The following is a 144,179-nucleotide window of genomic DNA, read 5'->3' as shown; positions in this document are numbered from 1 at the left end:
AATGGTTCTGTAAGTGGGAGAAAGGAAGGCAGAAAAGCTCTGAGATTCCCGGATGTGAAATGGGTGCTGTAGACTTAATTAGGTAGCGCTGGTCATTGAAAAACAAATCATCACATATATAAAAATGGCCATAAGTTGATCATATTTTTGAAATTCGCCTATTCTTGAATGTATCCCATCAATGCCATTATCTTAAAGGTTAAGCCACATAGTGTTTACCTTCCAAATGTTAGAGACTCAGAGGCAGTTTATATCAATAGCTGTTACTGTATGACTTTCACAAGCAGCCTCAGTGTTAGCAGCCCTGCAGATAAGGGTGTTTATAGTAGGTAAATCACTCCTTTCTAAAATATATTGTAAAATATTTGATAGACTCTTTTTTCACCTTGAGATTCTATAATATTCTGAAACCCTCAAATTTAATGAACCCGTTTTCTTAACAATTCTATGGAAATACATATTTGAAATTTGGTATATAAAATTGGAAAATGTGCTTCACTTATTAATACAGTAATGTATACTAAAATAGGTTCAATTAAAATCTTTGAAAAGTAATTTAAATGTATAAACCAGGGGTCCCCAAACTACGGCCCCGTGGGCCGCATGTGACCCCCTGAGGCCATTTATCCGGCCCCCGCCCCACTTCCGGAAGAGGCACCTCTTTCATTGGTGGTCAGTGAGAGGAGCATAGTTCCCATTGAAATACTGGCCAGTTTGTTGATTTAAATTTACTTGTTCTTTATTTTAAATATTGTATTTGTTCCTGTTTTGTTTTTTTACTTTAAAATAAGATATGTGCAGTGTGCATAGGGATTTGTTCATAATTTTTTTTTATAGTCCGGCCCTCCAACGGTCTGAGGGACAGTGAACTGGCCTCCTGTGTAAAAAGTTTGGGGACCCCTGGTATAAACCATTGGTAAAGTGGGATTGAGGATATGAGATATATTATTATTATCATTATTATTTTATTTTTTTAGAGAGAAAGAGAAGAAGAAAGAACGAGAGAAGAATCATCTCATAGTTGCTTCAGTTTAGTTGTATACTGATTGCTTCTTGGGTATGCCCTGATGGGGAAAAGGGCGGGATGAGAGGGGGACTCAAGTCCAGCCAGTGTCCCCTTGCACAAGGCAATGAACTTGGGCTTCGGGCTCAAGCTGGTGACCTTGAGATCATGTTGATGATCCTACATTCAAGCCAGCAACTCCGCCCTCAAGCTGGCTAGCCTACAGCAAGCCTGCGACTTTGGGGTTTATAACTGGGGATCTCAGCGTCCTAACTTGACGCTCTACCCACTGCAGTACCATCGGACAGGCATGGCATATTATTATTTTTTTTTTATTTTGAGTTTTTTAATTTTTCCCATAATCTACCTAAGCTTTAATTACAGAGGAAAATTTGTTTCAACGCCTTTAGTTTTTATTCAATGTGTCTAAAATATTATGAAATCTCAGAGAAAAAACTATTGTTTAAAGAAGGCACGAGAACAGGCTGTTTTAATTATTTCTCATATTTTCCTCTAGACACATAGACTGGCACAAGAAGATTGTAGATTTCTTTTAAAAAGATAAGTGCAGTGAAATATCTTCCCATGGAGGAAAAAATAATAAGATAAAGTAACTGCTATTGGTACATGGAAAACTAGAAATTGTTAGCAAACTTATGATATTTTTAAAGTAAAAGAGCAAAATTTTAGGACTAATACTTCTTTAGACATCTGTATTGTTTTAATTTTCTCTCTCCAGGTCCACAGGTTTGGAGAAAATAGGAAGGGATTCCGAAAGCATACTTATGGTGCTGAAATGTATCTGCTGAGTTGACATCGGAAATTTCTTTTTTTTTTTTTTCATTTTTATGAAGCTGGAAACGGGGAGGCAGTCAGACTCCCGCATTAGCCCGACCCGGATCCACCCGGCATGCCCACCAGGGGGCGATGCTCTGCCCCTCCGGGGCGTTGCTCTATTGCATCCAGAGCCATTCTAGCACCTGAGGCAGAGGCCACAGAGCAATCCTCAGTGCCCGGGCCATCTTTGCTCCAATGGAGTCTCACTGCGGGAGGGGAAGAGAGAGACAGAGAGGAAGGAGAGGGGGAGGGGTGGAGAAGCAAATGGGCGCTTCTCCTGTGTGCCCTGGCTGGGAATCGAACCCGGGACTCCTGCACGCCAGGCCGACGCTCTACCGCTGAGCCAACCGGCCAGGGCCGACATCGGAAATTTCAATCCACCCCCATTGCCTATTTTATAAACTGTGTTAGAGTAAACTGAATATTTTTTCACTTTTCATTTTTTATTTTCATTGATTGCTTTTAGACAGACAGAGAAAAGAAGGGGGGGGGAGAGAGAGAGAAGCATTTATTTTCTTTCCACTTGACTGTGCATTCATTGGTTGCTTCCCATATGTATGTACCCTGACCAGGGATCAAACTCGCAACCTTGGCATTTAGAGATGACACTCTAGCCAACTTGAGCTGACTGGCCAGGGCCTTACTTTTTAAATATTAGTTCTCTGAAGCTTAGGAGCAGACATTCATTGCCTTTGAAATGAGTTGGGTTTTTTTTTTGTTTGTTTGTTTGTTTTTTTTTCTTAAACTAGGAACCAGTCACTTTAGCAACACTCTGCTCCTAGTGGAAAAATTGGTAGTAAAATCATGCTTTTCTAAAAAAAAAAAAAATTACTTGGTTATTGCAATTTTTAAAGCCCTTAGTAGAAAAATAGGAGAGGAACTGTTTTAATGTTTTAAAGAAAGGCTAAGCTTTTACAGTTTGAGCTTTTGGTGGTTGGACACTAAGAATAAAATTCTAGGCTAACAGGTGATTTTACATCCCAGCATTGCAGAAGTGTGATAACAATTATGTGTGTACCTTGTCACTAGCCTAACCCTCTCTCTACATAAATCCTTTCCCCAGTTGTCCTTGTCAAGTGTTTTTCAGTATAAATAACACTCAGGGATTAGTGATTGGGGTCTCACTGAATCCTCAATTGCAAACTCCTGGAAGCTTTCCTTTATTTTTACTTCCCAGTGTGACTTCTGCTAATTACATGCAGGTCTTTCTACAGCATTTTGATTGCACAGCGTAATTCTCTTTCCATTCTTTTTTTTCAACTTTTTCTCATATGGTATAATTGGCTACTCCCTTCTGAATACATTTTGTTTGGTTTCTATTATTTGACACAATGATATGTATTTCCTGACACAATAAAGTGTTTTCCAGAACTTAGTATAATACTATACATTTGATTTGGTAAGTAACATATTGACCAGAATAATTATGTCAACTCTAGATATTTACTTCTATTAATAACACTAAAATTGAATTCATTTTTTAGAGGTTCTATATAGACTTTTACATATTTTATTCAATAAAAAAACTAACAAATTTTCTCATTAATGGTTATAAACCAGACCACTTCTCTTCCTCCGCTTAATTCCTTTCAGATTCTTATGAAGTTTTTGCAGGGACCTAAAAGTAGGACCTTATTGCACTATTGTATTTTCCCTGGTTACAGTATGTCTTTTTTTCTGAATTTCTGTAACACTTTAAGTTCAAGATCCATTTATATCATATCGCTAGTGGTAGTCATTTTTAAACTCAAGGTCACTTGAAAATCTAGCTGGGATAAAATGGGAAGAAATGGCAAGTGATTTAGAGGCAATGTTAAAGAAATCAGTAATAATGCATCCTGGAGCTTCGCTAAGTTGTAAAGATTATCCACTGTGCTAATAATAGTGGTAAATAGAGTGTGTGGGTGGTTAATATTAGAACACTCAAATACTCTTTAGAAAGATTCAAATATATGAAAAGCCTTTAAAAAATGGATGGAAGGGAAAACACTATGTAATTTTGTTAGACTAATGGGAGATCTTGGTTAAATCCTTACCCCAGGAAATTAAATTCCTATCATAGAAGCAATTATGTTTTCTGCCTTCATCTTCCATGCACATGTTCCTTGTTGAAATAGTTCCACCCATCACACAGCTGGGATTGGTATGGTCACCCATTTTTTACAGAGCCTCTCTCCTGTTTTGGCATACTGGGCAAATAATCGAAAGGTGTTTGTCTTACAGGAGAACTGAAAAGTCATGCTCTCCAATTGCACAATAAGTTAATGAGCCTGTGAGTAAGTAAATAAAGGGTCGGTGGTCATGCCCAGGCAGGTCCACATTGGATCCGGGCAGACGATAGAGGAACCGCAGAACTGGAAAGCATTGAGCCATTCTCATTTATTAGATTCTCCAATGGCGGGTGTGCAAACAGGCAGGGGAAAACCGCCTCTCACAGTGGCAGGCAAGCCACCCCCCAAAACCCACTATGAGGGAAAGCACCTGTAGTCTTATGTAGGCTACACACACACGGCTCTGCCATGGGCTCACATGTTAATCATGCAAAGTGCAAGTGAGCAAGCCTAACACAACTGTTTTCCTAATGGTAAACTTGCTTAAATATTTTAAAAAGTGTGCTTTGAATTGTCTTTTTGGAAACACATAAAATCAAATAAATGCAAAATTTTAGAGCTGAGCTGAAAAAAGCATTATTTTCCTTTGCCTCATATGGTTGTGTATGGGTATACCACCCAGGGAATTCATGTGCGGTGGAATCAACCGGAGAATTACCAAGTACCAATGCCCAGCCTCTTCCCCAGACCACTAAATCCTACGGTGCAGGGCAGGAGATATCATCCTTGAAGCGGGGGGAAACTGTAAAAAATCTCAATGCCAAAGCCACATTTCAAACCAATTAAATCGAGTCTCTGAAGGATGCAGTCTACTCTAGATACCATAGTTTTTAAATTCTGCCAGAAGATTTGAATGTCCAGACAAGTTTGAGAATAAGGTGGAGAGGCAGGTTCCCGATGCTCATCTGTTGAAAAAGCTGTCCAGAGGACAGTCACTGCTGGTCTCTTTGTAGGTCACTGACAAAGGACCGCTACGCAGGACAAGCCTATTATTGTTCAGCCTCGGGCAACTAGATAGCCTTGAGAAGAAGTAGTGAGTCTAATTGCTGAGTCCAGTGCTCCTCTCCCTCTACTGTCTTGTCTTAGTGTTTCTAACTTCTGAAAATAGCTGGGGCCAACATTTTTAGAGTAGAAGACAAGACTGTTTAAAAACTTTTGACAAAATTAAGAAAAACAAAACTCCACGGAAGGCATGTGATAGTCATTCAAATGCTTGCCAAATAAGTGGAATCGTGAGTGTGCCCGCAGGACAAGGATGTCTCCGGACACTTGCTGTCAACATCACACTGTGGAAAGTCATCTGCTGGTGCAGTTGTCTGTCTCCTGTTACAATCGCATTGATGGGGGTAATCCTAACTCACACAATTTATGAAGAGGCAGATTTACAAAAACAAAAATAAGAATGATAATAAAGGGAGGAAGTCATTTACTTTCAAATGTATCCTTTTGTAATGTGGTGGTCCATTGGTTTTCTAGAGCTGCCGTTACAAAGTACCGCAGACCAGATGATAAACAACGGAAATTTATTTTCTCACAGTTCTGGAGGGTGGAAGTCTGAGGTGAAGGTGCTGGCAGGGTGGGTTTCTCCCTGTGGGCTTACAGATGGTGCCTCTCCCTGAGTTTTCACCTGGTCTTCCTCTGTATATGTGCACGTGTGGTCCGTATTTCTTACAAGGACTAGTCAGTTTGGGATAAGACCAACCCCAATGAGAACATTTTAACTTATTTCTTTCTTTACAAACAGTTGCATTCTAAGGTACTGGACGTTAGGACTTCAAAATGTGAATCTGGGGTGGAAGACACGATTCAGCCCATAACAGGTAGAAAGAACACGATGCATGCTTCTCAAATGACTGTTGTTTAAAAATAGAGAGTAACACTGGTATTAGCTACATCTGGAATGTGTGTTTTGGTCATCCAATGATCACAAAAAAAGGAGAACCCATTCAAGTTTATGGGACTTACTAATGTAGAGTAATTGCACTCACCGTCTTCATGAAAAACAGTCCTCATACAAATGTGTATTAACATATATGTTTACAAGTCTAATGAGGTGTTTTTTAATTATCTTAACTTCCCTGCCCAACCTCGATAATTATCTGTCTATTGTACTCTGGCACTTGAAGGTTTTAATTTGGATTATTATTATTATTATTATTATTATTATTTTTACTGCAACTGCTTCTTTTATCCTATGCAAAAAGATCAGTAGATCTAACTTACTAGCTGAAACTTAAAGTACAGAACAACACACTTTTGCTGAAACTATTTTATGATGGTTTTTTATTAACATGATTCACATGTTTATTGCAGACACATGGTCAAGCTTTCTTAGCATTCTGACATTAGACACTATAGAAAAAGATGGATAATTCAAGGAGATTGAAGACGCAGCACTGAGATAAGTAAAAAAACCCCAGGGTGATTTTTTTTTTTTGTATTTCTCTGAAGCTAGAAACGGGGAGAGACAGACAGACTCCCACATGCGCTGGACCGGGATCCACCCAGCACGCCCACCAGGGGGTGACGCTCTGCCCACCAGGGGGCAATGCTCTGCCCCTCCGGGGCGTCGCTCTGTCACGACCAGAGCCACTCTAGCACCTGGGGCATAGGCCAAAGAGCCATCCTCAGCGCCCGGGCCATCTTTGCTCCAATGGAGCCTCGGCTGCGGGAGGGGAAGAGAGAGACAGAGGAAGGAGAGGGGGAGGGGTGGAGAAGCAGATGGGTGCTTCTCCTGTGTGCCCCAGCCGGGAATCAAACCCGGGACTTCTGCACGCCAGGCTGACATTCTACCACTGAGCCAACCGGCCAGGGCCCCCAGGGTGATTTTTAAAACTAAAATCACACTATTTCAAATAGCCTCATACTATTTGAAAACCATAAACATGGTAAATCCATAAGGGCTTCACATTTTTCACAGCTTTTAAAGTAGCACACATCAGTATTATGTATTAAAAAGAAAATTTTAAACTATTTTTTAAAAATTGAGGTTCAATTTACCTGCAACAAAGAGTACTTATGGGTTCAGTTTTGACAAATGTGCAAAGTAACCATAGCTCTAACCAGGATATAGAATATTTATTCATTCTAGAAAGCTTAATGCATCCCTTCCCACTGAATTCTTTCATATCCCAGCTGAGGCAAACACTTTCTACAGTCCATCTTATTTCAGCCCTGAGATTTGCTAATTATTTCACTAGTACATCCATCGAATCAACTTACCTCATTTCCAACAAAATGTTCTCCTCACTTTTCAGCTTTTACAAACCTGGAACACTCTGGCTTGTTTGTTTCCCCCAGTGTCAAAATCGGTGACACACATCTCTGTTTCCTTCCTCATCAGCATCCACTGCAGTAACGATTTTGACATCAGTCACCAGAGAGAGTTTTGCCTGTTTTTATTTTTAACTTTCTATAAATGGAATGACATAGTATGGATGCTATAGTGACTGACTTCTTTTCTGAACATACCTGTGACATTCATCTACTTTTTAAAATATGTATCAGTGTTTTGCTCTTTAATACCAATGTAGTATTTCATTGTATAGCCTCAACACTGGGGAACAGTTTTTTTTTTTTTCATTTTCTGTTGCGTAAGGTTTTACAACTGTTTCTATATATTCTTGCATCGTTGATTCCAAATCTGAAATCCTGTTTTTGGTGCATGCTCTAGTTTTTATGCAATTTTAATTTCTTTTTGTTACAGTTAATGGCATGCATTGGTTTTTAAATTGGAGTTAAAGGGCAATGACTCTTGGATTGAACATAACCACAAGGCAATTTATGTTTTACAAACATCAATTTTACATAATTGTAGTTGTTTTAAATGTAAAAAATTATTATCTGATAAAAACACTCTCTTATTTTGTTTTAAGATTGAATCATGGCTTCTTCAAGTAGGCGTAAATGTAAGAATAGTCCTGACACCTTCTGTTATATATGTGGCTGTTACTTCAACGTCAAAGGCGCAATGTTTCCTCATTTGTGACACTGTACATATTGCCTATTCTCAGCGGTTCCAATAGGTTATTTAACTCATCTATGAGAAGATTATAATGACATAAAAACTGTCCTTGACTTTCTGAAGTATGAGGAGCATAACTGGATCATTTGTGTGGATCTTAAAATGGTAAAGTTCCTGCTAGGACAACAGAGAGGTTTCACAAAGTATCCTTGCTTTCTGTGTTTGTGGGACAGCTGAGCTTGGGAAAAACACTGGACATAGAAGGAGTGGCCGAAACGTGAAGCTCTGGAAGTAGGGATGCAAAATATTGTGAATGAACCTATAGTTAATTGAGACAGGATCATTTTTCCCCCACTTCACATCAAACTTGGCTTAATGAAGCAGTTTGTTCAGGCTTTGAATAGAGAAAGTGAATGCTTTCAACATATTATTTCTGCTTTTCCTGCCTTGTCTTTCGAGAAGATAAAAGCAGGTGTATTCAATGAACCTCAAATTTGAACCTTTATATGTGATAAAGAATTTGCCAGGAAGATGAATAAGGAGAAAGCAGCATGGCGGTCCTTTGTGGCAGTTACAAAGAACGTCCTGGCAACAACAAAGCAGAAAACTATGAACTTCTGGTTCAAAGGGTGCTGTTGGCTTTCCACGACATTGGATGTAACATGAGCATTAAGATTCACTTCCTGAACAGTCTACCTTGATAAGTTTTCTGAAAATCTTGGAGCTGTTAGTGATGAGCAGACTACTGCTGGAGCATCAAGCAAGATTATCCTCAACAAGTACATAAACGCAAGAGCTACAAACTATAGAAATGATCCCTGAAAGTATAGTCTTACGCAAGAGCTACAAACACAAATTTTTGTCTGAAAAGAATTTAAATAAGTTTTGCACAAATTTTATGATCAAAATAAGGGTTTTAATCTGTTCTGTTTCAAAATTGTAAAGAAATTCTGATGCAATCATATCTTTTAGTGCATTAGTGTATTTACTGCATTATATAAATTATTATATTTTCACAAAGATGATGCCCTAGAAGACATTCTACTTCATTATGTTAAATGAAATGTTGAAAATTTTACAATTAGATGAGAACCTAAAATCCTGAATTTCAAAAAAACTGTAGCTTCCAGAGAAAACTAATATCAGATTTGAGATCAGCACACCGAATTAGTGTTTTTTGAATGCAACAAAAATTTTGTTCCCCAGTGTTATTTATTTTTATGATGAACATTTTGTGTGTTTCTAATTTGGGGCTATTATTATTATAGTTTCTATGAAGACTTTGATTTGTCTTTTGATAAAATTGTGCTCTCATTGTTCTTAGTTATATACTAGCGACTTGAATTCTTGGGTCATAGGTAGGAAATGCGTTTAATTTGGGTAGCTACTCATAGATAGTTTTCCAAAGTAGCTGAACCTATTTCTATTTCTGCCAGGAACGTAAAAGAGTTAAAGTTGATTCATATCTGATTACCCACATAGCTGCACAAGAAACCCAGCCACTGGGTTTTGAGCTGCTAAATACAGAATTCTTGAACAAACTCAGTATTTAAAAAATGAAGCATGAATCAAGTCCTTTTATACAAAAATGACAATAAATACAATTAAAGTATTCTGTATATTTAAATTGTACTGTTTTTTCTTTTTGTGTTTGTAATTATAATAATTTCTGAATTTAAAAACATATAGGAGTTTTTCAGTAATATGATGATATAATAGTTTATAACTCTTATTCCTGAACATGTGCCAGACTAGAGTATTTTATTAAAAGTCTTAAGAGCCACATAAGTTAATTCCCTCTCTTATAGACAATATAAATATAAACTAATAATGTATAGTAATAAAGAGTAAGTATATAAATGTATATGTTATATTTCAACACACTTTATATATAAATCTTATTTAAACTTAACAATACCCATGAAGATGACATTATTTCCTTTTGGCAAAAAAGAAAAAGAAGAAACCAGATTTTATAGAGATCAAGGTGCCAAAGTTTGTAGCGCTCTAATAACATATGTGGAACTTAAATCTAGCTTTTCTGACTATAGATCCAAAGCCTTCTCTGTTATCTTTCTCTAAATAATAAGCATAGATTTAAAGCATAAATTTAATTATTTATAAAGCAAAGCATGGTATTTCAGGTTTTAAATAAATCATATTTATGACAATCTACTAAATATTTAAATATATTTAGAAAACAGCTTTACTTTTAAAAAATAAGAGCCTTGTATAAATTAATACTATATTCTAAAACTATTGCTTGAAATGCAATGAATTTGTCTAGAGTAGCCCTTGTATCTTATTATACGACTAATTTTAAAGAACTTTTTTGATATTTCTAAATTGAAAACATATTTCATACATATTTTATTCCACTTTGGTTGTCAATAAAATACATTACAGACAAAAAGATAATTACTCAGTGTCTGTGGCTGTCTGGTGTTCTACAGTTCTAGTACTTTTGAAAGGATAGCGAAGCATTTAGAGGAAATTTGTTCCTATCATCATAGTAAATTACTTTGTCCTGCTAGGATGCTCACTGTGCCTGTAGAAACAACTTTAAACTAGGAAATTTACTGTATTTTTTTTTCTTGGATACACCAAAGTCATAGTATATATTATTTGGATTTTTAAAAACAATCATTTATAAAAATTTATAAACGTCACACCATAAAGCAAGACAATTGTTTTTATTTAATACATTTGCTGCGTTTGGTTTTTGAAAGGCATCCTGTCAAGGTGGGTTGGCAGTCAGAGGCTCTCGGTTCCAGGCTTATAGCTAAAGCAGAATAATCATCAGCAAATCTTATGTGTTTCAACTGTAAAATGAAAAGTTTGAACTAAATGAAGCTCAGAGATCTCTAAAGCTCTAAAAACATACATATTCATTTTCTGTGTTGTTTTCTTTGGCTTTTTAACTCTTCATGACGCTGCCTGCCATTGAAGCCCTTATTTGGAAACAGGAAAACAGCTGTCTCCACCCTGTCCGTTTTTTAATGAGTGTAAAATGCCTCTTGCCAGATGATATCATGCTCATTTGATTAAAAACTGATGTTGAGTTTATATGTTATGATATTAATATCAGAGGTTTTGTTTCAGGTCCTTCTGGATAGAGATGTTATATTGCTTTTCAAGAAAATGGCATTCTTACAGAAAACTTGCTATAACCTTCTGCCTTGAGGAATAGGCTTTTTATAGCTCTCTAGTCTTTTTATTTCCTCTGAATACAGCCAATGAGACTTTTTACTCATATTTCAATTGACTTGTGTATTTGAATAATGCACCTTATTAAAATAATTTCATAAAAATATGCTTTATCGAGAGATTCTTATATATCTTTTAGAAGGTATTAAGATTCTTCATCATAGTTATACCTCATAAGCAATTTTCTGTATATAGTAGGAGTTCAAATTTTTTTTTCAGTTACATTGACCTCAGTTGAATTACCATGAGATAAAATGTTTCCAGTGAAACCTAATCACTTTTTTAAAAAACTTTCATTTTTATAGAAGTAATATAATTTCCTCTGATATATCATATTACCCTCTTGCTGAATTCTTAAAGATTGTATTGAATAAAGCTGACTGCTCCACACTCCATCCCTCCACACTCTCCATCCATCCTCCCACCACCCAGAACAAAGCATCACCGATTTATCATAAAGTATTGCTTCCTAAATGATATTGCAATTCTTCCTAAAGGACATATTCTATCAATTGCCTCTAGATTACTCTACATTTTAAAATTCCTTAGCTCTTCGATTGTGTCCTTTTTTTTTTTTTACATTTGATCCTTTGATTCTTAGATGGCTAAGAAAACTGCTAAGTAGCTAAACTAACAGGATAATATGTTAAGAAAGTGTTTTTGTGATTATGCAAACCTGTACTTTTTGTTTCATAAGCTCTCTAGAAGCTATTTGCTTCAGACATCTTTGTATATCGGTTTTTGACTGTGTTCTATGTAGTTTATGTCATATATTTTCTATTATTAGTGGCATATTGCTACATTGTTTTAAAAATAGTTATTTGAGGTAAGTACCATGAGTCCAGGTGATGCATGTTTGTGTTTATGTTAAAGTATTAGCATTGTTTTGAGTCCCATAGAATTCTAAGTTGTGAAATATTCAAATATTCAGAGAAACAAAAAGGATAACATAATCAAACACGTTTGTCTACTATTCAGCTTTATTAAGTCTTAATTGTCATACTGACTTCGTTTTTTTTTTAAAAAGAGAAATAACATGTTACAGGTATGATGGAATGGTTTCTATTGGGGTTGATTCTCATCCTTTCCTGGCTTTATCTTGTTTACAATAGAAGATTTATTTATTCACCCACCCATTTAAGCAAGAAAGATTTAAGTAAGTATCTAGTAAGTAGTGCACAGCAGCACTGTGAAAGATGAATAATAATGATTTCTGTTCTTAAGTATTAAACATGAGAGTTAGGGATGGGTTTGGGTCAGATAAGAAAAAGATCAGAAATCATTATAATACTACCATCATTATGACAAGTGGCATAAAAATAGCCAAATGAGCAATGGATTTTGAGATGAGAGGTATTATTTAACCGGAAAGACCAGCTAATGCTTTGAGAAAGAGGTGCCCTTCAAATTGAAATTTAAAATTGTGATTTTGTCTTTTAGGGATAAACTTCAGGTTTTTCACCTATCACTTGGTAAAAGATGAAGCCAATCAAATAGCAGCACCTATGTATTTCAGCTGGTGTTTGTCTCATGAGAAATATATATTATAAGTGGGGTCATGGTGATTTATGAATGGTAGCCTTCAAGTAACCTTGCAGTGAGCTAATTAGGGATGTCACTGCCATGGTTGGAGTTGACACATCTGAAAAGAAAGACGCCACATAGTGGTGATAACAGGGGTGTTTGAGTTTCAGTTTACTATAGTTCTCATCTTGTCTATGCAACTAACCAGCTGTAACACCTCAAGAAATTGCTGTTTTTTTTATTTACCTCATTCATTTTCTCTGATAAAGTTGGACACAATTTATCTTCCATATATTAAATTCTATAGTATGTTCTGACCAATTACTGCCTTCTACTATTTTTCTTTAGTACTCATATTTCTTAATGTTCATTTTACAGATATAGTTATATAATATAATCTTTGTACTGCAGCAGAGTAAAATAACTTGTATTTGAAAACAGTGAATTAGATTTGAATTCAAGTATTTCAGGAGGAACATTTAGGTGGGTGGCTGGCTACAGCGTAAAAATGAAATAGCCACGGCCATTTTTAAAATAACAGGATGTTATATTTTAGATTTAAAATTTATAAATATGAAAAGTTTAATGGTTGGAATGATACCTCTCTTAATTTCTTTCTCTGATGCTTTTTTGGGTGCAGGGGCAATTTACCTTTTATCATAAAAGTGAGTGTTTCATACATGAAAATTGTCTTAGGCAATGTAGTTACATTTAAATCAGTTTCAGTGTTTAACTAACTTAACCTGTATGTATCAACGTTTACTGAAGCTAAGACACACCTTACAGATCACAAAATTTACCACTTTTTTTTTTCAAATGAATTAAGTGACACATAGAACTTAAATGTCTTATTCAAGTTAACTCGGTAAATAAGATCAGACTAGGAATCAGGTTTCCTGAATCACAATTCATTGGGTTATGGTGGTGTTTCTTTTCTTTTTAATTACATTTTGGCAAATAACAATATTTGACAGTTTTGAAAAGAATAACAAGTTATAGATAAATTATAGTAGTTTGACTTTTGGAAGGATTTCCCCCCCACTAACAATTAAACAGGTTTGAGGTTGAAATTTGAATTGTTAGAGTAGTATTTGGTCAAAAAATTTGGTCATATAAAAATATAAATAATAGTTTATGACAATAATTTACTTTATAAATGCTTTTTTTTTCTCTGTAAAAAATGTTCATCTATGAAAAAAGTGACCATTGGAGCACATGAATATTTGAAATGTATTCAAGTAAGGTAATAAATGAAGAAATTTTACACCTTTTGAAAATATATTTCAACATAAGGCATAATGACATGAGAAAAAAAAACTAGAGTCCTCAAACAGTCATTAGGTTACTCTTTCCTAAAAAAACAATAAAATGTTATGGTCTGTAAAATTTTTAAATATAAATTAAATTCTAGGTGAAATTTAGTTCATGTTATATATAAATACTTTTGTTTATAGTTATGGATCTTTAATGTAAAGGCTAAAGTTATCATCCTCCAATAAATGGGGAAGAAACAAAAATGTTTAATAATTTATACCTCACTATATTTTTTTGCTAATTAGTATGTCTTAAGTAACTTTTTTAATTGAAGTATAACATATGAGAAATAGCACAAATATCGTGTGTGCAGATTGATACATTTTTTATAAATTGAATACAATAGACACCAACCAGATCAAAATAAATAACATTAACATCTCAGAAGACTCCTAATTAACATTCTACTTCCAAAATTAACTGCTTTTATGACTTCTATCCCCATACATTTTTTTTGCCTTTTGAACTTTAAAAAATAGAATCACACATAAGTACATTTTTGTGTCTGACATTTTATTCAATATTACATCTCCAAAATGTATCTATGTTGTTAAATGTATCAAGAAGTGTTTATATCACTGTGGAATATTACGTGTACGAATATAACATTTCTATATCTAAAACACCGCTGATGGACTTTTAGTTTGTTTCAAGTTTTGGAATATTAAAATATGCTAGTATGTGAGTGAAATAAGTAAATCAGAAAAAGCTAAGAACTGTGTGATTCCATACATAGGTGGGACACAAAATTGAGACTCATGGACATAGATAAGAGTGCAGTGGTTACCAGGGGGGAGGGAAGGGAGAAAGGCGGAAGGAACATAAAGAAAATTAAATAAAAGGGGACAGGGAAATTTGACTTTGGGTGATGGGTATACAACATAATCAAATGTTAAAATGATCTGGAGATGTTTTCTCTGCATCTATATACTCTAACTCAGTGGTCCCCAACCCGCAGAGAAAGAATAAATAACTTACATTATTTCCATTTATTTATATTTAAGTCTGAACAATGTTTTATTTTTTTAAAATGACCAGATTCCCTTTGTTACATCCGTCTAAGACTCACTCTTGACGCTTGTCTCGGTCACGTGATACATATATTCATCCCACCCTAAAGGCCGGTCCATGAAAATATTTTCTGACATTAAACCGGTCTGTGGCCCAAAAAAGGTTGGGCACCACTACTCTAACTGGTCAATGTCACCACATTAAAAATAATTGTCTAAATAAAATTAAAAGAAAAAAAGAACAGAAATAAAAAAATATGCTAGTATGAAAATTCTTGTTGATGTCAATGATGTAGAAACCTATATAATTTATCAAATTATTTTAGGACTGAAACTGATGGCTTATATGGCATATATGTCTTCTAATTTCATAGTTACTGGCAAATGTTTTCCAAGGTGATCTTACCAGGGTGTATTCTTGCCAGTACTCTAGGTTAGTATCGGCATCTTATTTAATTTGCATTTTCCTAAAAACTGCAATATTGAACAATTTCTCATGTGACTATTTGTCATTTGTGTATCTTCTGTTGTCAAGTTGGTTTTTTAGTCTGGATATAGACATATGTTTTGTAAATACCTCTTGACATTTTATGGTTTGTCTTTTTATTTTTTGTAAATGTTTTTGAAGAGCAGATATTTTAAATTTTCATGAAGTTATTTTATGAATTTTATCTTTCATGCTTTTTGAGCTCTAAGGCATTTTTTTTTTTTTTTTTTTGTATTTTTCTGAAGCTGGAAACGGGGAGAGACAGTCAGACAGACTCCCGCATGCGCCCGACCGGGATCCACCTGGCACGCCCACCAGGGGCAACGCTCTGCCCACCAGGGGGTGATGCTCTGCCCCTCCGGGGCGTCGCTCTGCCGCGACCAGAGCCACTCCAGCGCCTGGGGCAGAGGCTAAGGAGCCATCCCCAGCGCCCTGGCCATCTTTGCTCCAATGGAGCCTCGGCTGCGGGAAGGGAAGAGAGAGACAGAGAGGAAGGAGGGGGTGGGGTGGAGAAGCAAATGGGCGCTTCTCCTATGTGCCCTGGCCGGGAATTGAACCCGGGACTCCTGCACGCCAGGCCGACGCTCTACTGCTGAGCCAACCGGCCACGGCCAGGCATTTTTGCTTAATGCAAGATTACAAAGTATTTTCCTATATTAATATTTTATTATAAGCTTTTTGGTGTAGATTTTAAGTCTCATCTATTTGGGGTTAATTTTCTTTTAATATATGTATAATACAAGGTAAAAAATGTTAATGCCTAACGACTTTGTAAATCATCATAACTGAGGTTCTTTTATTAAATATTAACATTCATTTACTTTTATTCATATTATCATTAAAATGACTACCCTTCCCATATTCAATTATCAAGGTACTCGTGTGCAAATTCCATTGCCCAAATATATGTCGATATCTTCTTTAAAGTGCCTCAGAGTACTTTTGTGCTGTTTATCTCCTGTTGCGTTGTATAAATTTTTTATATATTATGAATATGGATTTTTTACTGGACATATAAAGTGAAAATATTTTATCCAACTCTGTGGTTTTTCTCAATGTCGTAATGGTATATTTTGATAAACAAGCTCTTAATTTTAAGTAAGTCTAATTTATCACTTGTCCTCTGTTACATTTAGAGCGTTTCATGATCTGTTTAAGAAATCTCTACTCCACCTAATGTTAAAATATCCTTTAATGTTATTTTTCCAAAGATTTACTGTTTTTCTTTTATTATCTCTATTTATAATATACCTAGATTTTTTTCTGTGAGTCATTTAGGCATAGTGATTCCTTTCCTCCTATAGGTATCAAATGTATAAATAGAACTTATTACTCAGACAATCCTTTTCTCACCTGAGTGTGCTGACACACATGTCATGAGTCAGGTAAACATATTTCTATGGTCATTTGGGACTCAGTTCTATTTCAGTTCTTTTTCTAATATTGTTTTGATTACTATAGCTTTATATAAGGTCTTGACATCTGGAAGGATAATTTTCCCAATCTTTAAAAAAATGTTTATTTTATTGATTTTAGAGAGAGAAGGGGAGGGAAGAAGAGGGAGACAGGAACACTGATCTGCTCCTGTATGTGCCCTGACCCAGGATCAAGCCGGCAATGTCTGCACTTCAGGATGAGGCTCTGACCTACTGAGCTATCCGGCTAGGGTAAATTTTTCCAATTTCATTCTTCAGACTGTCTTGGCCATTTCTGGCCCTTCAAATTTACATGTAAATTTTGAAATAAAATGATCTGTTTTTAACTATTACATATTTTAATATTTGTTTTAGTAATAATTCATCTGACTTGTTCAATGTCGAGATTAGGTAGGTTGAAAAGTCTACTTATTTGAATCTAAATTGAAAATTTTAAATATCATAACAAAAGGCTTTCATGTTCTTTAGTCATTTTGAAAATGGTACTAAATATGTATAGCCCAAATTAAAGTGTGTTTTATACATGGGAGCATCATATACATGGGGAAATACGGTATCTCCCAACCATTAATATTACTATAACCCTTTCACATCTCCTCTCTAGCATAGTGTCACACATATTTTGTCTTTACTAACTTTAAAAGTAAAAACAAAGTCTTACTTGGTCTTAATTTGCATATGGTCTAATCTGGATGAGATTGAGTTTCTTTTTCTACATTTATGAGTCATTTATGTTTCCTTTCCCTAAATTGTATGCAAATATTATATATATATATTATAGCCTAGTAACCACATAACCACAAATCATTCCGTTTAAACTTTATTCGTCCTACAAGTAGGAAAGGCTCCAGACTGAAAAGCTTGTCATTTTATTTTTGACTTTTTTTCTCACTCTCTTGATTGCATCTGGCCGTTCTAGAATTTGAATAGAGAGAAGCAAGACACACTAAAACCAGGAAAGTCTTACTTCAATTGTGCCACTTGAATCTATCCTTGGGGTGTCTAGGTGTGACAATGTCGGTTACTAACTAACTCCCACTGTAAGATATTTTTGTAGGTTCCGCTAGAAACCTTCCTGCTAGGAAGTTCTGGGCACAGTCGCTCTGATGAAGGTCATGCTTTCTTTGCTTGGTCGCTTTTAACTTCAACCTCAGCTTCTGAGATTCCTTCAGTCAACCTCTAGTGGGGGCTCTTTGCCTCACGTGGTAACCCAGAATAGACCACTGACTCACAGCTGGCACCCTTGATGAGTTCATGCCTAGTATCATGGAAACAAACATTTTTGATGTTGATTAACGTGCAGGCAATTTCCAAAGCAGCACTCTATGACCAGAAAAAAAACCTCAGTCAGGTTTTTTTGTTTTGTTTTGATTGTTTTGTCATGTCTTGTTTTGTTTCCTTTCCTTTACACTTATCTGGCAACAGTTTTACTTCAATCCAACTAGTTTCTCTCACTTAACTGGAGTGAAGAGAAGCCAAAATTTTACTCCAACAACTTTATCCAAATGAAATTCTCTTCATTAACCTCCCTCCAGACTTTTAGAGAATTTGTGTCCCTCACTTATGTAACTCAGAGATGATTAATGGACTTGCAGAACTGGTTTCACAGTCTCTAGTATGTCTTAGGTTTTAGGGTATTTAGGACTTTGTTACTTTAAGCATTGCTTTAGTCTTTGAGGAATCAGCAGAAGCTTCAGAAATCAGTTAAGAGTCATATTCAATATTGTGCTACATGTGTAGGGTACAACAAAACAAAACTAAAGAACTCTCGAAACAAAGTAGTTTCTTTTTCCTGATCTCTTCAAAATATAATAGTTGGTTCACCTTAAGAAAAGAAATAAATATGAAAGTTTATGTAACATATATTACATGACAGGCACCAATCAAAACATTTTTGCATATATAAACTCATTTAATTCTCACTGATACTATATCAAATAGGTACTGTTCTTATTCTCATTTTTGTGAATGGAAAAACTGAGGCTGAAAGATATTAAATAATTTGTCCAAAATGACACATCTAGTTATTACTGGACCCAGGTTTAAACTAAGTCTGGCTCTAGAGTCCAAAATCTGAGCTCTTAAGCATTACATTATATTAAATCCCATTACATTATATTGCCTATTTTCAGGGAGACAAAGTAAAATCTAAAGTTAAATTACACTCAATTCTGATAGCATTCACATCTTTTGGGGAGGGGGGAAATAAACAGTTCTTGGTGAATAGACTCAGATTAGTAAATATGCTAGTCCTCAAATCTTATTAAAAATTCTATGAAATCTCAAAGGAAATTTTATTCTTGACTTAGAAATTTCATTTAAAGAGCATTTAGAATAAAATAGAAGAACAATTTGAAAAATAAAGTAGGATGCCGGAACAGGAGGTGGTACAGTGTATAGAGCATCAGCCTGGGATGCAGAAGACCCAGACTTGAAACTCCAAGGTCTCTGGCTTGAGCATGGACTCACTAGCTTGAGTGTGGGGTCACTGGCTTGAGTGTGGGGTCATAGACATGACCCATTGTCTCTGGGTTGAGCCCAAAGGTTGCTGGCTTGAAGCCCAAAGTTACTGGCTTGGAGCCCAAATTTGCTGGCTTGAAGCCAAGATTGCTGACTTGAGCAAGGGGTCACTGGCTCAGCTGGAGCCTTGTGGTGAAGGCACACATGAGAAAAGAATCAATGAACAGCTAAAGTACTGCAGCAAAGGATTGATGCTTCTCATCTCTCTCCCTTCCTATCTGTCTTTCCCTCTTTCTGTCTCTCTCCCTCTGTCTCTCTCGCTAAAGATTAAATAAATAACTAATAAAGTATGGCTTTTAATCCTGAATTAAAAGTGTATTATGGGCCAGCATAAAGAATGTGTTATATGTACTAACATGTAAATACTTGAAATCAATGAAAATGATTGTGTTTTTTGTACAACTATGTTTATTTAGACAATTTTAGTGGAGTGATATTGGTCAACTAGAGCATATAGATTTAGAGAAAACATCTCCACATCATTTTGACATTCAATTATGTTGCACACCCATCACCTAAAGTCAAATTGTCCTCCGTTATCCTTCATTTGGTTTTCTTTATGCCCCTTTCCTCCTACAACCCTTATTCTCTCCTCCCTTCCCTTCCCCCTGTAACCACTGCACTCCTATCTATGTCCATGAGTCTCAACTTTGTGCCCCATGAAAATGACTATTAAGAAGAGAAAAAGATGGAGGAGAGAAATTTTATTATTTGAGTATTCATAATCTGAGGTCCCAAAGTTATTCAGCGCTTAAAGGACTGAAATTTATCATTATTAATTACTTGTAAGCATTTTTCTAATTTAATAATAATGCTTACTCCTGATCTTAATATAAACTTTTAGATCATTGACTATTTAAAATTATAAGTTTGTGCAAGTATTATTACATAGTGCTAATACAATGCAAAATGATTACTAAGTGAAATTGAAGCCTTCTAAAGGATAATGAATTTCACAAAGTCAAGTACAATGATGATTTAAAGCTCTTTAAATTACACTTCATGTCATGGATAAATGAATGGAATAAATGAGTGTTCTGTCAAAGAAGTTAGGGTTCACATTGTGTTTGAATAAGATTTGTTGGAAGGAACATCTATCTCTACAGCTAAAGTGAAGAGCCTGCTAAAATTCTTTCTAAAACATTAAACATTATTGGTCAGTTAAGAACATTAAATAAGCTGGAAAATTTTGGTTCCTTATAACTTAAAATAAAATTTCCTATAACAAATATTTATAACCCTTATGGTTAAGCTATCACAAGTTTGTGATTAAAAAAATATGTAACATATAATGGCATCAACAACAGACCACACAGGGGTCCCCAAACTACGGCCCCTGGGCCGCATGCGGCCCCCTGAGGCCGTTTATCCGGCCCCCACCGCACTTCTGGAAGGGGCACCTCTTTCATTGGTGGCCAGTGAGAGGAGCATAGTCCCCATTGAAATACTGGTCAGTTTGTTGATTTAAATTTACTTGTTCTTTATTTTAAATATTGTTCCCGTTTTGTTTTTTTACTTTAAAAAAAGATATGTGCAGTGTGCATAGGGATTTGTTCATAGTTTTTTTTATAGTCCGGCCCTCCAATGGTCTGAGTGACAGTGAACTGGCCCCCTGTGTAAAAAGTTTGGGGACCCCTGACATATAGGATGGTGGTCCCATAAAATTATAAGGGAGATAAAAAAATTTTATTACCTAGTGATGTTGCAGCTATGGTAACATCACAGTGAAATACATTACTCACATGTTTTTGGTTCTGCAGGAGTAGATAAACCTACTATGTTGCCAGTTTTATAAAAATATAGTACATATAATCATATAGAGTACAAAATACTCGATAATGGTAATAAATGACTCTTTCTAGTTTATTTATTATGCTATATTTTTATAGTTATTTTAGAGTATACTTTTTCTACTTACAAAAAAATATGTGTGGTATAAAACTGTATCCCATTACACTGGCAACAGACTAATACATCTCGTGTTTACCATGTTTCTTACCTGCATAATTTTCTCCAGCCTTGATTTCATCTTATGCTGTTTTGTTTATCATAGCCTCTAAGGCATGGGTCCCCAAACTTTTTACACAGGGGACCAGTTCACTGTCCCTCAGACCATTGGAAGGCCGGACTATAAAAAAAACAAACTATGAACAAATCTCTATGCACACTGCACATATCTTATTTTAAAGTAAAAAAAAAACCAAAACAGGAATAAATGCAATATTTAAAATAAAGAACAAGTAAATTTAAATCAACAAACTGACCAGTATTTCAATGGGAACTATGGGCAGCCTGCTTTTGGCTAATGAGATGGTCAATGTGCTCCTTTCATTGGCCACCAATGAAAGAGGTACCCCTTCTGGAAGTGCAGCGAGGGCCAGATAAATGGCCTCAGGGGGTTGCATACAGCCCATGGGCCATAGTTTGGGGACCCTTGCTTTCAGGGCACAAACTCCACTGCTAATGTTGCCAGTAAGAGACCAGGTGAAGGGTCTGACCTGGAAACAAAATTAAATGTGCTGAAGAACTATGAAGATGAAAAATCAGGGATGGTTATTTCTTATCAATCAAGCATCCCATTTCACCGTAGTTGTGATCTTGAAGAGAAAGAACAAAGAGAAGGAAGCTGTTAATGAATTTGTTGATATGATGATCAAGCTTCTCTTCCAAAGTCATTGCCAAGTCTTGAAGTCTTTGAGGACAATAAGTTTAACAAAGATTCTATAAAGATCTACCTATATCAGACATGGAGAAACTTCAAGTGGCCTGGGTTGAAGACCAGATATAGAAACGTACAATTCTCAGCACTAGAAGGATCATGGCCAAAGAAAAAGTTTTAACAATGTTGAAAAAGAAGTTGGACCGACCATGTTGTTAAAATTACTGCTAGCTCTGGGTGGTTTAAACAGTTCAAGAATAGTTACATTTTGCATCGTGTGAAAGTAAATTTGTGAGTCTGTGAGTGCTCATGTGAAGGTCACTGAAGAATTTTTAGAAACTCTAGATAAGCTGCTCATGGAAGAAAATTACTTGCCATAGCAAATATTGAGTGTAAATGAAATCTCCTTATTTTGCAAATGGATGCCTGAATCTTTCAAAACTCAATCTGGAAGAATTAGCACATCTAAGCAGACTGATTACAACAAATGAAATTAAAACATTTATCAAAAAACTCCCAGCAAACAAAAGTTCTGGACCAGATGGTTTCACAGACGAATTGTACCAAATATTCAAATAAGAACTAACACCCATTCTTTTCAAACTATTTTAAATAATTTAAAAAGATGGAAGACTTCCACACTCCTTTTATGAGGCAAGCATAAGCCTCATTCCAAAACCAGGTAAAGACACTGCAAAAACAAACAAACAAACAAACAAACAACAAAAAAACTATAGGCCAATATCCCTGATGAACTTAGATGCTAAAATTTTCAACAAAATATTAGCTAGCTAGGTCCAACAATAAATGAAAAAAATCATACATCATGATCAAGTGGGATTTATTCTGGGGAGGCAAGGCTGGTACAATATTTTCAAGTTAATCAATGTGATTCATCACATAAACAAAGGGAAGGATAAAATCACATGATAATATCAATAAATGCAGAAAAAGCATTTGATAAAATCCAGCACCCATTTATGATCAAAACTCTCAGCAAAGTGAAAATACAAGGAACATACCTCAACATGATAAAGGCCATCTATGACAAAACCACAGCCAACATCATACTCAATGGGCAAAAATTAAAAGCAATCCCCTTAAGATCAGGAACAAGGCAGGGGTGCCCCCTTTCACCACTCTTATTCAACGTAGTTCTGGAAGTCCTAGCCACAGCAATCAGAGAAGAAGAAGAAATAAAAGGCTTCCAAATTGGAAAAGAAGTAACACTATCATTTGCTGATGACATATTACAAAACCCTAAAGTCTCAGTCAAAAAACTACTAGACCTGAGAAATGAATTTGGCAGGATATAAAATTAATATTCAGAAATCAGTGGCATTTTTATACACAAGAATAAACTGTCTAAAAGAGAAAATAAGGAAACAATCCCCTTCACTCTTGCAACAACAAAAAAATAAAATACCTAGGAGTAAATTTAAGCAAGGAGGTAAAGAACTTGTACTTGGAAAATTATAAAACATTAATCAAAAAATCAAGGAAGATACAAACAAGTGGAGGCATATACCGTGCTCATGGATAGGAAGAATAAACATAGTTAAAATGTATATATTACCCAAAGCAATCTATAAATTCAATGCAATTCCTATTAAAATACCAATGCCATACTTCAAAGATATAGAAAAACTTTTCCAAAAACTTATATGGGACCAAAAAAGAACATGAATAGCCTCAGCAATCTTGAAAATGAAGAATAAAATGGGAGGTATCACACTTCCTGATATCAAATTATACTATAAGGCCATTGTACTCAAAACAACTTGGTACTTGCATAAAAACAGGCATATAGATCAATGGAACAGAACAGAGAACCCAGAAATAAACCCACGCCTTTTAAGTCAATTGATATTTGACAAGAGAGGTAAGAGCATACAATGGAGTAAAGATAGTCTCTTTAATAAATGGTGTTGGAAAAATTGGACGGGTACATGTAAAAAAATGTAACTAGACCACCAACTTACCCATTCACAAAAATAAACTCAAAATGGATAAAAGACTTAAATGTAAGTCCTGAAACCATAAACATCTTGGAAGAAAACATAGGCAGTAAACTCTCTAATATCTCTCGTAGCAATACTTTTGCTGATTTATCTCCATAGGCAAGTGAAATAAAGGACAAGATGAACAAATAGAACTATATCAAACTAAAAAGCTTTTGCACAGCAAAAGACACCATGAACAAAATAAAAAGTCAACCCACACAATGGGAGAAGATATTTGTCAATAATCTGATAAGGGGTTAATAACCAAAATTTATAAAGAATTTCTAAAACCCAACACCAGGAAGTTAAACAATCAAATTAAAGAACGGGCAAAGGAACTGAATAGACATTTCTCCAAAGAGGACATACAGATGGGCAATAGGCATATGAAAAAATGTTCAATGCCACTAATCATCAGAGAAATGCAAATTAAAACCACAAGATACCACCTCACACCTGTCAGAATGGTGCTCATTAACAAAACAACACACAATAAGTGCTAGCGAGGATGTGGAGAAAAGGGAACACTTCTGCGTTCCTGGTGAGAATGTAGACTTGTGCAGCCACTGTGAGGGTTTCCTAAAAAAATTAAAAATCAAACTGCCTTTTGACCCAGCTATCCCACTTTTAGGAATATATCCTAAGAATACCATATCACTGATTCAAATGATGATATGCACCCCCATGTTTATTGCAGCATTGTTTACAATAGCCAAGATCTGGAAACAGCCAAGTGTCTGTCAGTGGACGAGTAGATTAAAAAGCCATGGTACATATACATAATGGAATACTACACAGCTGAGAAAAAGAAGGAAATTTTACCTTTTGTGACAGCATGGATAGACCTGGAGATTTTTATGCTGACTAAAATAAGCCAGGCAGAGAAAGACAAATATCAAATGATTTCACTTATATGTGAAATCTAATGAACAAAGTGAACTGAGGAACAGAATAGAGGCAGGTGTCTGGTCACAGGGCCCAGAGGGGCAGCTGTCAGAGGGAAAGGGGATGAGGAGATGGGATCAGAGAAGGTAAAGGGATTAGTGAAACTATATATACATAACACAGAGATATAGATGACAGGACAGCCAATCCTAGAGGGAAGGGGGGAGGGAGTTGGGGGAGGGTGATAAAAGGGGAAAAAGTAATACAGGTACAGGGGTGGGGGTGAGGGAGTTATATTTAGTGGGACACTTGAATCCATGTAAAGACAATAAATTAAAAATTAATAAAAATTAAAAAAAAATGGATGCCTGAAAGGGCTTTGCTCTAAAGAGACCGAGCCAATGCCTTGTTTCAAGGCTTTTAAGGACAAGATAACAGAATTGTTTGTAGGCAGTGTCGCAGGTTACAAATTGAAAGCTTCTGCGATCTGGCACAGTGAAATCCCCAGGGCGTTCCAGCGTATTAATAAGTTCACACTGCCAGTGTACTACAGGGGCAATTAGAAGGCATGGATGATCCAGCTTCCCTTCCAAGATGCCCTTCTGAATTGCCAATAAAATGGAGAGGCACTGTTTGGAAAATAGTCCTTTGCTATTGTTAATAATGCTGCCAGAAATCCTCATTTTATTATTGGTCTTCATCCCAATGTTAAAGTAACATTTTTCCCTCTAAACACCACCTCTTTGATACAACCAATCAATCATGTAGTTACAGCAGGTTTTAAGGTCTACTGCGTGAGGAGAAGCTTTGTCCAGGTTATTGCTGCAACTGAAGAAGATATTGAAAAAACACCGATGCAATTCTGGAAGGATTGCATCTACGACTGCATCAAAAACCTGACTTGGGCCTGGAGTGATGTTACAAAGTAGTGTATGAGTAACACTTGGAAGAAGACACTCAAAGAAGTTTATTCCTAACTTTAAAGGATGTTCTAAGGATGAGGAGGTTATAAAACTCAACAAGACTGATTAAGATGAGAACCAACTTTAGGCTGGGTATAAATGAGGATGATACCGAAGAGCTCAAAGAGGTGGTTTTCAAGAAGTTGATTGAAAAAGAATTGTGGGAACTGAAACAGGAGTGCATAGCTGAAGAAGAGGCACGAGAAAGGAACCTGCAGAAGAGAAATTAAGACGCACCAAGAAAACACAGTGAAGGGATAATCAAAAGCTTTTGTAGATCTCAATGAACTCCTTAAAAATTTTGAAAACATGAACCCTACCATCAAAACGTTTTCATTAATAGAAAGGAATGTTCATTGTGCTTATCTCCTTGCGAGCCATCTGTGATGAAAAAAAGAAACCAAGCAAAGCACCATGGATAAGTTTCTGAAAATAGTAAGACCTACCCAAGAAGCCTCAAGCAAGTGCTTCAAAATATATTCCTGAGGAAGGCATTCTTACTATGCATGAGTGTAATTGTTCTAATGAAGACCTCCTAGTGGGACAAAATGTGGAGATGTAAGACTGTGATATTGATGACGCTGCCCTGTGTATGTCTGTGTGTTAGTTTAAAAAAAAAAAAAGAGGTAAAAAATTGAAAGTAGAAAAAATTTATAAAATAAGGATTAAAAAGTAAGAGAATATTTTTACAGCTGTACAATGTGTTTGTGTTTTATGCTAAAATGTTATTATGAGTTGAAAAGTTTAAAAAATCAAAAGTTTATAAAGTAGAAAACTTACAGCAACCTTTTAATTTTTTTTTCTGGACAGAGAGAAAGTCAGAGAGAGGGATAGATAGGGACAGACAGACAGGAACAGAGAGAGATGAGAAGCATCAATCATCAGTTTTCCGTTGCGACACCTTAGTTGTTCACTGATTGCTTTCTCATATGTTCCTTGACCGCGGGCCTTCAGCAGACCGAGTAACCCCTTGCTTGAGCCAGTGACCTTGGGTCCAAGCTGGTGAGCTTTCCTCAAACCAGATGAGCCCATGCTCAAGCTGGCGACCTCGGAGTCTCGAACCTGGGTGCTCCACATCCCAGTCCGACACTCTATCCACTACACCACCGCCTGGTCAGGCTAATTTATTATTGACAATTTTTTTTTACACGTTAGTGTAGCCTAAGGTAAAGTGTTTCTAAAGTCTACAGTATATGTACAGTAATAGCCTAGGCCCTCACATTCACTCACTGCTCATTCACTGATTTCATTCAGAGCGACTTCCAGTCCTGTAAGCTCCATTCATGGTAAGTGCCCGGTACAAGTGTACCATTTAAAAATCTTTTATACTGTGTTTTACTGTACCTTTTCTAGGTTTAGATATGTTTAGATATACAAGTACCATTGTGTTACAATCGTTTACAGTCTCCAGTACTGAAACATGCTGTATAGGTTAGTAAGGTAGAAAAAATAGGCTATACCATGTCTGTTTGTGCACTAAGTACACTCTGTGATGTTTGTACAATGACAAAATTGCCTAACAATGAATTTCTTAAAACATACCTCAGTCATTTAATGATGAATGACTATAATAAGAAAGTTGATTTCAGATAGCACTTGAATTATCCACGTACTTATGTTCACCAGCATTTTTAATAAATACAATAGGAATTTACATTTATAACACAATTGAATCATGTTAAAGTATATGGTAAATGATTCTACTAACTGAAGAAGACAAAATTGGCAGAAATTATAATATAAATTATGATTTATTTGAATATCAAATGATTTAAAAAGGAGGAAATAGATAAAACAATTGAAATTTTTTGCAAAAAGTTTCCCCCTTAAATTTATGCTATAAAATCAAATGTAAAGTGAAAGCTGTTAAATCAAAGTATTACACAATTTTGCAGAATTATGCTAAAAAGGCCACACTTGATTTATCTTTTGTTCTTTCAGAGAATTAGCATTTTTGAAGTTCTAACCTACTTTAGCTAAATGCTCTAAACTTAGTTGAATAAAATAGAAAAGCACACAAAATCACCAGGTCTAACATTCTCAGGTCAATCTGACCAACTTAATATATGTAACAGAATTTTTCTTGTAATAGGAAAATGTAATAGATTTTTTTTTCAGTTTTTAGGCTGTTGTTGATTTGCCATGTGCAATTTAAGATGTTGTTAAAAGACAGGTAATAGCAAATGTTGGAGAGGCTGTGGAGAAAAAGGAACCCTCATACACTGTTGGTGGGAATGTAAAGTAGTACAACCATTATGGAAGAAAGTATGGTGGTTCTTCAAAAAACTGAAAATAGAACTACCTTATGACCCAGCAATCCCTTTACTGGGTATATACCCCCAAAACTCAGAAACATTGATATGTAAAGACACATGCAGCCCCATGTTCGTTGCAGCATTGTTCACAGTGGCTAGGACATGGAAACAACCAAAAAGCCCATCAGTAGATGACTGGATAAAGAAGATGTGGCACATATACACTATGGAATACTACTCAGCCATAAGAAATGATGACATCGGATCATTTACAGCAAAATGGTGGGATCTTGATAACATGATACGAAGTGAAATAAGTAAATCAGAAAAAAACAGGAACTGCATTATTCCATACGTAGGTGGGACATAAAAGTGAAACTAAGAGACATTGATAAGAGTGTGGTGGTTACGGGGGGAGGGGGGAAAGGGAGAGGGAAAGGGGGAGGAGGAGGGGCACAAAGAAAACTAGATAGAAGGTGACAGAGGACAATCTGACTTTGGGTGATGGGTATACAACATAATTGAACGACAAGATAACCTGGAGTTGTTATCTTTGAATATATGTATCCTGATTTATTGATGTCACCCCATTAAAAAAATAAAATTATTTAAAAAAAGATGTTGTTAACTTCATATTTTATTATTTTTATCAAATATAAGTTGTAAAAATCTCCATGAATAAGCTCCATTAACAGTAAATGTAATTTGCTTTTCCATAAATCAAATTAATTTCTAACTCCAATACCTATTACTAAGGCAATGGAAAACTTCCCCTCAGTTTTTCCACTCTGACCATCAAATGGCATCTCCTCAGTGTAACACTATGCCAATGCACTGATTTGTCATTGAGAGGGTAGGGGAAAAGGGAAAAGGAATTTTATTCCTTGGATTATCCCCAGTTATTGCCAAGTCTTGATATCATAGGGCTAAGCCTCAGATGCCACAGCTATTTTATATTATACACAAAGGACTCTATGTAGCTGTTCCCCCTAAACTTTCACTCCAAAAGCACATACAGAGATTATTCCAGAAGAAGATCCTGGGGTCAAGCACCATATCTGTGAGCAAGTTCTCTTTTTAGATCACCAAGACCTTGTAGTAAGCCCAGGTGCCTGGTGGATTTGCCCTCTCATGGAGTTGGGTGGAGCAAGTGGACGGGAGATGTTTAATCACTTAGGGCTGATCAGAACATCAGAAGTGTTCTTGTTTTATGGGATTTCAAAACAAAATTAATAAAACCTGGAATTTTGCTACTTCTCCTTCCTAGAAGATGTCCTCACACATATATGAATTGGCCTTTTCTTTCCCAGCAACAAATAAAACACAAAATAAGAGGCACAATGGGGAGAAGCATGTATTAGCCCGAAATTGTCCTATTCTATGCAACTTTGCCCATTACAAGAGTACATGCTTGCCAAAAGCCAACCATTTTAACCTTGTCTAAAATTTAGCTAACAAACCTGTCTTTTGAATGCCCTCATCATCTTTCCAAAGGATGTACACATTTTGAACCATTGACAGCAATTAATGTAACATTATTGCTAAAAAAAAAATAAACACAAATCTCACAGTAGCTAAAACATCTCAAAAAAAATTTATCACACATTTTTTTTTTTGTATTTTTCTGAAGCTGGAAATGGGGAGAGACAGTCAGACAGACTCCCGCATGCCCGACCGGGATCCACCCGGCACGCCCACCAGGGGCGATGCTCTGCCCACCAGGGGGCGATGCTCTGCCCCTCGGGGGCTTCACTCTGCCGCGACCAGAGCCACTCTAGCGCCTGGGGCAGAGGCCAAGGAGCCATCCCCAGCACCAGGGCCATCTTTGCTCCAATGGAGCCTTGGCTGCGGGAGGGGAAGAGAGAGACAGAGAGGAAGGAGGGGGGGGGGTGGAGAAGCAAATGGGCGCTTCTTCTATGTGCCCTGGCCAAGAATCGAACCCGGGTCCCCCGCACGCCAGGCCGACGCTCTACCGCTGAGCCAACCGGCCAGGGCCTTATTACACATTTTTAAAGCAGCCCAACTGAAGAATCATGTTCTATTGACAGTGTTAGGAAATGTGATACTTGATCATAACATGACATTATAGCATTTTGAAATAATTATCTATTTTCTTTCATTTTTTCCTTTTTTCATTGTCTAAAGTAAGCAGTTTATTTCTTATGTTAGTGCCTTGGAAAAACTGTAGGAGCATAGACTAAGAGGCTTCACTGATCATTTCTGTTGTGAAAAGAGATTTTTAAAAAATGTGCTGGTACTGAAGGAGCATGCCACAACAGTGAACAATAGAGGCTGTGGAATTACAATAACCTGTGACAACAGCAAGATACAATATGTAGGTGATTGGCCTACTGAAATCACCCAGACTTTTCCATTTTTTTTTCTATGAGGTGGTTGTTACTGACAATGATTCCTGGTTTGGACATTTGAAGCCTTGAACAGTTCTTAGATTTTTCTCAATAGTAGGACATTCTGCCATAGAAATAAGAAAATTGTTCTAATAGGTAAAGGGGACTTACAGTATTTAATTGAAATATTAAAAATAAATATTAGTCAACACAATACTGAAGAAGAAAAAACCCATAAGGTTGATACCACTACTTGACTTCATGATTTACAGTAATCCTGACAGTGTGGTATTGTTAAATGAATAGATTATTAGGTTAGTAGAGTGGAACACATCTCCCAGAAATAGACCCATATAAATGCACTCAACAGATTTTTGACAAAGGAACAAAGGCAATGTATTGGAGAAAGGATAGCCTTTTCAGCAAGTGGTGTTAGAACAGGCAGACGTCCATATACAAAAAAAATTGAATCTAAACACAGACCTTTCACTTTTCAAAAAACACAAAATAGATTATCAACTTACATGCAAAACACAAAACTACACTGTGTCCGTAAAGTCATGGTGCACTTTTTTCTGGTCACAGGAAAGCAACAAAAGACGATAGAAATGTGAAATCTGCACCAAATTAAAGAAAACCCTTCCCAGTTTTTGTAGGATGATGTGGCAGCATGTGCGCATGTGCAAATGATGACTTAACACCGTGTATACAGCGAAGCAGCCCACGGCCATGCCAGTCGAGATGTGGACGGTACAGAGGAAAGTTCAGTGTGTTCTGTGGCTCGCTAAATTCAAATCCGTGACCAAAGTGCAACGTGAATATCTGCACGTTTATAATGAAGTGCCACCACATAGGAATAACATTACTTGGTGGGATCAGCAGTTGAAGGAAACCGGCAGTTTGGTGGAGAAACCCGTTTTGGTAAGCCATCAGTCAGTGATGAGTCTGTAGAGGCTATACGGGATAGCTACCTAAGGAGCCCTAAAAAATCTGTGTGTGAGCCCACATCGAACTGCACTGAATAGATGTGAAACTGGGAGAGTTTTCCTTTTATTTGGTGCAGATTTCACATTTCTATCGTCTTTTGTTGCTTTCCCATGACCGGTCAAAAGTGCACCATGACTTTACGAACACACTGTATAAAACTTATAAGAAATGACAGAAAAGAAATCTAAGTGACCTTGAGTTTGGCTAGGAAATTTTAGATACACTAAAATACAATCTGGGAAAGAATAAAGTGAAAAGATGTATTTAATTAAAATGAAAACATTCTACTCTGTAGAAGATATTGTTCAGAGAATAACAAGGGAAGCCATATATAGTGGGAGAAAATAGTTTCAGAAGGCCTAACTGATAAACAACCAAAACAGACCCTGGCTGGTTGGCTCCGTGGACAGAGCACCGGTCCAGTGTGCATATGTCCCAGTTTTGATCCGCAGTCAGGGCACACATTAGAAGCGACCGTCTGCTTCTCTTCCCCTCCAGCTTCCCTTACTTTCTCTCTTACCCTCTAACAGCGAGTGGCTCAGTTGGTTTGAGCATGTGCCCTGGGCGTTGAAGGTAGTTTGGTTGATTGGAGCAATGGCCCCAAATGGGGGCTGCCGTGAGGATCCTGGTAGGGGTGTAAGCAGGAGTCTGTCTCTCTCTCTCCCCTCCTTTTATTTAAAAAAAGTAATGAAAATATATAGGAACTCTTAAAAACAACAATAAAAACATAAACAAACTGGGAGGTTGACAAGGATATAGGGAGGATAAGTGGTGGTGGAACTGGAGGTGGACACATAATACAGTGTACAGATGATGTGCTGTAGAATTGTGCACCTGAACCTGTATAATTTTGTTAACCAGTGTCACCAGAATAGATTCAATAAAAAGGAAAAACAAACAAAAGAATTAAATTAATATAAATCTAAAGATAATCCCAGAAAATAAACAACCCAATTTAAAAATGGGCAAAAGGTCTGAAGACTCACTAAGGAAGATTTACAGTTGACAGATAAGCAAATACAGATGCTCAACATCATACATCGTTTAGGGGATTGTAAACTGAAGAGCCGTGCGATTCCACTAAATACCTATTAAAATGACTAAAATCTCAGGCACCTCAAACACAAATTGCTGGTAAACATTTGAGCAAATAGAAACTCTCATTTATTGCTGGTGGTAAAATATGATTTAACTTTCTACTTCTCTGTACTTTGACTAATGTTTTTGTGAACCTAAAACTGTTTTAGAATATGAGAGCTGTTTTTTTTTTTGTTTTTTTTTTTAAAACCTACTATGTAAAACAAGCTGATGAAATTGGATATGTAACTTATGTGCAAATAAGAAATTGGAGGCATAGAAAGATTAAGTTATTAGCTAGTGTTTGCCTCTTTAAGACTAGGCTGGCCCTGGAGACTTCGTTCTGGTTCAGATAACCAGTTATTATTCTTCTATCACTTGCCCCCACACACATAAACTCTGCTTTGAACTGCATCAACCTGTTTTGTCATACTACCACTTTTTCATTTAAAAAGTTCAAGCATATAAAACCTATTATAAGCATAGTAGGTTTTATTAAGGACTTAGAGAACATAGATGCAACAGCAAAAAAATTATAATAATCTATCGATAAAATAACATATCCAATTTTCACACTTTTAAAAGTCTCATAAGCTTGTCCACTGTGATTTTTCATTGGCCCTAAGAAAAATCTTACTTCCTATCACTTTTCTGGTTATTATGTTTTTAAAATCACTCCTGTCCTCTCTTTTTCTTCAAGAATTCCTTTGAAGAGAAAAAAAAAATAAGAAATTGAAAAAAAAATTATCCAACTTTATTTCTTTCATGTTATCGTGCAAAAGATCCCAACTATTCTTATTTTTTATGTTTACTACACCCTCACAAATAATCTCAGAATATTACCTAGTAGCCCAAGTAATTCATTAATTTACTACCACCTGCCCACAGATAACAATTACTTTGCAAAGAATACTGGTGACACTTGGCCACACTGCATAAGTAATTCCACTTCATATTTACACAGTAATCTCTAAATTAATACCAATATTCCCAACATAACTTCTGTTAAGATATGCTAAATGCAAAAACTTTCTTATCAGCTATGCACCTTTGAGCACATTCTGTAAGTTTTAATAATTCCGTCTATTTATCTGTTAAAAGGTTATGTTAATGATCTTAAGTTGATAAGGTGATTGTGAAAATTAAATAATTTAATATGTGAAGTTATTTTTATTTTATTTTATTTGTGACAGAGATAGATAGAGACAGAGAGAGGGACAGATAGAGACAGACAGCCAGAAGGGTAAGAGATAAGAAGCATCAATTCTTTGTTGAGGCACCTTAGTTATTCATTGATTGCTTTCTCATAGGTGCCTTGACTGGGGGGCTACAGCAGACCGAGTGATGCCTTGCTCAAGCCAGCGACCTTGGGCTCAAGCTAGTGAGCATTGCTCAAACCAGATGAGCCCATACACAAGCCAGAGACCTCGGGGTTTTGAACCTGGGTCCCCCACATCCCAGTCTGATGCTCCATCCACTGCACCACCACCTGGTCAGGCAATATGTTAAGTTATTAAGTAATTAAAGTATTGGTAATTAACTCAGAACAATGTACCAATTTATTTCAATAAATTATAGCTATTATTAATTTTATTAACCGAGACCTAAATATGTCTACATTTAAATTATGCTTAATTTTACAATTATTTCACAAAAACTTTCTCATTTAAACTTTTTCTCTCAAATATTCCAGTTATTTGTATTTTAACAAATTAGTTTGCTACGTGTTTTGTTATTACAGCTGTCCACCACAGAGGCTATTACAAATGATCTTGGTGATGGAAACTAATGAATTCTGTCTTGGAGCACAAAAATCTAGGATAGAGTACACACAATCTAGGATGAGTTTCACTCCATCCAAACCAGGTAAGATAATAACCCTATTTTGAGAAAAATTATACTAGAAGCTGAGAGATAAAGTGGAATAATGAAATGTATTTTCTCTTTTAAGAACTCCCAGGCTACTAAAAGTCCCGTAGAGGATACAAAAGGAGAGAAGGGCAGGGAACTTGCAGCAATGCCCTGAAATAGTTAGCTAGATAAACCTGTGATACATCCAAATCACTCGAGGAAGCTTGTTAAAATACAGATGACAGGACTCCATCTGCTGGGATTCTATTTCAGTAAGTCTGGGTTGGGCCAGATATTTGCATTTAACAAGCTTTTCTGAAGATCCTAAAGCACACTGAAATTGAACTTTGCTGAATAAGACTAGTAGAAGGAAGATAACAAAAAGCTAGATGTCCTGCAGACAGTCAGAACTTCAACTCAAATCCCTAGGCGTGAATAGGAGAGAAGAGACTGTTCTTCCTTCTCTCCTTAATTTACTTGATTTTATTATAATATTCGTTTCTATAATCTTATATAGATTACATTTTGGTCAACTGAAGACTATTAAACTTGGTTCTTTTAAAGTGACTATGGATCTATTATCTATCTATTCATCCATCATCTATCTATTTATTCATTATGTGTGTATGTATCTATATCAATCTTCTATATCATTTATTACTTACCCATATGTATGCAATGAAAAGATATTCTAAACATAATTGTCTTGACTACCTAAAAATAATTAGGGAGATGAAAAAGAAAATAACAATTACCCAAACTAAATATTTACCCTATTTCCAATGACACTGTAATCTTACATCATTTTGTTAATTCTTATAGTACTGTGTAACATTAAAAACAAATAGCAAATAAAATAAAAGTAAAATAAAGAATATTTCTATAGAAACATATTTCCTTGTTATTTCCTATAATTAAAGGCTTGTTTGCTGATTCAGTTTTATGTTTTCTAATATACATAAGCTTTTAATTTTTAATTTAAAATTTTATATATACCTAGCCATTGCTAATTTGGCAATAAATTGCTTGTACCACTTAATTCAGGGGAGCCCTTGCTGAAGTCTTTGTATAGGCTCAGTGGTTTTTGATGTATCATGTTGCTATCAACCTTAAATATGTTTTCTGTTCATGTCTTTCAGACAGAAATTTAATATCTTTTCTATCCTAACTAAACATTTATCACATTCTGTAGCTGTAATTTTTGCAGTTTGAAGTGCGACAGCAAAATTAGCATGTATTTCTTTTTCCTTCTTTACAATAGCAAATATAACAATATAAATTGAGATGTCTGTCTAGTGCATTGCTTAAAAATTATTTTGAAAACATTTGAGATTCATCATGTTTTTATGTGCATCGGTAATTCATCCTTTCTTTTACTGAATATTATAATGTATAGACATCTGGGTCCAGATATTTGTGTGGTGAAAAAAAATCAGACTCAAAGGACTACATATTCTATGATTGCGTTGGTAAAATTTTGGAAAGAGACTAAACCATAGTGTTAGAAAATGGGTTGGTGATTAGCAAAGGTTGGAGAATGGTTTTTGAAAGACTCTATGCTAGTTTCCTAAGGCTGCTATAGCAAATTATCACCAGTTAAGTTATTTAAAACTAATATAAAAAGTGCTTCTGGTGAGGTGTCAGACAGAAATGAGGAACATGTTATTAGACACTGGAGAAAGGGTGATCCTTGTTACAAATTGACAGAGAAGTTGGCTGAACTGTGATCTAATGTTGGAAGCTAGAACTCATGAGTTATTTAAATATTAAGGGTAAAAGGCCCTGTCCGGTTGGCTCAGTGGTAGAGTGTCAGCCTGGCATGCGGGAGTCCCGGGTTTGATTCCCGGCCAGGGCACACAGGAGAAGCGCCCATTTGCTTCTCCACCCCTCCCCCTCTCCTTCCTCTCTGTCTCTCTCTTCCCCTCCCACAGCCGAGGCTCCATTGGAGCAAAGTTGGCTTGGGCGCTGAGGATGGCTCCATGGCCTCTGCTTCAGGTACTAGAATGGCTCTGGTTGCAGCAGAGCATCACCCCCTGGTGGGCATGCCTGGTGGATCCTGGTTGGGCACATATGGAAGTATGTCTGACTGCCTCCCTGTTTCCAACTTCAGAAAAATACAAAAAAATAATAATAACAAATAAATATATATTAAGGGTAAGAATATGTCAAAGGGAGTAAACATTTGTATTTCTTACATTTTATTTTCAGAGGGTGAAAAACCATGCTTGTTATTTAGTCATAAAAATCTTTTAAATAAGAATCAAAACTGTTTATGGCATTTAGGCTAAAATGAAGATAAACTCCTATGACATTTGGAAAAAAACCCTCAGTTTAAAAACATCTAAAAGTGATACTTGGCAGGTTTATTCCCGATTCTAACAACCATGTTAGTTTTGCCCTCTTACATCAGAACTAGGGTGATATCACTGTGTATTTTTAAAATTAAAGTTTAAAAGCCAGTGAAAGCAAAATGCATCATACCCACAGTCAAAAATTAATGTTGTCAATCTTAAGATATACTTTATTTTTGAGAGGTGGAACTAAATGTAGAAGTATCACTTTTTTTTTTTTTGCTTAAAAAATGCAAATTGCAATGGGTTGATAGATTTGTAGTTCAACTCTTAATATATGGAAAATTAAAACTTCACAGCTTCAAAATATTGCATATTCATAAAGCTGCCTATGAATAAATAAAAATTATGAAAAAACAGATAATTTCTTTCTGGGACTAAAAAGGGTACCAGGGTTTAAGTAGAAAGGTGCAGGGATGAGAATAATGATAGTTCTTTGCTCCTCTTCTCCAAGACTGTAAAGATAGAGATTTGTCAGAAAAATTTGGTTAGCCTAAACTTGGCAAAAATGTTAAAATTTGATATCTTATGCCAAAGGTCGGTGCAAGAAGCTTTGCTGGACCATGTGGGATGAATGTGGGCAGCAGAACAAAGTATAGATAGTTTCTTTGTATGTGATCTTCACCAGTGGTCCCTTTCCAGGTGTTCAGAAATTATACATTAATGATAGTTAAGACTATGATTACAAAATCTTTCAAGGGTGCAGTGTGGAATATTCAATAAAAAAAGCTAAGTTCAGGCCCTGGCCAGTTGGCTCAGCGGTAGAGCGTCGGCCTGGCGTGCGGGGGACCCGCGTTCGATTCCCGGCCAGGGCACATAGGAGAAGCGCCCATTTGCTTCTCCACCCCCACCCCCTCCTTCCTCTCTGTCTCTCTCTTCCCCTCCCGCAGCCAAGGCTCCATTGGAGCAAAGATGGCCCGGGCGCTGGGGATGGCTCCTTGGCCTCTGCCCCAGGCGCTAGAGTGGCTCTGGTCGCGGCAGAGCGACGCCCCGGAGGGCCAGAGCTTCGCCCCCTGGTGGGCAGAGCATCGCCCCTGGTGGGTGTGCCGGGTGGATCCCGGTCGGGCGCATGCGGGAGTCTGTCTGACTGTCTCTCCCCATTTCCAGCTTCAGGGAAAAAAAAAAAGCTAAGTTCAGCTAGTGAAACATTAGGAAAAAAGTAAAGATAGAATGCTATTTCATTTGCTCATTCTCCCATCAACCAAAAATACAAGTCCTTCCCACAGCATTGCTTTTTTTAGTCAATAAGCTGTCTACTCTAAGCCATATAACAGCATTGATGGCCACCAACACACTGAGCTGATGTATTTTTTTCTCAAGCTTTTCTGAGTTTTTCTCATATCAAATGATGGATGGACAGCCCTGACCAGTTGGCTCAGTGGATAGAGTGTTGGCCTGGCGTGCAGATGTCCTAGGTTTGATCCCCGGCCAGGGCACACATGAGAAGGACCATCTGCTTCTCGTCCCCTCCCTCTCCTTTCCCATTTAACAGCGAGTGGCTTGATTGGTTCAAGTGTTGGTCCTGGGCGCTGAGGATAGCTGAATTGATTTGAACACCAGTCCCAGATGGGGGTTGCTGGGTAAATCCTGGTCAGGTTGCATGTGAGAGTCTGTCTATCTCCCTTCCTCTCACTTGAAAGAAAATATGAGTGGACATTTTTAGATTTAATGAGGTATGATGAATTTATGAAATCAATCAAGCCTATAACCCTCTCTCCACTCTTCATCTCTGTAAGTGGAACTCACATGACTCAGTAACACAAAGCTTTGAAAAGTAGAAATTAGGTTGATAATCACAATTTTATAAACGTTAATGAACTCACACAATTCAAAGTTTATTTTAGCTAATCAACTATCAATTTATAAATTCTTTATTAAAATAATATATTTCAGATTAAAATAGGTAATTTTTTTTTTTTTGTCTTTAAATAAACTCATATTCTAAAAAGAATCTGCAGAGGACAAGAGTTCACAAAATTTAAAAAAGTACTTTTTTGTTAAAAATATACTAAGGTAATGCCTAATTGTTTTGAAGCAAACTTAACTACAGGGTCTCAAAAGGAATCGCACACTAAGTGGACTCAAACAACCCGAACTCCAACACTGTATCATAGTGCTTCCCAGTTACATAATATTAATTAGTAGAAAAAATATATGACCTAAAAATAGAATAGGGAAAAGAGAATTTGCTTTCCTCCTAAATTAGAGAAAAAGTGTGAAGAAAGATTTAATGAGTGTTATGAAACTTATGATGGCAAAGATATTTTGAATTCGCCATATCTAGTTATTGGCATTTTAGAAAACAGTGGCACATTCCACATGTGTAATTAGCAATTATTTGGGGGCTATGGAACAAAAAACCTCATGCAACCAAAATAAAAAAAAAAGTTATATGGAAAATAAAAATTTATTCATAATGATAATATCAAGACATTTTACTGTATTAAATGTAACAAAAACCGACAATGTATCCAGCTAGTTACATAAATCCTTGTTTTTTAAGGTTTGGAGAAATCTTTGTATTGGATTGGTAAATTTAAGAGACATCTACTTAAATTCTTTAGGAATTTAAATAAACATAAAATGGTGGAAGTGAAAAATCATTTTATTAAGAGTCAGAATTCCTAGCTTTTCATCAGAGCTAATAACCAGGAAACTGCTCTGAACCATCAGAACAGACGTGTTTGTTTAATTACAACAAATACTTCTTAAGCAATGGTTTCCCTTAAGAATTCGGCTTTCCCTTAGTGTGTTCTGATTTTCCTCTGTATACTTTTCTCTCAACTATAAGAATATTTATTGGAAAGCAGACAAGTTTATAACATGATTCATTGGTGGCAATAAAAAGAGAAAAATGGATATAGGACTTTAAAAATAACCCCAAAGCTAAAGAATCTGTAGTAGAAGATTCTGCAATGAAACAATCTTAAAAAAAAAATAAAGGCTGTTGAAAAAAATTTAAACACAGGCTTTCCAACTGCACTCCTACAGCTATTAGGAGGGATGCAAGTGAGACATGTAAGAAAGACGGGCAGAGCCAGATACAAGTTCTCAAATGTTTGGCATATGTTGTCATGAGGTCATAATGAGGGGAGCATTAAATAGAAATAGTTTTAAAAACACATATGCAGCCATGCCCAGATGGTGGTGCAATGAATTGAGCATTGGCCTAGGATTCAGAGGAGTCAGGTTCGAAACCCCGAGGTCCCCGGCTTGAGTGCAGGCTCATCCAGCTTGAGCACGGGGTCGTTGGCTTGAGTGTGAGATCATAGACATGAACCCATGGTCGTTGGCTTGAGCCCAAGGTTGCTGGCTTGAGCCCAAGGTCACTGGCCTGGCAGGAGTTCTCCTGGTCAAGGCACAAATGAGAAAGCAATCAATGAACAACTAAAGTGCTGCAATGAAAAATTGATGCTTCTCTCCTGACCAGGAGGTGGTGCAGTGGATAGAGCGTCACACTGGAATGCGGAGGACCCAGGTCCAAAACTCTGAGTTCGCTGGCTTGAGTCCAAGGTCACTGTCTTGAGCAAGGGGTCACTTGGTCTGCTGTAGTCCTCTGATTAAGGCACATACGAGAAAGCGATGAATGAACAACTAAGGTGCTGCAACAAAGAATTGATGCTTTTCATCTCTCTCCCTTCCAGTCTGTCTGTCCCTATCTGTCCCTCTCTCTGTCTCTGTCTGTCATGCGCGCGCACACACACACACACACAAAGAATTGATGCTTCTCATCTCTCTCCCTTCATGTCTGTCCCTCTCTCTGTCTCTGTCTCATATCTATCTGACTGGCTTCAGTAAGGACTGCTCAGAGGTTCCGCCCTTTGAAGCACTTAAATTATTGTATGCCTCTTGAGGTGTTGGTTGGAAACTGGGGCTAGGCAAAAATCCCATATCATACCAGGAAATCAATGAGAATGTTGTTGATTTCTCCTTCTTTCTTTCTCCCTCTCTCTCTCTCTCTCTCTTCCTTCCTTTATCTATCTCTCTATCTGTTTCTCTCAACTTCACTCTCTGACTTTCTGTAGCATACATAGTCAATTACATACACCTTTATATTTCTATTATCAGCAATATACATAGTTAAAAGGCTTATAAAAATCTCATGGAAAATGAAAATTTTAAATGTTCCAAAAAAAGAATACCATTATTATAAAGTAAAGCTGTTATCAATTTGCTTATTTATTTATAACCTATTTTTCAAGAAATGGAAGTATCTAATTTAACATGTGTTGATTATCTTTTTATTCAGCGTGCTGTATTTATTGTTCTATTTTCACTGAAATTTTTCAAGGCATAATTTTCTGATAGCTTCAAATTACTGGTCAGATTTCTAGTATTATTATTATTTTTTAACTTTTTGCTAATTTTGGAATTATATCCAAAGTCAGTAATAAAATATTATATCTGGCAATGTCTTTTCTAAAGTATCTGACACTTTAAGACTTTGAAGTAGCATCACTTATTAAAGCTGAAAAATGAAAATTTCAACATAAAAGCTGCATTTATTAAGAAGAATGAGAAATCTGACTGTGTTCTGACATATGACAAACCTCTCATCCCTAATGTGAAGAGTAGCTGTTCTTCTTTGCTTCAGTAAGCACCATACAGTTATTCCAAAGCTTTCTTGAAACCATAGGAGTTGGTCAACTTCCTTGTTGACAGAATTTCAAGATTTTTACCACATATATTTCTCACTTATTCTGGTATTGCCAATTAACAAGGAAATTACTTGAAAATAACTTTTGTTTCTCTTTTGTTTACAAATGGGTCTACATCCCTCTAAAAAGTTTTTGCACATCAAAGGAAACCATCAACTCAATGAAAGGACAGCTCACTGAATGGGAGATCATATTCACCAATAATACATCTAATAATGGGGCTAATGTACAAAATGTATAAAGAATTTATAAAACAACATCAAAAAGTCCAATTAAAAAATGGACAGAGGACCTAAATAGACTTCTCTAAAAAGAACATACAGATAACAAATAGATATATGTAAAAATGCTAAATGTTACTAATCATCAGAGAAATGCAAATTAAAACCATAATGAAATATCAGCTCACACCTGTCAGAATAGCTATCATCAAAAAAATCAACAAATATCAAGTGTTGGTGAGAATGTGGACATAAGGGAATCTTCATGCACTGTTGGTGAGAATGAGGATTAGGGCAGCCACTGTGGAAAGTAGTATGGAGTTACCTCAAAAAATTAAAAATAAAACTGCCTTAAGACCCAGCAATTCCACTTGTGGAAATATATCCGAAATATTATTTCTGGGTGTGTCTTTGAGAGTGTCACCAGAAGAGATTAACATTTGAATCAGCAGGTTGAGTAAAGATCACCCTCACCGGACGTCACGGAAATGGCTCTGTGAGCAGCGCGTCCGACAGATCTCCCCAAAATCACAACAAATTTATCAACTAGAAACAGGAAAATTTATCCTCGGAGCATTCCGGAGTTCCACACAAACTGAAAGCGAAAGAACTGTTATCATTTGAATCTGAGAGACAAGGGTGTGGAGGAAGCTACCGCAGGGACGTTCATTCAAGCCGCGAGGAAGTGCGCCTGTGGTGAGTCAGCCCACACTCGGGAGCCGCGAGCAGCAGCCGCGAGCAGCAGCCGCAGGCGCGCACCCGGTTCGGTTGCAGAGCGAGCACCACCCACACTCCGGAGCGGCGAGCAGCCGCTGGCGCGCCCGGTCCGGTTGCAGAGCGAGCACCGCTAACGTTCCCAGCGGCCCGCGCACTGCGAGTGAGAGTCGCCAGCCACCGGTGCCCGGAGCACCCCATTCGCGCGTGTACCCTGGGCATTCCACGCGCCCAGAGCGCCCTGCTGGCCCGCACACCCAGGGTGCCCCATCATCCTGCGCCCGGTGCGCCCCAGCCGCCAGCAGCGGGGGGAGCGGGAGAGGCCCCAGGGCGGTATTCCCTACTTGGGAGATTCTCTCCGCGGGCGGGGCACCTCACCCAGCCATTCAAGCTAACAATCAAGCGTTGGGGGAGGGGCGCGCGCAGGCAGCCTGAAATACCTTCGGGAGCACAGCTGCGACCCAATCACTGAAATTAGCTTAACCTGTGAAATCTGCGCACCCTCGGTTCTAATTGATAAGATCTCTCTCAGTTCAGCGACCCAAGACAAGAGGCGTGATATTTTTTAGTGCCTCTCGCTAAAGGGGCGGGGGCAACTTCTGATTGATAGAGCCTCCATATTCAGGGATAAACGCTAACAAGAAGGACTTGGCAGATAATAAGATCTATACTATACTAGTCGCAAGCAGAGACTAGTGCCTCTTCTTCCCAGCCGAAACAGGCTACAAAGAGTGGAAAGCCTGGGTTGAGTGGTCCAACTGAATGCTAGGCACTGAACAGTCACCTTGACAACAATTGACTCCCACCCCCGCCTGATTACACTGGAGGCCCTGACTGCCAGAGCCTTTCCCAAAGCCTTGCACTGAGTGGGGATAGAGTGGGGATTTCCCAGCTCTTTGAGCCTCTTACTCCCCAGGCAGAAGCAGTTGCAGCCTTATAGCTGGATCACCAGGTTGCTAATTCAGGAAGAGGGGACTAGGAGAGAGAATCCAGGAAAGCAAACTCTCTCATCGTTGGACCCTGCAAACGCCAACAAGCCTTGACTACCAGCAAGACTAAAGCCAATTATATGACATTGCCATAGAATCCCATCAACTGCAAATCCCTACCTAAGTGTGACACAGGGGCAGAGCCTGGGGTAGAGTCACCGACCAGGAAGAGGGAGAGAAAAGAAAAAGGAAGAAGTTAACATCTCAAAATCAAGAAAAATCCACAGACTTTACAACTTGTTCCACTAATTTTTTTTTTTGTTGTTGTTGTTGTTTGTTTCTTCTATCTTATTGCCTTTATTTCCTCCACCTCTGACCTTCTATTCTCTGCCCATCTTATGCTTCCCTTTTCTTGAACTACACTACCTGTAAGTGTTACATTTTATTTCTCTTCTTCATCCTCACCCTCCTTTAAGGTTATACTCCAAAACACTTAACTCTCACTCTCTCCTCTTTTGTTTTATTTTGTTTTGCTTTATCTTGTTTTTTTCTCTTCCTTTTTTATGTCTTCCTTCGTTTTTCTCTTTTTCTTATTTTTTCCTTTCTATTCGTTTTTTCTTTTCTCGTTTTACTTTCATCCCATTTAATCCTCAATCACGAACAAATTAGTTAATTTGGGACTCAAGGCTTTTTTTGGCTTTATTTTTCTTTTTCGCTTTTGTTTTTGTTTTTTTTCTTGTTTGTTTATTTTTGTGGCATTTTGGGTCCTCCCAACCCAAGGTCTCCATTGTATTTAGTCTTCGCTCCACTTAATACAACAGATTTTTACTTATCATTTTTATTTTTTTCTTCTTTATTATTCTTTTTTTTGTCCTTTTTTGTGGTTCCCTCTTATCCCTCTCATTATATCTCTTAGTTGACCATCACTCACAAGCAAATCATCTTATGCTTGTCTAAGATTTTCTTCTTCTTTTTTTTTTTTTTTGCATTTAGTAGGTCCCTACTCCCCTTTTATTGCCCCTTGAACTCTTCACCCCAAATCAGGCCCTCCATTATAGGCACGATATTTCCCTGAGGAGGGGAGAGGAGGGAAAGAGAAGAAAGAAAAAAAGGGGGAAATAATAAATTATTACTGTTTTTTTTTGTGGGGTGTTTTACCTTTTTTTTTTTTTTACTTTTTACTCTTTATTAATTCTAATTAGTGCTATCAACAAGACCACCCTCAGATGCCAATAAGAAAGAGGAAATCGAATATTATGGATACAAAAGAAAGAGAGGTAACACAAATAGATGTGGAAAAATCTATGGAGAAAAGACTTAACATATTGGAAGCCTTGGAGCTAAATGACAGAGAATTTAAAATAGAAATCTTAAAAATACTCAGAGATATACAAGAAAACACAGAAAGGCAATATAGGGAGATCAGAAAACAACTCAATGAACACAAAGAATATATTACCAAGGAAATTGAAACTATAAAAACAAATCAAACAGAAATGAAAAACTCAATTCACGAGCTGAAAAACGAGGTAACAAGCTTAGCTAGCAGAACAGCCCAGATTGAAGATAGGATTAGTGAAATAGAAGACAAACAACTTGAGGTACAACAGAGAGAAGAAGAAAGAGACTCAAAAATAATAAAAAACGAGAAAGCCCTACAGGAATTGTCTGACTCCATCAGAAAGAATAACATAAGAATAATAGGTATATCAGAGGGAGAAGAGAAAGAAAATGGAATGGAGAATATACTCAAACAAATAATAGACGAGAACTTCCCAAGCCTGTGGAAAGAACTAAAGCCTCAAATTCAAGAAGCAAACAGAACACCGAGTTTTCTTAACCCCAACAAACCCACTCCAAGGCACATCATAATAAAGATGACACAAACCAATGACAAAGAAAAAATTCTCAAGGCAGCCAGGGAAGAGTACAACATATAAAGGAAGGCCTATTAGATTATCATCAGATTTCTCAGCAGAAACTCTACAAGCTAGAAGAGAGTGGACCCCAATATTTAAAGCCCTGAAAGAGAGGAACTTTCAGCCACGAATACTATACCCATCAAAGCTATCCTTCAAGTATGAAGGAGATATAAAAACATTCACAAATTCAGAAAAGATGAGAGAATTTATCAACAGAAAGCCCCCACTCCAGGAAATACTAAAGGGGGTTTTCCAACCAGATTCAAAGAACAAAAGAAAACAACACCACAAGTAACAGCTCCACCAAGAACACAATAAAACCAAACTTAAACTGTGACAACAAAGGAAAAAAAGGGGGGAGAGGATGGAGATTAACAGTAGCAAAGGACGATGAAGTGCAGAAATACTTATAAGATAGGGTACTACAATGAATATGGTAGGTACCCTTTTCATTACTTAATGGTAACCACCGTAGAAAAAACCACCACAAAAACACTTGACTTAAAAAAGGTAACAACAGAGGAAAGAAGTATGGAACACAAACAAACAAAAACAAATGATAGAAAAACAAAAGAGAAGAATCAAACAAGATACAAAACTAACAGAAAGCAATTTATAAAATGGCAGTAGGGAACCCACAAGTGTCAATAATTACACTAAATGTAAATGGATTAAACTTACCAATAAAAAGACACAGAGTAGCAGAATGGATTAAAAAAGAAAATCCAACTATATGCTGCCTACAAGAAACACATCTAAGCAACAAGGATAAAAACAAATTCAAAGTGAAAGGCTGGAAAACAATACTCCAAGCAAACAACACCCCCCAAAAAAGCAGGTGTAGCAATACTCATATCTGATAATGCTGACTACAAGACAGAAAAAGTACTCAGAGACAAAAATGGTCATTTCATAATGATTAAGGGGACACCGAATCAAGAAGACATAACAATCCTTAATATATATGCACCAAACTAAGGAGCACCAAAATATATAAGACAGCTACTTATTGACCTTAAAACAAAAACTGACAAAAATACAATCATACTTGGAGACCTCAATACTCCGCTGACGGCTCTAGATCGGTCATCCAAACAGAGAATCAATAAAGAGATAGTGGCCTTAAACGAAATACTAGAACACCTGGATATGATAGACATCTACAGGACACTTCATCCCAAAGCGACAGAGTATACATTTTTCTCTAGTGTACATGGAACATTCTCAAGAATTGACCATATGTTGGGCCACAATGACAATATCAGCAAATTTAAAAAAATTGAAATTGTACCAAGCATATTTTCTGATCATAAAGCCTTGAAACTAGAATTCAACTGCAAAAAAGAGGGGGAAAAACCCACAAAAATGTGGAAACTAAACAACATACTTCTAAAAAATGAATGGGTCAAAGAAGAAATAAGCGCAGAGATCAAAAGATATATACAGGCAAATGAAAATGAAAATACGACATATCAGAATCTCTGGGATGCAGCAAAAGCAGTAATAAGAGGAAAGTTCATATCACTTCAGGCCTATATGAACAAACAAGAGAGAGCCGAAGTAAACCACTTAACTTCACACCTTAAGGAACTAGAAAAAGAAGAACAAAGACAACCCAAAACCAGCCGAAGAAAGGAGATAATAAAAATCAGAGCAGAAATAAATGAAATAGAGAACAGAAAAACTATAGAAAAAATCAATAAAACAAGGAGCTGGTTCTTTGAAAAGATCAACAAAATTGACAAACCCTTGGCAAGACATACCAAGGAAAAAAGAGAAAGAACTCATATAAACAAAATCCAAAATGAAAGAGGAGAAATCACCACGGACACCGTAGATATACAAAGAATTATTGTAGAATACTATGAAAAACTTTATGCCACCAAATTCAACAACCTAGAAGAAATGGATAAATTCCTAGAACAATACAACCTTCCTAGACTGAGTCATGAAGAAGCAGAAAGCCTAAACAGACCAATCAGCAGGGAGGAAATAGAAAAAACTATTAAAAACCTCCCCAAAAATAAAAGTCCAGGCCCAGACAGTTATACTAGTGAATTCTATCAAACATTCAAAGAAGACTTGGTTCCTATTCTACTCAAAGTCTTCCAAAAAATTGAAGAAGAAGCAATACTTCCAAACACATTTTATGAGACCAACATAACCCTCATACCAAAACCTGGCAAGAATGGCACAAAGAAAGAAAACTACAGACCAATATCCCTAATGAATAGAGATGCTAAAATTCTAAACAAAATACTGGCAAACCGAATACAACAACATATTAAAAAAATAATACATCATGATCAAGTGGGATTCATCCCAGAATCTCAAGGATGGTTCAACATACGCAAAACGGTTAACGTAATACACCATATCAACAAAACAAAGAACAAAAACCACATTATCTTATCAATAGATGCAGAAAAGGCTTTTGATAAAATACAACACAATTTTATGTTCAAGACTCTCAACAAAATGGGTATAGAAGGAAAATATCTCAACATGATAAAGGCCATATATGATAAACCATCAGCCAACATCATTTTAAACGGCATAAAACTGAGGACTTTCTACCTTAAATCAGGAACAAGACAGGGTTGTCCACTCTCTCCACTCTTATTTAACGTGGTGCTAGAAGTTCTGGCCAGAGCAATCAGACAAGACAAAGAAATAAAAGGCATCCATATCGGAAAAGAAGAAGTAAAGGTATCACTTTTTGCTGATGATATGATCCTATACATCGAAAACCCGAAGGACTCCACAAAAAGATTATTAGAAACAATAAACCAATACAGTAAGGTCGCAGGATACAAAATTAACATACAGAAGTCCATAGCCTTTCTCTATGCCAACAATGAAATATTAGAAAACGAACTCAAAAAAATAATCCCCTTCACGATTGCAACAAAAAAAATAAAATACCTAGGAATAAACATAACAAAGAATGTAAAGGACCTATATAATGAAAATTACAAAGCATTGTTAAGGGAAATCGAAAAAGATACAATGAGATGGAAAAATATTCCTTGTTCTTGGATAGGAAGAATAAATATAATCAAAATGGCCATATTACCCAAAGCAATATACAAATTTAATGCAATTCCCATCAAAATCCCTATGAGATTTTTTAAAGAAATGGAACAAAAAATCATCAGATTTATATGGAACTATAAAAAACCCCAAATAGCCAAAACAATCCTAAGGAAAAAGAATGAAGCTGGGGGCATTACAATACCTGACTTTAAACTATATTATAGGGCCACGATAATCAAAACAGCATGGTATTGGCAGAAAAATAGACACTCAGACCAATGGAACAGAATAGAAAGCCCAGAAATAAAACCACATATATGGTCAAATAATCTTTGATAAAGGGGCCAACAACACACAATGGAGAAAAGAAAGCCTCTTCAACAAATGGTGTTGGGAAAACTGGAAAGCCACATGCAAAAGAATGAAACTCGACTACAGCCTGTCCCCGTGTACTAAAATTAATTCAAAATGGATCAAAGACCTAAATATAAGACCTGAAACAATAAAGTACATAGAAGAAGACATAGGTACTAAACTCATGGACCTGGGTTTTAAAGAACATTTTATGAACTTGACTCCAATGGCAAGAGAAGTGAAGGCAAAGATAAATGAATGGGACTACATCAGAATAAAAAGTTTTTGCTCAGCAAGAGAAACTGATATAAAAATAAACAGACAGCCAACTAAATGGGAAATGATATTTTCAAACAACAGCTCAGATAAGGGCCTAATTTCCAAAATTTACAAAGAACTCATAAAACTCAACAACAAACAAACAAACAATCCAATAAAAAAATGGGAAGAGGACATGAATAGACACTTCTCCCAGGAAGAGATACAAATGGCCAACAGATATATGAAAAGATGCTCAGCTTCATTAGTTATTAGGGAAATGCAAATCAAAACTACAATGAGATACCACCTCACCCCTGTTAGATTAGCCATTATCAACAAGACGGGTAATAGCAAATGTTGGAGAGGTTGTGGAGAAAAAGGAACCCTCATTCACTGTTGGTGGGACTGTAAAGTAGTACAACCATTATGGAGGAAAGTATGGTGGTTCCTCAAAAAACTGAAAATAGAACTACCTTATGACCCAGCAATCCCTCTACTGGGTATATACCCCAAAACCTCAGAAACATTGATACGTGAAGACACATGTAGCCCCATGTTCATTGCAGCACTGTTCACAGTGGCCAAGACATGGAAACAACCAAAAAGCCCTTCAATAGAAGACTGGATAAAGAAGATGTGGCACATATACACTATGGAATACTACTCAGCCATAAGAAATGATGACATCAGATCATTTACAGCAAAATGGTGGGATCTTGATAACATTATAAGGAGTGAAATAAGTAAATCAGAAAAAAACAAGAACTACATGATTCCATACATTGGTGGAACATAAAAATGAGACTAAGAGACATGGACAAGAGTGTGGTGGTTACCAGGGGTGGGGGGAGGGAGGACAGGGGGAGAGTTAGGGGGAGGGGGAGGGGCACAGAGAACTAGATAGAGGATGGCGAAGGACAATCTGACTTTGGGCGAGGGGTATGCAACATAATCTAATGACAAAATAACCTAGACATGTTTTCTTTGAATATATGTACCCTGATTTATTAATGTCATCCCATTACCATTAATAAAAATTCATTTAAAAAAAAAAAAAAAAAAAAAAAAAAGATCACCCTCACCAATGATGGTGTGTATTGTCCTGTCCATTGAGGACCTGCTGAGAACAAAAAAGTGAAGAAACATAAAACATAAATTAGAAAGGAATACATTCTAATCAGGTCAACGACTATATTATTATTATTATTTTTTATTTATTTATATTTTTGTGTGTTTTTTCGAAGCTGGAAATGGGGAGAGACAGACAGACTCCCGTGTGCGCCCGACTGGGATCCACCCGGCATGCCCACCAGGGGGGCGATGCTCTGCCCATCTTGGGGCGTTGCTCTGCCGCAATCAGAGCCATTCTAGCGCCTGAGGCAGAGGCCACAGAGCCATCCTCAGCGCCCGGGCAAACTTTGCTCCAATGGAGCCTCAGCTGCGGGAGGGGAAGAGAGAGACAGAGAGGAAGAAGAGGGGGAGGGGTGGAGAAGCAGATGGGTGCTTCTCCTGTGTGCCCTGGCCGGGAATCGAACCCGGGACTCCTGCACGCCAGGCTGACGCTCTACCACTGAGCCAACTGGCCAGGGCCTATATTATTTTTTATAGCACTTAATAATCCACAAAAATTCTAACAGTATTTTATTCTTACTTTCTTTGTAAAAATAAGAAACTAAGAGACTATATTAAAATATAGCAATAGATTTAACTTAGAGGAAATTTTTCTAATTTGAAAACCAGATGTCTATAAATTTGTATTGTTATACTAGAAACAGCTGTATAATTTTATTTTCAAAATAGAAATGCTATTAAGGTACAATAACTATTATTACATAAAAGATATTTCATAATTCTTCATATTAATTAAAAAATAATGAAGAGATACTTAAGAATTCTCTGCTTTAGGTAAGTAAAATTATTAGATTCTAAAAAAATATATTAAATTGTCATTACTTGGTACCTAGCATGACGTTTTTAGAAAATTGAACAGTACTGAGTAATAATATAGTCATTTATTTTATTCATTCATTTTTCATTTAGTATGTTTTGTGTCTTAAATTCTTTTGAATTGTACCTTCAGATTTAGTTCACTGTTTTTAAAGTCATAATATTAGTTGTTGCTTGAATGTCACCAAACTCTCTTCTATCAATATTTTTGGTTTTAATCAGAACTAGGAATTACCACTGAAATCTTAAACAATTAGAATACATTGAAATAAAAATTAGAGATCTATTTAATTCAAGTGTTTCAGTCACTCTCAAATATTCATTCAATAATTTAAAAATATTTTCTGAGGCCCTGACTGGTTGGCTCAGTGACAGAGAATTGACCCAGTCTGCGGAAGACCCGGGTTTGATTACTTGTCAGGGCACATGGGAGAAGCAGCCATCGCTCCCCAACCCCGCCCTCCATTCCCTTTCCTTTCTTTCTTTCTTTCTTTCTTTCTTTCTTTCTTTCTTTCTTTCTTTCTTTCTTTCTTTCTTTCTTTCTTTCTTTCTTTCTTTCTTTCTTTCTTTCTTTCTTTCTTTCTTTCTTTCTTTCTTTCTTTCTTTCTTTCTTTCTTTCTTTCTTTCTTTCTTTCTCTTTCTTTCTTTCTTTCTTTCTTTCTTTCTTTCTTTTTCTTTCTTTCTTTCTTTCTTTCTTTCTTTCTTTCTTTCTTTCTTTCTTTCTTTCTTTCTTTCTTTCTTTCTTTCTTTCTTTCTTCTTTCCCTTCCTTCCTTCCTTCCTTCCTTCCTTCCTTCCTTCCTTCCTTCCTTCCTTCCTTCCTTCCTTCCTTCCTCCCTCCCTCCCTCCCTCCCTCCCTCCCTCCCTTCCTTCCTTCCTTCCTTCCTTCCTTCCTTCCTTCCATCTTTCTTTCAGTCATGGCTCAATTGATTTAAGATAAAACTGCAGAAAATATTCACAATGCAACAAAAATAGAAGAGAACAAAGGTGTGAGAAAACAAAAGCTGTTCAGAGACTTGGAGGATATGAAAATTCCAAAGTACACTTAATTGAAGTGTGAGAAGAAAATTCTTTTTTTAAGTGTGAAAAAAAAATATTTAGATTACTTTGTAAAATTTCTGTATGGTCATTCAATTTGTTTTTTATTTATATAAGTGTGCTATTTATCCAGCCCATATTTCTCTGTCAACCAAAATAAATCATAAAAAAAAAATAGTATAATTGAGTCTGACCTGTGGTGGTGCAGTGGATAAAGTGTTGACTTGGAACTCTGAAGTTGCCAGTTCAAAGCCCTGGGCTTGCCCAGTCAAGGCACATATGGGAGCTGCTGCTTCCTGCTCCTCCCACCTCTCTCTCTCTCTCTCTCTCTCTCTCTCTCTCTCTCTCTCGCTCTCTCTCTCTCTCTCCTCTCTAAAATAAAATAAAATATAATAGTATAACTGATAAGAATCATGTCAGATTTTTTTTTCATTCAGATAACCTATGTAATTTACATTTCTTTGATTAACAAGTAAACTGATCAAAAAGAAAAATAAAATCTGTCTCATTTATTTGGTTCAGTGGATACATTAAGGTTTTTAAATAGCAAACTGCTTTTGCAAGTTTTAAAATACTACCATGTTTCTTGTCCATCTTGGGTTTCTAAGGGTACTTTTCCCCTTATAATTTACAGAATGTATTTTTTTAATTTAATAACAGTAACTATGAAGCAGTTTGAAAAAGAGGCACACAATATCCTCAGTATATAACATTGCAATAGTCACTTTTTCTTTAAACCTCATACAATAACTTTTTTCCTTCTATTGAAATTACTAAACTGACACTGGTTAACAAAATTATACAGCTTTCACCTGCACGATTATAGAGCCAATCACCTGAACACTGTATTTTTTTCATCCCCACGAGTCAAGTCTGCACCTGTCACCATTTATCCCCCTCCTGCAATTGCCACACTGTTATCCATGTCCACATTTTTTTTCTCTTTTTTCTCTTTTTGGCTCAATCCCTCTAACTCCCATTCCCGACAGCTGCCAACCTGTTCTCTATCTATGAGTTTGTCTCTATTTCACTTGTTCATTAGACTTCACATATGAGTGAAATCATATGGTACTTGTCTCACTCTGACTGGCTTATTTCACTCAGCACAGTGCTCTCCAGGCTCATCCAGGCTGTAAGAACTGTATTTACTCCTCTTGACTCAACATTTTTTTCATCATCAATTTAAATGATTGTTGGAGCCAATGTGATTACCTAATTTCAAGAGTTTCAGTTGCGTGTGAGGTATGCACCCAGACCCAGACAAAGGAAGAAATTTAAGAGATCAAAGGGAACATATTTAATTCCCATTTTCAAGTTTGTGCCTTTTTTTAAGTGTTTTGGTGAAAAGAGTAGGGTTATTTCAATGTAAATATGATGGGTATGTGAAGACATTGAAATGTTAAAATTGATGATTTACATAGGATCTGGTTACTTGATTCAATGAATTATATGGGGACATTTAAGTTTTCTAGGCAAGGAAGTTGCATGACCATATTTATTTTAGAAAAACTAATTTAGGATTCATTGTAGAAAACATGATAAATTTGATGACTAGAGGTAGGATGGTGCTTTGATTAAAGTTTTACATTAGAAGTAATTACACTGGACTTCATGACAGATTCGTTATGAGAGTGATGCTGACATAGATAAGGGTCAAGACTGTTTAAGAAGCATCCAGTTTTGAGCCAGACACACACAAGCTGCCAGTGGGTATCTGAATGAAGATGTCCAGTTATCGAACTGAAGTTCAGGAGAAAACTGTAGCCTTCTTGTGATCGCAGTGAGAAAAACACATGACATCATCCAAGGATAAAAATAAAAGAAAAAAGAAATAGGGGTCTGGAGGAACCTAGGAAATAGTGGTTTCAAAAAAGTAAAAAGAGTTTCAAAAAAGAAGTTGTTGACACCTTCTTAAGATGCTGAGAGTCAAGTTGTTAAGACTGAGAAACGTATGAGGAGGTCGCAACAACATTATGCCATGAGAGCATTTGAAGGAGATACATGACAAAATAAATTATAGCATATACATAAAATATAAGGAAGCTTTTGAAATCTATGACCTGCATGCATTAAGTAAGAAACAAAATATTGAAAGTAAAAAGTAACAGGTACACTAAGAAGTTATTCATATGAATATTTAAATACAAATATATATAATTAATATTGCATGCTGTTTCACACACAGACACAGACAGAAAGACACACAAACATGTACATGCACAAGAAGTTAACAAAAACACTGGAAGGCTATACATCATCTTCAGGATATTAGGACCTTCTGTAAAACACTGATTATAATCGGTGATTTAGGCACGGATTTCAAGTGCTTGAAGAAATTTTACCTTTTTATATTAAAAAATGTTATATAAAGTGAAGAATGACAAAATAGAAACATACATTAAATATTAATAGAAAGGGAGATTTATTCTCTGAACTCTTTTTATGTTTGCAATATTTCATAATTTTTAACATAATTTGACTTGTACTAAATTTACCCCAGAAGTATAGGTAAAAGAAAATATATGGTTAAATTTAAATAGGCATTAAATTTTCTGGATAGTTAAGAAACTCACAGTTAATTGAGTGTGAGGAGTGGAGCAATAGAAACAGGTGCAATTAAAAAATATATAGTAGCAATATTCAATTAATTATTCTTAAATATAAAAACAAAATTATACAATTTTTATTCTCACCACAATGTGTTACTCTTTACTAAACAAGCTGATATATATAGTATGGTCAAAATTAATCATAGCCTATTAAAAATACCTTAAAAAATACCTTAAATAGAAAAATAAAATATTGTGTATTAACTTAAATCTGCTTAATATTTTTTAACATTGATACTTAATTATAGACAGTTATTTCCCTAACATTAACAATGTGTATAAAAATGTTGTTATTTAAATAAAATGTTTTGATCATTTAAATTGGTGAAATAGTCTGACCAGGAGGTGGCACAGTGGATATAGCGTCGGACTGGGATGCCGAGGACCCAGGTTCGAGACCCCAAGGTTGCCAGCTTGAGCGCGGGCTCATTTGTTTTGAGCAAAAGCTCACCAGCTTGGACCCAAGGTTGCTGGCTCGAGCAAGAGGTTACTCAGTCTGCTGAAGGCCCGTGGTCAAGGTACATATGAGAAAGCAATCAATGAACAACTAAGTTGTCGCAATGAAAAACTAATGATTGATGCCTCTCATCTCTCCATTCCTGTCTATCTGTCCCTGTCTATCCCTCTCTCTGACTCTCTCTCTGTCTCTGTAATAAATAAATAAATAAATAAATAAATAAATAAATAAATAAATAAAATAGGTGAAATATTCAAATCAAGCCTGGGTTTAAAAACAAAAACAAAAATAAATTTTGACTTTGTAGAGAAATGTAAAATTTCTTAGCACATATAATTTTACTTTAAACATACAAAGAAAAGAATCACATATTTTTCTAGATAATAGAAATACCAAGTATTTTTAATTATATATATAAAATATGTTTGCTGTTCATTATCGGTTGTTTTGAAATCATTCCTAATTGTCATTAATTCAATTTATTAAAAGCTAAAAAGACTTGTCAAAAATAAAAAAAATATTCTAAATACTTTGCTGATATGAAAATTATAGTCCTTGAGTATACTGATTAAAAAGGAAGACAATGAAATGCCTCCAGAATAATAAAAAACTGCCACAGAGAACTCAGTGAGCCCTAGACTCTGTAAGAATTATTTATATCAGCACCTGTTAATCATTTTTAATTGCCAAGTTATTCCAAAATAAAACCTGCAGATAAGCTTTGCTCGTTTACCTCAAACTTTGACTGCAGTTATAATAGTTTTTTAACATATAACAATTGCAGAAATAAAAATATGAGATGGAGAAAACCAGTCTTCTGCATGAGACAGTTCTGCATGAGAGTAATTTTAAATATATTTTGACATTGTACTCTGATCTCTCATTGTTAGATTCTTAACTATTTTGAATCCTGGTGTTAAAATATTGGGGTGAAATTTGATATGTTGCAGTGTGAAAATTATAAAATCAAGTTTTGTTTTTTTTTAAATAAATTTTTATTAATGGTAATGGGATGACATTAATAAATCAGGGTACATATATTCAAAGAAAACATGTCTAGGTTATTTTGTCATTAAATTATGTTGCATACCCCTCGCCCAAAGTCAGATTGTCCTTCGCCACCCTCTATCTAGTTCTCTGTGCCCCTCCCCCTCCCCCTAACTCTCCCCCTGTCCTCCCTCCCCCCACCCCTGGTAACCACCACACTCTTGTCCATGTCTCTTAGTCTCATATAAAATCAAGTTTAAGGTCATCAATCGGTATTATCACTTACATATTGTAGCTTAACTTGTTCTGACCAAAGAATGGTCAAATAAGATAAAACATTATTCTCATAATTTTTCTCTAAATAGAGCACAGCTTATAAAAAACATCTATATTGATCACAGTGCCCCTCCAAATTTGAAACTTGTTTTTAATCAACTACTCCTCATTCATCTCTCAATCTCAAAACTGAGAATGGTTTTTTTTTTTTCCCCATCTGCCAAAACCATCAAAGATCAGTTCCATCGAAAAAAATCTCTCTCCAAAATGAACCCTATTCTGTGACACACAAACTCTATTTGGAAAACAAACTTAATTGCCAAACACCAATTTGTCTTTAATATTCATTATCTGTGAGTGTTTATTACTGTTCTAGAGAATTATATTATAATTTTCTTTTAATTATCTTCCTGAAGATGCACCTCATTTCCTGATGACAAATGGAAAACACCCAGATGACTGTCAGCCATAATTATGGTATGGTGTTTATTCAGAAGCTCCGGTAGGTGCTCATCGTCACTGAGTGTTTACTAACTTCAGTTTCAAATAGTGACATTTCCCTGACCTCATCCATTAAATATGAGGATAGATAATATATGCATGACAATTGATAAATTTATCTTAGTGGTTGATATCAAATTGTTTTGAAACAAAAGTTCTTTCAATTGACTTCTTACATGAACAGCTACTGTATACATAACATATAGTATATACAGAGACATCTAGAAGGAGTCGGGTTATTGTATTTTATTTATAAGAGGTATTTTAGAAGACTAAGCATATATTGGTAAAAGGAAAAAAGACCTCCATAGAACCCTGAATATTTCTCTGTCTGGAAGAAAAGAAATACTAAATAAATGATATAGAAAGAAGAAAAGGAGTAGGGTATTTAGAGAATGAATACAAGGCTTTCTCTCTTTTGAGAAATTAGAGATTCTGCATGTTGATTGCTGGTTGTGAGAGTAGGTGGAACATGTGGGCACAAGTGTGAGGCAGCCAGAGGTCTGCAGAGCACTTTTCAAATTCAAGAGTGTCTAAGCACGTTATTCCTTGGACTTTAGTGTGCTAACACATAGGCTGTGGTCAAGAAGCCCAGAGAGAGATGCAGCCATAGCAAAACTCATAAGAAAAATGAGGTAATTCACAGAAAGAAAGTGGCATGTTATTATTTTCATATACTGAATCCATTTATTGAGAAAGCCCATGATAAATGTTAGCCATTTCTATCATTGGTGATGATGTGATTCAAAAAATTATTGGACTAAGTGCACCTCTTGGACGCATCCAGCAGGGGGAAGCAGACCCCTTCATAGCCGGGGTGGTTGATTTCAAAACGTTCCACTTGCAGCCAGCAATTGTCAAGGAGTTCGTTTGTTTGGCATCCCAAGGTTGCCATTACCCAAACATGTCTGTGCTAACCCAACTTCTTAATCTTCCCTCTTCTGCAGACATTTATTTCTTCAACCTGCATTTCTTTAGTTAAATCTGATGGAGGCAGTAAATGTTATAAGAGCAGCACATTTTACACAATGTAAAATATATGACTGTAGTCTAGTCAAGAACACACCCTCAGTCAATGGTTTAATCTCCAGAGCCCCTCCTGAATCTGGACCCTGGAACCGCAGAGACCTTGGCAGGCATCTCCAAATCTGTGTGTGGCCACAGACACACTGGAGGTGCAAACCTAAGACTGAGACTCTCAGAGCATTGCCCCTTCAGCTTGCCTGGGACTATGCCCTTTGTTTCCTTCTTGTCTTCTTGTCCAGTTGCAAGAAAGAGAATTGGCAGAGGTTACCTGACTGCATCGACTTCTTCAGCAGTTGTCTGTGAAGCCCAGTCGCGGAGAGGAGCTGCTGCTGTCCGCGTGCCCTGTCTCCTCCACGTGTCAGGGCTTTCTCCCAGGTAAACTGACATCAGCTAGATTGCTGGCTTTCTTATAGAAACTCAGTCTCATCACTGCAGGTCTAACCACTCAACGTGGACTTGACAACCAGCATAAAGTGATGGATAAATAAATATTATTAGTACCTTTTAATAGTAATGGACTTTAACCCTCGATTTTACAACTTTGTGGTGTCTCAGTTACCCTTCTAGAAATAATATCTACCACAAATCACCTGTGATATTATAAATCATATGTCTTATTATAATTGTTTTGTTCGTTTCTTTGTTGTTTTTGGTCTGAGTCTACATGATGAGAGTAGCCTATCTTCTTATTCGGAAAACTCACCAAAAACAACTATTTAGGATGATGAAACTTGGTATTGGTATGGAGTTTTGAATTGTGTGTGTGTGGTGGTGTGTGTGTGTGTGTGTGTGTGTGTGTGTGTGTGCATGAAAGAGAGTGAGAGCAAGAGATCCCTTTTATACAATCAAGTTAAGAATTTTATAGACACAAGCAATGGTTAGCGGCCCCCAGAGGACTAATGGGAGGCAGCTCATACACAGCTGGGTGGGAAGTGCACCGGACAAACCTGAAGTTGCGCGGATGCCATAGGCCTCTGTGGACAGAGGAAATCACACTGACGCGGGGAGAGGAGGTTCGCGAGGGGCATCGCAGGGCCACTGTGTGGTTATGCACTGTGAACATCGCCCAGTGTGGACACTCGGAAAGTAGTCCCTTTAGAGCAGTGCAATGTGCAAACCTCTTCATTACAGATGTTGATATTGGGCATGACAAGTGACTGAAAGAACTTCAAAGATTTCCTCAAAAATATTTCTGAAGTTACAAGATTACATAATTTTATCTATAACAATGACCTGAAGTGTATTCAGTTTGGATAGTAATGGAAAAGACCACGAAATACTGAAAATTTCAGAGCGGCGAGACACCTGCTCTGCGCTCCATCCTGTCAGCTAAGCTTTCTCCTCTGCGCGCTTGCACTGCAGTTTTGCGGTTGGAACTGATCTCTATTTCGTTCTTTGATTGAAAGGTAAATCTACTAGTCTTATATATAATTTCCTTCAGTCTCTGGGTTTCCATGACATATTACTTTAAATCTCCCTTTGAAATAATTCTTACTTTTTTGTTTTTATTCCCTAAGCGCAAACCTCCTTCAATCTAGCCTTGAGCTCAATCCCATTGTTTAATCACATTAAGCATAAAAGCTCTATTATCACCAAAAGAACATACGGAGAGATCTTTATATTTTTAATTGGCACTTTTTTTTTTGCCTACGTACCACTTTGAGTGTCAGGAAAGCCATTCTTCCCTGAGTGGTTTTGTCTTCTGTGTGAATTTTATTCTCTTCCGCATTAAACAATAAATTCAGGACTCCTTTTCCCCATTGACTGCATTAAAAATAATTACATTATATTTCTTTTTCTCAAACAATATCTCCGTCTCTACGATATGGTTAACAGGAGGTCCAATAATTGACAGGCTGTCTGTTTACCAAGTCTCTTATATTTTGTTACCTAGAAAGGATAATATTAGCAGAACTGATTTTACTCAGATGGTGTCTGTTCCTGGGTTGTTCAAGTCCTTTATCTCCGCAAACATTGCCGAGGCACCTTCTGTCCTCCCATGACCTCTCGTGGGTTGTACAACATGTTTTGGAAACACTGCTTGCTCTCCTGTCTGTAAAAGGTGTGAGAGCAGTGACCTGAGGTTGCTCCCCGCAAGGCCCAGTGAACAGCTGGCAGGTAGAGGGCAGGTAATACCTTTTTTTTCTGAATTGGACTGAATAGGGGAGAAGTTGAAGGCAGAAGTGGCTACGGAACATTTCCTGTGTGTCTGTCCTCTGTTGCCTCATGGGGTTGTCTTTTAAACTTTCCGGTGATTCTCTTAACAGTTCTGCTGAGGGAATACCACCCGGATTGATTCAGAGAGAGAACAACTGAAAATGGTTTTTCATTAGCCAGCACATCGTGTCTTTTAGTGTTGTTCAAAATTAGTCTTCCGCTGAAATAAATTACTAGCAGTATCTCTGTAGCTGACACACCTTAAACAAATATTGTCATCACAAGTAAACGGGAAGGGTGGTAAAGCCATTTTGGAGTTTATCAAGAGAAGATAACGGCCACTTTGTTTCCTTCACGAGGAAAGCAGACAGTGCTAATGTTTGCAAAGATGTTTTCTTCCTAGACTGGAAATGATAAAAATACAAACTTATTTTCTTATGTGGTTTAAGGTCTTTAGAAGCACCGTTATGAACACTTTAGCCGGTGAGAGAAAGACAGTGTAAAATATATGTAGCTAAACTTAATTATAATACTACTCAAGAGTTAACTAGAAAATTTATTTGATGACCTTCTTTGGAGGAGAACCCTCTAACTGTGGGCCATTCCCTAGTGCCCTGCATTTACCCTACTTTCTTAATCAGAGTGCAGAATTACTGCGGAATTTAGTTGAACTTATTATATACTGTAAACAGTGAAAGTGCTTAGGGAAATAGTGAAACAAAAAACGTGACAGTACTGCTGAAATATAAATTAGAGGTATATAGAAATAGACATTTGCTATTTGTGGTTAGCCAAAGGTTTAAAATACTTTTTATTTATTTTTCGATAGTTCTTTAGGTTCTCACATTGTTAATTGCCTCTTCCAAAATAAAGTTAAAATGAATAAAACTTTCCCCTACTGCCAGTGTGAGACTACGGTCTCACACCACAGACATATTCTTGCAGGAGTCCGAATTGGAGCTGAGCTTCATGGGAAATGGGTGCTCGCCGCGGGCCTGGGTGGAGGCGGAGGCTGGGCGCCTTCCGCTCTGCAGCGGCAGCACCGGCTCCCTTTGTGGCCCAGATGTGCAGTGATGTTTCGCGAGTTATTTCTGGGAGCTCATCCTAGTCTTTTTATAATTATGTGAGATTTCAAACATCCTTTAATAAGTTGATTGGTGCTCAAACTAGGTAGAACAGACTATGTGTTTGCGAATAAAAAAACTTATGTATACATATTACTTAAAAATATTATGTCTGGTGCTTTTATATACCCAGAAACCTCTACTAAGCTTGACTCATGGTAAGTCCGTGAAAAATACTTGTCAATGATGATAAAGATAAGAAGGGGCCTGACCTGTGGAGGTGCAGTGGCTAGAGTGTCGACCTGAGATGCTGAGGTCGCTGGTTCGAAACCCTGGGCTTGCCGGGTCAAGGCACATATGAGAGTTGATGCTTCCAGCTCCTCCCCCACTTCTCTCTCTCTCTCTCTTTTTTCTAAAATGAATAAATAGGCCCTGGCTGGTTGGCTCAGCGGTAGAGCGTCGGCCTGGCGTGCGGGGGACCCGGGTTCGATTCCTGGACAGGGCACATAGGAGAAGCGCCCATTTGCTTCTCCACCCCACCCCCCTCCTTCCTCTCTGTCTCTCTCTTCCCCTCCCGCAGCCAAGGCTCCATTGGAGCGAGGATGGCCTGGGCGCTGGGGATGGCTCCTTGGCCTCTGTCCCAGGCGCTGGAGTGGCAGAGGTCGGGGCAGAGCGTCGCCCCTGGTGGGCGTGCCGGGTGGATCCCGGTCAGGCGCATGAGGGAGTCTGTCTGACTGTCTCTCCCCGTTTCCAGCTTCAGAAAAAAAAATACAAAAAAAAAAATAATAAAATGAATAAATAAAATCTTAAAAAAAGAAAAAGAGTTCTGAGATTAGAAGCATGTTTCCCAAAATATAATGTATCAGGCTTTATTTTGCTAAAAAGTAAAAAAAAAAAAAAAAGTGTGCTTTTAAACTTTATCAATAATAATGTACATGCTCTGTACTTAAATAGATCTCCATCTTGTTAAAAAATATTTGTCTTTAAATTCTGACTTAAAAACCTAACATAGCTACGCCAAGAAATGTGTTTTCTGAAACCTCTATGAGGATGATTATACGTATAAGTCAAACAGTTTCTCTTCTATTTCTCTTTGGAACTAGTTCAGAAACACTTCTGTAGCCAAATACATTTGCTATTTTTTTTTATTACAAAAGGTAAGATTTATGGATTTCAGCAAATCATTGCACAGTAAAATGAAAAAAAAAGTAACATGAAGTATAAAAATGGTCTTTTATCAATTCAGTACTTCAGTATTTTTTGTCTTCAAATTTGTGCTATCTACATAAAAATTAAAAAAAAACATTTATTATTTAAACCTTTTTTTCTATCACAACTAAGAATGGGAGGTCATATGACAAAAATAAATGTTTTAACATAACATTACTCATCTTGCTGTCCCAACAAACTAAACTGCTTAAATTGTATTCTTTCCTATTTTATTAGAATCATAAGGAGTTTGTTTCATTGTTTTGTGAGCAAGATTGAAACATCTTCTTGACATTTTTTTTCTCTTTTATACCTCAAAGATACATAATTGAATTTATTAAACCTTTTTCATGCATTCTCACCATTGATCCATGTTTGGCCTTAGTTTAATTATTCCTTATTCTTTTGTTTTTATGAAAATATAATGAATATCTATGACGCTTTCTGGCTATGGTTTATGTTTTCCATATTTATACAATATGCACTCTGAAGAATATGAAACTGCTGTGTGAGATGACACAGAAACAGGACGTATGGCTTTAGTCTTCCAGTAATGACTCAGAGTCTTCATAGAGAAAGAACATTCTCACCACTAGACAGAAATGTGTAATAAAAAATACTGGTTAGTGTAGCCCTTCTGGTAAAGTTACTGGTTTCACAAATTAGAGCTGCTAAAAGCTTAGAAGAACATTACATTAGCAGAAAAATTATTTGAAATCATGGCTAAATTAAGTTGTATAAGTCATGGTTGCTCTACTACAGGGGTCCCCAAACTTTTTACACAGGGGGCCAGTTCACTGTCCCTCAGACCGTTGGAAGGCCAGACTATAAAAAAAACTATGAACAAATCCCTATGCACACTGCACATATCTTATTTTAAAGTAAAAAAACAAAATGAGAACAAATACAATATTTAAAATAAAGAACAAGTAAATTTAAATCAACAAACTGACCAATATTTCAATGGGAACTATGCTCCTCTCACCGACCACCAATGAAAGAGATGCCCTTTCCGGAAGTGCGGTGGGGGCTGGATAAATGGCCTCAGGGGACCGCATGCGGCCCGCAGGCCCGTAGTTTGGGGACCCCTGCTCTACTGTCTGTGTTTAAGCACAATGCGCTTGTTACAGATGCATACAAACTTAACCCAGCAGACGAAACGGGTGATGAATACCCGGTTGGCCCCTTATCCCCAAGTAGGATTGATTGAGTTGCAGATCACTCTCTACAGACCCTGACTAATGTGGTGGACAGGGGAGCCTGGCCAAGAAGAAAGCTGAATCTCCTTCAAATTAAAGAACTGTAATAACCTCATACTATACTTTTTAAGAATTAAGCGTTATATAATTCCAAACACATATTACCTGTAATTTCACATAAGTTCCAGAAACTCATCTTCACGATATATAGGTAGTTGTTAGCTTTCTTTGAGCTAGAAGATTTTTCTAAGAGAGCTGATCTGGTTGCAGTGATGGGAGATATAGATAGCTTTAACATTTGGAGTCCTGTTACAGGTGAAAATGGAGTGGCGAGATAACAGATATAACAGTGGACAAGTATTGGCGGTCTTCATCTTAATAACCAGCTGAGACTGAGACGAATAGCCAACGCCGTAGAAGAAAGTGTATACTTGTGTGACGGCTTTCAAAAGCTAGGCAAAAGCAGTCATCATTCTTTACTTTTCTATTACGTCTCTGTACTTTCTGTGCTCAGGCTATTACAGAATATTACATAACAGAATATTACAGACTGGGTGGCTTATACAAGACATTTGTATTTTCACAATATTGCAGGCTGGAACTCCAAGATAAGGTACGGGCAGGTTTGGTTTGTCCTGAGGCTCCTCTCATTGGCATGCAGATGGCCGTGTTCTCCAGGCTTCCTCACAGCCTTCTCTCCATCCTCATGCACTCCTGGGGGTCTTTTCTGTGTCTTAATGTCCTCTTTTTATAAGGACACTGGTATATAATGGGGTTAGAATTTAGAAATGGCTTAATGGTTTGATTTTAACTTATCAATTCAAGGCTGTATTTTCAAAAATTGTCACATTCTAAGGTACTGAGGTTTAGACTTCAGCATAAGAATCTAAGGACAATACTATTCAGACCATAACAATCCCCTTACTTTAAATATAATCATCACCCAGACATAATATGAACCCTATACTCCAATCAAGTTAGCAAACCACTCTTCCTGACCAAGCCAATGCATTACTATCTTCTCATTTTTATAAAATATATATTCTGTTTTTTTCTGTCAGAATTTCACTCATCTTTAAGACTTGACTGCTTCTTCCGGAGGCATTTTTAAGCATTCTGGGTAGAAGGGATCCCTTCTTTTGCCTTCTTTCCTTCCTTCTTTTTCTTTCTCTCCCTTCCCTTCCTTTCCTTTCCTTTCCTTTCCTTTCCTTTCCTTTCCTTTCCTTTCCTTTCCTTTCCTTTCCTTTCCTTTCCTTTCCTTTCCTTTCCTTTCCTTTCCTTTCCTTTCCTTTCCTTTCCTTTCCTTTCCTTTCCTTTCCTTTCCTTTCCCTTTCCCTTTCCCTTTCCCTTCCCTTCCCTTCCCTTCCCTTCCCTTCCCTTCCCTTCCCTTCCCTACCCTTCCCTTCCCTTCCCTTCCCTTCCCTTCCCTTCCTTTCCCTTCCCTTCCTTCTTTCAAAGAGGATATAGAGAGACAGGCTCCTGCATGTGCTCTGACACCTGACTGGAATCCACCCGGCAACTACTGTCTGGGGCTGATGCTTGCATTAACTGAGTAATCCTTAGCGCCTGAGGCCAACGCTAGGAACAATCAAGCCAATGGGGCAGAGAAGCAGATGGTAGCTTCTCATGTGTGCCTTGATGGGGGTTCAAACTCAGGATGTCCACACAAGGGGTGACACTCTATCCACTGAGCAAACTGGCCAGGGCCCTACTAAGTTTCATTAGTCTTTTATTTGTTGAACTCTACTAGAACTTTTATAAATGCCATTTGCTATCAAAATTGATGTACCTTATTTATTTTTTATATTATATTTTATAGAAATACAATCTTTTATTTATTCCCAAATTCCTACATTACATGGTGCAATGCTTTGTATATAGTGGGTAATAAACATTTTTATTGACTGATTAAATTCTGATTTTAAAAGGTTGGTTACATTTTTTCTTCTCTAGTGTATTGACATTTTTCATAATATGTATATTTTCAACATTATCCAAGTATCTCTAATAATTTACACTGCACTTTTTTTTAAAATTATTTTATTATTATTTTTTTTTATTTTAGAGAGGAGAGAGAGAGAGAGAGAGAGACAGAGAGAGAGACAGGGGGGAGGAGCTGGAAGCATCAACTCATATGTGCCTTGACCAGGCAAGCCCAGGGTTTTGAACCGGCGACCTCAGCATTTCCAGGTCGACGCTTTATCCACTGCACCACCACAGGTCAGGCTACACTGCACTTTTAACAATTGTCTTGTTTAGAATATTTCATATATTTAATATAACTCTCTCAGTATTTGATAGATAGGCAAACAAAAAAGAGAGTGGTTAAGATAGAGAAGATTTGAAGAACCAATTAATAGGCTTGACCTAATTAGGTTATATAGAACACAAATGATTACTTACTGGAGATAATATGAAGAAAATTTTCCTGCTTTGATGGCATTCTTAAAAGGGAAAGAGAATACCATGGAGTAGACATACAGGAAAAAAGAGCACTTATAAAAATTTACCTTAGGTGGATAGAAGTGGTGGGTGAAAGATTTCAGAGTTTCCAAACCAAACAAAATGTAAGCAGCTATACACCAAGGCATAAAAATGTGTAGCATTTTTATATAGTTTATTTAGAACCTCCTATTTTCTTATAGAAATTAGTAGCAGAATCACTAAAATGAAAAAGAAGATTCTGTGTCTTTGGGAACATCAATAAAAGATGTTGGAATGTGATGAGGAAGGTGTTCGGGAACATAGAGCCGTTCGTCCAAGCAGGTTTTGAGGGAAACGGATGATCTCACTTCTTGAGCAGCATAAAAAAAGCTTAGTTTGGGCGGGGGCTCACTCTAAGATACAAAGAAGATAAAAGAGGGACTTCAGAAGTGGTGGTATACTCTGTAATGTTACATATGGGGTTTCTACAGATGGGTTTTTGGTTCTGTTTTGATTTCCTACTTCTGGTGTATTAAAAAAAAAAAGAGCTTTTCTATATTTCCTTGTTTTTGACAACCCACCTAGGAGGTTGGTCTTTGAACTCCTACATGTCCATTCCCACAAATATTAAATTTATCTAGAGCATATTTTAACTCTAAACTCAGAACAGATGGAGAAGGACGCTGTCTAAGACAAGCAGAAATGACAGAATTACATTCTGGTTTGAATGTTTTCCAGAAAGATGATTTACTCTGTTAATGCTGTGACTGCATCATCCTACCTCAAGGGTAAGTGACCCCTGCCCTAAGTATGACCAGCACGGTTGAGCAGTATCATCCCACTCTATTATTCTGGACAGCAATAAGTTAAAAAGTAGAAACAGAAAGACGTTAAGAGGCAGGGGAGAGAAAGATCTTTCCCTGGAGAGTAATTTTCAGGAGTGCAGATGGGGCCAAGAGTGGTCTGGCAATGTATTTATTATACATATAGGAATCTGTATGTTTCAACTCAGGCAGGTCTGACGAGCACGCTGCTGGGAAGAACATGGCCAAAATCATCTTTTCTTATCTTTGAGTCTTGGTGATTAAAACAAGTACCAAAAAATATAACAGTAAGCGTAGAAATGATAAATTAACCTGGATTGAATTTTTTAAAATGGTACAGAATATTGTAAAGAAATTCTCAGGTATATAGGCCTTAGAGGTCCATGCTAGATTAGGGTGTACTTCTGAAATTGAAACTCGCTAGTGGTAAATTCAATTGGTGAGTCATAATTATGATGAATTCCAGAATGGATGTAAAACCTGTCAGAAACTGGGGATGTGAACTCTAAAAAAAAAAAAAAAAAAAAAAAAAAAAAAAAACTAAGAAGGGCATCTGGTAGCTGAGTTAAACATTTAAAAAACAGAGCCCAGTAGTCATTTCTACATAAGGGCCTCTTACACAAACCTCACTTCACAGAGAAGCCGGCTCAGGATTACCTGTCGCTGACTGACCTACTTTCTTGAAATGAACTTTCTGCTGGTCTGCTCTTTGTTTTGCCAGCTCTCAGACTGAGGCTTTCCCCATCCAATCAGAGCTGCGTAGTTCAGGCCAATCAGAGTGGCTCCATTCTGACCAATTTGGGAAGTGCCTTTTAGGCCAATCAATGTAATCACAAGGGTCACCAACTGGGTAAGGAAGAAACAAAGAGTTAGAACCAGAGTAACAGCTTCTTGAGAGAGATGCAACTGGCCATTGCTGGGTTTGAAGCTAGAAAGGAGCTACTATGAGCCAGAGAATGCGGACAACCTCTAGAGCAGGGGTCGGGAACCTATGGCTCATGAGCCAGATGTGGCTCTTTTGTTGGCTGCATCTAACTCGCAAACAAATCTTTAATAAAAAAAAATAATAACATTAAAAATATAAAACATTCTCATGTTTTACAATCCATTCATTTCCTACCACTCATGTTCATGGTAGTGGGTGGCCAGAACGAATCACAGCTGTCCTCTGGGACAACACCAAATTTTTATTGGATAATGCATAAAGTACACAGGTCATTGTGAGGTCAGGAAGTAAACTTCCCTCCTTTTAATCAAGTAGTCAGCTAGCTAATTGCAGAAACCCTTTTGACGAAGAAGATGGCTAAAAGAAAAAAAGATGAGGAGTATTGTGTTTTTCAGTAGGAATGGACAGAGGAATTTGCCTTTGTGGAGAGAGCAGGGTCTGCAGTGTGTCTAATATGCAATGATAAAATTGCATTGATGAAACGGTCAAATATAAAGTGGCACTTCACCTGACCGGGTGGTGGCGCAGTGGATAGAGCATCGAACTGAGATGCAGAGGACCCAGGTTTGAGACCCTGAGGTTGCCAGCTTGAGCACGGGCTCCTCTGGTTTGAGCAAAGCTCACCAGCTTGGACCCAAGGTCGCTGGCTTGAGCAAGAGGTTACTCAGTCTGCTGAAGCCCCACGGTCAAGGCACATATGAGAAAGCAATCAATGAACAACTAAGGTGTCACAATAAAAAAACTAATGATTGATGCTTCTCATCTTTCTCAGTTCCTGTCTGTCCCTATCTATCCCTCTCTCTGACTCTCTCTGTGTCACTGTTTTTTTTAAAAAAGCGGCACTTTGACACATGCCATACTACATTTGTATAAAAATATCCAGCAGGGGACAGCAGGAAGAAAGCATGTTAAGACCTACTGTGCAGAGTGCAAGCTAGTCAGCAGCAACTCCATGTTTGGACCCAACAAGGTGACTGGAATTCGGCTAGCTTTGCTGGTGCTTTAGCAATTGTGAGAAACGGAAAGCCATTCACAGATGAGGAGTATGCTAAAACATTCATGCTTGATGTTGCCAATGAACTTTTTGACGACTTTTCGGATAAAGACAAGATAATCAAACAAATAAAAGACATGCCTCTGTTGGCCAGAACTGTTCACGATCGTACCATCATGATGGCAAATCAAATTGAGGCAACACAAGTGAAGGACATAAATGCAGCATCATTCTTTTCTCTCGCTTTGAATGAGTCAACAGACATAAGCCATTTATCCCAGTCCAGCGTGATTGCAAGGTCTGCTGTTGGTGACACACTACGTGAGGAAAGTCTTGCTGTTTTGCCTATGAAAGAGACAACAAGAGAGGAGGATTTATTCATCTTTCACTGAGTTTGCTAAAGAAAAACTCTACTGATGGATAAACTTATTTCAGTGTGTACTGATGGTGCTCCGTGCATGGTGGGGAAAAACAGAGGATTAGTAGCGCTTCTTCGTGAACATGAAAAGAGACCCATCCTAAGTTTTTACTGCATCCTACATCAGGAGGCACTTTGTGCTCATATGCATGGCGAGCAGCTTGGTGAGGTAATGTCACTGGTCATTCGGGTGGTCAACTTTATGGTTGTCTGAGCTTTAAATGATCGCTAGTTTCAAACACTGCTGGATGAAGTTGGGAATAATTATCCTGGTCTGCTTCTACCCAGCAATGTGCATTGGTTGTCAAGAGGGAAGATGCTCAGCTGTTTTGTGGCTTGTCTGGGCGAAATCCAGACTTTTCTTGAAATGAAAAACTTCGAGGATCCTGAGTTAGCTAACACTCAGTGGCTCCTGAAATTCTACTATCTCGTGGACATGACTGAACATCTGAACCAGCTCAATGTGAAAATGCGAGGTGTTGGAAATACAATCTTGTCCCTTCAACAAGCAGTGTTTGCATTTGAAAACAAGCTGGAACTCTTCCTCGCTGAAATTGAAACAGGTCATTTACTACACTTTGAAAAACTGGGAGAGTTTAAAGATGCATGCACAGCAAGTGACCCTGCTCAACATCTTGATCTCCAGCAGCTAGCAGGCTTCACATCTAATCTCCTGCAGTCATTCAAAGCGCGCTTTGGAGAATTTTGTGAGTGCACTCATCTTTTTAAGTTCATCACCCATCCACACAAGTGTGCAGTGGACAGCGCTGACCTGAATTACATCCCCGGTGTCTCTGTCAGAAATTTTGAGCTACAAGCGGAAGGCCTCAGACATGTGGGTGAATAAGTTCAAGTCACTGAATGAAGATTTGGAAAGACTTGCGCGACAGCAAGCAGAGTTGGCGAGCAAACACAAGTGGGGAGAAATGAAAAAACTTCAACCCACAGACCAGCTGATTGTCAAAACTTAGAACGCGCTTCCAGACACATACCACACACTGCAGCGTGTGAGTATTGCTGTACTGAAAATGTTTGGCTCTACGTATGCATGTGAGCAGTCTTTCTCACATCTAAAGAATGTTAAGACCAACCTATGATCATGTTTAATGGATGGAAGTCTCAATGCCTGCATGAAGCTTAACCTCACCACGTATCAACCAGACTACAAAGCCATCAGCAAAACCATGCAGCACCAGAAGTCACATTAATGATAAGAAGTACTTTATTCATCATTGGTTAGCAACAGCATAACAACATTATTAAAAAGAATTCAGAGACTTATTGTACTTTAAAAGTGTTGGTCTTATTTAAATGCACACATTTACTTGTATTTAGTGTTAAACATATTGTATGGCTCTCACGGAATTACATTTTAAAATATGTGGCGTTCATGGCTCTCTCAGTCAAAAAGGTTCCCGACCCCTGCTCTAGAAGATGAAAAGGCAAGAGAATAGATCATATCCTAAAGCCTCTACAAAGGTACTCAGTCAGTCATGCTAATACCTTGATTTTAGTCCAACGAGATTCATACTTCTGGTCTCTAGAATTGTAAGATAATAAATGTGTGTTCTTTAAGCCACTAAGTTTGTCATAGCAACAACAGAAAACAGAAAGAGAAGGTTGGGGTTTATTTCACTTGTCTGCTGTCCATGCGACATCAGAATTTTATATAATTTTATTTTTTTAATGGGGTGACATCAATAAATCAGGATACATATATTCAAAGATAACAAGTCCAGGTTATCTTGTCGTTCAATTATGTTGCATACCCACCACCCAAAGTCAGATTGTCCTCTGTCACCTTCTATCTTGTTTTCTTTGTGCCCCTCCCCACCCCCTATCCCTCTCCCATTCCCCCCTCCCCCCCGTAACCACCACACTCTTATAAATGTCTCTTAGTTTCACTATTATGTCCCACCTACGTATGGAATAATACAGTTCCTGTTTTTTTCTGATTTACTTATTTCGCTTCGTATCATGTTATCAAGATCCCACCATTTTGCTGTAAATGTTCTGATGTCATCATTTCTTATGGCTGAGTAGTATTCCATAGTGTATATGTGCCACATCTTCTTTATCCAGTCATCTGTTGATGGGCTTTTTGGTTGTTTCCATGTCCTGGCCACTGTGAACAATGCTGCAATAAACATGGGGCTGCATGTGTCTTTACGTATCAATGTTTCTGAGTTTTTGGGATATATACCCAGTAGAGGGATTGCTGGGTCATAATGTAGTTCTATTTTCAGTTTTTTGAGGAACCACCATACTTTCTTCCATAATGGTTGTACTACTTTACATTCCCACCAACAGTGTATGAGGGTTCCTTTTTCTCCACAGCCTCTCCAACATTTGCTGTTACCTGACTTGCTAATAACAGCTAATCGAACAGGTGTGAGGTGGTATCTCATTGCCGTTTTGATTTGCATTTCTCTAATAGCTAAAGAAGATGAGCATCTTTTCATATATCTGTTGGCCATTTGTATTTCTTCCTGGGAGAAGTGTCTATTCATATCCTCTTCCCATTTTTTTATTGGATTGTTTGTTTGTTTGTTGTTGAGTTTTATGAGTTCTTTGTATATTTTGGATATTAGGCCCTTATCTGAGCTGTCGTTTGAAAAAATCATTTCCCATTTAGTTGGCTTTCTGTTTATTTTGTTATCAGTTTCTCTTGCTGAGCAAAAACTTCTTAGTCTGATGTAGTCCCATTCATTAATTTTTGCCTTCACTTCTCTTGCCATTGGAGTCAAATTCATAAAATGCTCTTTAAAACCCAGGTCCCTGAGTTGAGTACCTATGTCTTCTTCTATGTACTTAATTGTTTCAGGTCTTATGTTTAGATCTTTGATCCATTTTGAGTTAATTTTTGTACAGGGGGAGAGACTGTAGTCCAGTTTCATTCTTTTGCATGTGGCTTTCCAGTTTTCCCAGCACCATTTATTGAAGAGGCTTTCTTTTCTCCATTGTGTGTTGTTGGCCCCTTTATCAAAAATTATTTGACTATATATATGTGGTTTTATTTCTGGACTTTCTATTCTGTTCCATTGGTCTGAGTGTCTATTTTTCTGCCAATACCATGCGTGACATCAGAATTTAAAAAGGGCATTGAAATCAAAGCCGTGGGGATGAGCCTCTCCTCCATGTCTTACCTTCAACTCTTGTTTTGCAAAACTACTTGCAAAACCACCTACAGTTTTGCTTGTTTCTCCCTCCTTAGGAGGAGCCTTCTGCCTATTAAAAGTCAGCATTTGCATTCTTTTGGCTGACCCCTAAGTTAGAGGACACCCTAAGGTGAAAGGAGATACACAAAGTTCTCTCATTTCTAGAGCCAGTCCTTTACTTCTCATTAGGTCACCAGAGCTCTAGTACTTTTAAGTATTTGGAGTTTGTGTTGTATTGACTTTGAAGTTGTTTACACTCTGGAGGCAGAAGCCCCTTTCTATGCCCTTTGGTCTCATCTTGTTTCAGTGTAAGGATATATTTTTTTAAATCTTTGAGTATACTTCTATTTATTCTGGTGGTTTCACAGAAATACTTATAATATCTTTATTTGCATCTGTAATACCTTATATACTCTTTGTATACATGTTTTCCTTCCACAACACTAATGTTATTTTCTTCATTAACATATTTGGTCTTCATTGTTTTAAGAGTGAAAAATTTAAGTCTTTTATTATATTATTACATTTTTTTTCAATGAAAATATGCAATTCAGGTTAAAGTACAGAGCATGAGTACAAGGCTGCAAATGAAAGGACTGTTAGATTATGGATAGAATTGAATAATTTTCAGGTACAGTTATGAAATCATGTTAGACATTAATATATGTATACTTTTTTTTTGGACCTCATTCTTTCATTTCCAAGGCCCCATCTTTACTCTGCTTAATAAAATTCCTCTAACGTTTAGCAATATTCAGCATCAGTTTACTTCAGCAGTGATTCTTACAAAAGCCATAAACTCAGATTTTAAAATCTTATCAGTTTAATAAATGACACCTTACAAAGTGTCAATATTTGTGACAGAGGCCTGAATTTAGGGAGGAATGTGACGTCTGTGGGTGGAGCTCTCACACCCTAGATCCTCTCAAAAACCCTGCAGGGGAAACTCTGTGTTTACAGCGGGCTCTGTGGCACCACTCTTCCACATAACTTCCTTTTTCTTTCTGTAAAAAGGGGCCATCTTCTTCTCTTGTGTAGTATGTGCGCATGGCTCACCATGGCTACCCATACTGAATTGCAATTTTTTTCCCCCCAAATAAATCCTTTTTGGTGATGGAATATCTCGCCAATTTTTGTTTACAGTCTACAAAAGCTGGAAATGAACAGTGAATTCCCACTCAATCGTCAGATCTAATTGAACATAATACTCTGTACCAACCCACACTGTAATTTTCTTTACCAACATTTATTTAGAATTTTATGTAAGGAGGGTCATGTAACAAGAGGTCTTTTCGTAAAATGAGATTCTGATAAAGTTCTGGGAGGGCTAGTAACATCCTATTAATGAATTTTATGCCCTATGGCCAGCTTTCATTGTCTTTAGTGTACATTAAACAAGGACATATCCTATGTGAGTACATTTGCTTCCATGGGCATTGCATACTTACATTAATTGAAAATGATTATATAAATTTCATAATAAAATATACTGCATAGGAAATTAGCTAAAATGGTTTATTCTAAGTCTTTTAATTTAGCTATGGCAACTTTTAAATCAACCTCAGCAAGTGTCCTTTTTTATTGTTCAGAATTCTTCTTTATAAGCTTTTGTTGTTTGCTTTTGTAAGCTTTTAAAGTGATTTACTGATGTTTAATTATTACTTACAACAGGGGATTGGTGTTACCACCAATCTGCTGTAGGCTTAAGTGTTCCTTTCAATGTTATATGAGTTGGGAGAGAGGATTATGCATTCTTTTATTTAAGGTGAACACAGTACAAAGGATTTAATTATTGTGACTATCACTGTATAGTGTTATATTGCTTACAGTATCTTTTCATTTGTTTCAAACTTAAAAAATTTATTGGTATCATTGAATTAACTGATTTACTTTGTAAATAAGCATGTCATTCTTCTGACACTAAAATATTAAGACATCATCAATGTCATTTGGCTACACCCTAGAGTTTTGTTTTTTTGTGTGTTTTTTTGAGAAGATGAAAGTTCACTGGAACCCATCTGAGAAAGTTATCTTTTGCTACTTTGAGGGAAAGAGTGCCAGATTATTTCTGCAGAACTCTCTGCCCCGTGGAGATATAAGATGTGTTTTTCTCCCACAAAAGATATTTTTGGTCTCGTATTTTTCCACCAAAATTTGTCTTTACTTAATGTTTCTCCTTTTATCAACCATTTCAGAAGTGGTTATTATCAGAGTTACCAGCTATAATAACTTTTTAAAAATATTACAGCATTAAAGCTCTTGGATAACAATAAAAAATATTTAATGTTTTTGATATGTGTAGGGTTTAGTTTCTCTCATAAACAGAGTACTGTAATTAAATAAGAATTTTAAGTAAATATATGTGATTATTTCTCGAGATTTTATCAAAAGCCTTATTTTACTTGCAAGATATTATGTTAATTTTTTTCAAAACTTGCTTTCTTTCTTATTCTGTGAAAATTGACTTTAAACTCTCAACTCTGTTAAGATTTTGTGTCACATTTTATTCCATCAGGATATCTTGATCAATTCTGTTATCTACATATTTTATTCCAGCCTACAACTAGTTGAACCTCAAAGAGAAAAAAAAAAAGCATGGAGAATTGAAATTCTTTCAATAGAGGAAAAAATAGTGATGGGCAGACTTTATTCTAAGTACCCTTTTATATCTATCCAGTTGGGAATCAACTGAAACAAGACGTGACTAGTAGTAGAATGTTAGGATTCTGAAGGAGAGACAATCTTAAAGGTGGTCAGAACAAAGCCTACCTTTTCACTTCAAATGTATCTATCTAATCAGATACATAGCAAGAAGATGGCGTGGAACTTCTGACTCAAATTATTCAAGATCAAATTTGCCATCATTTCTAATGTTATTGTATTTGCTCATCTTTTGCAGAGTCTCTGTAGTCCGTCTATTTGTTTGAACACCACTCCCAATACAGAAACCTGAATGTTCTTTCTCCATGACCCCTCCCACTCATACTTTCTACATACTAGTCAACAGACCTGGAGAGCCTACTTTATAAACTTCTTTTCAAAATATTATCTTTTCTCCCTCATGCATATTTGTGTATAGCATCTTCTTGGGTTTTTTCCAAAACATATTTACCTCATGTGTTTAATAAGATGTAGAATCTTTTTCTTTTCTTTTTTTTTTAAGATGTAGAATCTTGATTTGGGTTTTTATACTATCCTTTAGTGAAATAAGGGGAGAAAAAGAGAGACTCTTTTGCAGAGGTGTGCACATTTCTCTCCTTGTATTTATTCTAAGGGATTCTTACTCCCAGGGCTCAAAAAACAAAACAAACAAAAAACAGACAACAACAAAAAACAAGTTATGGTGTGTGTATGATCTTTTCATCTGGCTGTAAGTATACAGATTCTGTAAAGCAGTCTTTAGAGAGTAGTAAGAAGTGGTTCTCTTTGAGTTTTCCAATATAAGAAATATTTATATCCTTATACAGTCTTTGAACCCTATATTTATATATATTTCTGAACCCCTCCCTTATTCCAGGCACTATTCACCAGTAATTCTGAACAAACTGTTCACTCCAGGGAGGTCTGGTTGACTCAAATCGATGTCATTTCTGTTACACCACATCTCCATAAACAGACAAATGAAAACCATAGGACACCGTATAGAAGGACAGAGGCTTTTCCTAATTTTCTGTCCTATTGGTAAAAGTATGCCAGAGTAGAGAAAGCAGCAAAGTTTCTGGCTAAAAACAAACAAATAGACAAACAAACAAAAACTACAATTAACCCCAGATATCTCACTTTGGTATTATTGTGTTCTTTTGTCTAATTTCTTTTATCTTCAAACAAACAAACAAACCGAAGGTTACAGAGACACAGACAACAGTATGGTGATTACTAGAGGGAAAGGGGATTGGGGGGAGTGGATACATAATGATGGGAGGAGACTTGGGGTGGTGGTGAACACACACAATACAATGTACAAACAGTGTATTATAGAACTATGAACTTGAAATCTATATAATTTTATCAGCCAGTGTCACCCCAATAAGTTCAATAAAAAAGGTTAAAATAGAAAGACTGGGTGCTTATTTTCCTTTTTTTGGGAACAACGAGGATGAAAAATGGGAACTGGTTGGCTTGATGGAAAGAAGTGACATCTTAGCTCTCAGCAACCATCCACAGGCGTCAAAGACTTGTGCCCATTGGATTTAGTGCCTCAGACATAAATAAGGGGATACATTCGATAGTTAACTTCTGAGAAGTCATGGAGCAGACAGATGTGTGCCTCTCTGACAAACACCTCTGAGGGGCCTGTAAGGGCAGCGGCCGCTGCCATCGTGGCCATGCAGGTTCTCACTGAACTCAGGCAGGTGGTTAAGAAAGAGCGGAGCCGGAGGATAGTGGGCCATTCCTTTATTCAAGTCTCGCACTGGCCAACGAGCAAACACACAGGGAAAGCAAACACTTCCCTTTTCATTCAGGGCTCCCAGAGCCCTAATGCATTCGCCGGTTCCACAACCCAGGAGAATCTTCTCCGGTTCCTCCTAGCATCAAAGGCCCCACCAGTCTCAGCAGAGCTCACAAAAGCCCTTCAGCTCTGGTTCCCCATCTGCACACCTTCTCTCTGCAAAAACTGGCTTCTTCTTCAGCACTCTGCATTCTCTCCCCTCTCTCTGCAAAACTGGCTGGGCCCACACAGACCTCTCCTCCAGCAAACATTAGCAAAATAACGGCCCCTCCCAAGCAGGAACGCAATACACAATTTGTAATCAACTGCCCTGCTCTGAGGGCACACATGTGGCTGCCCAGTGCCATTTTTTTAATAGTAAAAGTGAGCAAACTGAAAAAAATAATAAATTTTACAAACTAATTTGCCCAACAGGTGCCTTATAGCATAAACTGGTCTTTCTCAGGCTAGAAGTTAATTTATTTTCTTTGGTGTTTTGACAGAGCATTATGCTTTTGTCTAGTGAGGACCCCATAACTTTCTGAACAGAGCCATATTGGCTATTTTCAGCCCAGACTGTATCAGAACCTGCTGTGTAAGGGCCACAACAAGTCTCCTCCACCAACCTCATCACTGTAAGTGTGGATGTCCAGCACACAAGTGACTGCAATCAGGCACTGACAAGTCTCTTATGGAAGCTCAGAGTAACCTTCTAAACGACAGACATGCTATCTCTATCTAAAATTGGACTCCCCCTTGGCATCTATTTGACAAAATTTTAGTGATGATTATATGAAGGTATGCTTTAGAAATCATTTAGTATAAAGTACATATTAAATGAAGATAAGCGTTTGTTATTCTTGTGCCTGGTATAAAATAAATATTTATAAACTGTTGTTATGTGGTTTCCCTAGGACAACATTCTTCCCAGAATCTTTCTTGGTATTTTATGTGAAGAGATGACTGGATATCCCATTCACTAGACAACTGAACTTTGGGATGAAAACAATTTACATCCTTAAACTAAAACACCAGTTAGGTCAGCTAATTTCTCAGTGTCTCTTTTTTCTCTTGGTAAGACAGAAATGAAAAGAGTTGCCTCTTCACAAGATATTGTGCCAGAATGTTGCTTTTTTTTTTTTACAGTTATTCTTTTATGTGAATTCAATAAACATTTTCTGAATGACTATAAGGTGCCCGATGCTGAGCTAGGCAATCAGGATAACAAGAATGAAGCACAGTGCTTATCTTCAAAGGGCAACAGGTATAAAAACAACTTGAAAGTGACATTGCTCAGGAAGTGTGAGGCAGAGTAGCATTAAGTAGTAATAAGAGGGTTATTTTAGCAGTTATACCTCAAATATCTCGAACATGGTGGTTAGTTTTAAATTTTAATTTAAAAATAAATTAAGGATTAATTCATCATGCAGAATTATCTGAATTAATTTTCTATGGACATATTAAAGTGTAAAACTACTTGGAATACAGTTCTACCCTTAAGTCTAAGTGTTTTATATAATTTATATGTTAATAATAAAGTCAATGAAATTTATGTCACAGAATAATTAAAATTTGATATAATATATACTTAAATAAGTGATGGGCATGAATATTTTAAATGTCTAATAACACATTGACTAATTGGTATTCTCTTCGTGAGAAAACATGATCATTTAAAAGTACAAAGCTATTACTAAAATTTACCTATAACTCTAAACTTGCTTTCAATTTTCTTTAAAATGTATCAAAAATTTTATAATTTTTAGAATTTCTAATGCCATATGGATCTGCTATTAAAGAAAAGTTTGGGTGCTACTCTTAGTTGTATAGCTCCATTGATACATATGACATATTTAGTTAATCTATACAGTAACATAATTTTTAAAAATTTATAATATAAACATAATAGTGAAGAAAACTTCAATTCTTTACTGTTTCTGGGCTTTCTAATCTGATACCACATCAAATAACTTTAATCATGCTTTTACATAGCAACCTATACAAAAGGCTTCAAAATAAATTCATGAATTTTAAGGTCTAATTTTTTAACACTAGTATTAATATTATCTTTAACATGCTTGTAACCCAAAATTGAATCGTTGTCACAAACTAACATTACCATAAATACGGAGTGGTGTATAACCCCCCCTGAAATTGTCACAATTGTCACATGCACTGCTTCTTGTAAGAAATAACTTCTTATATGATGAATCCAAGACAATCCTGGGTACACAAATTTTAATTTTACATAAAGAAGAAAGAAGAATCTGTATTCTGGCTTAATGGTTTTTTAAATAAAATGTTTTAGAGAAAAAAAAAAACGTTAGCAACACAGGCTTAGGCTATAGAAACATTAATTTAATAAATAATAAACTTTAATTTGAGTAATAAATAATTCAGTGGCTTATTCTACTTAAATTTTGGGGTAAATAATATCTATCTAAAGTAGTTTATAATTTTAATGTTATATTTTTGCTAAAATGCTAAAACTTGAATAGATCAATAATTATTCTCAGATACGTTTAAGAAGCACTTTTTGGTTTCTGAACAGTCACCTTGTCCAAGTCCCGTTTGTGAGCATTCCTTCAACCTCTGGTGCCCACAGAGCAGCACAAGAGGCATATGTGATCAGAGAAAACCAAGCAATAACGACCCACAGTTTTATATCTTTTGAAAACTGTTGACTTAATTTCCCTTGAAGGATTTCATTCCTCTTTTTAGTTAAATCCAAGTCAGCAACTGTTTGTTGAGAATATACTATATTCTTAGTACTATTTTGAGTGTTGAAGGGAAAAATGACATATATTGTAAAAGGAACAATTACTCGTTTATGATTTTAATTGCTACACCAGTCTTGAACTTGAAGTTGATAATTTTGAACCATTTCCTCTTTTTGTCTTGAATTATTTCATCTTTCAAAAGGTCAAATCTTTCCCTCAGTCTTCATTTAAGAGTCGTTATTGGAGCCAATTCCTTATAAAATATAAGGTAGCTATATACATTGTAGATTATGATTATATCACTAAAAACAGAAAATATAAATGTTACTAAATCACCTCTGTTTCTTAAGCATATAATGATTTTTATACAAATAACAAAGGAAGAGAATCACTGGAATACTTATGCTAAATATATATTTTTTAAAGAACTGAAGAAAGTCTTCAAAATTTAATCATTGATGTACAATCCAGGAATGCATTTTGATTTTCTTTTGCCATAATTTGAAGTTGACCTAAATAGATATGGATTTCCTAAAATGAAAACCATATGATTCAGCGTGACTGTTCAGCAGAATTTATTTTAACTCTTTGTAGGCATGCTGGAGGTTCATAAAAATGAACTGTATCAGCATTTTTTAATGTTAAGAATTATGTTTGTCATATTATAATCTTTTCAGTACTTTTATTCTCTATAGGAAATGAGCTCCAACAGAGTAAGCAAATTACCCAACAAAGTTAAATTGTGACATCTAAATTATTGATGATTAAATAATTATTGATAAAATAACTTTTTTATACATTTAAGCTATTTTCACTTTTATCAGAGTAGAGTAATGCTCAGTAGAGAATTTATGTTTTCTTATATTACTATAGTAAATGTAACAACATTATAAGTTAGAAAGTAAGGCCAGCATTAAGTCAGAAATGTTCAGTAAGCATGAACATTTTTCCAACCAATGTTAAACATTGTTTTTATAAGTCATTATGCAATCATACTATGTGGCAAATACAATTTATCTTTAATTGGTATTCTTCATGGCAACCTTACAAGATGAACATTGAAGTTCAAGAGATTAATCTAAGGCAATGTATACTGCCAATGTTTTTTGTTTGTTTGTTTTTTGTGAACAAGAGAGGGATGACAGACAGAAAGAGAGATAAGAAGCATCAACTTGTAGTTGTGTCACTGTAGTTGTTGATTGATTGCTTCTCACATGTGCCTTGATGGGAGGCAGGGAATGGGTTGGTGGTTCCAGTTGAGTCAGTAACCCTGGGCTCAAGCCAGCAACCTTGAGACTAAAGCCAGCAAACATGGGATCATGTTGATGATGCCACACTCAAGCCAGCGACCTCGTGCTCAAGCTGGTGAGCCTGGAATCAATCTGGATGAACCTGTGCTCACACTGGCGACCTTGGGTTTCAAACTTGAGTCCTCAGTGTCCCAGGTTGATGCTCTATCCACTACATCACCACTGGTCAAGCTATAGCCAAACATTTCTCTATTTGATGAGACCTCTTTGAATTTATAGAGACATCACTAGGTCTTACACAAATTTTCATGTATGCATTTGTCTCTCCTGCTGCCAGTGGGTCCTGAGACATAAACCAAGAAGGTGAAGTTGTGCTATTACCCAGCACACTTTTTCAAAACTTCTAAAATCATATAGAAATGAATTCAAATAATATCACTGACATCTTGGTTTTACTTAGTATTATAGAAAAAAATTAAAAAATGTTAATTACTTCTTTCTTTACATAAATATTATAATAGAAAAATGTGGTTTTGAATCTCTACTCTACCTATATTATAGTATAGTTCTAGATTCTATGAGGTATTTATATGTTAGTAGTAGCTATTATACCAGTCCTCAAACAACTTATGTTATAGTAATTTATAAAAGTAAAGGGTACATATTAAGTGAGTAGAGAGAACAGGGCCCATGAAATTATTATAAGAATTTAAATATGATTTGAAACTATTAATTTGGTAAGAATAACATCAATTTTGCTGGATTGTTTACGAAAAAGTTTATATAAGAAAAGTCAATTAAAAATTAATAGATTGCCCTGGCCGGTTGGCTCAGTGGTAGAGCGTTGGCCTGGCGTGCAGAAGTCCTGGGTTCAATTCCTGGCCAGGGCACGCAGGAGAAGTGCCCATCTGCTTCTCCACCCCTCCCCCTCTCCTTCCTCTCTGTCTCTCTCTTCCCCTCCCACAGCGAGGCTCTATTGGAGCAAAGATGGCCCCGGGCGCTGGGGATGGCTCCTTGGCCTCTGCCCTAGGTGCTAGAGTGGCTCTGGTCGCAACAGAGCGATGCCCCGGAGGGGCAGATCATCGACCCCTGGTGGGCAGAGCGTCATCCCCTGGTGGGCGTGCCGGGTGGATCCCGGTCGGGTGCATATGGGAGTCTGACTGTCTCTCCCCGTTTCGAGCTTCAGAAAAAAAAATAAAAAAAATTAATAGATTATTAGAGATAAGAGCAAAGACAGGTACAGTCTAAAATGACTTTCTATTTTAAAGATGAGCAAAACAAGTGAAATAATTATCAAGATAACACAAAAAAGTCTTTGACCTTGTCCTTGAGGTCATATTCTTTACCTTTATTTAGTCTGTGGATGCTTCTTAAAATTTCTTCAATTTCAAGATTAAACAAAGAGCTCCTGACTCCTGGGTCAGTTCTTTTTTAACTCCACACATTGACTGACACATATTGTTTAAATGGATGAAAAGAAGAAATGGGACCATGAAGATAAATTAGAAGACTTTGGCAAAATTATAAAGAAAAAACTGAAAACATTAATTTGAAAAGATACGTACACATCTATGTTCATTGTAGTATTATTTACAGTGGCTATAATTTGGAAGTAGGGTGTCTATCAGTAGATGAATGGATAAAGACCATGTGACATGGTCACACAATGGAATATTACTCAGCAATAAAAAAGCATAAAATCTTGCCATTTATGATAACATGGATATATCTAGAGGCCAATATGTTAGTTGGAATAGTCTGGACAGAAAAATACAAATACTGTATGGTTTCACTTTTATGTGGAATCTAAGAAAAAACTGGACAAATGAAAGAAAACAGAAACAGACTTATAGACACAGAATGAACTGGTGGTTGCCAAAGGGAAGGGAGGTGGAAACATGAACAAAATAGGTGAAAGTGATTAAGAGGTACAAACTTCCAGTTATAAAATAAATGTCATGGAGATGTAATATGCAGCATATGGAGTAGTCAATAACATTGTAATAACTCAATATGGTGACAGTAAATTATTAGCCTTATTGTGATTATCATTTTGTAAGGTGTATACTAAATGTCAAATTGCTATGCTGTATACTTGAAACTAATATAATATTGTTTGCCAACCACATTTTAATAAGTATTTTTAAAATCTAAGAAAGAAAAAAATGATAAAAATAAAAAAGTGTCAGATAAGTATTTATTTATTTATTTAGTATTTTTCCAAAGTTAGATGCGGGGAGGCAGACAGACTCCTGCATGCATCTAACCGGGATCCACCCAGCATGCCCACCAGGAGGCAATGCTCTGCCCATCTGGGACATTGCTCCATTGCAATTGGAGCCATTTTAGCACCTGAGGCAGAGGCCATGGAGCCATCCTCAGCGCCTGGCTCACCTTTGCTCCAATGGAACCTTGGCTGTGGGAGGGAAACAGAGAGATAGAAAGGAGAGAGGGAAGGATGGAGAAGTAGATGGGCGCTTCTCCTGTGTGCCCTTGCTGGGAATCGAACCCGGGACTTCCACACGCTGGGCTGACACTCTACCGCTGAGCCAACTGGCCAGGGCCAAGTTGTTGTTTTTTTTATGTAAAGAAAAAGTGGACTGAGTGGAAGGAAATGAACATTCATGGAAAGAAGAAAGTTCTGTTATTATCATAGTTGTGAGGCATTGGTTATAGAGCTTAAGTTGTATCTGATGGGCAATAAAAGTTTGAAGGTTTTTAAGTGGGAAAGTGAGATGGAAAATGTGAACATGGTCAGAGAGTTGGAGAAATAAAAAATGAAGACATGGAAAGTAGTTTGCATAGGCTACTGTATAATCCAAGCATGAGGCAATAACAGCTTTACTAAAATATGTTAAAGATAAATCAACCTATAAGAATGTGAGGAGTCATTAAGGAGAAGTGGGAACCAGTGTCAACAATGCTGTTGAGCTTTAATTCTCAAATTTAAGGGAAAACAGAGCCACTTAAAAAAAATAAAATCATAAAAAGAATTTGGATAATTTTTTTAGGGCAGGGGGTGAGGACAGAGAGGGTAGGTTTAGCTCTAGAAATACTAAACTTGAAAAAATGGAAGTCTATCCAAAATTAAATATTAATAAAAACAATGACAGCACAATTAACTTCCAGTAACTTTAAAGATAGAATTTTCCATTTAACCGAGAATGTGTTTTTTGTTGAGTTACATGCTTAGATATTTTTGGATTCCACAGCATGATAAGTCTAGACAATGGAGAAAACTAGTGTACCAGATGCTAAATGTGACTTTCTGGATTTCTCCTGCTGTCTCAGAGGAGCCCAAGGCAGAGAGAACAAAAGCTAGACATATAGATGCAGGACATTCTATGGCATTGTGACAGGGATTCTTGTCAGATGCAGTTTATCATCCACTTCAAAGGGATAAATGAAAAACTGACTGACAGAGAAGTTCCTTTAAAGAAAGATTTACATTTTTAAAATTTAGATTTATTTATTTATTTATTCATTTTAGAGAGAGAGAGATGGGGGGGGGTGTGGAGCAGGAAGCTTCAACTCCCATATGTGCCTTGACCAGACAAGTGCAGGGATTTGAACTGGCGACCTCGGCGTTCCAGGTCGACACTTTATCCACTGCACCATCACAGGTCAGAAAGGTATATTTAAAATGGGCCTGTCCAGTTGGTGGCCCAGTGAATAGAGTGTTATACTGGGATGCGGAGGACCCAGTTTCGAGACCCCAAGGTCGCCAGCTTGAGCGCGGGCTCATCTGGTTTGAGCAAAAGCTCACCAGCTAGGACCCTAGGTCGCCGGCTCAAGCAAGGGGTTACTTGGTCTGCTGTAGCCCCACGGTCAAGGCACATATGAGAAAGTAATCAATGAACTACTAAGTGCCACAACAAAAAACTGATGATTGATGCTTCTCATCTCTCTGTGTTCCTGACTGTCTGTCCCTATCTATCCTTCTCTCTGACTCTCACTCTGTCTCTGTAAAATAAATAAATAAATAAATAAAATAAAATGGTGTAGAGGTACAGTTTCCTCCAACTGAGTCAAATGAAGGGACTTCAGGAATCATATATAGGGTGATATGTCTGCCCTGAAAGTGGTACATTTGCAGATTGATACCTGACTCAGCTTTAAAAATGTTTAAAGACCAGAGGCTGTAGAAAAGCATGGTGAATAGAGGAGCAACTGAGAACAAGTTGAGGTCAAACGTGTGGATTTTCCATAGTCCACTTCATCCGTTAAACCAGCTGTGGAGGAAAAAATGCAGCTCTTTTATTTTTCTTCAGAGACACAATTTTTTTCTGTAATTGCAATAATATAAGAGACTAATAAATCCATGAACTCACAAGTTAACAGACCTAAGGATCAACTTTTAAAATATAAACCCAGATTGAAAGATGTACGCACATTTATTTTATCATATATTTGATGAGAATTAGGAAAGGACCATAAAACTAGAACTTTGGGTGACCCTTCTATTTGTGGCTAATTTCATTTACTCATCTGTTTATTGCATAAGAAATATCATCATTTCCTCATGCTCACCAAACAGCTAGCTATTCTATGGAATCTTAGGGGCATTGGACCTTTTGTTTAGCCTTTTTTAGAATTCTCTCTACATTTCATTTGTTTCCTTCTCTTAAATTGAACAACATATCTAGTCCTATATCTATATCTTTCCCGAATAATTAACTTCCTTTTTAATTTCTCTTACAATTTGCTTTATTCAGGTTATGCCTCCAATATGAGAAAATGCTTTATGTTCTTCTGTTTGAATGAATTTTTTTTATGTTTTTCTATTTCCTTTATTGAAAGTGTATAAGACAAGAGAAGTCAAGAAAAGGGAAAAAGCAAAAGACATCCTGATATATCCAGGTTTCTAGAAAAACGAAAGGCCCATTTTAAGTCCTCCAGTGATTATTTGCTTTAAAACCTTGCTAAAGGCCCTGTCCGGTTGGCTCAGTGGTAGAGCGTCCGCCTGGCGTGTGGAAGTCCCAGGTTCGATTCCCGGCCAGGGCACACAGGAGAAGCGCCCATCTGCTTCTCCACCCCTCCCCCTCTCCTTCCTCTCTGTCTCTCTCTCCCCTCCTGCAGCCAAGGCTCCATTGGAGCAAAGATGGCCCAGGCGCTGGGGATGGCTCCATGGCCTCTGCCTCAGGCGCTAGAATGGCTCTACTGCCTCCTCGTTTCCAGCTTCAGAAAAATACAAAAAACAAACAAACAAACAAAAAAAACCTTGCTAAGAATTAAAACTTGTAAAAGCAACATAAGTTCATATTGAATGATGAGCAAACGGAACAATATTAAATTTACAATATTTTTCTTCTCATTTATTTATTTAATTTCACAATAAATTAAAATAGATTGGGTAAGAATTGTTGCTTTCATCTTACATAGAAGGAATTGAGAGAGAGAGAAGAAGGGAGAGAAGGGGAGACACAATACGATTTCATGCTTAGGAAGACTAAAACTAGAGGATTTAAAAATATATATATTATTTATTTATTTCAGCCAGAGAGGAAGGGACAGAGGAAGAGACAGAGACAGGAACATCAATCCGCTCCTGTATGTGTTCCGACCGGGGGTAGAACTGACGACCTCTGTGCTTCGGGCCGTTCTCTAACCAACTGAGCTCTCCGGCCAGGGCTAGAGGATATTTGTAAGAAAGATATATTAGTCTGCCAGGGCTGATAAAATAAAATAGAAATAGGCTGAGTGACTTAAATCATCGAAGTTTATTTTCTCACATTTCCACAGACTAGAAGTCTAAGGTCAAGGTGTGGGCAGGTTTGCCTTCTCCCGAGGGCTCTCTCCTTGGTTTGCAGAAGGCTGCCTGCCGGCTGTGTTCTCCCACGGTCTTTTCTCCGTGCGCGCACATCCACGGTCTCTCATTGTGTGTCCTAATATTCTGTTCTTCTAAAGATAACAGTCAAATTGGATTAAGCCTCACCCTCATGACCTCATTTTTACTTAATTAACCTCTTTAAAGATCAAATCTCCAAGTGCAGTCACATTCTGAGGTAGTGGGGGTTAAGGCTTTTCAACATGTGAATTGGGAGCAGGAGGAACACAATTCCGAAAATGTAATGCTTCTGTAAAGGAAGACAAGAGTAGGCAGGGATGATAGCAATAGGAAGACATATATTACAGACAAATTTCTCATGCAGAATTAAGAGGATTTAATGATTGATTTGATGCGGAAGGTAAACTATTAAAAGTATTGAGAATGACTTTATTCTAACTTGGCCAGTTGGGTATATAACAGAACCCTTAACTAAAGTATATATATATAATGTAAAGTAAATATATATATATATATGATAAAATACAGATTTGGCAGTAAATTACAATAATTACGTATTAAATCATTAAACACATATTTCATATGCCCTTACTATATAATGAGCACTTTTATTTTACTTTAAATTTATTTATTGATGATTGATTTGAGAGAGAGAGAGAAAATGAAATATTGATTTGTTGTTCCACTTATTTATGCATTCATCGGTTGATTCTTGAATGTTCCCGGACAGGAAATTGAGCCCACAATCTTGGCATATCAGGATGACACTCGAACCCAATGAGTGACCTGGCCAGGGCTCATACTGAGCACTCTTAGAAAAACAAATTTCTTCACCTTACAGAGTTTACAATCAGCAGGTCTTTAATTATGTAACATTTGAGGTATCTATTAAATGTTGAAAAGAGGAGCTATAGAAAAACAGAGATGTTGAGTAAGCAGTTGACTGTGTTAATTCAGAACTTGGGGGTTGGGTGGCACCACTGTAGTGATTTGGAGAATCAGAGTAATATATACATATATTATTAAAGCTATAAAGCAGAGTGAGCGAGTTTACCTAAGAAGTAAGAAGGCAGAGAACCAGTCTCTGAATCAGATAAACGTGTGTGGGTTATAAAAAATGAGAAGAACCAGTAAAGGAGATGGGATGGGGAGAGAAGGAATTGGGTTCAGAGAAGCTCAGGAAATTGCTCAAGATCATACCACATTAAAACAAAGAAAAATCTCAATGTACAAACTTGCAACAAATATATAATATAAATAAGTTTGGAGGTCTAATGCACAACATAGTGATTATAGGCAGTAATACCACATTATAAAGTTTAGGTTGCTTAGCATCACAAAAAAGAAATTGATAGGGGAGCCGAGAAGTTAGAAATTTGGCTTCAGTAATAGTAACTGTTAGTTGTAATGAACAGAAAATATGTAAGTGTTAGGAAATAGTTAGTATGCTCGCTAATCTCTCTTAATAGCTTCCTGATCTTTACGTTGAAATGTAGTGAAAAGTTTAACACTATAGGAATGTTAGGAAGTGCTTACATGGGGGAGGAACCTGACATTTAGGGGAATTTAAATCACAATAGTTGTTTGTAAAAAGCCTAGCCACAAGATGTACCGTAAAAGTCAAGGCCTATAAATTACTTAGAAACGTAGTTCACTAAAATCTTAAATCTTACTTTGTATCCTGAGGAAACATAGAGTCCTTTCACAGATCATTTCCCAGAGGCAGATGGTCCCAGAGGTACCGGGTCTCAGCTGTTCCTGGGAGATACCTGCCCCACTGCCTTGAAGATTTACCAAGGACACTAGATAGTAGTGCCATTGCTGATTAGGCCTGTGCATCATCAGAAAAACTTCCAGATGAGATATTTCTGCAAACTGGACTCCCACCTCTTGCACACTGCTAAGTGACTAACTGCATGGACTTTTTTTTTTCTCTTTTACTCCTTATTACTAATAGCCTCTGAACCCTTTAAAAAGCAACACCAGGAAAACGTTAAGGCAGCTTTGTGGACAGAATTCCTGCCTTCTCAGGGCTACCAGTTTCTCAGATTGAAGATGCGCCTTGTACCTACTTGGTCCTCATCTCTCTTCTTATTGGCATTAAGGGTGATGGGTAACCCTGTGTCCGGCTTTGTTTTCTGCCTACAAAGTGCTAATTATGCAATGTGATATACATATTAGCTAAGTTACAGTGGTAATTATATTGCAATATAGAAATGTATTAAATGAAACCATTGTACATCTTAAACTTGCACAATGTTATACGTCAATTATATCACAATGTAAAAAAAATCAAAACTTTGTTTTCTGAAGTCTTTGCTAGACTCCATCTAATGAGCAGTATCTATGCAATCCTTTATACTTTCTTTGTAGCTTGGAATAATACTTTGTCTCCTCAAAGTTTAAGAATCTCATAATAGCATATTAACTTATAATAACAAATATTAATATAGAAATAAAACTTTCCTGACACTATTTCAAAAGTTTATTAGTTGGGAAGTAGTAAGAATAGAACACCTTAAAAATATTTTCAATAGCATTCTATTCAAAGATGAAAAGGAAATCTCTGCTTTTACTCCTAAAATTTAGGAGTCAAGAACTGTGAAAATGAGAACACTCACTATTGTTAGCACTGAGACCTGATACCTATGACAGCCTCACTTACAAAAAATAAGATTTCAATCAACTACAAGGGTAGTATTTTTTTTTTTTGTATTTTTCTGAAGCTGGAAACGGGGAGAGACAGACAGACTCCCGCATGCGCCCGACCTGGATCCACCCGGCACGCCCACTAGGGGGCAACGCTCTGCCCACCAGGGGGCGATGCTCTGCCCCTCTGGGGCATCACTCTGTTGTGACCAGAGCCACTCTAGCGCCTGGGGCAGAGGCCAAGGAGCCATCCCCAGCGCCCGGGCCATTTTTGCTCCAATGGAGCCTCGGCTGCAGGAAGGGAAGAGAGAGACAGAGAGGAAGGAGAGGGGGAGGGGTGGAGAAGCAGATGGGTGCTTCTCCTGTGTGCCCTGGCCGGGAATTGAACCTGGGACATCTGCACGCCAGGCCGACGCTCTACCACTAAGGGTAGTATTTTTTGTTACCATTACATTTTTTTTTTTTTTACAGAATTATACTTCTGGAAAGCTTAATTAAAATTTTTGAAGTCTTCACACTATTTTCAAGGTTGTAACAACTGCTAAACCCATGCTTAACAAAAAACTTATTTTAAAATTTATCATGGACAAGATACAGGAAATAACAAGTAATGCAGTCCCCTTGCCTAGGGCATCAAAACATCTCATTTCATGCAAAGTGATGCAGAATACATTTGCATGAATAAATGCCAAAACTTAGTCTACCTTGAAATAACTTTGATTTGGTCTATGCTCTCATTTTTCTCCCTGTAACTTAGATTAACAAGCAAAACCCTGTCTCCTGAGTGGCTACCATCTCAAGGACACTTGATTGGTTTTTATTCCTTGTATAAAGTTTCATGCAGAGGCATCTGGATTATTTTAGTTTATATCTCAATTTGTTTCATTTGAAAATTTACAATGACAATATGACAATAACAGAGTTAATTGTAATGAAAAGAAATGTCACTTTTTATGCTTTTCAATATATTTGGGTCTAAAATAATATTTGTTTTTTAACATTTTTGTTATACTACAAAATAAAATTGTTATAACATGTTCTAAGGTAAATTTTGTGATCATGCAATTTACCAAAATTTATAAACGTGTGTAAATTAACAATGTAATACCTGATCTCAAAATGTTATAATGACTCCAGGTGCCAATGCAATGAAATATCACTTAAAAAAGAACTTTTGCTTAAGATCTTAAGTTATTAGTCTGATATTTAAAAAAATATAGATAGAGTAATTGATATAATTCAAATAAAATGAACTTATTTACAGTTATAAATTAAAATAAAATTAAGGTTATTGCTCTTGGACATTTATGTTTAAACTTTATATAAGAACAAAAATATTAAAATACTTTTTTCCTCTGGTTTGGTCAGGATCTCTAAAGCAATATCACCACCAATTAGTGTGTTAAGCTTATGTGACCTCATGGCAGCAGGAGAATGAAAGGCTTTGATCTAGACATATAAGACCCATGCTGGCCCCTAGGGACTCTGCCTGCTTACCTCTGCACATCAGCCTCTGTATTTGCTGAATTTACTGGGAATATGAGTTTCATGTGGTCTTTGGATGGTGAGGGTGCACTTGCTGCTCTGGACCCAGCCAGTGGACCCAGCCATTGCCTTTAGTGTGGAGACCTCTGCCCTGGCCAATGTTCCCTGAGAGAAAACCCCATCTGCTCATTTGTATGTTAGCTCTACATATTTCCTCACCTGCGCTCTAAGGAATTTCTGGACCCCTATAGAGCACACATGAGAGGAATATTCAGTGAAGGTCAACTATTTAGGTCAACATCCATCATTAAAATATAATGCAAGCTACAAATAGGGACAGTCCGTGTTTGTTTTTTTTTAAAAAAATTATTTATTGATTTAGAGCGAGGTGAGAGAGAGAAAGTGAAGGGAGGAGCAGGAAACATCAATGCATAATAGTTGCTTCTTGTGTTTGCCTTGACTGGGCAAGCCGAGGGTTTTGAACCAGCAACCTCAGCATTCTAGATCGATGCTTTATCCACTGTGCCAGCACAGGTCAGACGCCATATGCTATTTTGAATTTTCTAGTGGGCATATTAAAAATTAAAAGGAAACAAGTAAAGTTAATTTAAATAGTTTTTTAAATATGTTTAAAATACTGTCATACCAATATTAACATACAATATTATTAATAATAAGGTACTTTATTTTATCTTGTTAAGTATTCAAAACAATAGTATGCATTTTACATTTATAGCCCAGATTAATCTAACCTCATTTTAAATGTCAAATAGCCACATATGGTTATTGCCCACCATTGTGGACAGAGCAGATTTAGACATCTCTTCAAATTATCACTCCTGTGTCATGATAGGTTGATGAACAGAGAGACCAACTGTCCGCCTTTTTATTGGAACAGTGGATTGTGACCCCCAGTGCTTTGGATCCCTTCCTACCTCTTTATGATTCGACATGAGGTGCACCATAGTTCCCTCGTCAAGATATATGGGATCTAATCCTGGGATGTAGAGGTAGAAAACGAAGACACGGGGTCTGCCTTCTTCACAATGTCTCTTTCTTTACCTGAGTTTCTCTCTTCACCCATACCCTCCCTAGCTGTGTGGCGTTCCTTTACATCACATTCGGACTTCTCTCTACCAGTGGTTGCTGGTGGACCTTCAAAGTCACAAGCCCTGGAATTTTACATGCTGATATGACTGTCCAGAATTTAAAATACGCATTTCTTTCTCAACAACATATGCCTAGTAAGACTAGGGTATCTCACCTGACCAGGCGGTGGGGCAGTGGATAGAGTGTCAGACTGGGATGCGGAGGACCCAGGTTCAAGACTCTGAGGTCGCCAGCTTGAGTGCGGGCTCATCTGGTTTGAGCAAAGCTCACCAGCTTGGACCCAAGGTCGCTGGCTTGAGCAAGGGGTTACTTGGTCTGCTGAAGGCCCACAGTCAAGGCACATATGAGAAAGCAATCAATGAACAACTAAGGTATTGCAACGAAAAACTGATGATGCTTCTCATCTGTCTCCGTTCCTGTCTGTCTGTCCCTGTCTATCCTCTCTCTGACTCTTTGTCTCTGTAAAAACAAACAAACAACAACAACAAAAAACCTACTATAACAATCCTCTTTGCTCTTTGTATTTTGATTGAACAATCTTAATCTTCCCTGAGGTGATTCTGAGATGATTCTAGACAGTGGTATGCTGATAGTTAATAACCTGCTTTTTTTTTTCCAGTGGAGAGTGTGTTGATTTGCATTGATTGCCTACCCCTGTTGTGTAAAAACTGAACTGCCTCCCTGAGCTGACATTAAACCCAAGGTAGAAAGAGATGAGAAGTGGTATATCACCTTATAGTATTTCTACAATACCGATCAATACAGCAGTAATAACTAACCTTAAGAATATATGATATATATATATATTAATAAAATGTAGTAAAATAATAAAGAAGAAAAGTTTTGAGAAATTTTACCTATGTCTTTATTATAACTTATTTAAATATGAATTTATAGAATTTAATTTTTAACCAACAGTTTTCAAGATTCCTGAATTTAACTATCAGGTCCTTAAGCTAGTACAAATCAGATCCAGCATACTACTTGCTCTGAACCAGTAGAGAAAATAGATATCTAAAGAAATGTTAATGCTGAAATAAACATGGGAGTTCATCTCTTTGAAATCCTGATTTGATTACTTTTCACTATATACCTATAAATGGGATTGCTGGATTATGTGGTAGTCCTGTTTTAATTTTTTAAGAAACCTCTATACTACACTGCTCACAAGCATTTGGGGATCAACGAATGTGCAGATGCTCCAGTACTTTCAGCCTTTTGTGTAGAGCATTTTCATCAATGAAATAAAAGTTGGTTTTGCATCTCATTTCCATAATCAAACAGCTTACTTTGACTTGTTTACTTTTCTGATGTTCTTGTTTAATAATAAAAAAAAATCAAATGCTTCTTTTTCTTTATAGCTTCATATGTATTTTGAAATATCCCCTAATTTTTGTGAGCAGTCGAGGCTGCACCATTTTTCATTCCCACCAATAGTATACAAGGGTTCAAAGTTCTCTACATCCTCACTAATTCTTGTTATCTTTTTTTTATAGTAGCCCAATGATATCTCATTGTAGTTTTGATTTCCATTTCCCTAATAAGTAATAATGTGGAACATTTTTTAATATAACTGTTGACAATTTATATGCCTTCGTTAGAGAAATATTTGTTAACTCCTTTGCTTATATTTAAAACCTGTTTATTATTATTATTATTATTATTATTTGCTGTTAAGTTATAAGGGCTCTTTATATATTTAGATATAAACCTAAGTGTATCAGCTATATGGCTCGCAAATGTTTTCTCCCATTCTGTATATTGCTTTTTCATTCTGCTGACCATTTCCTTTGTTATGCAAAACCTTTTGAATTTGATACAGCCTCACATATCTATTTTTGTTTTTATACCTATAATTTTTGGGTCATATCTAAAAAATCACTGCCAATATCAATGTTTAGAAGTTTTTTTCCTATGTTTCTTCCAGTAGTTTTACAAGTTCAAGTCTTAGGTTAAAGCTATTTTGAGTTGATTTTTTTCCTTCATTGGTTATTCGTGGCACTGTTGTCAAAGATCAGTTAACCATCCATACATGCGTGGATTTGTTCCCAAACTTTCTGTTTTATTCCATTGGTTTATATGTCTGGCTTATGCCAGTACCATAGTGTTTTAATTATTATAACTTTGTAATATACTTGTCATATACTTGAGTCTGAGTCCTCTAGTTTCATTCTTCTTTCTCAAGATGGCTTTGACTATTTTGCAGCTGTAGTAATTTCATATGAATTTTACAATTTTTAAAAATAGTTTTGTAAAAAAATGTCATTGGGATTTTGATAGGGTTACATAGAATCTGTAGATTATTTGGGCTAGTCTGGACATTTTAAGAATATTATATCTTCTAATCTATAAATACTGGATGTCTTTCCATTTATTTGTGTCTTCCTTAATTTCTTGTATCATTGCTTTACAGTTTTAAGTGTAAAAGTACTATGTTTAATAGAAATGGTAAGTGTGAGCATCCCTGTTTTGTTCCTGATCTTAAGAAAAAAATATCTTTCAATTTTTCATCGTTGAGATGATATTGGCTGTGGCCTTGTTATTTGTGGCCTTTATTATTTTAAAATACTTTCCTTCTATACCTCTTCTGTTGATCACTTTTTATCATGAGAGGATATTGAATTTTGACAAATGTTTTTTCTGCACATGAGATGATCATGTGAATTTTATCCTTCATTCTGTTAATATGACATTTCAGAAATTAGTAATTTGGAAATATTGAACCTTCTTCACACTTAAGGGATACATTTTTCTTGGTCATGTTGTGTGATTCTTTAAATGTGTTGTTGAATTCAGTTTGATAGTATTTTGCTGAGAAGTTTTACATATATGCTCATCAGTAATATTGGCCCGTAATTTTTCTTTCTTGTATTATCTCTGTTTGGCTTTGATTTCAATGTAAAACTGGCCTCATAAAATAAGTTGGATGTGTTCCCTAATCTTTAAATTTTTTTGGAAGAATTTGAGAAAGATTGGCATCAATTCTTTAAATGTTTTTGTACAGTTTAATAATGAAGCCATCTGGTCTTGGTCTTTTATTGGAAAGGTTTTGATTACTGGTTTAATATTCTTACAAGTAATTGTTCTGTTTAGATTTCCTATTTCTTCATGATTGTCTTGGTGGGTTGTATGTGCCTAAGAACTCATCTGTTTCTTTTAGGTTATTTAATTTGTTGTCACATAAAAATATAGAAACAATCCAGTGTTTATCAACAGACGAATATAAAAAAATAATAGTGTTTATCAACAGATGAATATAAAAAAATAATGAATATAAAAAAACAAATAATAGAACATTATTCAGCCTTTAAGAAGGAAATCCTGCCATATGTGACAAAAATGGATAAATCTGGAAGACATCAAGCTAAATGAAATAAGCCAGTCACACACTGCATGATTTCATTCATATGAAGTATCTAAAATAGTCAAACTCATTGAAGTAAAGAATAATAGTAGTTGCCAAGGACCAAGTGGTAGGGAAACGGGGAGTTGTTTAATGAATATAAAGTTTCAATTATGTTAGATAAATAAGTTCTAGAGAGCTGCTGTTCAATATAGTACCTATTGCTAACAATATGATATTATGCACTTCGAAGTTTAAGAAAATAGATCTAGGTTCAATGTCTTTACCACAGAAACAAAATAAAACAAACAAAAAAAACCCAAAGGGCACAAAAAAACTTTAGAAATTGGGTATGTCTATTATCTTAATTCTAGTAACATATTATAGGTCCTTACATATCATTGGTGTCCAGATTCATCAAATTGTACACATTAAGTATGTGTCATTCTTTAATTATGAATTATACCTCTACAAAACTGTTAAAAATGTGAATAAGAAAACACATAAATATATTTCAAAAAAAATTTAGTCCTCATTACACAAGCACTGAGTTAGATAAAGAGTATCTTAAAATACTCCTTGGAGTTAAAATTTACTCTGACTCTTAATGCAGAGGAAGCCTATAGACAATGTGTGAGAACCTCATGTATTCTGAAAACAACACCCTGACAATGCCTTTGAGAGTTAGACGGTCTTACAATATAGTGCTTAAATGATTTAACATATCTGAGTCTCAGGTTTCTCTCTGTAAAATGAACATAAGTAGTTCTTGAATGATGGCTGTAAGGGTACAACAGATTTAGTCATAAAAAATGAGGGCTGCCTGACCTGTGGTGGCACAGTGGACCTGAAATACTAAGGTTGCAGGTTCGAAACCCTGGGCTTGCCTGGTCAAGGCACATATGAGAAGCAACTATGAGTTGATGCTTCTTGCTCCTCCCTTCCTCCTCTCTCCTCTCTCTGTGTTTCTCTGTCTCCCTGTCTCCTCTCTCCAAAATAAATAAATAAAATCTTTTAAAAAATGAGGTGTGATGCCCTGGCCACTAGGATGGGTGGTAGAGCATCAGCCAGGTCTGTAGAAGTCCCAGGTTCGATTTCCGGTCGGGTATACAAGAGAATGACCGTCTGCTTCTCCACCCCTCCCTCCCTTTCTCTCTCCTTCACGCTCTCTCTCCCTCTCCCACCACCATGGCTCGAATTGTTTGAGCAGAGTTGGCCCCGGACACTGAGGATGGCCCCATGGCCTCACCGCAGGCACTAAAAAGAGCTCATTTGCTGAGCAAGGGTGCAGCAAGCCCAGAAGTGCAGAGCATGGCCTGGCAGGGTGCTTGCTGGGTGGATCTCTGTCTGGGCACATATAGGAGTCTGTCTTTGTCTCCTCACCTCGAACTTAATAAATAAAATAAATGAGGGGTGATATTACAGTGTAGATGAAGAAACTCCTTGTTTTTTTTACTTGAGAAAAATCATCACAGAAAACATAAACATGAACATAGTGAAACTCATATTGTACAGAACTCACAGCAAATGAAGCTGATCGATCTCCCAATGACTATGAGGCAGACTCTTTTTAATCCCATTCCACAAAGGCCTATAAAATATGAAGTATTCTTTGCAGCACCTTTATTTAACTGCACAAAAGTCGGGCACAACCTGGTATAATTCTCATGTTTTCCAAGGGCGCTTTTCCCAAAATGTTGTAATGATGATAGCATCATTAATTAACATCCAGTTTGATTATTCATTAAATTATTTTCCATAACATTAGCAATACATTTACATAATAAATAATAATAAACAATATGTGTTTTGCTTCATAATATTTAATTGTACATGTCAAAAATTTAACAGTAAAAAAATTCCTTAATTGTAATTTTGATAAAGGGTTTCATTAGAGTAATAGTTTCTAAGATATAAAATATGGAAAATTGCTTGAGGGTAGATTCTATTAGTATAAATTTATAAATTATATCCAATACCTGTTTTCCTTTTTCTCCTCCTAGTAGAAACTCTGGCTTATATCTGAAGTTACAATGGCCACCATAGGTGAACTCAAACAACAGTTCTCAGTGTCTCTTTGCCTCTAGATCAGTGTTTTTCAACCAGTGTGCTGTGAGACATGGTCAGGTGTGCCATGGGGAAATTAAACATGGGTCCCGCTGCTACTCCTCCCCATGGTCCCGATTTCTAATCTTGGTCAGGGCTGGAGGTAAATGTTGCCACCACTAGATGAAGCCTCAGCCTCAGCTGGTTATGTCTATCCTGATGGTGTATATAGATATTTGACCTTTTTCTTTTTAAAAGAGGCCCCCACAGAGGGTGATATACAATGCATCACAATGTTATCTATATTGTATATGGCTTCCTGAAGGGTCATCTTCTTAAAGAGCTCAAATCTCTATATACACCATCAAAACAGACAGAACCAAGGCCCTTGCACCCAGCTGGCCATGGGATTTGAACCCACAACCTCAGGGAGAACTCTAGTATTTATCAGAATCCTTACCTAGAAAGCAAACTTCTCAATCTGACAGTAGAGATGCTCTGAGGACTTCTGAAGTTACACAAGTACCCAAGATTTTCTAAAATTGATTTTGTCCAGCCTCTATATAGAGAGAGTATTTGCCAAATTGATTTGAACCCACAACCTTGATGAAAGCTCCAGTATCTATTAGTGGGACTGTATATATGAGGGGATACATGGGACTTTATATATGAGGTTACATGGGACTGTATATATGAGGTTACGTGGGACTGTATGTGAGGGAATGTTACGTGGGACTGTATGTGAGGGGATGTTACGTGGGACTGTATTTATAAGGGGATGTTACGTGGGACTGTATTTATAAGGGGATGTTACATGGGACTGTATATATGAGGGATGTTACATAGGACTGTATATATGAGGGATGTTACATGAGACTGTATATATGAGGGGGTTATCCATTTTTATTTAATAAATGTAATTTATTTAAAGGACATCTGCCAGGCATATTTCACTCTGTGACAGTTTGGGATCTCAGCAAGACGAGCAAGTGACAGTGATGGAGAAGTTTTTGAGAAGGGAAAATGCAAATGCCGAACAGGGCCTTGGACAAAATTCTGACCCAGAAGAAGGCCCTAGTATGAGTGGTTGACAAAAGAAAAAAGACAAGACAGTGAGCTCGAGGCAATACAGCGAAACCTATCTTTCATTTGGATTTACTTTCACCGGAGATGAGACAGCACCGACTCCGCTGTGCTTGGTGTGTGGTGAGAAGCTTAATAGCGCCATGGTGCCAAGCAAGCTTAAACGCCATCTCCAAACGAAACATCCTTCCGTTCAAAACAAGCCGATGGGCTATTTTGTATGCTTACATACAAACAATGAGAAACGGGCAACTTTTTTGAGAAAAACCACGAAGATAAACGAGAGAGCCCTCAAAGCTAGCTACCTTGTTGCTGAACTCTTAGCTAAATCAAAAAAGTCCCACACTGTGGCAGAAACATTAATACTGCCAGCTTGTAAAGCCATTGTAAATGAGATGCTTGGCCCTACCGCGGTCAAAGAGATAGCTAAAATGCCTCTCTCAGATAACACAATTGCCAGACGTATTGATGACATGTCTGCGTACATTGAAACTGTTGTTTTGGAAAAGGTGCGCATCAGTAAGAAATTTTCCTTGCAGCTTGAGGAGACGACGGATATTAGTGGACATTGTCAGCTCTTGGCCAACGTGCATTTTGTGGATGGAGAAGCCATTAGAGAAAACTTCCTATTTTGCAAGGCACTGCCAGAAAAATCAACAGAAGAGGAAATATTTTGGGTCACGTTGGAATATCTTGATAAAAGCGGGCTTACATGGGAAAACTGCACAGGAGTCTGCACTGATGGAGCCACAGCCATGGTCGGGCACATCAAAGGCTTCGTAAGTAGGGTCAAAGAAAGAAACCCAGATGTTATTGTTACACAGTGTTTTTTTGCACTGTGAGGCCCTCGTTGCAAAGACCTTACCAGCAGATCTAGCTCCTGTGTTGGATGATGTTGTGAGCATAGTGAACTTTGTGAAGACGCGACCTTTGAGATGTCGCTTATTTGCGTCTTTGTGTAAAGAAATGGGAGCAGAACATAAAATCTTATTGCTCCATGACAGAGGTCCGGTGGCTGTCATGTGGCAAAGTGCTGGCCCGTGTGTATGAGTTGAGAGAGGAGCTTAAAGTATTTCTGACAAACAAGAGGTCCGATTACTCAAAGCTGCTTGCAAGTGATGAGTGGTGTGCAAAGCTGGCATACCTGGCTGATATATTTCATTATCTGAATGAACTGAACACACAGATGCAAGGCCGAAATGAAAACCTGCTTACAAGCACTGATAAAATGAATGGATTCTGTTTAAAGGTGCAGCTCTGGCAACAACATGTGCAGCGTGGCAACCTTGAGATGTTCCCGCTTACCGAGAAACAGCATGATGGCAACACTGCTGCAATGTGCAAGGTGATTGGCAGACATTTGAAAACGAGAAAACGTTGTCATTTTATATCTCTTCAGCCTTCACAGATGCCTTGACTGGGTTAGGGACCCATACAGCTCAGTATCCGTTGCTGGAAAGGACATGACTTTAAAGGAGCAAGAGGAACTCACTGAACTGAAACAAGATCGTGGTTTAAAGCTAAAGTTTGCTGATCTTCCTTTGGACAGTTTTTGGTTATCTGTTGCCAAGGAGTTCCCCATTCTGCCCAAGAAAGCTATTTTGACATTGCTCCCATTTTCAACCACATATCTATGTGAGCTGAGCTTCTCAAGCTTGACTGCGATAAAAACTAAAAACAGAGAGAGACTGAGAACTGTTGAGGAAGAGCTTCGTGTGTGTCTTTCTACCATTCCTGCCAGGATATCCCTATTGTGTTCATCGAAACAGGCCCAGGTTTCACACTAAGTGAGTATAAATACATTTAGAAGCTATATTATTAACTACATGTATAATATGTACTGTGTTAAAGTGTCATTTTGTGTCATTTTGGTAGGTGGTGTGCCCCAGGATTTTGTAAATTGTAAAAAATGTGCCACAGCTCAAAAAAAAAAAAGGTTGAAAACCACTGCTCTAGATCAAGTAACTAATTTCTAGTTAATGGGATCAATAAAGAAGTTCTATGTGGCAGTTTTAGGAATCTTGTTTACAAGAAAGTTGCACATAACCATGCCATTTTTTCTTTCTCTTATTCTATCTTATTTCAAAGAATCCAGTAGCTGATATCTTGGGTCATAAGAATGAGATCTACTACTTGGAAATGGGGAAACTTAAACTGGAAGAAGACTGACTGTTTGAGAAAGCAGAGCTGATTAACGAGCCCTAAAATACTCATTTTAGAACGCTACTTATGAAGACAGAAAGAAACTTCTGTTACTAAAGCACTGCTGTAACTCAAATTGTTACTGTGGTCATTTGTTATTTTGTCATACAACAGGTTTCGATGTTCACTCTTATTTCAACCTTGAACATTTCACTTTATTAAGGATTTGGTAAACTTACCTACAAAATAGTTTCTTGACTTAGTTATATTGCAAAAACTACTATATTAAAATGGAGATACACATTTATTGATGTTAGATATGTTTATTTATTTATCAATTTAATTAGCCATTTTAACATTAAGGGAAATCTTTTACTTTTTAAAGGTATCAACATGTATCTTTGTATATACCATATATGGTGATTTAAATCTGTTCTACTTGGAATAGTAACTTACCAATCTTAGTTCTATGATTTTGTTTTGGTGCATGAATTCCCAAGTATGGTATGATTTAAGTAACAAAGCTTTCTGTACCATAGGCTTACAAAGTGTAAAAATGTAGTAATTAATTTATGGCTTATATTTTCAAATTTGTACTTATCATATTCACACAAATTATTTCAATAAAACGTCTAAAATAAAATTAAAAGCACTAAACAATTACTTACATAAAGTTGAAAGAAAAAATAGACTGTTTTCATTTACAGGACTAACTAGTCAATGTTAGTATAAAATAAAATAATAACAGAAGGGAGTGAGCAAAAAGGATATCTTGGAAATTCTGTTTAGTCTCTGGCCTGTGCAGGTGATATTTGTAAACAAGTATAATGACAGTCAAAGAGGAGAGCGGCCAAAGGGTGCCGGTGGTTTGCTAAATGGGGCTTGAAGACGTTAACGTGTTTTGCTTTCCTTTTTTTTTTTTCCTTTGACATTTTATAAGCATTGCGTGGGTGTGTAGAAAGGCACGTTTCCAGTTTACATTTTCTGGCTACTTCTTGTGAAATTCAAAAAAAAAAAAATCTCTGTTAGCCCAAAGTAGCAGCTCCATCTGCTAGTCTTCTTTATAAAATAAAATCTAAACACGCAGGATTGTGGTGTCCGGACAGTGCTGATATTATTTGAGTACGATAGCTAGAAGAAACTCATGTGGAACATTTCTAAATATTATTCTTCAATTTCTACCAGAAAGATGTCCTCTTATAAGTATTTCCTCTGATTCTCAAGGAAAATATTTTTCTAAGGAAACGTTTTCCATTCTCTTCCAGATCAGAGTCCCTGAAATATGTCGTTGAATGCTTTTTATCAGTTTTGAAGCTTGAGGTAGCTGTAAATTCTCCTACGTACAGGTAAAATAACTATCACTTCAATTTATTTATCAGTATGTTTGTTGTGAATAAAATTGTATTGTCTTGGAGAATATATTGTACCATCTTGAAGCATACATTATTTGTTATAAGAAATATTAGGTATATAGTTGACTATAGTTGATTTGTGAAAGAATAAACGCATTACCCCAGTGTCTCTATTGAGTGTTCTGATAAGCTGTGAAGTCTCTATTGAGGCTTCTGATAAGCTGTGAACAGAATTATTATTGATGTGTGAATCACGAAATCAGATGCCTACAAAGAAAACAGGTCTCTTTCTTTAGTTACTATTTTTTTTTAAAAAAGGTGTTGCCAGCAGTTACTTGAGTGAAACTAGACTGGGACATAGACAAAGGGCCAATAGGAGTGAAAAATACCTGAAGGAAATAAAATGTGCTTTGTCTGTTACTATATGCCATGTATTTTGAAATCTTTGCACAGAAAAATGAAAAATGGCAGTTGCTAATACTATATAAAGATCCAGAAAAGATACACAATAGAAAGTGGTTGACATGGAGGCAGGTTTTCAAAGTTTCTTTAATTTTAGAGTGAGGGTAAAATTTTGCAGTTAAAAAAAAAATCTAGTTAGAAAAAAAAATGTCTACCATCAAAATTATTTGCACGTGTGGTGAAATACATTTTAAAATTGAAAACTGTGGACTTGGACCTAGCCTCATTCTCTTTCATGAAAGAACACACTTCATTGTAATTCCATCACTCCCCATGCTTCTCTTACCTACTCAGCTTGATCTTGCACATTCTCACTCTGCATCATTTCTCACCAACCCATCTCATTTTTATGTATGGTCTATCTAACTCCAGTTGATTGAATTAGAGCCATGACTACTGAATAGATGTCTGGTTTCTATGGAATTTCAGTGCATATTTTTCCCTTAAACACCAATGAAAAAAAAATGTTAATGAAACACCTCTGCAGAAAGAATAGGAGGCAAAACACTTATTTGTAAGATGGCCGTGAGGTGAAGCTACAATAAGTCAGCTGACAAGCATTGGTAGTCTATTCAACTAGCACGCTCTGAATGCCTAGACTGGGAATGACACTATTCTAAGCATTAGTATTCCAGGATTTCTTACCTCGAGGAGCTAATAATCCACTGAAAAGAGGAGCTGCACGCAGAAAATGTTCAATACAAGAAGGTAAGTGTCACGAGAGCTGAAGGAATGAGTAGCGAAACAGTGGACTTGCACAGGATTTCCTGTGTGCACCTAAAGAGGACTCAGGAAAGTTGACCTGAAAGGGAATGATGTCTTTCTGAAAATAATGGGAGAGTACTAATCCATGAAAAGATCTGAGAAAGAATCAGGAAAAGATTATTCCAGGCAGAAGTAATAGAATAATCAAAGAACATATCCCAGAGGAGGAATTCTGGAGTTGAGGAGTTTAGTAAGGAGGCATTGGAGTAATTAGTCTAAACTAGATAACATTGAAGATCAGAATTAAGATTTTCTTACTTTAATAGAGAGAAAAAATGGATTTAAGAAATATTTTACAAATAAAATTATAAAGCCTTAAGAATTTATTGATATAAATAGTATGAAACAAGTATCTAGGAGACTTATACATCTTGTATAACAATGTGGATGGTAGGATTAACAAGTGAAATGAGATTCAGGATGTATAATTCTGGAAGTTAAGAGTAAGTGTACTTTCTGAATAGGAAATATCTGGAGAACATCCAGACATATATGTTCATTAGTTAGCTTTAGACCAAAAAAATGCAATACAAATACCAGATTATGGTAGATATATAAATATGGATCTTACTAGCATATGGTCTTGATTAAAAATGTGACAGTAAATAAGATCACACAGAAGGCAAAATTAAACTAAAAATCAAACAAAACCTCAGTGAATATAAATAAAGTCAGTAATATCTAATGGGAGAGTGAAGAAAGAATTTCTCAAAGGAAACCAAGAAAAGAAGATCAAAGAGGATGGGAGAAAAACCAGGAAAATGTCATATCCTAAAAAAAAAAAAGGAATAATTTTCCAGAAGTAAGAATAGATCAATACTGTGAAATGCATGAATGAGATCATTGTAAAACTAAAGATTGTCCAAAGGATTTTTTGTGAAGAATGAATTGTCCAATGGATATGAAGATATGAAGAATAATGGTGACAGTTGCCAGAAGAGTTTTAATAAGATGATTAGAGAGTGTTGAGAATGAATTGGAAGGGAAGAAAATGAAGAACGTTTTCATTTTCAAGACCACTGGCTAAGACAGGGAAGGGTGTAAGGATAGGATGTAAGGATAGGACATAATACAAATCCTGGTAGGAGATTTATTTGAATCCATAAATTCAAGTTTGTAATATTCAGTTCCATCTTATTTCATAAACTATATATTTTCACATTAATGATCTAAATACTTCCATTAAGTTCTTATAATTTGTCTATGAAATTATTTAAATAGCAATCTTTCAAAATTATATTATTATACTATTTTGTTATCTCTATATTAGAATCAAGTCATTTGTAATACTTTAAGTGATACAGTGCTTAACTTTGGAATAGTCATTTAAATTTGTGGCTATTTTTATTTTAGCATATTTACTGTCTAAAAATGACATGATTTCAAAAATATATTTGTTGTACTATATATACACAAAGTATAAGGATTAAGAATGTAGTAATTAAGTCATTGTGTGTATTTTCAGATTTTCTGTTATAAGAAACCTGAAAATCATATTATAAAAGCATATTTTAAGTTAATGTATGTTGGGCAGATAAAATGTATTATGCTCACTTTGTTAAAGATAACAGGAGGAGGCCATCGCCCAGGTGATATTAATGTGTGTTGGGGTGGGCTAAAGGCAGGCAGAATCCTTTAGCCTGGGGCTTGGTTTTGGGATTAAGCCTTTCCTACCCTTTTTGATGTAGGGCGGTACAATCCTATCATGCCTCAGGGGGTGACTTTGTATTAGAGACTTCCCTGTTTTGTATATTGGATTAAGGGTTTGGATTTCTACACTATAAAATGGGGACGGAATGAGAGTTTGGCCGCTTGGTTCCTGAGGTTAGCATGAGAGAGCAGAGAAAGTAGAGCCAGCAGCGGAAGGAGGCCACGTGGAGTAGGCCAGGAGAAGCAGCCAAGATGGCGGAGTACTGAGTGAGATGCCAGTCTGTGTAGAGTTTGTATCTGGGATAAGGAAGAAAATGGGGAACTGAGGAGAATAAGGTTGGTGAGCTAGAAACCTTTGATTCTAGGAAACTCGGATAAGTCAGTGGCTTTGTGAGCACTGAGTGTGACTGGGTTTTGGAGCCCAGTGTGTATTTTTACTTGCCCGCCGGGTGCAAGGTAGGATTAAAGGTTATGGCCTACCAGTTTTTGGCTCCATGGTTTCTTTACCGACTGTCTGAATCCAATGCGAACCTGCATGGGCCGGGCTGCTGTGATAGTGGCCCCGGCCCTGCCTGCTGGCTTTACAATGTACAAGAAAGTAAAGACATCATTAGTTACATAAATCCCACAGCAACAATAAAATAATTTTACTTACAATATAACCTAATTAATTTTGGAATGAAAGCAAGGAAGAGATAAGCTGCACAGAAGACATTAAGTTATATAGAACACTGTGGGTCAAATAAGTTTGTAAATATGATATATATGTTTGCTCGCTTATAGTTTGCATTGGATGTGGGGGGACAGGCTGTAAGCAGGCAGGATCCTTATAGCCTAAGGCTTAGTTTTAAGACTAAGCCTTTCCCACCCTTTTTGATATAGGGTGGTGCACTCTTATGAGGAATCCCATTATGCCTCAGATAAGTGACTTTGTATCAGAGACTTCCTTATTTGTATATTGAATTAAAGGTTTTGATTTCTACACTATAAAACGGGACAGACCGGGAGCTTGCTCTCTCTCGGTTCCTGAGATTAGCATTAGAGAACAGAGCAGAGAAAGGCCACGTGGAGAAAAGAGGCAGCCAAGATGGTGGAGTGTTAAAGGAGAAGCCAGTTTGTGCAGAGTTTGTACAGAGAGAAGGAGATGGGGAACAGAGGTGAATGAGACTGGTGAGGTTAGAAACCTTTGATTCTAGGAAACTCAGATAAGTCAGTAGCTTTGTGAGCACTAAATAAGTGGGTTTTGGAGCCCAGTGTGTGTTTTTACTTGCCCGCCGGGTGCAAGCTAGGATTAAAGCTAATGGCCTATCAGTTCTTGGCTCCGTTGTTTCATTACTGACTGTTTGAATCAAATGCGAACCTGCTTTGGCCAGGCGGCTGTAATGGTGGCCATGGAAACTGGCTTTACAAATACCTACCTACCCTTGTTCAGGTAAAAAGTGTCCATCAGTAGATGAGTGGATAAAAAAAGCTATGATACTTTTACACAATGGAATACTACTCAACTGTAAAAAACAAAACAAAACAAAAAAACAACCAAAAAGTAGAAATCTTATCCTCCACCACAGCATGGATAGACCTGGAGAGTATTGTACTAAGTGAAATAAGCCAGTCAGAGAAACACAAGTACCACATGATTTCACTTATATGTGGAATCTAATGAATAAAACAAACTAACAGGTCCTCGCCAATGGCTCAGTGGATAAAAGGTCAGGCCAGCATATGAATGGTCCAGTTTTGATTCTCTGTCAAGGCACACAGGAGAAGCGACTGTCTGCTTCTCCCACCCCACCCCCCTTCTTCCTTCTCTTCTTTCCCTCTTGCAACCAGTTGCTCAATTGGTTACAGTGTGGCCCCAGGGTTGAAGATAGGTCAGTTGATCTGAGTGCATCAGCCTCAAGCAATAAAAATAGCTTGGTACGCAAGCATTGGTCAATGATGGGATTGGGATTGCCAGGTGGATCCTGGTTGGGGTGCATGCAAGAGTCTGTTTCACTATCTTCCCTCCTCTCACCTAAAACAAACAAACAAAACAAAACAAACAAGAAACTAACAAAATGGAAAAACAGACTCATAGATGTGGACATACTGACAGCTGTCAATGGAGAGGGGAGTTGGGAAGTGGGTTAAAAATATGAAGGGAGTAAGCAAAGGAAAAAACCTCCTAGACACAGACAACAGTGTGGTGATTCCAAGGGGGTGGGGAGGAAGAAGGTAAAGCGGGATAAATGGGGATGAGGGGAGACTTGACTTGAGGTGGTGAACACACAGCACAACATACAGATAGTATACTATGAAACTGTACACCTGAAAACTACATACTTTTATTAACCTATGTCACCCTAAAAAATTCAGTAACAAATATAAAAAAAATAATAATAAAACAAAAAAGGCTTTCTAATCTGCACTAGTTGTGGTAATATTTTCTTGTGCCTCCTTCCTCCTGTTGTTTAGTAATTGAAGGGAATCTCTCTAAATAAGTAGTTTCTGGCCCTGGCCGGTTGGCTCAGTGGTAGAACGTTGGCCTGGCATGCAGGGGTCCCGGGTTCGATTCCGGCCAGGGCACACAAGAGAAGCGCCCATCTGCTTCTCCACCCCTCCCCCTCTCCTTCCTCTCTGTCTCTCTCTTCCCCTCCCGCAGCCAAGGCTCCATTGGAGCAAAGATGGCCCGGGTGCTGGGGATGGCTCCTTGGCCTCTGCCCCAGGCGCTAGAGTGGCTCTGGTCGCAACAGAGCGAGAAGCAGAGCATCGCCCCCTGGTGGGCGTGCCGGGTGGATCCCGGTCAGGCGCATGTGGGAGTCTGTCTGACTATCTCTCCCTGTTTCCAGCTTCAGAAAAATACAAAAATAATAATAATAATAATAATAAAAAATAAGTAGTTTCTTTGTTCTTCTGGAACTGCATAAGACTTTTTTTTTTTTTTTTTTTTTTTTTCTTAATTGATTTTATTGGGGAAACACTAGTTAACATAGTTTTATAGGTTTCAGGTGCCCAATTCTACAAATCCTTAAACACCATAGTGTGTATTCACCCCTGCAAGTCAAGTCTTCATCCATAACCATTTATCCTTGAATGTCCTCCTCCAACTGCGTACCCCTGTAATTACCACACTATTGTCTGTGAACTCCTTTCTTTCTTTCTTTCTCTTTCTTTTTTCTTCTTTTCTTTCTTCCTTTGTTACTTCCTTCCTTTCTTTCTTTCTTTCTTTCTTTCTTTCTTTCTTTCTTTCTTTCTTTCTTTCTTTCTTTCTTTCTTTCTTTCATTCTTTCTTTCCTTCCTTCCTTCCTTCCTTCCTTCCTTCCTTCCTTCCTTCCTTCCTTTCTCTTTCTTTCTCCTTCCTTTTTCTTTATTTCTTTCTTCTTTCTTTTTTTACTCTTTCTTTCTTTCTTTCTTTCTTTCTTTCTTTCTTTCTTTCTTTCTTATTTCTTTTTTTTTTTTTTTTTTTTTTTTTTATATATAATTTTATTTTTTTAATGGGGTGACATCAATAAATCAGGATACATATATTCAAAGATAACAAGTCCAGGTTATCTTGTCGTTCAATTATGTTGCATACCCACCACCCAAAGTCAGATTGTCCTCTGTCACCTTCTATCTTGTTTTCTTTGTGCCCCTCCCCACCCCCTATCCCTCTCCCATTCCCCCCTCCCCCCCCCGTAACCACCACACTCTTATAAATGTCTCTTAGTTTCACTATTATATCCCACCTACGTATGGAATAATACAGTTCCTGTTTTTTTCTGATTTACTTATTTCGCTTCGTATCATGTTATCAAGATCCCACCATTTTGCTGTAAATGTTCCGATGTCATCATTTCTTATGGCTGAGTAGTATTCCATAGTGTATATGTGCCACATCTTCTTTATCCAGTCATCTATTGATGGGCTTTTTGGTTGTTTCCATGTCCTGGCCACTGTGAACAATGCTGCAATAAACATGGGGCTGCATGTGTCTTTACGTATCAATGTTTCTGAGTTTTTGGGATATATACCCAGTAGAGGGATTGCTGGGTCATAAGGTAGTTCTATTTTCAGTTTTTTGAGGAACCACCATACTTTCTTCCATAATGGTTGTACTACTTTACATTCCCACCAACAGTGTATGAGGGTTCCTTTTTCTCCACAGCCTCTCCAACATTTGCTGTTACCTGACTTGCTAATAACAGCTAATCGAACAGGTGTGAGGTGGTATCTCATTGCCGTTTTGATTTGCATTTCTCTAATAGCTAAAGAAGATGAGCATCTTTTCATATATCTGTTGGCCATTTGTATTTCTTCCTGGGAGAAGTGTCTATTCATATCCTCTTCCCATTTTTTTATTGGATTGTTTGTTTGTTTGTTGTTGAGTTTTATGAGTTCTTTGTATATTTTGGATATTAGGCCCTTATCTGAGCTGTCGTTTGAAAAAATCATTTCCCATTTAGTTGGCTTTCTGTTTATTTTGTTATCAGTTTCTCTTGCTGAGCAAAAACTTCTTAGTCTGATGTAGTCCCATTCATTAATTTTTGCCTTCACTTCTCTTGCCATTGGAGTCAAATTCATAAAATGCTCTTTAAAACCCAGGTCCCTGAGTTGAGTACCTATGTCTTCTTCTATGTACTTAATTGTTTCAGGTCTTATGTTTAGATCTTTGATCCATTTTGAGTTAATTTTTGTACAGGGGGAGAGACTGTAGTCCAGTTTCATTCTTTTGCATGTGGCTTTCCAGTTTTCCCAGCACCATTTATTGAAGAGGCTTTCTTTTCTCCATTGTGTGTTGTTGGCCCCTTTATCAAAAATTATTTGACTATATATATGTGGTTTTATTTCTGGACTTTCTATTCTGTTCCATTGGTCTGAGTGTCTATTTTTCTGCCAATACCATGCTGTTTTGATTGTCGTGGCCCTATAATAGAGTTTGAAGTCAGGTATTGAAATGCCCCCAGCTTCATTCTTTTTCTTTAGGATTGCTTTGGCTATTCGGGGTTTTTTATAGTTCCATATAAATCTGATGATTTTTTGCTCTATTTCTTTAAAAAATGTCATTGGAAGTTTGATGGGAATTGCATTAAATTTGTATATTGCTTTGGGTAATATAGCCATCTTGATTATATTTATTCTTCCTAGCCAAGAACAAGGTATATTCTTCCATCTCATTATATCTTTTTCGATTTCCCTTAACAATGGTTTATAGTTTTCATTATATAAGTCCTTTACATTCTTTGTTATGTTTATTCCTAAGTATTTTATTTTTTTTGTTGCAATCATGAAGGGGATTGTTCTTTTGAGTTCCTTCTCAGTTGTTTCATTGTTGGCATATAGAAAGGCTATTGACTTCTGTATGTTAATTTTGTATCCTGCGACCTTACTGTATTGGCTTATTGTTTCTAGTAGTCTTTTTGTGGATTCTTTGGGGTTTTCGATGTATAGTATCATATCATCTGCAAAAAGTGATACCTTTACTTCTTCTTTTCCGATATGGATGCCTTTTATTTCTTTGTCTTGTCTGATTGCTCTGGCTAGAACCTCTAGTACCACATTAAATAAGAGTGGAGAGAGTGGACAACCCTGTCTTGTTCCTGATTTAAGGGGGAAAGCCTTCAGTTTAGTGCCATTTAATATGATGTTAGCTGATGGTTTATCATATATGGCCTTTATCATGTTGAGATATTTTCCTTCTATACCCATTTTGTTGAGAGTCTTAAACATAAAATTGTGTTGTATTTTATCGAAAGCCTTTTCTGCGTCTATTGATAAGATCATGTGGTTTTTGTTCTTTGTTTTGTTGATATGGTGTATTACATTAACCGTTTTACGTATGTTGAACCATCCTTGAGATTCTGGGATGAATCCCACTTGATCATGATGTATTATTTTTTTAATATGTTGTTGTATTCGATTTGCTAGTATTTTGTTTAGTATTTTAGCATCTGTATTCATTAGAGATATTGGTCTGTAGTTTTCTTTTTTTGTGCCATCCTTGCCTGGTTTTGGTATGAGGGTTATGTTGGCCTCATAAAATGTGTTTGGAAGTATTGCTTCTTCTTCAATTTTTTGGAAGACTTTGAGTAGAATAGGAACCAAGTCTTCTTTGAATGTTTGATAAAATTCGCTGGTATAGCCGTCAGGACCTGGACTTTTATTTTTGGGGAGGTTTTTAATGGTTTTTTCTATTTCTTCTCTACTAATAGGTCTGTTTAGGCTTTCTGCTTCTTCTTGACTCAGTCTAGGAAGGTTGTATTTTTCTAGGAATTTATCCATTTCTTCTAGGTTGTTGAATTTAGTGGCATAAAGTTTTTCATAGTATTCTACAATAATTCTTTGTATATCTACGGTGTCCGTGGTGATTTCTCCTCTTTCATTTTGGATTTTGTTTATATGAGTTCTTTCTCTTTTTTCCTTGGTAAGTCTTGCCAAGGAGAACTGCATAAGACTTACATGACTGTAAGACATCTTTTTCTAGGCTGAGATACACTGTGCCTCTGTACATGGATTTGTATATGCACACAGACACGTGCTTCTACGTGCAGTTAGTCCTGACAGTGAGTAAAAAAAACCCCAAGATTTTCTGTAAGGATTTAGGGAATCCAAAAATCCAGAATTACATGTCATTAAAGGGTAAATTTTTAATTCGTAAAAGTACTAACAAGTATTAACCATATGAGATGAGAAATGTATATACTAAAAAACAAACAAACAAACAAAAAATCTCAATCTGACAATCTTGTTATAATGTGGGCTCTGCCCCTTAGAGAATTTTGAGTAGTGAAACAAAAGCCAATGCTAGATGATTAGACAGAAAATATATTCTCCTATAGAATAATTACTTAGGATAATTGCCGTGGACCAGTGCGGCTCGTAATTCTGGGTCTTGAGTGAGAACAGTGTGGAATTAAGAAAACAGACTCATTAAGAAAAAAGGATGGGATCAGGAGGACTCTTCAATGCTGATAGCAATATCTGAGTGCCTCGGAGCCCCAGTTTGCTTTATTATATAGCCACATGGAAATAAGGAAGTCTTTGATACAAAGTTACACATCTGAGGCAAAAACAGAAACTCTCCCAAGGCATAAACAGGAATCCCCCTACCAGGAATAAGCAAAATCAACCAACATCTGAACAAAGAGTGAGAGGAAAGGCATGTAAATTACTTCCAGCAACTTAAGCAAGCAAGTGAAGTGGGTGCAAATACTCAGTCAGCTTCATAGCCAATATGGAGGTGGGGGAGAGGGGGAGAACTTAACCTTTTGCTACAATCTTTTGCTTAGCCTCAAATCTACAAAGGCTTTTTGCCATTTACAGTCTACAACACTTACCTATCTTTTATTATTACTAACCAAAGTAATTCCAGTTTCAAAAAGTATATTTGGGTATATTGACATCATCTCTTGTTAACTCAGGTAACAACATTTTTGATTGTTCCAAACTTTTCGGCATTATATTTTTGGCTCTCCCTATAGTAGTTCAGCCCAGCAATCTGCTCCTTCTTCCAGTACTGCTGCTTTTCTTCGAATCTGTTATTGCAGACCTTATTAGTAAGTGCCTGGGAAGTTGTCTGCATGCTGGTGATCATGAGCATGCTTAATTCTTTTTTTTTTTTTTATATTTTTCTGAAGCTGGAAACGGGGAGAGACAGTCAGACAGACTCCTGCATGCGCCCGATCGAGATCCACCCGGCACGCCCACCAGGGGCAGACGCTCTGCCCACCAGGGGGCATCGCTCTGCCGCGACCAGAGCCACTCTAGCGCCTGGGGCAGAGGCCAAGGAGCCATCCCCAGCACCCGGGCCATCTTTGCTCCACTGGAGCCTTGGCTGCGGGAGGGGAAGAGAGAGACAGAGAGGAAGGAGAGGGGGAGGGGTGGAGAAGCAGATGGGTGCTTCTCCTATGTGCCCTGGCCGGGAATCGAACCCGGGTCCCCCGCACGCCAGGCCGATGCTCTACCGCTGAGCCAACCGGCCAGGGCCGCATGCTTAGCTCTTGATATGCTATTTATCATGTCCCCAATTCTATGTAGGTGGTTTTGCCTAATAAACTGGGCCCTACTTGCTGTTCATGGTTTTGCATTTATTGTTCATTCATTAGCAGGTCATACGACAGACATTCCTTCACTCAGGGAAAGAATTGTAGATGTGCCAAATCCCATCACCCTCTCCTTATTTTATGAAGCATGTTGGGACCAGATGGTATTATAAATAGAACTTTTAAAAAAGAGATTTTTCAGCATGTTGTGTTTCAGGATGTATTTTCCCCTTTTCCGGTATATAGATGATTTTGTAGTGGGGGCATGTGTGAGCCCCTTGCTCTTAATTTTCTTCTTTCTCTCAATTCCTGAGAGATTTTAATAAGGAAAAAATATACAAAGTGTGTATATTCTAAATTATAAAGCATAACAGATAAAAAATAATTGCGTTTAAAATGCTTTTAGATAATACTTTTTTGGTTTTATAGCAACCCTTAAGACATAGTAGAAAATTTATCTCTATTTAAAATTATTAAGAAAACCTAAGAATCAAAAAGATTAAATTTTTTTTTTTTTTTTTTTTGTCACAAGAAAGTCCATGACAGAAACAGTGTAAACTATTTCAGTTGTTAAACTCTTTCCATAGTAATGGCTGCTACGTCAAGACCCAAATCTGTTAAACTCTTCCCATAGTAATGGCTGCTACGTCAAGACCCAAATCTGTTAAACTCTTCCCATAGTAATGGCTGCTACGTCAAGACCCAAATCTGTTAAACTCTTCCCATAGTAATGGCTGCTACGTCAAGACCCAAATCTGTTAAACTCTTCCCATAGTAATGGCTGCTACGTCAAGACCCAAATCTATTAAACTCTTCCCATAGTAATGGCTGCTACGTCAAGACCCAAATCTGTTAAACTCTTCCCATAGTAATGGCTGCTATGTCAAGACCCAAATCATCACCTCTGGCCCAAAGAAGGTAGAGCGAAGGAATAAAATATGTAAATTCATTTTTTTTTCTGTTCAGTTCAATTTTATTTTTCCAAACCAAGATAAATATGAGTGTAAGAATCTATAAGTTGATGAGGAGCAATAGTGAATGCCATGGACATCAGTTCCCAATACCTGACAAAAATTAAGAAAGAGGAATAAATAGAAAAATAGTACTGCCATAATTATACATGGAAAATTGTTTTATCTTACCATTTTCTTGATTTGGTTGGTTCTCTTTTCAAAGAAAGTATAAATTTTCTTTAATCATTAAATCTTTAAATCAAGATTTAATTGATGGACTTGGTAGATATCGACTTTTTATTTTTTATTTTTGGAAGTGTTATTTCCCTCTCCTAGACTATTTTATGCTGCCAAATTTATTTTTGATCTTTGTATAAGGAACCTATATTCTTCTCATGACCACAGCTAATCAAAAGACTTAGCCAATGTCTATAAGGCCTACAAAATTTCCTTCTGTTTTCATTGGATAATTTCTTATTCCAATTTACCCTCAGGGAGAAAAATATCTGGAATCAAAACATTAAATACAGTATAAAACTACAATGATGTGTTTTTACAATTTCAACCATAATTAATTGGAATATAATGTTATAAAAGGATAATAATAATATAATAAACATTTAAAGTTGCATTGGTATATTCATAAAAATTACAAAGAAAACCATTTTCAGAATAAGTGAGCTCTGGCCGGCTAGCTCAGTGAATAGAGCAGTAGTTCAGTGTGTGGATGTTCCAGGTTTGATTCCTGGTCAGGGCACACAGGAGAAGTGACCATCTGCTTCTCTCCCTCTCCCTTTCCCCCTTCTCTCCCTCTTCCCCTCTTGCAGCCATTGGCTTGATTGATTCAAGCATCAACCCCAAGCACTGAGGATAGATTGTTGTCTGATTCGAGCCTTGGCCCTAGCCAGGATTTGCCCGGTAGATCCCAGTTGGGGTGCATGCAGCAGTCTTTCTCACTATCTCCCCTTCTCTCACTAAAGAAAATAAAAATAATAATAAATAGATAAAGTGAAAAATTCTAGAAAAGTTTTTAAGAAAATTTTATATATCTTTTATCTATATTTTTATATTGTTATATATTGTTTAACATAAAATATTACTTTCCCACTGTGTATTCAAACATGTCTTAAAATATTCCAATTGCAAGCAATATGTAAATTTTTTCTTAAAGTTAAATGCAAAAACAATATCTTTAAAAAGTTTTGTATATTTTAAACTTAAAATAGAAGATTTAGTGGTAGAGCGTCAGCCTGGTGTGCAGAAGTCCCAGGTTTAATTCCCGGCACACAGGAGAAGCGCCCATCTGCTTCTCCACCCCTCCCCCTCTCCTTCCTCTCTGTCTCTCTCTTCCCCTCCCGCAGCCAAGGCTCCATTGGAGCAAAGTTGGCCCGGGCGCTGAGGATGGCTCTGTGGCCTCTGCCTCAGGTGCTAGAATGGCTCTGGTCACAGCGAAGCGATGCCCCAGATGGGAAGAGCATCGCCCCCTGATGGGCATGCCGGGTGGATCCCAGTGGGGCGCATGCGGGAGTCTGTCTGACTGCCTCCCCATTTCCAATCTCAGAAAAAAATACAAAAATAAATAAATAAATAAATAAATAAATAAATAAATAAAATAGAAGATTTATTTTGAAGGATTTAAATTAGGCCATATCTAGAAAAAATTGTCCAGAATATAAGCTTGCTTTAATCATTCTCCATATTTAAAGCCTACTTTTTCTTTCTCATTTTAACAGCCCTCCTAACCACAAATATCCGACTGCTAATCTCCCAGATCCACATTACATATCTTACTGCCAAGGAAAAGAGGTTAACTAGTCAGTGATGCTAATCCTCAGTGTTATATTCTTTTTCACCAAAAATTACAGTTTTTGTTGTCAACATTTTGTTGTTTTTAATCAGAAAACTACATTTTAAAATCATGGATGAAGAACACACTTGGTGTTAAAATTACATTTACCTTCACTCTCAAATAGACTTTTCTAGGCCTGCTTTCTCACCACGTATCTTCTTATAATAAGCTTAAATAAGGGTCATCCTACAATGACTTGGCGGCCAGAACAGACACCTATAATTCCTTCTACTAAGGACTGTTATAATTTACTTTTCTAAGACAAGTACATAAATATTGGCTTTAGTTCAATAGATGCATACTCTTAATCAACAAGTTTATTGTGAGACCCTGGCCAGTTGGCTCGGTGGTAGAGCGTTGGCCTGGTGTGCAGAGTCCTGGGTTTGATTCCCGGCCCGGGCACACAGGAGAGGCACCCATCTGCTTCTCCACCCCTCCCCATCTTCTTCCTCTCTGTCTCTCTCTTCCCCTCCCACAGCCAAGGCTCTATTGGAGCAAAGTTTGCCCGGGTGCTGAGGATGGCTCTGGTTGCGGCAGAGTGACGCCCCAAGACGGGCAGAGCATTGCCCCCTGGTGGGCATGCCGGGTGGATCCCGGTCGGGCGCATGTGGGAGTCTGTCTGACTGCCTCCTCATTTCAACTTCGGAAAAATACAAAAAAAATAAAAAAGGTTATTGTGGACTTGCAGGTCTAGTCACTGTGGAGCCTACAGTGTAGTAATAATAACAAGTAAATCCCCACATTTTATTTATTTTATATATTAACAGTACTCTTTCTAGGTACTATTTCTAGTTTGGCAGGTGGTCTTCCATGTGGCATTTGCAATTTGTGACTTTGTCAGCCCTTATTTTTGAAGGTCCTCTGCATATAGCCAGGCAGATAGGAGAAATGGAAGGTAGAAGAGCCGACCAGCTGTGTATAGGTCCTACTCTGAAACTGATGTACTTTATTTCTGTTCTTATTCCTTTAGCAAAAAACAGCTTCATGCCAAGGATGCTGTGAAATAAAAAAGAAATTCCCAGTGACAACTTACATTAGAAAAACAGCAAATCATCAACACACATCAATATAGTGGTAAGGATTGAATTAGATAATTTGAAAACGGAAAGTGATGAAGCCCATTGAAAATGAATTATAGTATAATTATATCAAAAGATATTAAATGGTGTAATCTTAAGATATGCAAAATTTATGTATACTCTAAAATTGTTAATGCTTTCTTTATCTCTAATTTCTAATCAAAATGTGTATTTGTAAAGATTTTTGGGTTATAAGTAATAAAAGTCATCTAAAACTAGCATCAGAACAAGAAGGGTTTATTTTGAGAATTTAGGAGTGTGTCCCAAAACCAAAGAGCAGAAATATCGCAGTGTGCAAAAGGCACCAAGACTAGGGACAGATAGACTGATGGCTTTAATGATCTCTTGACTCTAATATCACCATCTTGATATTCTGAAGACCAACTTTCAACCTCACAGTACAGTTACAATTTCCTCATTCTATAGTTTTTGGGTTTGTGTTTCTTTTATTCTAGAGCATCAGCTAAATTAGGCTCTTTTAATCTCAGTTCAGCATTCTAGAAGAAAGCATCTGATTGGCCCCATTTGAATTAGTTTTTACTCTTAGATTAATTCATTGTAGGAAGACTCATGGTATAAATCTAAGCTGAATTATTTATATCCGAAATGTACCTTGGTGATCTCCATCTTATGGGATACAGATACAGTAATACGCAACTAAAAAGCTTGCAATGGTCCGATATAAAAACTAGAGCAGTGTGTTTGAATTGGAGTATGCATAGACAAGAGAGGAAGTAGATGGAAATGAGATGGGTGGATTGGAGGTGATTGTCAAGAGACTTGGAACACCACACTAAGCAAAGGCATGACAACATGATCAGAATGATTGGAACGATCATACTGAAGGCACTGCAGTTGATTTGATAAGAAAGAATTCTGAAATTCCTCTCAGTGTTTGGCCTGGTTAGAGGAAGAACTGTGACTGTTTCAAATGTAATAATCAGAATATGGCTATTGAATGCAGTTTTCCTTTTATGTATACTTGTTAGTAATAAGTTAGAGAATAAGTTTTAGTCATTTTAGAGGATTACTTAGCCATATTATACTAATTAAATTATTTTTAAAATACAATCACTATGAACAGTATTTACTATATCTTTGTTAGTCATTTTAGTGGATAAACTTTTTCCATATCACATTTTACAACACAATATGTTACCTGGTTACACTGATAATTCTTTACCTAAACTTCCCTTATTTTACTTTTTGACATTTCTAGGGCATTTCAGGACTCATTTCATACATTCACATTTAAAATCTAGGAGCTATAGGAATATGAAAATTACTGATACTTTTAGTTCTTAAAAAGTCAAAATATATAAAATTCATATAAACTTCTAGTATTTTGTTGAGATTAGGTATTCATTGTTTGTTTGTTTGTTTTTGCACTAGGTGCAATAAAACTGCACCAGAGATAACATTTTCAAACTATTTGACCTATATGCTTTTAATTCCCACATAAACTACATTTCTCTGCAGCTGTTCTACATTCAGGCTAAAACACAAGATTTCTCACTGCAGGGAAGGCGAGGACAAATGCTGCTTAGGAAAGAGGAGTCATAGAGCAGTCTTTAGTCTCAAAGCTCACTCCCGTGAGCCTGTGCTTCTTTTATATATATGTTAAGATTAGAACTAGTTGACTCTTTTTTTTTTTTCTGTATTCTTCTGAAGCCAGAAACGGGGAGAGACAGTCAGACAGACTCCTGCATGCGCCCGATCAGGCGCCCACCAGGGGGCGACGCTCTGCCCACCAGGGGGCGATGCTCTGCCCCTCCGGGGTGTCGCTCTGCCGCGACCAGAGCCACTCTAGCACCTGGGGCAGAGGCCAAGGAGCCATCCCCAGTGCCCGGGCCATCTTTGCTCCAGTGGAGCCTCGGCTGCGGGAGGGGAAGAGAGAGACAGAGAGGAAGGAGAGGGGGAGGGGTGGAGAAGCAGATGGGCACTTCTCCTGTGTGATCTGGCCGGGAATCGAACCCGGGACCTCTGCACGCCAGGCCGACGCTCCACCACTGAGCCAACCGGCCAGGGCCTAGTTGACTCTTTGCATTGAGATCTTATATAAATTGTATAGGAGAGATGAAGGAAGTCAAGAGATGTGATGGAGAGCATCCCAAATCAGAGGAAATTGAAGGGCAGATGGCCTCTTGTTCCGAAGAGAGGGCTTGTAAAATTAAATCCAGAGAAAAGGAAAGGGCAAGAGGCAAGACAGGACCAGGGCACATGGGGGGAGGGGAGAGTTTAGTTTTATTCTTCCGTCTCCTGGATGACACTCAGGAGTGAAAGACAGATTAAGAAGTAAAAACTCAAGAAAAAGTTGAAAGCAAAGATTCGTTTGTTCTCTATTTTGGACTCTGAGAGGAGAAAGGCTCAGGGCAGTGGTGAGGGTGATACCATGTGGGGAAAACTTCAGTCGCAGAAGAATGAGTCTGGGTGCCTTTAGGTAGAGAGAGGGCAAAGGGATAGTATCACTGAGTTTCCCTAAGGTCTGCGTGGAAGTCAATCAGAGTTTCCGTTGCACTGTCAATAAGAGATGTGAAAGGGAACAGAGACAGACACCACGGACCCGCCTTGGAGTGACTAGAGTGGTGACAGCCATGGACACAGCAAACATGAAGGGAGGCTGCCTAAGCCTGGTGTTGGGCAGATAAAATATATTATGCTCACTTTGTTAAAGTGGCGCTGCCCACGTGGAGGCCGTTGCCCAGGTGATATTAATGTGTGTCTCTGTGGGCAGGCAGAATCCTTGTAGCCTGGGGCTTGGTTTTGGGATTAAGCCTTTCCCACCCTTTTTGATGTGGGGTGGTATGATCCAATCATGCCTCAGAGAAGTGACTTTGTATTAGAGACTTCCCTATTTTGTATATTGGATTAAGGGTTTGGATTTCTACACTATAAAATGGGGGCAGAACGGGAGCTTGCTCTCTTGGTTCCTGAGATTATCATTAGAGGAGAGAGCAGAGAGAAGAGAGCAGAAAGAGGCCATGTGGCCAGGAGAAGCAGCCAAGATGGCGGAGTGTTGAGTGAGAATCCAGTTTGTGCAGTTTGTGTAGAGAGAAGGAAGGAGATGGGGAACTGAGGAGAATAAGGCTGGTGAGCTAGAAACCTTTGATTCTAGGAAACTCGGATAAGTCAGTAGCTTTGTGAGCACTGAATGTGAGTGGGTTTTGGAGCTCAGTGTGTGTTTTTACTTGCCCGCCGGGTGCAAGCTAGAATTAAAGAAGACAGCCCATCAGTTTTTGGCTCCATTGTTTCTTTACTGACTGTCCGAATCTAATGCGAACCTGCATGGGCCAGGAGGCTGCTGTGATGGTGGCCATGGATACTGGCTTTACACCTGGGAACAAATGCAAGACATAGCTGAGACTAAAAATCTCTGAGGTGGTGCTATGCTTTAAAATAATTACCAAAACTTATTCTCCAGAAAAACAAAAAGAAACTAACAAAGCTCACCTGGATTTGCAATACTCATTACTATCTGTGGTGTAAGTGTTACCACCAGGAGTGATTTCAAGCCCTAGGGTGTATAATATGGAAATGGAAAAAGATACACACAATGAACTCTCACCAGCCTACTCCAGGACAACGCTGTTGAACAATTTTGTAGGATCCATCCCATCCCACACCCCTTCCTATGCCTCTCTGGAGATCTACCCTGGTGAGCCGGCACTGGTGTAGCTCAGGGAGTAAAGCCAACAAGGTTCTCTGCAGCCTGTAGTGGTCAGCAAGCACCTGGATGCTTGCTGGAGCTCAGCCATGGAGTGTGTGGAGCCGTAGCAGGTCCGCCAATGGCTGTGCTGTTTTGGGACACTCTGGTCCTCAAGCAGAGGTAGATTAAGGTTGGTTGAAGAAAATATTGAGGCCCTTACATTAGAAAAAAAAGTGTAAAGTTGGGGTTTTGCAGGGCCTAGGGCATGTGCCTGGTGTGTCCACCATTAAATCCACCTCTGTCCTTGAGACAATGAGTCAGGTGGCAGCAGTGGTGATAAGGGAGTTTAGAATAGGCTCAGACTGTGGGAGACTGTGAGTGGCAAAGCCTTTGTAAATTCGAGGCTTAGCAAAGGGATAAATTCTCCCCCACCCACTCCTTCATATCGGCTATACAACTGAGTATTTGCACCCATCCCAAACCCCACCTCATTTGCTTGGTTAAGTTGCTAAAGGCTAAGTTTTTCTCCACACCTCCGTGTTAGCTGTGATGCTGGGTTGTTTCTACTTGTCCTATGCTCCACGTCTCTTGGAAAGACTGGAGGCAGTTTCCTTTTTATTCTTTCTTTTGTGAAGGTAAGATGTTATGTATAGTGGGGGTTTTCAGCACTTGGGAGAATTCTTGGATTGCCTTGCAAATGTGACTTTGTTTTAAATTATTTTTATTTATTTATTCATTTTAGAGGAGAGAGAGAGATTGAGAGGGAGGGAGAGAGAGAGAAGGGGGGGAGGAGCAGGAAACTTCAACTCCCATATGTGCCTTGACCAGGCAAGCCCAGGGTTTTGAACCGGCAACCTCAGCATTCCAGGTCAACGCTTTATCCACTGCACCACCACAGGTCAAGCCATGACTTTGTTTTAATGATATGTTTGATTTGCTAATGACCTCACTTTGCTCTATAAATAAAGCAGGTGGAAGGGTGGAGACTCGCCTTTTGCAGGCTATCTTCTGCATTGCAAAGAGTCTTCCTGAGCCCACCTTTTTTCTCTTTAAGTCTATTTTCTTAATTCCATGCTGTTCCCACTCGGGACCTGGAATTACTAGCTGCACTGGTTCGTGGCACCAGACGGTCAGCTTGTTGTGAGATTTGATGGTGTTTTTAGTTACAGTGGAATGTAGAAGTTTTAATTCTTAGACTATTACTTTATGCAATTAGAGCAAAGAACTGGCCACTGGAGTTTTTGCTCTTTTGACAGAAAACAGTATTATCTTAGAAATGGCTAGATGCATAAAAATTATTTGTAGGCTTTGAATCAATGTTAGTAATGGAAGCCAGATTTGAAAAGACATTATCAGAAATACAAAAACTAGGAGGAATTAATAAAGACCTCAAAAGTTCTTTAGCTGAATTTAAAATAAAGACTTTTATGAAAAGAGCTGAAAGAAATCTAAATCATTATAACAAGTTGTGCTGATGGTAAATGTAATAAGAACCATTCATCCTATAAAAGATGCATCAAGTCACTTCCAATTTTCTGTAGATACAACCAAAACAGTCTTTGAAGCACACCTGAAGAATGAAGAACAGCTTCAGACAGCATGAAAAATTGTTTTGGATGAAAGGTCTGATCTTCAGGGAAGGATAAAACTGTTTTCCCAAGAAGCAGAGAGCATAAAAGAAGAGCGAGTGAACTTTAAGTGGCATGCAACAAGTTTTAAAAGACAAAGTAAGATCACAGAACTTTTGCTCTTCTTGGAGAAGACATTATGGATGATTAAAAACAGGGAATCCAATATAACAAATTTATTAAAACATAGATACCTTCTAGATGTTTTGAAAAGACTAATGACTGAGGCTGAGGAAGATACTATAGTCAGCTGAATATTGCCCCCCCCAAAGATGTCTACATTTTATTCCTTAAAGTTTATGAATGTGTTACCTTAGATGGTTAAAGGGACTTTGAAAGTGTGATGAAACTAAGAAACTATAGATAAAGATATTATCCTGCATTATTTTGGTGGGAACAATGAAGTCACAAATAAGGAGGCAGGAGGGTCAGAATTAGAGAAGAAATGGTGATAACCAAAGTAGACGTTAGGGGTGTGGCCAGCAAGTCAAGAAAAGTGGGCAGCATTTAAAAGCTGGAAAAAATAATAAATAAATTCTTATTTAGGGCCTCAAAAATAAATACAGCCCTAATAATAGATAAGTTGATTTTAGCCTAAAATTTTTTTGGACATCCGATGTCCAGAACAGCAAGATAAGAAATTTGTATTGTCTTAAACCACTAAGGTTGAGGTATTTGTTATAGCAGCAGTGGAAAACAAATACACTTGCATAAAAATGCTTTAGAAATGAAACCAAATGTACACTAAATTAAATGAAAACTAACATAATCAATACACTCTGAGATTGAATTAAATTCTGAAAAGCAAGAAGACTGCTGCACTAAGAAAAAAGAAGTCAGAAAGTCAGAGGCAAAAGTTTTAGAAAAACACCAGTTCTTTCTGAACTGCATTGAGAAGAGGAAATGAATGTTCACCCACGAGTCAATTTAGAGGAAATTTACCAAAAAAAAAGAGGGGAACATTTCTAAAGCAATTGAACAGATCAGCCAAGCTTGTGAAGAATTGGGCACCTCTAAAATACAAGTCATAGCTTCCTAGAAAGATTGAAAATAATCACTGGCAACTGTCAGTGCCAGCTTCTTCCTGTGAGAGATACACTCATAATAATTTGATGGTTAAAAGATACCTTGATAAATTAAGGAGAAAAATAAACTTAAAACAAATCTTTATCAAGGCCCTGGCTGGTTGGCTCAGTGGTAGAGTGTCGTCCCAGCATATGGAAGTCCTAGGTTCAGATTCCAGGTCCAGGCACACAGGAGAAGTGCCCATCTGCTTCTCCACCCTTCCCCCTCTCTTCTCTCTCTATTTCTCCCTTTCTCTCCTGCAGTCAAGGCTCCACTGGAACAAAGTTGGCCCAGGCGCTGAGGATGGCTCCATGGCCTCTGCCTAAGGCACTAGAATGGCTCCGGTTGCAAGGAAGCAATACCCCAGGTGGGCATAGCATCACCCCCAGTGGGCTTGCCCGGTGGACCCCAGTTAAGCACATGAGGGAGTCTGTCTCTCTGCCTCCTTGCTTCTTGCTTCAGAAAAAAAAATCTTAATTGAAGAAAAATGGAAATGTGAACATTTGAACGTGTATTCATATGCACCAGTCATGTCTCAGAATTCCCCGTGTGACATTTGGCAAAAAGGCCTGAGAATAGCACCAGAAACTCCATGGATAAACTGCCAAAGAAGTAGAAAAATCAGGCTGTGATGGCTTGGCTATTCAGGGTTTAAAGCCCAGCATAAAACAGGTAAACATGTGTCTCTGTTCTAAATTCTGACTATAATCTAGTTACAACATTAATATATTTACTTAAATAAATTTAAGGCAAAAACTTTCTAATAGCTCCCACTGTTTAGAGCAAAATCTCCTGTAAAGACATCCTATAAAAATAAGATGACTTTTGAATTAAATATGGGTCAGATTTCTTATAGAAAGAAGTAAGGGAAAGAGGGAGAGTAGGAAGATGTATGTTCTTTGTTTGCTGCTCTCCTGGTAGAACTTTCAGAATTAGTTACCCATTGAAAGTGATGTATCAGCTTGATTTTACTGTGATGACACAGTGTTATATACATTAGGTTAACTTATGTTTCTGATTTATTGAGATATAATTGGTATGTAATCTCGTGGAAATTTAAGACACACAGTATGTTGATTTGGTAGATTTATATATTGTAATACGATTATCACCTTACCAGCATTATCTAACACCCTCATCATCATATAATTACATTTTTGTGTGTATGTGTGTGGTGAAAAAATTTAAAATCTACTCTTTAGAAACTTTCAAGTATAAAATAGAGAATAATTAATTATATTTACAACATGGCACATTAGATTCCTGGATCTTTTTTTTTTATAAATAAATTTTTATTTTAATGGGGTGACATCAATAAATCAGGGTACATACATTCAAAGAAAACATTTCCAGGTTATCTTGTCATTTAGTTCTGTTGCATACCCATCACCCGAAGAGAGATCGTCCTCCGCCACCCTCCATCCAGTTCTCTCTGTACCCCTCCCCCTCCCGCTCTCCCTCCTTCCCTCACCCCACCCCCCGTAACCACCACACTCCTGTCCATGCCTCTTAGTCTTGCTTTTATGTCCCACCAATGTATGGAATCCTGCAGTTCCTGTTTTTTTCTGATTCGCTTATTTCACCCCACACAATGCTACCAAGACTCCACCATTCCGCTGTAAGTGATCCGATGTCATCATTTCTCCTAGCTGAATAGTATACCATGGTGTATATGTGCCCCATCTTCTTCATCCAGTTCTCTATTTTTAGATTCCTGGATCTTTTGAAAGTTTATCTTTTAACCAACACCTCTCCATCCTCCCCACCTCAAGCCCCCAGTAACGACCATTTTCCTCCTTGTCTCTTTGTGCATTGTTGGTGGGAATGTAAATTGATCCAGCTACTCTGGAAAACAACATGGAGGTCCTCAAAAAAATTACAATGTAAACTACATATGATCTAACATTCTCACTTTTGGAGAAATATTGAAAGGAAGGAATAACAGGATATCAAAGAAAAACTTGCTCTTTCGTGTTTATTGCAGCAGCATTATTAACAATAGCCAAGAAATAGAAACAGCCTAACTCTCTGTGAGTGAATGAATGGATAAAGAAAATGTAGCACATATATGCAATAAAATATGTATTATTCAGCCATGAGAAAGAAGGAAATTCCACCAATGCAACAACATGAATTGACCTTGAGGGCATTTTGTTAAATAAAATATCAAACAGAGCAAGACAAATACTGCATGATTTTACTTGTATGTGGACTCTTAAAAAAACAAACTCACAGAATCAGATTAGCTCTGTTAAAAATAAAGAAATATGTAAACTTAAAGCAGCTCGAGAAAGTGCATGGGGAGTATATGCCGTCTTGACTTAATAGTATCCTTTAAAAACTACTCTCTGAGTCATCATATGTTTTTAGTTCCATGGACAAAAGCATTGTGAACAAATTTTACAATCTATATAACGCATACATTTGAAATGTTCTTTTTTCTCCTTCCAATGGACAATACCTGTAATCTAGGCTAGAGTAATTGGCAGTCTTTGGTATTAGTTCTGATCTCTCTTTCCTTTCTTTTATTTTCAAAGAGGGTCCACTCTTAGCTTCACTGCTCTTTCTCAATAACCTCCGGCTCTCTTGATTGTCACAGGTGTTTTAAGACACAGTCTACATTCACTGGGACTCCTCATTTCCAGAGCCAGGCTCTCTTTTTCCAGCTCTGCAGGAATGCATGCCTTTCTGACTGGAGAAATAGGATAGCTAAAAAAAATTTTTTTTAAACTACAGTTGACATTCAGCATTATATTATGGAGTTTCAGGTGTCCTACATAGTGGTTACATATTCATATTATTTTTAATGAAGTGATCCTCCCTGATAAGTCTAGTACCCACCTGGCACCATACATAGTTATTACAATATTATTGACTATAAACCCTATACTGTACTTTGTATTTTATGACTAATGTGTAACTGCCAATTTGTACTTCTTAATCATTTCACCTTTTCCCCCAACCATCTGGCAACCATCAGTTTGGTCTCTGTAACTATGAGTTTGTTTCTGTTTTGTTTGTCTGTTTTGTTTCTTATATTCCACATATAAATAAAATCACGTGGTATTTGTATTTCTCTGTCTGACCTACTTCATTTAGCATAACAACCTCTAGGTCCATCCGTGTTGTCACAAATGGTAAGATGTAATTCTTTTTTATAGTTCAGTAATATTCCATTGTATATATGTACTCCATCTTCTTTATCTAGTAATCTATTGATGGAGACTTAGGCTGGTTCTATATCTTGACTATTGTAAATAATGCTGAAATAAAAATAAAGACACTTAAATCTTTTTGAATTAGTGTTTTGGAATTCTTCAGATAAATACTATTTTCTACAGTAACTGTACCAAGTTTGCAATCCTACCAACAGTGCATGCAGATTCCCTAGAAATGATATCGTTTCAAAGGATGGCTACACATAGAATGAAAGTGGTTGAATACTTAACTACCAGGACTTTTCCTTAGGTCTCAAAAGATTATTTATAGGAGGCGGGGTCCCCACTTTGCATATTCCTCATTCCAAGCTTCAGGTTTAACTATCCTGTCCTTTACCCTTAGTCAATAATCTATGTCTTGAAGTAATCTTATTTAAAATGCCATAGTCCTTCCTACTTCTTGCAATAAAAGATAATTCCACTTCTACTTCAGGACAGAAAAATTTCCTAATTTCTTATCATACTTTCCCAACTCCAAAGGAAAACCAGGAGTTGTTGGCAGCAGTGAACACCTGTGCCATGCTTCCTTTCTTACTCAGTGGTTCTCCATTCTGGTTATACACTAGAATCACCTGGAGAAGACTTTAACATCATCTGTGACTCAGCACCAAAATAATCCTCCCCGGAAGACTTTTACTTGATTGGTTTGATGGGTAGTTTATTTGATTAGTTATAAATATCAACTACAACCACATGATCAGTTGCAGAAAAGAAACTATGAAAGTTATGGTTATTCTTTTCTTATTTTACATGTGTTTATATGTGATGGTAAATTTTATATGCAACCTGATCTGGTCATGGTGTCCAGATATGTTGTCAAACATTATTATGGATATTTCTGTGAGGGTATTATTTTTATATGAGATTAACATTTAAATCAGTGGAATCTGAGTAAAGCAGATTATTGGTCTTCGTAATGTAGATGAGTATCATCCAATCAGATGAAGTCTTGAATAGTGCAAAAGACTGACCTATCCTGTGCAACAAAAATTCTCCAATACATAGTCTTTTGACATGAGCTACATTACTAGCTCTTTGACCTTCAGACTTTAACTGCTGTATTGGCTCTATCTTAGGTCTCCAGTTCGCTGTCGTTTCACATGCAGATTTTAGCCAGCCCTTATAATCACTTGATTTTATTTATTCATTATAGAGAGGGGGGAGAGAGAGAGAGAGAGAGAGAGAGAGAGAAGGGGGGAGGAGCAGAAAGCATCAACTCCTATATGTGCCTTGACCAGGCAAGCCCAGGGTTTTGAACCGGCAACCTCAGCGTTTCCAGGTTGACACTTTATCCACTGCGCCACCACAGGTCAGGCATTGAGCCAATTTCTTAAAATAAATCTTTTTCTACATACATAAAAATTGTTCTGTTTCTCTGGAAAACCCTTACTAACACAGGATTTAGGAGCGTAAAGTGGGGTGCTGCTGTCGCAAGTACCAAAAGTGGTCCCTCCAAGGATCGGCTCTTAGCATATGTGCTTTTATGTGTCTTCCAAGTGATGCCGACTGGCAGAGATATAGTTTGAGAGGCACTGTATTCGTCAGCTTGGACTCCCATCACAAAATATCGCAGACTGGATGGCTTAAACAACATAAATTTTCTCACAGGTATGACAGTGAGGAATCTAATATATATATATATATATATATATATATATATGGACAAATAATCATGGGACCATTCCTCTGACATCACTCCCAGGTTTGTTTGTTGTTGTTTTCCTTAGTCATATTTAAATGTGACATAATATTAGATTAAAATTTGCCTTTGGCTGTAGATTTTAGTCCAAATACTTACAGATTGTGAAGAAAGGTATAGAGTTAGGAAAAGACAATAACATAGTTCCAGTAATAATAACCCCTACATGCTATATAAGAAAATACCAGGAATAAAAATATATACTTTGAAGGGAATTTTTTTTTTTTCATTTTTCTGAAGCTGGAAACAGGGAGAGACAGTCAGACAGACTCCCGCATGCGCTCTGCCCACCAGGGGGCGATGCTCTGCCCCTCCGGGGTGTCGCTCTGTTGTGACCAGAACCACTCTAGCACCTGAGGCAGAGGCCACAGAGCCATCCCCAGCGCCCAGGCCATCTTTGCTCCAATGGAGCCTTGGCTGCGGGAGGGGAAGAGAGACAGAGAAGAAAGTGCGGCGGAGGGGTGGAGAAGCAAATGGGCGCTTCTCCTGTGTGCCCTGGCCGGGAATCGAACCCTGGTCCTCCGCACGCTAGGCCGACGCTCTACCGCTGAGCCAACCGGCCAGGGGGAATTTTAAGAGTAGAGAGTGCATTACTTATTCTGCTTACTCCCTGTGAACATTAGAGACTAGTATCTTTTAATGTGAGTAAAGCTGCTAGTTTTCACCCTTAGAAACCAGCTTATTCAATAATGAACTAGTTTTACATATTAATAGTGCATTTTTGACCTGCAATAAAACCTTAAAGCTTTAAGCCCATGAACTCAAAATATTCACACAGGGAAATTAAAAATGTGAAACTTCCTCAAGTTATTTATGATATGAAAAAGACCTTTGTGGAGTAAACAAGGTTATTAAAAACCCTTAGACTCTCTGTAGCCTATTTGTCAAACAGATTTGATTAAAAAAGATAAAGCAATTTTTCAGCAGTTTTATTTTTTTAAATTCATTTCTACTTCCTGAAAATGCACAAGTTGTCCAGGTTGCAAGGATGATGCTATTTCTTTGATACAATGAAACATTCCTGAGCATCTCTATCACGACTGGGAGACCCTTAACCCTTCTTAGTATTTCCAAGGAGGCTTGGTGGAGGGAGGCTCCGGTTATATTTTTCCTGCTCATGGTCTGTTCCAATTTTCTGCTTCATTTGCCATAGCATTTTTCTTCTATTCATACATTTTTTAGTATGCAAAGTTTTATTGAAAATACTTATTTTTGGAAATTATCTAAAAGAATTTAAGCACAGAAGAATACAAACAACAACTTTATATGTTTTTGGTTTTTTTTTTCAAACAACAACTTTAAATTGAATGTGAAATATTCCTTCTTAAAAACCAGTATGTATTTATTTCTCCTGGTGATATTATTTCTCAGAGCTCTATATTTCCCCATAAATCCTGCCTATCTGGACCTCAGTGTGCAGACACTGGAAATGTCTAAGTTAATTTTTAACTTTTCATTTGGACATGAGGTATCGTGTAAACATATCAACAATATATTTATTTACTTCAAATAATGAGAGCTCAGCTGAAATTACATATTTGTCTATGCAATCCTATGTATTTTAAATTTTAATGTCACTTACCAGCCTCAATATTGAAGAAGCTCTGGGAAAACTTAATTATGATTCAATTAATTTTAAAGAACTACTTATTTTTTCTATTGAGTTTAAATATATATATATTATCTGAAGAAATCACTTTACATATCTTCTTTAAAATATTTCCAACTTCATTGGTTATTTCCAATGGTTGAATTCTGAAACATAAAATTCTAATACCATCATTTAGCATCTGTTTTGTATTAGCTTAGAAGGTACTATCATCTTTTTTCCCTACACATTTACATGACAGCTCTCCCTCGAAGCTCAAAAAAGAACCATGTCTTTGGTAAATGCTTACCCCATTTGCTATAAATCATAATGCCTCACATATTTAGTATAGAAATAATATGATTTTGTTATCTAAGTTTTCTCCTGGGTATTAAACATTATCTAACTGTGCTATAACTTTCATAACTTCTATTTTAATAAGTTAAGTGCCATGTATCTTTATAACTGTCAGAAAATCAAGAACATGATATACATTCTGTAAATTTTTAAATAAATTTCATGAAGTATTAATTATAGTGTGTTGCAACCTCACCATTTCATGAAAACTAAAACTCCAACCTACAATAAGAATGATTATATGCTACATTTTTGTTTGAGAAGATACTTCTTTTCCTTTTTTTTTAATTAAAGCATAGTTGACACACAATGGTATATTCTTTTCAGGTGTACGACATAGTGATTTTACAATTATATGCCCTCTGATGTGACCACCACAATATGTTTAATAACCATCTGTCAGCATACAAAGTTATTACAATATTATTTACTGTGTTCCCTGAACTATATATTACATTCCTGTGATTTATTTAATTTATAAGTAAAAGTTTATACCTCTTATTCTTCTCCACCTTTTTCTCCCATCACCCTCCCCTCTGGCAACCATCAGTTTACCCTCTGTATCCATAAATCTGTTTATGTTTTATGTTTGTTAATTTTTTACAGTCCACATATAAGTGAAATCATACAGTATTTGTCTTCCTCTGTTTTACTTATTTGACATAGCATAATATCATCTAGGTCCATCCATAGAGTGGCAAATGCCAAGATTCCATTTCTTTTTATTGTTGAATGTGTGTATGTGTGTGTGTGTGTGTGTGTGTGTGTGTGTACATGTGTGTAGTGGGTATAACATCTTTTTTATTTATCTATTTACTTATCAATGGATACTTAGGTTGTTTCCATATCTTTGCTAGTGTCAATAATGCTGCAATGAGCATAAGTATGTATATATCTTTCCAAATTACTGTGTTTTTGTTTTGTTTTGGAAATGCCTAGAGTTATATTTCTGGGTCATACAGTCTTTCTATTTTTACATTTTTGAAGAACCTCCATACTGTTTTCCACAGTGGCTGGAACGCTTTACAGTTACCAACCCCATGAGCTTTCCATTTCTGTACATACTCGCCAACATTTGTTATTTGTTGAATTTTTGCTGATGGCCTTTTTGACAGATATAAAGTGATATCTCATTGTGGTTTTGATTTACATTTCCCTGATGGTTTATTCGTATAATTTATACAAAGTGAAGGGCATGGATCCTAAGTTGGATGAGTTTGACAAATGCATATGCTCATACATATAATCTACACCGTTGACCCATAAAATATATGTTTCCATCACTCCAGCTAAGTCTCTCATGCACCCCCTGCAGTGGCCACTACTATTCTTACTTTTACAGCCATTGATTAGTTTTAACTGTTCTGGGACTTCAAACACACAATTATGCAATAGGTACTGTTTTGTGTCTGCCTTTTCTCACTCAGTGTAATATGTTTTTATTAATTCCTGCTGTTGTATAATTTGCTTTATTTTGTTGCTGGGACATATTTTATCACACAAATGAACACCACAATTGGCTTATCAATTTTATTTTTGATATTTATTGGGGCTTTCTAGTTTGGGCTATTATGGACATTTTTCTATGAATCATTTGGGGGACATACATTTTTATTTATCTAAGATATCTTAGATACACTTACAGAGGAATTGTTGGGTAGGAGTATAGATATAATTTTAACTTTTTAAGAACCCACCAAACAGCTTATGAAATGGTTACCATTTTGCATTCTTATGGAAATGTTAGGGATTTCAGTTGTTCGACATCCTCGCTCTCATTCAATGTTGTCAGTTCTTTTAATTTAGCCATTCCTGTGAGTGTGTACCAATGCCTCACTGTGCTTTGAACTTACCTTTTCCTGGAGACAAATGCTAAATATTTTCAAGTGCTTCCTGCCTGGCCGCTTTCACATTTTCATTTCATACGTGTATGACAATTTAGATGACTTATTTTATAAAGTATGTTCAAATATTTAGCTTTTTTTTGTGTGTGTGTGTGTGAGTTTCTTTGTTTCAATGACATGTATAGATGTTTGAACTTCCTACAGACACAACTTTCCTTGGGTAAATGTTTTGCAATGTTTTGTAATACTTTGTGAGTTGCCTTTATTCTGCTAATGTGTCTTTTGAAGAACAGAACTTTTTAACTGTAACATTTAAATTATTCATTTTGTTCTTCGATGATTTATACTTTTTTACTCTTGTTTAAAAAAATCTTTGTTGCCCTGGCCGGTTGGCTCAGCGGTAGAGCGTCGGCCTAGCGTGCGGAGGACCCGGGTTCGATTCCCGGCCAGGGCACACAGGAGAAGCGCCCATTTGCTTCTCCACCCCTCTGCCGCGCTTTCCTCTCTGTCTCTCTCTTCCCCTCCCGCAGCCAAGGCTCCATTGGAGCAAAGATGGCCCGGGCGCTGGGGATGGCTCTGTGGCCTCTGCCTCAGGTGCTAGAGTGGCTCTGGTCGCAACATGGCGACGCCCCCCGGAGGGGCAGAGCATCGCCCCCTGGTGGGCAGAGCATCGCCCCTGGTGGGCGTGCGGGGTGGATCCCGGTCGGGCGCATGCGGGAGTCTGTCTGACTGTCTCTCCCTGTTTCCAGCTTCAGAAAAATGAAAAAAAAAAAAAAAATCTTTGTTTATGGTTGAGAAGAGCCTCTGTGTGGAACACTAAATGATGTGTTTTTTTTGTTGTTGTTTTTTGTGTGTGTGTGTGTTGGGGGGGGGTGGATTTATTCCTCACCTACATCTGGAATTTACCTGGAATTGATTATTTTTATTTTGTAAAGGATGATGTAAAAGTCAAAATTACTTTTTCCACATAGATATAAATTATCCCTGTACTATTTGGTGAAAGATTATCATTTCACTTCAAACTTTACTGACCCTGTGTCATAAATTAGATGACAGAGCATATGTAGATCTATTTCTGGGATAACCTTTCCATGGTCATTTTGTCTGTTCTTTTACTGCTTTAATCACTATAGCTTTCTCATGGGTTTTGTTATCTGGTGGTAGCTTTTCTGAATTATCGATATGTTCTTTTCCAAATACCCTTGATTTTTCTTATATTTTACATTTCTTTATGAGTTTTTAGAATCAATCTTCCAATTTCAATAACAAAAACAAAAAAGGATGCCTTTTTAGGGCCTTTATTGAAATTTCATTTAATCTAGAGACCAATTTGGAAAAATGTATATATTTACATTATTGAGTCTTTCCACCCATGAATAGAATCGGCTAACTATATTTACAAATATGCCATATTACAACAACCTTCCGATTTAGTGTTTTAAAAAACAAAGTGAAACAGAACAATAATTCATTCTCACGGATGTACTGCATCGTTCAGGAGGCGATGGTGTCGGAGTGGTTCATAAACACGTGATTCTGTTCCACCCGTTTCTTTTTCTTCCTGAGAATGCCCTGTATGCTTCTTGTTCTCCTGGGACAGTCGGCAGACCAGGGTATGGCCTTGGCAGGATGATGGCAGAATTGCAAGAATGCCAGGCCAATTGCACAAGAGTATTTTTAGCCACAGCTTGAATTGCCCCATTCATATTGAAGCAAGTAATTTGACTGAGCCCAACATCAAGGTGGGGCTCTATGTTTCACCTTTGCTAGGAGTTCTGAAAAATATGTAGCAAAGGACTTTGGCATCAGGGTAGGTGAATAATTGGTTCTAATCTAGGAAATGTCTTGTGCAGGCCAGCTAAGAATCTTGTTTCTCTAACTTGAATTTGGTGTTGTCAAAGCTGCAAATCCTCTGCACACCATCTGTTTCAGTCTTCTCTGAGTCCTCACTACACCTCTGAATCTATTTTTCACAAAAAGGAAGAATTCACTTTCCTTCAGTTATGCTCGACTTCATCTAAGAAGTCCAAAAGCATAGAGTGAATGCATAAAATTTTCCACATTTCCAACTCACTTAGCTTTTGCCTGCTCATGCTCTTTTCTTAGCTAGAGTCAAGCCAAAAATTTTAAGTTGTTAGAATGGGAAAAGGGACATAGCAACCTCAGGTCTTCTGCAGTTTCTGTCTGCCTCCTTTCTGATTTTATTTATTTATTTATTTTTAAAGAATAATTTAAAATTTTTAATTACTTAATTGTTTATTTTAGAGAAAGAGGCATCTACTTGCTGTTCCATTTATTTATGCATTCATTGGTTGATGATTATTATTTTTTTTTGCAAGAGAAAGAGAGTTAGATAGAATGAGGAACAGACAAGGATAGGCAGACAGAAAGAGAAAGACATGAGAAGTATCAACTCATTGTTGTGGTATTTTAGTTGTTCATTGATTGCTTTCTCACACGTACCTTGACCTGGGGGTTCAAGCTGAGCCAGTGACCCCTTGCTCAAGCCAGCAACCTTGGGTTCAAGCCAGTGACCATGGGGTCATGTCTATTATTCCATGCTGAAGCCAGCAACCCATGCTCAAGCTGGTAAATGACTTCAGGGTTTCGAACCTGGGTCTTAAGTATCCCAGGTCGATGCTCTATCCACTGTGCCAACACTTGTTTAGACCTTTGGTTGATTCTTATATGTGCTCTGAACCTGGTTGAACCCACAACTTTGGTGTATCGAGACCACATTTTAACCAACTGAGCTACCCAGCTAGGGCTCCCACCCTGTGATTTTAATGCTCATTCACAAAACTATCTCCTTTGTGACAACTGTTGTTCCCATTCAGGTCACTCGTTTCAAAATGGTAAAGCATAATTGCATTATTGTTTGTGATAGTGAAATCACGGAATAGATGCAAACTCTTTTACTTTTCATACTATGAAACACTATTTAGTAATTGAAATCAGACCTTGAAAACATTATACTGAATGAAATAGATAAATCAGAAAAATCTAAAGACTATATGATTTTACTTATAGGTGGGATATAAAAATGAGACTTATGGACAATGATAAAAATGAAGTGGTTCCCGGGGGAAGGAGAGGAAATTAGGAGGAAAAGGCATAAAGAGAAACACATGTATCGTGACGGAAAATGATTTGACTTTGGGTGATGAGTACACAGTATAATCAACAGTTCAAATGCTATAGAAGTATTTACCTGAAACCTATGTACTCTTACTGATCAATGTCACCCCATTAAATTTAATTTTCAGAACAAAATTGGAAAAAATTTAAAAATAAATGTTATTTAGATATCAGTATGTATAAATATCAAAATATACTGAAAGAGTTGCAAAAGAATATATTCAATATGATGTCATTAATTTAAATTAAAAAACATAACAAAAGAGTATATCTTATGTAGAAATGTTAAATGACAAGATACACATGCAAGTCTGACCAGACAGTGATGCAATAGATAAGAGCATTGGCCTGAGATGCTGAGGACCCAAGTTCAAACCCTGAGGTCACCAGCTTGAGTGCGGGGCTCATCTGGCCTGCGGGTGGGCTCACCAGCTTGAGTGTGCGCTCACTGGCTTGAACATAGTATCATATACATGATGCCATGGTCACTGGCTTGCAGCCCAAGGTTACTGGCTTAAGCAAAGGGTCACTCAGTCTGCTGGAACCCCCCAGTTAAGGCACATATGAGAAAGCAATCAAGGAACAACTTAGGTGCTGCAACAAAAAGTCGATGCTTCCTATCTCTCTCCCTTCTTGTCTGTCTGTTCCTATTTGTCTCTCTCTCTCTCTCTCTTTCTCTGTCTCTGTCACACACACCCCCAAAATGCCAATACTACCCAAATAAATATGTATTTATTCAATGAAAATGCTATAAAAATACCAATGGCAGTTTTTATAGAACTACACTAACCCTAAAATATATACAGAAACACACACACACACACACACACACTAAATAAATAAATAAATAAATAACCACAGCAGCCTTGAGAAAGAAGAATAAAGTTAGAGGTATTATATTACCTGATCTCTAACTATACTATAAGGCTATAGTAATCAACTGTAAGAATTGAAAGCACAAAACTCTTAGAAAACAAGCAGTAAACCTTGATAGTTCTCTTATTAATATGTTTTCTGATTTGGCTTCTCTGGCAAGGAACACACACACACACAAAATAAACAGATGGGACTACATCAAAGTAAGAAGTTTATGCACAGTAAAGGAAACCATAAATAAAAGACAACCTACTCCATGGAGAAAGATATTTGCCAATGATATATCTGGTAAGGGGTTAATACCCAACATTTATCAAGAATTCATACAATTCAACACTTAAAAAACAATCCAATTAAAAAATGTCAGAGAACCTGAATAGGTACTTCTTCAATGAGGACCTAAATACATATGAAAAGATTCTTATTGTCACTAATTATTAGAAGAATGCAATTTGAAACTGTCATAAGTTATCACTTCATACCTGTCAAATGACTGTCTATAAATCAACAAACAAAAAGTGTTGGTGAGGATGTGAAGAAAATGGAACCCTCATGCATTCTTCATGGGAATACAGATTAGTGCAGTCACTATAGAAACAGGATAGAGGTTCCTCAAAAAAATTCAAAATGGAACTATTTATGAACCTGCAAGTTCATTTTTAGGAATATATCTAATGAAACCTAAAACACTAAATCAAAAAACTACACTCCCTGGGTGGCTATCTCAGTGGCAGAGTATCAGCCCAGCATGTAGATGTCCTGGGTTTGATTCCTGGTCAGGGCACACAGGAGAAGTGATTATCTGCTTCTCTACCCCTCCTCCTTTTTTCTCTCTCTCTCTCACCTCCTCTTGCAGCCATGGCTTGATTGGTTCCAGTGCATCACCCTGGGAGCTGAGGATGGCTCCGTGGTCTTTACCTCAGGCACTAAGAATAGCTCAGTTGATGAACAACAGAGCAACACCCAGATAGGCAGAGCATCTCCAGGTAGAGAGCTTGCGGGGTAGATCCTGGTGGGGGCACTAGGGGTAGTCTATCTCTTCCTCCCCTTCTCTCACTTAAAAAAAAAGAAAAAGAAAAAAAGAGTAACTATACACACCCCTATATGCATTACAGTGTTATTTACAATAGTCAGTAATGGAAGCAACCCAAGTGCTCAACAATAGACAAACAGATAAAAATGTAGTGGTATACTCTTTTATGGATTCTTGCTGTATTGGCCAAGAGTTTGCTAAAAGGTTTTAATCACTGTAAAAAAAAAATAGAAGACTGTATAAAGAAGATGTGGCACATATACACCATGGTATACTATTCAGCCATAAGAAATGATGACATCAGATCACTTACAACAAAATGGTGGGATCTTGATAACATTATACAGAATGAAATAAGTAAATCAGAAAAAAACAAGAACTGCAGGATTCCACACATTGGTGGGACATAAAAACGAGACTAAGAGACATGGACAAGAGTGTGGTGGTTATGGGGGGCAGGGGGAGGGAAGAAGGGAGAGGGGGAGAGGGAATGGGAGGGGTACAAAGAAAACTAGATAGAAGGTGACGGGGGACAATCTGACTTCGGGTGATGGGTATGCAACATAATTGAATGACAAGATAACCTGGACATGTTTTCTTTGAATATATGTACCCTGATTTATTGATGTCACCACATTAAAATTAATAAAAATTTATTTATTAAATGAAAAAATGTGGTGGTGCATATATATATAATGAAATATTACTCTGCCATAAAAAGGAATGAAATATTACCTTTTGCAACAGCATGGATGAGCCTGGAGGGTATTATGTTAAGTAAAATAAGTCAGAAAGAGAAAGACATATAAGATAGGATTTCACTTACATGTTGAATCTAAGTAATAAAATAAACAAAAAAAAATAGGAACAGACTGATGGTTGCCAGAGGGAAAGAAAAGGTTGGTTGGCTATGTTAGGTGACAAAGGTGATCAGATAGAGATGTAAAAATTGTTAGTTACAGAACAGTCATGGGGATGTAATATAAAGTATAGGGAATATAGTCAATAATATTATAATGCCTATGTATGTACCAAGTGGGTACTTGAAAAAAAAATTGGGGGATCAATTTAGAAATGCATACAGAAATATGGGGACATTTTACACTAACTCTTCCCAGAATGTATAGTACCTGTGATAGACTAATAATAGCCTCCAAAGTATGACTGATTCTTAATGTTAATTCCAATATGGACATACTCCATGTGTCCATGACAATAAATTAGTACCACTTGGTTAGACATCTGTCCCTAATAAGATTCTAATATATAGTGTCCAAATAGAAACAAGTAAATATTACTATTTACTGATTTTTAGCTATTAGGAATATTAAGTATTTGAGTTAATTGTCTATAATACTCTAGTACAAAGAGTTGACAGATCTGTGGAACTATTAAATACCTTTAGAACTCTAAGATGTCTAGCCAATAGTTATATGTCAAAATAGGAGTACATTTAAAAACTCAGGCCATACAACCACATGAAATAGATAAAATTTTAAGGATGTTAACTAACTGCTATAAGGATGACATATCAAAGCTTCAATGTGAGGTGATAAAAAATATAATCTATTCCCTTATAAATCTGAATGTAAGTTGGTGAGATGTAACTAATTGGGACAAAATATTTCAGCCTCAAAGCACTGATGTGCATGTATGGTCTAAGCAGTTAATAAATGGACTAAAATAAATCTAATTCACTATAAGTTATATAATCAAATAAAACCATAGAGAGGGAAATACTTTATAAAAATAAATATATTTTTTATGATATCAGAGACTTTAATTAAGCTTTACCTAAAATCATCTAGTTGAATTTATTAATGTTAATTTAACTTTTGACAGGAAGGGGGCCATACCTGTATTAGCCACTTTCTCTTACTCCTCTAAATCCTGAGGTAGGTGACACTTTTCTTTTTCTAATAAAGTATTTAAACATGAATTTAAAATTTAATTTATCTATTAATAGCATTCAAATAAGTCCAATTAGCAAATACTTACTGAAGCTCTACTACAAAGCAAAGAAGCTTACTTAATAGTTAATTTTAAAAATAACTATTGTTTTACATTTAAAATGTATAATTATGCTTATCTAGTACAAGTTTTATCAGTGATAAGATGAATTATCAAATCCTGTAATCATCTCTATTCATTCAACAAGATAAATGAAGATAACATAGTGATAGTAGTTGACCATAAAAAACAAGTTGGTTGTATTAGGTACATTGTTGTCTATAATTCTGAGAATGAATAGATGCTATGTCTGAGGTCAATTTGAATACGAAAACCATGAAAGAATGAACTGAATTTTTTTGTTGGTTTGTTGGTTTGTTGTATCTGGCTCCTAATGACTCACTGGAGGAGGTCATCACCAGGCCCTGCTTTTTACATAGAATGCAAAGAGAACAGAAGAGCACATTTCTTTTATCCTTTTTCACTCACCTAGTTCTATTCATTTTTTATTTTTATTTTTTTATTTTTTGTATTTTCCTGAAGCTGGAAACAGGGAGGCAGTCAGACAGACTCCCGCATGCGCCCAACCGGGATCCACCTGGCCTGCCCACCAGGGGGCGATGCTCTGCCCATCTGGGGCATCACTCTGTCGCGACCAGAGCCACTCTAGCGCCTGGGGCAGAGGCCAAGGAGCCATCCCCAGCGCCCGGGCCATCTTTTGCTCCAATGGAGCCTTGGCTGCGGGAGGGGAAGAGAGAGACAGAGAGGAAGGAGAGGGGGTGGAGAAGCAGATGGGCGCCTCTCCTGTGTGCCCTGGCCAGGAATCGAACCCAGGACTTCTGCACGCCAGGCCAACGCTCTACCACTGAGCCAACCGGCCAGGGCCCTCTATTCATTTTTTAGTCCCACATCGTGCGTATATTTTGATCAGAAACAAAATGTCAGTGTGAAATGAAATCTAACTTTTCATATTTCATGAGCAGTATGACCACTGAATGATCTTCCGTGCCCTTCCCAGTTTCATGGTAAGTCTGTTCTGTCCTTGAAAAGGTAAAATTCGGGTGCAAGGTCACTATACCTGGGAGGCTTGCCAGGCTGTAACTCCTACAGTGTTTATTTTCCTAAGGTCTCTGCATTAAAACAATCTCTTAAAAGTTTTCAATTCAATGCTTATAAGATTGTCAACTAAAACAGCTAATTGACAGTAGATGAGAAAATTGAATCCGATTTTTCTTAATATTCAAACTGCTCTAATATGTTGTTCCAGGAAATGAAAATAAGTGGGGAATTAAATTGTGAAGCATTGCATGTTCAAAGCTTTAATTTTTCCATCTGGCCAGCAAGTCAATTGCTGTGAGACTGGAAGTTTAATTCTAAAAATAGTAGATAGTTAATTGGAAAACTATCTTGAAGATAATTGCTAAGGTCTATGTATTAGTAGAGATAAACATTATTATCCTTTCTTGTTAAGGTGATTTCTATCGCACTGTCCTTTTTGAAGAAAGACATTTAGAATACAAAATACACTTTAAGAAGAATTTTTAAAAATCCAGGCTTAAACTGCCCTGGTTATTGATTTTTAAAAATTATTTTAAAAGTAATATTTTCTAGTCTTATTTCAAGTAAGAATAAATATATAAATATCATTTTGGGAATTTAAGCTTCTACTGCTATTTTTAAATACAGTTTGGGAGAATCTTTAAGCAGAAAATAATTATATTATTTAGACATGACAAAAATACTGTATTAGGAAAAGAGTTTTGATGTGACAAATTTTCAAAAGCTAAGAAGACTTTAGCAAACAAAAGAGACATGAAAATGAATAGTTAAGTGATATAGTTATAATTGAGAAATGAACTTTAGAAAACTTCTTCACAACTTCAACTGACTTGATATTTTGGAACCCTCACTTTTAACGCATCAGTAAAAATACCTGCCAATTTATAATTTAAAAATACACATTTTTTGATTGACTATAATTAATTTTCCATCTCATTTTCCATTATATAATTACATTAATATATATATAATTTTCCCATGATTTCTCTTCATATTCCAGTACAGTACTTTAGCATGGGACATATGGATCATAGTACACTACGTACTAAAGTATGGCAGTGATGCTGCATTGCTTAATGTTGAGGTTTTCTACGCTGACTGTATTCAAACTGGGGAGGTGGGACATGTGGGGCCTAGTTTTACACTGATGCTGGGCCTTTGGCCCTGGAATCATTCTCTGCACTTTTGTTCTGCTGGTTTCTATGTCCTTCCCTGCTGGTACCGCATAGAAAGCCTTCCCTAGGCTCCAAAGTCAGCTGCCTTCTGACAGTATTTAGTCTACGGGATGCACTGGTAGACTCTCCTGGCATGACAGATTCTATTGCAAAGACTACATCACTTTTTAGTTTCCAGTCTCCCAGAACAGGTTTATCTGGTTGCAAGTTCTCCTTGTACTGTTGGCGATTTCATGCCAGTAATACCATATTCTTCATTTGTTCTCCAGTGCCTTGTCCTAGAGGTGGTCATCGCTTCCAAGTGCCCCATCATCCCCTCTTTGATTCTCAGATTTTCATCACCTGCGCACCAAATCCCTGTGCCATCCTGTACCAGGTTCACACTGTTATACATAAGTGCAGGAAATTCACCTTTCCTGGTAAGGTTTGGATGGAGCCAAGATTCCCACATGTTCTATAACTAGACCTGTTCCTGTTCATACATTAAATGCTGGATTTCTAAGAACTTCTTTGGATGAAAAGAAGGTTCTGAATCCGCATAAAAAGTTTGAACCTCTTACTCTAGGTGCAAAATCCAAATTTCTGGAGAACTCAATACCTTCTAGTCTCTATCTGTAAACTGAATTGCCATTCTTTTCCTAGTTTCTGCCCAAAGTGAACTCCACTGTTGGGCAAATACGTTTGTAAAATATGATTTTTATGCTCACATTGTTAAAAATGACGCTGCTCACGTGAATTGGGGCTGCCAGGTGAAACTGCTAATTACTACCTTCCTGCTTGGGAAGGGGCATTGTTATGCTAATGTTGCGGGAGGAGGGTTTTTCACACCAAGAAAAATTTGTGACAAAGAGAAGAAGCAGGAGAAAGAAGCCATTTTTGCAGCGAAGGAAGCCAAGATGGCAGGGTGCTGAAGGAGAAGCCAGTTTGTGCAGAGAGAAGGGAGGTGTGCAGATGAGGAACCAGAGGTGACTGAGCTGGTGGGGGCCTTTGATTCTAGGAAAACCCAGATGTGTCAGTAGCTTTGTGAGCACTGAATGAGTGGGGTTTAGAGCCCAGTGTGTGTTTTACTCACCTGCTGGGTTCGAGCCTAGAAGAAAGGAATGGCCCACCATTTTTCCACTCTGGAGTTTCTTTACTATCTGTCTGAAACTAATGGGAACCTGCATGTGCCTGGCTGTGATGGCCGAGACTACTGGCCAGACATCCAGGAACTGTCACTCTAGTCATATACTTTCCCATGATCATATCTTTGCTGATACCATTGTCTCTTACAGAATACCTTTCATTCTAAACCACCTGCAAATCCCACTGAAAGTTTATGGCCCTGAACAAATACAGGAACTTTTCATTATCTGTGCATTTCATATCTGCAAATTTGTCTACCTGTGGAAATTTACTTGTAACTTCAAAATCAATACTCATGGCTATTGCCTAGCAACTTCCCCTGGGAACTTCCTGTAGTGAAATCTGAAACTGACCCCCATAGAGAGAAAGCAAGGAGATACCTAATTAAAATGGCATACCACTTGCAGGTTAGGATGTGGCAGGTTTAATAAGCAAGGGACCTCTATGAGGCTTGTCTTGGGAAGCCATGAGTGGATTTCTGCACTTGACCACCAAACCTTAGAAGAGGCTTTCACTAGGTTCAAGTACTCACACAGGGGGCTTTAACTGGGTTCAGTCATTGTTCCCAGTGTAGATGATCTCATTACTACATTATTATCTCAAGGCTGTGTCCTTGGGCTAGCTCAGCAGGGAGGCAAGTAGGACACACATTCCAAGGGGGAGGGGATAGGGATCCTCCGATTGCCTAGGTCCAGCTCAAAGGTAAAACCAGTAGTTATGTTTTCTTGATGACCTTTCCCAACAATGGCACTGTCACAGTCACTTACAGACAATGGAGTCATGGCAAAAAATTTCTCATTGACCCTCCCATTACTAGTGTTTCTAGCTGAGGGAGGAAGAAGGCAGTGCCCTGCCTCCTTAGCTCAGCTCTTCTACTCTAAGCAAATGCCCTTTCCATGGTCTATTTAGTACCATGCTTTTTCACATTCTTTGTGCTTCTTGTTGGTGATTTCACTTTTTAAAGGCCCTCAAGTGTAGTGCTGAAGCGCTGTTTTGTGTTTCTAAGTGTGAGAAGGCTAGGATGTGACTTATGCAGAAAATGTGTGTTAGATAAGCTTTGTTTAGACATGAGTTATATGTAGTCGGCCATGAGTTCAATGTTGATGGGTCAACAATATATATTAAATAAGATGCCTTTAAACAGAAATATGTATAACACAAACTTATCCATTGATCAATTGACAACAATGTTGTGATCTCAGTATTCCCTTAGAAACAATGGTTTAGTGTATGCAAATGTAATGTTCACAGCGACTTTATAGAACACAACTACATGTGAATGAAGAGATTCCACTGTATTCCCCTTTCTAGGAAGCTGCCTCTCATATCTCTTCCTTCCAATTGCCCCTGCTTTAATTTCCCAAAACTGTTTATCTGAAACTTCTCTTCTTCTGACTAAGTAATGCTTAAATATTTAGGGTAAGCATAGATATATCTTAACAGAATTTTTACAGAGACCAAATTCAAAGCTGCAAAGCAAGTTAGGAATAGTGGGTTGTGAAGGTCAGTAGCCAAAAAAGGAAGGGTAAATAGTGTGTCAAACCATGGAGCCACAATGGAATATTGAAAACCTGTTTTTGTAGCCAGAAATAAGGAAAGCTCAGAGCTAATACCGAACAGAAAAAGACTCCAATTGTTATTGTTGTGTGTGACCAGATTTATGGGCCCATCATAAGATACAGTTGGGAAAGACTGGCTGCTTGGAGAATGCCACAAATTAGACACATACCTGTCATCACTCTGTGCCTTCTGTTATGGTTATGTCCTTATCATAACCTGTATACTAGACTACAAGCTCAGGATCTGAGTATGATTCATTTATGTGAATGTCTAATGATTGCCAACCCGTAATTACTACAAATATTTATTGATTAAGTACATGCAAGAATAAATCTTGTTCTACACTCCACTAATGTAAAAATTGAGTTTTACTAGTTAACAATCTGATTTGCAGGGAGAACTTTCCATTGCTTAGGTTTCAGTTTACATGGCTCATGGTATTTTCTTTTCATTTTTGAGAAACTAGGCAAACTCTGTGTGTAATTGAATATAAATCAAGTATAATACCATTAATGGGTATCAAATAACTTGCAGTTACTATGTTATCAGTAAAATAGTATTGTTTTGCAAATTGTTTAGTAAGTATAAAACTTATTATACTAGTTATTTTTACTATATCACATTTTTTGAGAAATTACGAGTTTAACGTTTATGAATTGAACTTAACTAACTAACATGGTTACAGGGAAATTATGCTTTTCTGTAGCTCAGTGCTATTACTTCATATTCATATCTACCATATTTTCTTGAAAGTATTTTTGGCTTTAGAGAATATAAAATACCAGGTATAGGTTGAATTTTAGCCCAAACACAATCATTACTAAAAAAGATTACTTACTGCCTTAGTTCTTAGATATTATATATGTCTCATGTAATATAATGGTAAAATATGTTCAACCAAAGTCTACTTCTTGAAACATTTTTCAAAAATTATAAAAACTTCTT

This window comes from Saccopteryx leptura, chromosome 8, assembly GCF_036850995.1.
Source record: "Saccopteryx leptura isolate mSacLep1 chromosome 8, mSacLep1_pri_phased_curated, whole genome shotgun sequence".
Classification (NCBI taxonomy): domain Eukaryota; kingdom Metazoa; phylum Chordata; class Mammalia; order Chiroptera; family Emballonuridae; genus Saccopteryx; species Saccopteryx leptura.
The sequence above is the reverse complement of the archived record's forward strand: the minus strand, read 5'-3'. Positions refer to the sequence as shown.